The sequence below is a fragment of the Chiloscyllium plagiosum genome, unplaced genomic scaffold (assembly GCF_037043375.1).
Source record: "Chiloscyllium plagiosum isolate Xiang-an unplaced genomic scaffold, Cpla_swu_hap1 HiC_scaffold_15, whole genome shotgun sequence".
Classification (NCBI taxonomy): Eukaryota; Metazoa; Chordata; class Chondrichthyes; order Orectolobiformes; family Hemiscylliidae; genus Chiloscyllium; species Chiloscyllium plagiosum.
Genome location: NW_028270153.1, coordinates 71,126,935 through 71,271,113, shown reverse-complemented (window position 1 = coordinate 71,271,113; position 144,179 = coordinate 71,126,935). Strand labels below are relative to the sequence as shown.

The window sequence follows — 144,179 nt, the reverse complement described above, 5'->3', positions numbered from 1 at the left end:
TTTCTAAATTATTACAGTGCACTACTTCATAGGATCTCCAGGTCATGAAAATACAATGCAGTGTTCCCATGGATTAAGCCCGTGTATTTCAGGATTATATTTGACCCTTCTGATCTCATTTTCACCCCATCTTTCTGATTGCCCATTTCTACTTCACTGGTATTGGCCATCTTGCCCCCTGTGTTAGCTGCTGCTGAAACCCTCAGCTATGCCATTGTTGTGGCAACTTCAACTCTTCTGCGAGTTCCTGGCTGCTCTACATTTTCTATTCTTCATAAACTTCAGGTCACCAACAACTGTCAGCAAACATCACTCTGTTGTCAACCCCATGCTCACTGACCTTCTTTGATTCCCCCAGTCAAGCAATATCTTGATTTTAATATTCTAATCCTTGTTTTCAATTTTCTCCAGGGCCTCAACCTCTCTGTAATCTCAGTCCAATCCCATGGTTCTCCTTTAATTAAGGTCTCTTGCACATTCCTGATTTCAACCTCTGTACTGTTGGTGGCTACACGATTCATTTCCCATACGCTAGGCTCTACATCTCCCTCACCGGACCTCTCCACCTTTTTTTCTGTCTTTTTCTCATCCTTTAAGGACATCATGTTATAGCTGCACAGGACATTGTTTGGGCCACTTTTGGCATACTGTGCTCAATTCTGGTCTCCCTCCTATAGGAAGGATGTTGTCAAACCTGACAGGGTCCAAAGAAGATTCACAAGGATGTTGCCGGAGTTCGAGAGTTTGAGCCAAAACGAGAGGCTTAAATAGACTGAGGCTGTTTTATCTGGAGGCTTATAGAGATTTATAAAATAATGAGAGGCATGGATAGGGTCTTTTTTTCCAGAGTAGGGAAATTCAAAAGTAAAGGACATTAGTTTAAGGTGAGAAGAGAAAGATTTAAAAGGGACCTCAGGGGCAACATTTTCATGCACATCTGAAATGAGCTGCCAGAGGAAGTGGTGGAGGCTGGTACAATTACAACATTTAAAAGGCATCTAGATGTGTACATGAATAGGAAGGGTTTAGAGGGATAAGGGCCAAGTGCTGACAAATGGGACTAGGTTAATTTAGGATATCTGGTCAGCATGGACCAAAGTGTCTGTTTACATGCTGTATGACTCTATGATTTTAAGACAGTACAAGGAGATTAATACTTACCTCTTTAAGGTTTTTGATCCTAAAATATTTTGCGTCTCAGAGACAGCCTTTGTTTCATAACGCTCCTGTGAAGCATCTTGAGATGTTTCAGTGTGTTAAAGACACTATTAAAGATAATTTATTGCTTTTAGTCCGGGTACTACACAAGCCGGTTTCTAATCCTGTTGAAGCTTCCCAATCCCAAATGTCCTGGATATTGTGACAGACAGTGGTGGAGCTGTGGGGTTGACATGGAATATGACTCCATTGAGGTCAGCTTAGTTCACAGGTCAGCTACTATGAATCATGTTTGTGATGCACTTGATGAATGGTATTGTAAATATACAGCTGCATGTTTACCATACAATAGAGTATTGTATTCCTCTAGGAGAAAGTGAGGACTGCAGATGCTGGGGATCAGAGCTTAAAAATATGTTGCTGGAAAAGCGCAGCAGGTCAGGCAGCATCAAAGGAACAGGAGAATCGATGTTTCGGGCATAAGCCCTTCTTCAGGAATGAGGAGGGTGTGCCAAGCAGGCTAAGATAAAAGGTAGGGAGGAGGGACTTGGGGGAGGGGCGTTGGGAATGCGATAGGTGGAAGGACGTTAAGGTGAGGGTGATAGGCCGGAGAGGGGGGTGGGGTCGGAGAGGTCGGGAAGAAGATTGCAGGTCAAGAAAGCAGTGCTGAGTCGGAGGGTTGGAACTGAGAAAAGGTGGGGGGAGGGGAAATGAGGAAGTTGGAGAAATCTGTATTCATCCCTTGTGGTTGGACGTATACTATAAACCAACTGACTCCCACAGCTACCTAGATTACATCTCTTCCCACCCTGCCCCCTGTAAAAACGCCATTCCATATTCCCAATTCCTTTGCCTTCACTGCATCTGTTCCCAGGAGGACCAATTCCAATACCGAACAACCCAGATGGCCTCCTTCTTCAAAGACCGCAATTTCCCCTCAGACGTGGTCGACGATGCTCTCCACCGCATCTCCTCCACTTCCCGGCCCTCCGCCCTTGAACCCCGCCCCTCCAATCGCCACCAGGACAGAACCCCTGGTCCTCACCTACCACCCCACCAACCTCCAGATACATCGGATCATCCTTCGTCATTTCCGCCACCTCCAAACGGACCCCACCACCAAGGATATATTTCCCTTCCCACCCCTATCAGCGTTCCATAAAGACCACTCCCTCCACGACTCCCTTGTCAGATCCACGTCCCTCACCACCCAACCTCCACTCCCGGCACCTTCCCCTGCAACCACAAAAAATGCAAAACTTGCGCCCACACCTCCCCCCTCACTTCCCTCCAAGGCCCCAAGGGATCCTTCAATATCCATCAGAAATTCACCTGCACCTCCACACACATCATTTACTGCATCCGCTGCACCCGATGTGGCCTCCTCTACATTGGGGAGACAGGCCGCCTATTTGCGGAACGTTTCAGAGAACACCTCTGGGACACCCAGACCAACCAACCCAACCACCCCATGGCTGAACACTTTAATTCCCCCTCCCACTCCGCCAAGGACACGTAGGTCCTCCATCGCCAGACCATGGCTACACGACGCCTGGAGGAAGGGCGACTCATCTTCCACCTAGTAACCCTCCAACCATAGGGGATGAATGCAGATTTTTCCAGCTTTCTCATTTCCCCTCCCCCACCTTTTCTCAGTCACAAACCTCAGACTCAGCACCGCCTTCTTGACCTGCAATCTTCTTCCCGACCTCTCCACCCCACCCCCTCTCCGGCCCATCACCCTCACCTTGACCTCCTTCCACCTATCGCATTCCCAACGCCCCTCCCCCAAGTCCCTCCTCCCTACCTTTTAGCTTAGCCTGCTTGGCACACCCTCCTCATTCCTGAAGAAGGGCTTATGCCCGAAACATCGATTCTCCTTCTCCTTTGATGCTGCCTGATCTGCTGCGCTTTTCCAGCAACACATTTTTAAGCTATTGTATTCCTCCCCAATTAGTTCTCCTCCGCCGACTTTTAAACACAAAGACATATAAGCAAAGTTTATACAACCAGGCCTTATAATTTAACCCTCTCAGTCCTGGAATCCCCCATCTTAAGTTGTAAACACAAAGTTAGTTTACGTTAAACTGCAGGAATCTCAAGAAGAGGATTTGTGAAATGGGTTGAGGGGTTGGAGAGAATCTTCTGCCTGACTCTCCTGAATTGATCATAATTTACTGGACCCAAGGAGTGTATCAGAAAACACTTGCACAGATTGATCTGTCACTTGTGGGCGGCACGGTGGCACAGTGGTTAGCACTGTTGCCTCACAGCGCCAGAGACCCGGGTTCAATTCCCGACTCAGGCGACTGACTGTGTGGAGTTTGCACGTTCTCCCTGTGTCTGCGTGGGTTTCCTCTGGGTGCTCCGGTTTCCTCCCACAGTCCAAAGATGTGCAGGGTCAGGTGAATTGGCCATGCTAAATTGCCCGTAGTGTTAGGTAAGGGGTAAATGTAGGGGTATGGGTGGGTGGCGGGTCGGTGTGGACTTGTTGGGCCGAAGGGCCTGTTTCCACATTGTAATCTAATCTAATCTAATCTTGTCTCAGTTGAGGATCATAATGGCCACATTTTACTTTGTGAATTCTGTCAGGCAACCAAGGGGAAACAAATTTGAGAACTCAGAGTTGGTCTGTCTGACCATATGGGCTGCTTTGTTTAGTCCCTCTGTTCTATAAATGACAACTGAGTCAGAAATTAGCTTACATATGTTAATAAAATTTCATTTGAAGTTTCAGTCTTAGTTCAAAGGACTGCACTATTGCTTCTCAATTCGAAAATTGTAAAATTAAAACCCACTTCTGAAAAAAAAGCACATAATCCAGGATGAAATTCAATGCAATAGTGAAGGACTGTGCTGTACCTCTCTGTGTACTGTCTTATCAATAAGACATTAAATCAACTCCTGATTAATAAATTTCTCTCAATCAACATTATTCAAATATTTTGACATTTATCTCACTGCAATGTTTATAGTAATTAATTGTGGACGAATTGTCTACTGTATTTCTCCTAAAATACAACAATGTTTCCATATCAAAAATATAACTAATTGGCTATGGAACACTCTGAAATAAATTTGTGATATCCATCTGTTTCTCAATCAAACCATGGGAAAAGCTCGATTGTACGACCCAAAACCCTTCCTCTGTGGGATAGCTTTGTGTAAAGCATGTCTCAGTTGTCACTCCTTCACTTCCTGATCTTCAGAATAAAATAAAGTCTAGATTAGAGTGGTGCTGGAAAAGCACATCTGTACAGGCAGCATCCGAGGAGCAGGAAAATCGACGTTTCGGGCAAAAGCCTTTCATCGGGAATAGAGGAAGGGTTTTTGCCTGAAACATCGATTTTCCTGCTCCTCGGATGCTGCCTGGCCTGCTGTGCTTTTCCAGCACCACTCTAATCTAGACTCTGGTGTCCAGCATCTGCAGTCCTTGGTTTTACCTTCAGAATAAAGCAGGCAGAATGAGAACAGTAAACCAAGTCTCATCTCGCCTGTCAATGTCTTATATCATTGCTCTTTGAGCCACTACCAAATTACTTCACTACTTCCTGCAACCTGACCAGTCGATGTCAACTAGGATGGGGTTGGTGAGATTTCCACCTTGAGTGTTGAATATCTGAGTAATTCCCTATTTTAATTGTTTCATGACTCATTTTCCAATATTTAGTGTGACTGTACACAGTACATTAGTGAACAGCAGGGTGTGAGTAAATATGCATGTATGCTGGGGACAGGCATTAGTCTGGGGACAGACTCCTAGTCAACAGTTTCAAATTTCCTTTGCTATGCTTTCAGAAATCTTTTGGTCAAATCTAATTTTGGTGCCTTGGTTAGAGATTGTCTGTATGATATGGGTCTACCTTTTCATGCCATTCAAAAGATAAAATGCTTCCCCTTCAACCTCCCCAAAACCAACACCATATGGAATCATAGAGTCATGGAGTCATACAGCATGGAAACAGACCTGTCCATCCAACCAGTCCATGCCGAACATAATCCCAAACTAAACTAGTCCCACCTGCCAGCTCCTGGCCTATATCCCTCCCAACCTTTCCTATTCATGTATTTATCTAAATGACTTTTAAATATTGTAATTGTAATCACATCCACCAGTTCCTCTGAAAGTTCATTCCATATGCAAACCACCCTCTGTGTAAAAAAATTGCCTTCATGTCTTTTTAAAATCTCTGTCATCTCACCTTAAAAATGTGCCACGTATTCTTGAAACCCCCCATCCTAGGGAAAAGACACCATTAACCCTATCTATACCCCTCATGATGGTCTCTGGTATATACCAAATGTTATGGATCGCTTTACAACCTTGGACTGCCGAGGTTGCCCTCAGACTTGTGTCCTGCTGTGGGCAGACTGAGTCTTAATTTGTGGCATGGTGTTATGTTGGATGGTTCTGGATTGTGCAGTGTCTCCACACCCCTCAGACTGACCATGCCCCCATCTCCAAAGTGCCAACAGAATAGACATCGCAAGTTCTGAGAATCTAGTCTCTGAAGTAATTGCACTCCAACACCTCAAGGTTATGTTGAGCCATCCAACAGATTGTTGAGGGATGCACATCAATGGAGCAAACATTTTGACTGTTGGAGAATTTGAATTCAGCTTAAAGGTTAATGTAAGCAAACACGGGTATAAATAAAAGTGACAATAATGCTGTTAAATTCTTGGAGAAGCCCAGCTGGTTCATTACCATCCCATCAAAATGACATTCTTTATCCTTACCTGAGCTGACCCATACGTGACACTAGACCCACAGGAATGTAGTTGCCTTTTCGTTGCCTGACAAACCACTTAGTTGTACCAAAGCTGCTGCACAGATGAATGAGCAGGCACTGTGTGTGCACCACATGGACTGCAACAGTTCAAGAAGGCAACCCATCATCATTTTCTTAAAATCCCCCGGAGAAAGTTGCTGAAGTCCACCGTCCCAGAGACACTCACAACCAGAGAATTATCTTTTACAGACATGGGCATCACAGTTAAGCATTTGTGACTGTTTTCCAGAATTTTCCATTCGGTAAGCAATGCCTCACATGGCATTTAGCAAAGTGCTCCCTCAAGATTTTCTGATTTTTTTTAATAGGGTGGAGCTAATAAATGAGAAAACCATATTCCCATCATGAAACGTGGGAGTATGCTATTATATTTAATAACATACTGTAAGCTTCACAGTTAATATGATGTCACAGGCACAATGATGTGGAAAGGATATTAAAACATCAGCACAGGTTTTCTAATTCACAGCTAAGGAAGGGAGTGGTAATTATTTCTGTAATCCTTTTCTTGACATTTTGGTCATCCCAAAGACAATGGTTCACATTTTCTATGTAATCCTGGAACTTTGAATCACTGTCACGAGAACTCCCTCCCTAATAGTACAGTAGGTCTACCTATCCCCAAAAGCAGTTCAGTACCACCTTCTCCAGAGGCAATTAAGGATGAGCAATAAATACTGCTCTAGCCAACAGCGATGGCATTCCATAATAAAAAAAACTACAAATAGTCAAAAGTAGGGAAAGCAGCAACATTTTTTGTGGCACAGCAAGATCCCATACACAGCAATGTATTGAACAACCAAATCTTCTGTACGTAGAATCATAGACCCTGTACTGTGGAAGCAGTCCACACCACCCCTCTGAAGACCATCGCACTCAGACCTACCTCCTCTACCCTAGCCCTGTAGCTCCTCTACCCATTTGCATGGCCATGTAGCCTGCACATCCCTGGATACCAGGAAATTTAGCATGGCCAAGTCACCTGACCTGCACAGCTTTGGATTGTAGGAGGAAATCGGAGCACCCGGAGGAAACCCACACAGACACAGGGAGAACATGCAAACTCCACACAAACAGTCATCTGAGGCTGGAATCCAAATCACTCCTGATGCTCTGAGGCTGCAGTGCTAACCACTGAGCCACTGTGATGCTCTCAAAGATATAAGGCTTCTGCCTAATGTCATAAACAATATTAATACCTCACCAAATGTGAAACAGCCTCTCAGGTCATTACCATAATTACTGTTTGCAGGAGTTTACCATGTGTAAATTGGCTGCTGTGTTTCCTGCCGACTATAAGACATAGGAGTGGAAGTAGGCCATTCAGCCATTAAGTCTGCTCTGCTATTCAGTGAGATAGTGGCTGATCTGATCATCCTTGACTCCATTTTCCTAGTTTAAAAAACCATCCATCTCAGCCTTGAATATATTTAATGATGCAACCTCGACAGCCCTTTGTGAGAGTGGATTCAACAGATTCACTACCCTCCAAGAGAAGAATCTGCTTCAAAAAAAATTAACATTAAAGGTCATTGAATGTACTGGTGTTAACAATGACATACCCCCAACAAAGGAGCCGCGCTCCGAAAGCTGGTGCTTCCAAATAAATCTGTTGGGCTGTAACTTGGTGTTGTGTAATTTTTAACTGCTGTTACCAATGTATAGCATTATAGAAATGCTATTGTTTGTCCAGGAAAGGAGAGTGGAATAAAACATTTAGAAATGGCACAGTAGCTCAGTGGTTAACACTGCTGCCTTACCGTCCCAAGTTCGATTCCAACCTCGTGCGACTGTCTGTGTGGAGTTTACACATTCTCCCCGTGTCTGCATGGGTTTTTTTCCGGGTGCTCCGGTTACCTCCCACAGTCCAAAGATGTGCAGGTCGGCTGAATTGGCCATGCTAAATTACTCATAGTGTTAGTGTTAGTGTCAGAGGGAAAATGGGCCTGGATGGGTTACTCTTAGGGTTGGTGTGAACTGGTTGGGCCAAAGGGCCAGTTTCCACACTGTAGGGAATTTAATCTAATCTAAACCTTGGAACTAAACACAATGGGAAGTAACAGTGCAGCCATTCCTGGGAATGTACATCATCTGAATTTGAAGTTGAAGCTTCTTGTGGGCTGTTCACTGATGCTTAATGCTAAGGGGAGGCAATGGTCTAGTGGTATTACCACTGCACTGTTATTCCAGAAACCAAGGTTTGAATATTGCCAGGGTGGTTTGTGGAATTTGAATTCAATTTTGTTTTAAATCTGGAATTAAGACTCTACTGATGACCACAAATCCATTGTTGGGATAAACGTTCACTAATGCCCTTTTGGAAAGGAAACCGCCTTCCTTACCTGGTCTGGTCTACCATGTGACCCCACTTCCGCAGCAATGCAGTTGGCTCTTAACTGTCCAATTAGGGATGGGCAATAAATGCTTACCTGGACAGTGTCATCAACTTCCCATGAATGAATTTAAAAAAACATCCTGAGGTTGCAGATTCAGTGTAACTGAAGCAGAACTACAGAAGGAGTGAGTAAGCCCCAAATAGAGCATTGCCCACATGCAATTTCACCTCTGTGCCGAGTGCTTTGTCAACAAAACAAATGTTTTATTGGCTCAGGTTGTATTTGAAGTACAAATTACATATAATGGTGGGTTATCCCAGCATGGGTAATTACAGTTTCAAGTAGATTTATTAAATTGGATTCCATACTTGCGTTAACAGGTTTATGTCTCTGTTTCCACTTGCAAAACCATTCCATCCACAAACTTTAACCACAGCACAGGCTCAAAACTTTCCCTGTTTAAGTTGGAGAACACCATCTATGCAACTGTGGTACAGAATTGGAATGCTCATGATGGGTCACATTACCATTCAGGGAGACATCCAAGGAACCAAAGTTGGTTTCACAAGTTCTTGGAGACATGAGGATGCCACATTTGATCAGATGTCACTCATGTGGCATTATCAGCAAATGCTAACTCACATAGTGTGAGTTAGTTTGGGGTAAATATAGGGTAGGGGAATGGGTCTGGGTGGGTTACTCTTCGGAGGGTCGGCGTGGACTTGTTGGACCGAATAGCCTGTTTCCACACTGTAGGGAATCTAAATCTTTACGGTGGCTCAGTGGTTAGCATTGCTGCCTCACAACAGCAGGGTCCCAGGTTCGATTCCAGTCTCAGGCGACTGTCTGTGTGGAGTTTGCACATTCTCCTCCTGTCTTGTGGGTTTCCTCCAAGTACTCCAGTTTCCTCCCACAATCCAAAGATGTGCAGGTTAGATGAATTGGCCATGCTAAATTGCCCATTGTGTTAAGTGCATTAGTCAGAGGGAAGTGGATCTGGGTGGATTACTCGTCAGAGGGTCGGTGTGGACTGGTTGGGCCGAAGGGCCAGTTTCAACACTGTAGGGAATCTAATCTAATCATAATGTTCCACTACATGACAGTTTCTCATTGTGTCTCAGCATCAAGAATTCACAAGTAAAGTATTCGAGGGTTTACTTGACAATAAGATGGATAACAAAGCAAATTTCTACATCAATGAAAGGACACAGAGAATAGAAAGATTTTAAATATATTTCAACAGAAACTACCATTTGTTTTGTTTTGACAGCTTCAGCTATGATGAGAAATACCAACTAAATATATTTTTTTCAAGAGAGACATTGATCATGCAAGTAAGTTCTAATGAAAATGTTTATACAGTTCTGTAAGTTGTATAGTACGCACCAGCTTACCGAAACAGTAAATATCCTCAAACCCTATCCTCAGGATTCAAGCCTCAAGGTTTCAATCCTCAGAGACATTCAAACCTTAGGGATTCAATCTTCGAACAGACTCAATCCTCAAGGAATCAATCTTCAGGGATTCAATCCTCAAGGACTCAATCCTGAAGGACCATACCCTGAGGCATTCAGAGAGACTCTATTCTGAGATAGACCAAGTCCTCAGAGGTACTTGAGCTATAAATCTGGATCAGAGTCTTTGAGAGATAATGAAGGTGATTCACGATTAGCCCTCATCTGTAAATTGGAGTATGATTAACACATGCTGCCAGTGCAGAGTGTATTGCTTTCTGTGTATTTAGCAGTGGATGCAGCCATGTATACAGTTCCCATATCTTATACTTTCTTATCCTTCTTAACGACACCTTTCACTCTCTCTCTCTGCCACTACAGCTATTATCGAGTCAAAGATTTATAGAGATATACAGCAGGAATCAGACCCTTCAGTCGAACTTGCCCATGCAACCAGGTATCCTAAATAAATCTAGTCACATTTGCCAGTTTTGGCCCATATTAGTCTAAATCCTTCCCATTCATGTAACCATCCAGATGCCTTTTAAATTGTACCAGTGTCCATCACTTCTGCTAGCAACTCATTCCATACACACACTCTGCATGAAAAAGTTGCCCCTTCGGTCCCTTTTAAATCTTTCTCCTCTCACCTTCAACCTATGTTCTCTATTTTTAGACTCCCCCACTCTGGGGGAAAAAATCCTGTCCATTCACTCTATTCAGGCCCCTCATGATTTTATAAACCTCTATAATGTCTCCCTTCAGCCTCAGACACACCAAGGAAAACAGCCCTAGCCTATTCAAACTCTCCCTATAGCTCAAGTCTTCCAATCCTGGCAACATGCTTGTAAATCTTTTCCAAATCCTTTCAAGTTTCACAACATCCTTCCTGTAGGAGGGAGACCAGAATTACACACACTATTCCAAAAGTAGCCTAACCAATGCTGCAGCATGACCTCCTAATTCCAATATTCAATGTATTGACCAATAAAGTCAAGCATACCAAAAGCCTATCTAACTGCAACTCCACATTCTAGGAACTATGAACCTGCAACCTTCTTTGTTCCGAAATACTACCCAGGACATTACTATTAACTGTATAAGTTCTGCCCTGATTTGTCTTCCCAAAATGCGGCACCTTGTGCAACATTCTCAGAAAGGCTTTGCTTGAAGAATGGACCTTAAATCGGGCCGGTAAATCATGTTTCTGTAACAGACAGGACACCTTGCAATATCCAGGGTCTGAGTAGCTGGTCATGGACAGCTCATCCAGACTGAAAAGGTTATGATTAATCCCCGTCTTCTTTCTAAGATGCCCTCCAAAGTCTTGGTGGCATCGGCTGCACCATCATGGGATTGAAGCTATGAAGGGCAGGTTGAAAAATATCAAACTCAGGACTCACTCCAACTAATAATGAAGCTCTCTGCCTGACCAATCTTATTTCAGAACATCAGTAGTTTGTTCTATGATATCCCTGAATCATGGCTTCATTGTCCAAGTTAGGACACGGTGCAGAGGAGCCAGGTACAGAGCTAGCAGTTCTCATCACCAAACAGTCATCCACATGGAGGCTCCAAAATGGATGATTTGGCTGAGTGACACAGGATGGGATCTTCATGGCTATTCATAGGACATCAGCTATTCACTGTGTGAATGGTCACACACCAACTGTACATTTATTGCATTTGAGCCATGAGGTTGTGGTAAATCTGTTCAGGAGCAAATATAGCAGTCCATGCTGAATTGTGAATCCTCCTCAAAAGCTACATCCTTGTTCCTCCTGCTTCCCTCTTCTCGAATAGAAGTGAATGAAGTCTTGTCCCCTGAAGTACAAGGAGTCTGGAAGTTCCCTGATGGAGTGTTATATAGTGAAATGATAGCAAGATCACCTGTTGCTGACTGGAAGGAGCTGCTAGCATCAAAATGAAGGGTCACAATCAGCTTCAGAGCCATTGGCACACTGGCTATAGGCCCAGTTATAAGAGGTAGCAAGGTGATCTTCCTCGTAAATTGTAACTCGTGCTTCTGACATGACATTGCAGACAATACAAAGATCGGTGGAGTTGTAGATAGTGTAGAAGGTTGTCAAAATATAAAGTGAAAAATAGATCAATTGCAGATATAGGCAGAGAAATGGCAAATGGAGTATAATCTGGGTAAGTGTGAAATGCTGCACTTCGGGAGATCGAATGTAAGGGAAAAATAAACAGTTAATGGCAGGACACTCAACAAAGTGTCCTGTGGGGCGGCACGGTGGCACAGTGGTTAGCACTGCTGCCTCACAGCGCCAGAGACCTGGGTTCAATTCCCGACTCAGGCGACTGACTGTGTGGAGTTTGCACATTCTCCCCGTGTCTGCGTGGGTTTCCTCCGGGTGCTCCGGTTTCCTCCCACAGTCCAAAGATGTGCGGGTCAGGTGAATTGGCCACGCTAAATTGCCCGTAGTGTTAGGTAAGGGGTAAATGTAGGGGTATGGCTGGGCTGCGCTTCGGCGGGTCGGTCTGGACTTGTTGGGCCGAAGGGCCTGTTTCCACACTGTGATCTAATCTAATCTAAAAGTTAAAGATCACACAACACCAAGTTATAGTCCAATAGGTTTATTTGGAAGTACAAGCTTTCGGAGCACTGACCCTTCATCAGGTAGCTGTTGTTGTGTGATTTTTAACTTTGTCCATCCCAGCCCAACACCTCCACATCAGGACCTTGAACAGCATAAATGTACAGAGGGATCTTGGGGTTCAAGTCCATTGCTCCCTGATGAAGAAGGAGCGCTTAGAAAGTTAGTGCCTCTAAATAAACCTGTTGGACTATAACCCTGGTGTTGTGTGATTTTTAACTTTGTCCACTTCAGTCCAACACCGGCTCCTCCAAATCATCCCTGAAATTAGTTACTGAAGTAGATAGGATGGTAAAGAAGGGATTTGGCATGCTTGCCTTTATTGGTTGGGAGTTGAGTACAAGAGTCAGGATGTCATGTTGCAGCTTTGTAAGACTTTGGTTAGGCCATGCTGTGAATATTGCATTAAATTCTGGTCACCACATTACAGGAAGGATGTGGAGGTTTGCAGAAGAGGCTTGCCAACATACTCCCTGGATTAGAGGGTATGGAGAGGGTAGAAAAACTCTGGAGCAGCGGAAGCTGAGGGAAGACTTGATAGAAGTCTGCAAAATTATGAGCTGCATGGATAGGATTGATGGTCAGAATCATTTTCCCAGAGTTGAAATGTCTAATACTAGGAGAAAGCATTTAAGGAAAGAGTGGGGAAAGTTCAAAGGAGATGTAAGGGACAAGGTTTTTACACAGAGAGTGGTAGGAGACTGAAATACACTGCAGGGATGGAGGTGGAAGCAGATACGTGAAGGGCATTTAAAAGGCTTTGAGGTAAGCGCATGAATATGCAAGGAATGGAGAAATGTGGACCAAGGGCAGGCAGAAGGGATTAGTTTAATTTGGCATAATGTTTGGCACAACACTGTGGACCATAGGGCCCACTCCTGTGCTTACTGTTCTATGTACTATGACTTCTGGTTGAGGTAATGGCAGGATGGTTTTCATAATAACCCTTTCTGACCCATTCTTATGAAATGACATTGGCTTCTGCCTCTGTCTAAAATTCTCATTCATGTGCTAAAATCTCTCCATGGCCTCCTCCTCCCACCTCAACAATGTTAACTTCCTCCGTCCCTGCAATTGCCCATGGTGTCCGTGTTCCTTCAACTCCATACTCAGATACACCTCAACAAACATCAATTACGAGCCTTACTCTGGATTTGGAGAGGGAGAAGGACGTAAACTTCTCACAAGAGGTCATTGTCTCAACCCTGATGGGAAGAGTGCACTGGAAATCAAGCTCCATTATTTCATGAATCATCAGAAATGTAAAATATGACCCATTCAATCACTGGGATGTTCAATGTTTGATTGTCATCAGTATCTAAGATAAAAGAAACTCACATGAGGTTCCATCAATAAAAACATATTTATGAAAAGGAAAATATCCTCTAAAAAGGAAAAATGCATTATTAATTACAGATTTGCAAGTTTAAGCTATACCCTTTTAATTCCAAATATGCATGCATTCATTTGCAAGTAAGACAGATAAGAAAGACAGCTTTTGCAAACATATTGTGGGCAGAGAATATAGCAGAAAGGAACAATTTCTGTGGGTCAATAGTCCAAGCCATAAGTGTCTCTCATGAGTATCAGATGCAAAAGTTTCATCTTCTTGCGTAATCAATGGATGAAAGCTACACTTCCACTTTTGTTTCATGATGAGGAGGTGCTGCTGTTGAACTGGGGTGGACAAAGTTAAATCACACAACACCAGGCAACAAGCTTATTTGGAAGCACTAGCTTTCGGAGCACTGCTCCTTTATCCGGTAGCTAGTGGGGCAGGATCATAAAATGAATAATTTATAACACAAGATCATGGTATCATGCAGCCCATTCTAAAAGATGAAAGGCTTAACAGCAATCCAAGTGTGTTTATTTTATCATATCAGTTGCATGACACAATGATCTTGTGCTATAACTTCTGTGTCTTATGATCCTGCCCCACTAGCTACCTGACGGAAGAAACAGCACTCCAAAAGCTAGTACTTCCAAATAAAACTTAGTGCTGTGTGATTTTTAATTTTGTTTCAAGTTGTTAAAAAAAGGGTTCATTCCTTACAACATAGCAGTCCAAACTTCTATTACCCCAGTTTATTTTTCAAATAAAGTAGATACTCCTTACATTATGTACTGCTCACTGTCACACTTCTGCGCTATTAGCACCATTCAGTGTCTAAGCCCTAAGCTCTGGAATTCCCTCTCTTCAACTCTCCACATCTCTTTTTTCTTTAATGATGATTTCAGGGCTGTCCCAATTTTTTTTTCCCTGTGAACCACCTTGGAAATTATTACAGCATTAAAGATGCTACCTAAAGCCAAGTTGTTGTTGAAAAGCAAGACACCCTAGCCCCAGATCAATCATATCTTCATCCTGAATGGATTAATGGAATAATTGGCTATTAATGTACAAAATAAAGTATAATGGAGGTGATAGCCTAGTTAATCACTGCCCAATCAGAGACTGAAGTCATATTCTGGGGCCCATGGTATTAGAGGTGAGGTACTATCACGGATTGGCTACCTGGCAGAAGACAGAGAGTGGGGATAAAAGGGTCCTTCTCTGGATGGAAGCCAGTGACAAGTGGCGTTCCACAAGGGGCAGTGTTAGGACCACTTTATAGATTAATGATCTGGATGAAGGAACTGAGGGCTTTATGGCTAAGTTTGCAGATAACACAAAGTTAGGTGGAGGGGCAGGTAGTATTGAGGAGGCAGGGAGGCTGCAGAAAGATTTAGACAGGTTAGGAAAGTGGGCAAAGAATGGCAGGTGAAATACAATGTCGGAAAGTGTGAGGTCATGCACTTTGTTGGGAAGAATAGAGGTCAGGATTATTTTTGAAATGGGGAGAAAATTCAGAAGTCTGAAGTGCAAAGGGACTTGGGAGTCCTAGTCCAGGTTTCATTTAATGTAAACTTGTAGGTTGTGTCGGTAGTTAAGAAGGCAAATGCATTGTTGTCATTCATCTCAAAAGGACTAGAATATAAAAGTAGGGATGTACTTCTGAAGATTTATAAGGCTCAGGTCAGACCACATTTAGAGTATTGTAAGCAGTTTTGGGCCCCATACCTCAGGAATGATGTACTGGCCCTAGAACGGGTCCATTGGAGATTCACGAGAATGATCCCAGAAATGAAAGGCTTAACGTATGAGGAATGTTTGAGGACTCTAGGACTATACCCGATGGAGTTTAGAAAGATGGGGAGGGGGGGGAGGGCTTTGATTGAAAGTTACAGAATACTGAACAGCCTGGACAGAATGGACATTGGGAATGTGATGATGCTGCTCCTTTGACATGGTTATGTTGCCCTTGGTTTTTCTCAGAAGGGTCGTAAATGGAGAGGTCTGGTTTGGATGGGTTTTAGGGCCAACTCGATTAAAGCTAACAGTTACTGCCTCAGCCATAAGGCTTTCAAGTTTTTATTAAAAAAGACACTCGTGCAATGAAAGGGCCATTTCTCCCAGCTCAGCTTTTCTCTGGTTTGGTTTGGTTTGGTTTGGTTTTTAGCAGTCTAGCTGTTCAGGACTACTGGGCAGTTTTTTGAGGCTGCTGGTCAAAGAAACAATTACATGGAAGCCAGTGTTCCATGCTGAATCTCACTGCCATCTCTTTTTCTCCTGTAAGACCCTTTGTTTGATTTTACTTTTTTTTGCCAAGGAGTGTTAATGGGGATTGTTACAGGAATTTGGAACGGCATCATTAATTTGGGATAGTCTGTTGAGTTTTTAAGAAGTTAAGTTATTCTATATCTGTTCCCTAATGTTTGTGTTTCATTCAATAATCTTGCAAATACATTTTGTTTTGTTTAAAACTGAGTGGTTGGGCCAGCTGCATCTCTCCTGGAATATCCACTTTACACCTGCTTAAAACAACTAGCAACGTTTGGATCCAGGCTACTTTCTTGAAATGTTTTGAGGGGTCTGGCCACAGGAAGGTGATTCCATTGGCAGGAAGACGAGGAACCAAGCTCACAGCCTTAGAGTAAAGGAAAGACCTTTTATACCATTGATAAGGAGAGTTATGAATCTGAGGAATTCATTGACACAGAAAGCTGTGGAGGCCAGGTCATTGAGTATATTTAAAGCAGAGATCAATAAGTTTGTGGTTGCCAAGGGGATCAAAATGTACAGGAAGAAAGCAGGAAAATGTGGTTGAAAAACCTATCAGCCGTGTTTGAATGGCGGTGCAGACTCAATGGGCTGAATGGCCTAATTTCTGCTCCTATGGCTTATGTTCTTATAATCTTATAGATCCGGGTTCAAACCCATCACAGCATATAATGGAATTTGAATTCAATAAAAATCTGGAATTAAGAGTCCAATGATGACCTTGCAAAACCCATCTGGTTCACAAATGTCCTTTAGGGAAGGAACCTGCTATCCTTACCTGGACTTCAGACCCACAGCAATATGGTTGGCTCTTAACTGCCCTCTGTGCAACTCGGGATGAGCAATAAATGATAGCCTATCCAGTGATACCCACATCCCGTGAATGAATAGATATGAATAGTTATGTCCATATATGCTTCCTTGGATTCCAGGATGAATTTTAACATTTGGAGCTGCTCAAAGCAGGGTGGGGCTGACAGTTGATGGGGGTGTGGGAGGGCAAGCAGCAGTGTGTCAGAAACCTGTGAGTGGGATTTTCACCAGCTGTTTAACTGACCCTGAGCATTAACATCCAATATCCAGATTTGCTGGCCATGTGGAGTGGGAGGGAATGGTCATAACCTATCCCTGACTGTTGGAAGCTTCAGGATTTAAAAATATTCTGGCAGGAGTCAAAATGGAACTAAGGTAAAACTGGCAAGGAGAGAGCAACATGAGTGTTGGAGTCTCAATGAAGGAAGGCTGTACTCGGCATCCCCAGGTATCCTACTGAGGGACATAAGGGTCAGCAGAGAGAGCTTGCTCCCACATACCTGCCACCCTAACCGCTTACCCACGCTTCAATAAGGTACCACACATTAGACTACTTAATGAAATAAGAGCCCATGGTGCTGAGGGTACTTCATTAACACAGATAGAGAATTGGCTAATGAATAGAAAATTGTGTTGGGGGGGTGCATTTTCAGGGTGGCAACCTATAACTACTGGAAAGCCACAGGGATCAGTGCTGGGACACCACTATTCACAATATATATTAATGTCTTGGATGAGGACACATATCATCACATATCACCAGATCCAAAATGGCCTGATCCCTTGTTGGATCTACAACATATTGTTATAGGAAACTGTCCTGAATACACTGTGAATTCTTTCTCATGGTTACTTCTGCCAATCCGACACTTCCAATCTATATGAGGATTAAATTCACACATTATTAAAGTCTTAAAGTTTTATTCTTGACTATTTTGTGTACTCTTCTCTGTCCTACACAACAGCTACTCTTATAGGGCCTATTTACTGTTCCCACCAATGTCTTTTTCCCAAATTTTATTCTTATGTCCACCCATATGGGTTCTACATCTTCTGATCCAAGATCATTCTTTGCTATCATACTTATTGCATCCTGTATTAACCAAGATACCCCACCCTCTTACCTTCCTATCTCTCCTATCAGAAAGTCACATACTCCTGAATAGTTAGTTTCCAGCTTTGATTTCCTTGTAATCATGTCTCTATAGTGGCTATAAGCTCATGCCCATTAACCTTTGATTTATGCTTAATTCATTGATTTTGTTCCAAATATTATGTATATTCAAGTAAAGAGCCATTAATTGTGCCTCACTATCCATTTACTTAACTGGAGTAGAACCCTCAAATTCTCCAATTCAAAAGGAAACTTGTGGAAAGTTCCAGGCAGAGGAGAAATATCCAGCAGACTCTTCAATTTCCCCAGCAGTTCCTTAAGAGTTCAGTCAATTGAGAACTTCACAGTGTGCTTTTGCAATCAATGAACTCAGTCATGTTAGACTCACAGAGCCATAGAGTTATAGAAATGCACAGAACTGAAACAGAACCTTCGGTCCAACTCCTCCAAGCCGACCAGTTATCTTAAATTCATCTAGTCCCATTTTCCAGCATATGGCCTACATCCCTCTGAACTCTTCCTGTTCGTATACCCATCCAGATGCCTTTTAAATGTTGTAATTGTACCAACCTCCACCACTTCCTGTGGCAACTCATTCCATACACTCACTACCCTCTACATGAAAAAGTTACCCCTTTGGTCCCTTTTAAACCTTTCCCCTCTCACCTTAGACCTATGCTGTCTAGTTTTAGACTCACCTGCCTTGGGGAAAAGACCATGACAATTCACCCTATCATGTCCTTCATGATTTTATAAACTTCTATAAAGTTACCCCTCAGCCTCCAACACTCCAGGGAAAACAACCCCAGCCCGTTCAGACTTTTCCCTATATCTCAAATCTTCCAACCCTTTTCAACATCCTTTTTGAATCTTTTCTGAACCCTTTCAAGTTTAACAACATCTTTCCCCTTGCAGGGAAACCAGAATTGCAGAAGTATTCCAAAAGTGGCCTAACCAATGTCCTGTACAGCCACGACACGATCTTTCAACTCATATACTCAATGCACTGTCCAATAAAGGCCAGCATACCAAATGTTGTCTTCATTATTCTGTTTACCTACAACTCCACTTTCAAGGAACTATGAATATCCATTCCAAGGTCTCTTCGTTCTTTTGTTTTACACATTATTGCAATACCATTCACCATGTATTTGTATCCAGGCACATTTTATATAATTCTGCTGTCGTGGGAATGGATCATAACCCTGAATTACTTACAGATACATTGAACTTTGAAATACAACATGTGTTATTTTTTGAAGTGCCATACAAGCCAAAAGCTGGCTGAGAATAGAAATGCAATAACTGCCTGTGCCCTAAGAGGAATTGTGAAATGTAGTAATGAAGAGTGCCAAGTGAACTTTGGTCAGCAATACTTCAAAGGGAAAAATACTGTTTGAAACACAAATTTGTAATCTACTGTTGGTTGGGTCCCAGAATGCAGACATCCTGAGCTGAAAGATATTCCAGTAGTTAGTCACTGAAAACAATATTTTCCAAATGGAGAAGAAATGGCTCCTGTGAATCTAAGATTCATCTCTTTAAGGAGTGTTTTAGACATCTCACATATGGACCCTCTTGGTGTCATCCTTCTTTATTATCCATGTAATTGAACCACAAACACCTGAGTCGTAATCCACATGGCAAATGATGCCATTACATTCCACATCATTCAGCTCATGCTTCAGCTTTTCTTGTCAACGGACCCTGCACTTGCTTTGGGGATGTTGCAGATGCATCTTATCTGAAATGCAATGCAGCACCATCTTTGAGATTTCCAATATTACCAATCCTGTCCAGTAACAATTGTCTGTGCTGCACTGATTCAATCTAAGTATTCTCAGGCTCTCCTGCCAGCACAGCTACGTCGGTAATCCCCTAGATAATCATAATACTGAGAGCTGTATAAGTTGGTGAAAGTCCTGCTACTGCTGGTCCGCTCCTATCTTCCAAAATGTTACATTTTTGGTTTCCATGCTGAATTGTTACAGTTGCGTTGTATTGGTAGTGTAGCAATACAAGGAATTGGTGATCCGCTATAGATATTTTCGATCAGCCTGTTCAAACATGCGATGACACGCCTCAGGAACAGACGGAACTTGAACACAGGCCTTCTGGCCCAGAATTAGGGACACTACCATTGTGTCAAAAAAGCCCCAATAGCAATTTTTATCTGCTTTTAGCTTCACTGTTATTGTTATACCATTTGAATTCCAGTCATTCTAGAATTTGTCCTTTAGAAATCAAATTGGTAGCACTAGTCCCAGTGTCAATCTTTGTCAAGTGTGTGTTTGCCAATTTTCTTTGAACAAATGACATTTAGTGTGCATAAAGCTTTGAATTAATTGGCTTTGTCCACAAATTCTGGTACACTCTCAAAGTGGAAAGCCTGTTCAAGCTCTGACAGGAAATTGTTCCATTCCAAGTTTTGCATTAGATCTATCTTACCTTCATGTATTAGTTTACATCTGCGCAGGGGTCTGGCCCATTCCTTGCTACTGTGACCATGCTGCTCCATCTGTTTTCTGTGGGTTGAGCTCTCTTGCTGTTTCGGCTAAATTGTTGTAGTCAGATTTCTTGCATGCATGTGGTTTTCAGACTGTATACCTGTTGGAATGCAGGGCAGTTTTATACTGGTTGCACTTGCCACACAGCTTGCTTGCTTCTTGTGTCCTGTTGTACTGTTTACTGCAACGTGTGCCTTCATTGACTGCAATCTGGCACTGTATTTTCTACCACCTGTGAATCAATGTTGCGAGCTTTTTATTTTCCAATAAATCTTTTTGGAATACTTCGATAGGTGTTGATGCATTTACGCACGCACGCACACACGCACACGTACACACACATGTACACACACACACACACAACATGTACACACACTAACACACACAACATGTACACACTTACAGACACAGATACACCCACATATGCATTGACTCACAGATACTATCTTTGTGAAAAAGTAACCAAATTATTTCTTGGTTCCCTCCCACATTTTCTCGACCATTAAAAGCTTTGATTTAAAAGGCTATATCAAAGTCAAGATTAGAGTGGTGCTGGAAAAGCGTAGCAGGTCAGGCAGCATCCAAAGAGTAGGAAAATCAACGTTTCAGGCAGAAGCCCTTCATCAGGAGCTCCTACCTGAAACGTCGATTTTCCTGCTCTTCGGATGCTGCCTGACCTGCTGTGCTTTCCAGCACCACTCTAATCTCAACTCTAATCTCCAGCATTTGCAGTCCTCACTTTCGCCTGAGCTAATTCAAAACCTATATTCCGCACACTCTGGGGTTGATTGTGGCTGTGTGCAACAGTGTAAAATGAGTAACAAATGCAATTTAAAGGGGGAGGTGGAATTTACAACTCTCCACAATTTTATTTAGTTTAACTTCAGATATTCTTGGAACATGCTGCTGATTTGCTTTCATTCATTTTACACCATCCGTCCCTGACAGGTTTAATTTGCCTCTCTCTCTATCTTCCAGGTGAATTCCTCTCTCAGTGAGCTCCTCCTGATTTAGCATGCATGCACACCATTCTTGTCAATAGACAGCTGCTGAGAGTTTTTTTTAGATTACTTAGTGTGGAAACAGGCCCTTTGTCCAATAAGTCCACACTGACCCGCCAAAGCGCAACCCACCCATACCCCTACATTTACACTACGGGCAATTTAGCATGGACAATTCACCTGGCCTGCACATCTTTAGACTGTGGGAGGAAACCGGAGCACCCGGAGGAAACCCACTCAGACATGGGGAGAATGTACAAACTCCACACAGTCAGTCGCCTGAGGTGGGAATTGCACCCGGGTCTCTGGCGCTGTGAGGCAGCAGTGCCACCGTGCCGCCCACACTATCCTGGAGATATCGTTTATGCTGTGTCTGTGACAAGGGGAGCTGCTTCTTCCACACTGCCAACAGAGCAGGGCTGCTATTCAAGCACTTTGAAACAACCAGAAACATTAATATGTGAAACGTCATGCATTCTGCATTGCTGGAGAATCCGAGTTTTATCATGACCATCAAGATAAACTAATGGACCAGATCAAACCCCCTTCAAATAGAACAAGGAGTTAGCCAAGACCCTAACTTTTATCTTATTTAAAGGAAAGTCCGTTTCAGAAGTAATTCAATGGGTTACACTACTTTAAGTGAAACATACTTTATTTTTACTCTACATTTAAAATACAAGCAAAAGAATGAAGAATCAGTTTAAATGATCTCGATTGGAAACCCTAACAGAGGAATAGATTATTTAACTACAAAACAGTAACTGTTCCAATATAGTAACATCTCACAAACACACCCTCAGCAAAGGCAAATTCAGTAAAATAAATCTCACATAAGATTCTCGCAGCAGGAAGATTACTCCAACTTTAAGCTGTGACAGGGAGAGGAAAAACAGTTTCCACAGCCAGCTTCAAAACCCCAGCAACTGCTGAAGGTTAAATTAAAACCCTGACTCCCTGCCTCTCTTGTTCCAACTTTAAACATAAAACCCAAGACCTCACAAACTGTTTACTTTATTGGTTTCACACAGACCACTTGGCGCCTTTAGTTCAACCTCTCTTCATAAAAAAAGAACAAAATACATCTCTTAAAGCTATAGTGTCATCATTGTGGCAAAGAGCGAGTCTTGGAAATATACTGGGCAAGAGGTCTGCTCAGATAATTTTATCAGAGACTACCTTTTTAATTGACAGTCAGCTGCCAGGTGAAGCACAGCCATTGGGTCCTGGTGCCCAGTCAGAGGGTTGGCACCTCTCAGATCTCAGTAACTGGCTTCAGTGACCAATGTGGCTGTTTCTGAGGTAGGTGGGCAACCTCATGGGCCTGGTGAAGTACACTTGCAGAAAGATAAAACAATCTTGGGTCTGAGGGACTGCTGGGGCTTGCTTTTCCCTTCCCTGATCGCAGACCTTAATCCCCCCCTACAACGTCCTTAGACCACAAAGCATGCCCCTCCAGACACCAGGGCTGCCATACGGTGGTCACTTTCACCCACTGGGTGGAGGAGGTTAGGGTCACCACACCCTTGGCAAACTGAGATGGTTCCAGAACATGGATTTGAGTCTTTAATCATGACAACTGGCTGCCTCTTCATTGATGTTGGTAACCACACTGCATTGAATTGTGCTCAGGCACCAGGGAAACAGATTTCCTCACATCCCGTGCCCGTGAGGTTGTCAACATGAAATGTTGATGGTCAGCATCCCGAGTTGTTGGGCTTCCCTTACAAAGAGGAACTTGGTTAGGAATATAATAATGTGGCAGCAGAAGTAGGCCATTAGCCCTTGAACCTGACCTACCACTCCAAACTATCGCTGATCAACTCCCTGGAGGCTGTTGTCCCCTACAATGCTTTTCCTTTAATGAAATAAAGAACCTAAAGTGGCTTTGCAACAAGATAATTGACACCACTGTCAAAAAAGGAGGACTTTAGAGGGGTAATTGGTTTGGGTTTTAAAGAAGAGGGCCAGAAAGAGGTGGAAAAATTTAGGACAGAAATTCCAGAGTTGAAGATAGGATCACCCATTGTAGTCCAGTTAAAGAAGGGAATGCGCACGGGGCTACAATTGGAGCCCTGCAGAGATCTCAATCAGTTGTGATTCTGGTGGGTAGTACCGAGATAGGGAGAGTGAGACATTCCAACATGAAGATGAGAATTTTAAAAGTGAAGTATTTAAAACCTCCCTATACTCTGCTCCAACAGGGTTCATCAGCCTAGCTTCACACAAACCCTTAATGCAAAAGAGGGAGATTTCTTTGTTTATTATACCAGACATGCTATAGCCTGTCTGAGTGAGACTGAGTGCTGAATTGGGAATTTTTGTTTAACTAGTAACAGCCAATTTATTTGATAACTTCAAATTTGTGATGTCTTTAATAAGTCTTGGAAATTTGTAATTGCTTTTAAGAATTATCAGAAAGGAATTTTAAGAGGTTGCATCACTTGTAAAAGTATCAATTGTAATTTTCGTGAATAGAAATAAATACTTGTCTATATGATGTAGCAACCCTTGGCCTGGAAGCAGTAACAGTTCAGTTCTCGAAGAAAAGTTTGATTTTCTATTTGGCAGTCAGAAGTACTGTTGGGGAAGTAATGTAATCCTGAGCAAATGGAATGAAATCCTAAAAAGTATTTTGAATATCGCAGGCATGCACAAGAGTTGAGAGTTTGTACCAGAGGACCAGGTGGCAAAATGGATGTTGTTTCAATGATCAGACAAAAACAAATTCTGAGAAGGTTTGCCAATTTGACGTGACCCAGGTAAGAGAGACTTGTACCTTTTCAGTGGTAATTGTAGGGGAAAGTGAGGACTGCAGATGCTGGAGATCAGAGCTGAAAATGTGTTGCTGGAAAAGCGCAGCAGGTCAGGCAGTATCCAAGGAGCAGGTGAATCGACGTTTCAGGCATAAGCCCGGAACGTCGATTCTCCTGTTCCTTGGATGCTGCCTGACCTGCGCTTTTCCAGCAACACATTTTCAGCAGTGGTAATTGTAACTGAGGACCATGGAAGGAATTCACCTCCTGGTAAATGAACCGCAAGGACTGAATCAAATGAGTTTGAGATTGTACGTGATGGGAAGTGCTATGGGTTCTTGTGGTTGAGTAAGTGGTTGTGGTTGATTTATACTGACCAAAGTGAAATTTCCCCTTTCATTTGAAGTATCATTTGCTGATTAATTTAAATTTTGTTTATATTAATTGTGATTCAAGTTAATATAAAAAGTGGAATCTTATTAGTAATTTCTTCATTTGGGGCTATTTGGTGATTTGGTTATTTTGTTTTATGCCTGATCCCATTAGGATCATAACTGACTGCTCCCTACTCCATGAGTATGTGGGTCACACCTCCCCCTGAGAATATTCTTCCAATTCTTCAGATATTGAGCAATAATATCAATTTTGAAGAAATAGCACTTCAGTATTGGACACTGGAGAGCAAAGAAGTGTTAATCAGCTCAGCGATGCATATCCGACAAGATCAAAATCTAGTGTTAACAAATTGGGTGGTAAAAGTTACATCAGTAAAATTTACGTCAAAATTACATAGAACAAACAGCGGAGCAACAGGCTGCTGAATCAGTTGCATTATAACCACAAAAAAACTTTCAGTAGATCCTTTTATTCCTTTCCCTGCTACGTTTTTATTTAGTTTTTCCTAAATGTGTCCATTTCCTTCACATTTTCACATTCACCCCTTAACTTCCTCCTGAATTCCTTATTGCATTTATTTGTCGCCTTTACTTTTAAGGTCCCCAATTCTATCCAACTTTTAAAATAGTGACATCTGTCAGATTATATCCTAGCCCCTTCTGTGTGAGAGAAAGTAGCCTGGTCTGTATAATCCTTCATTGACTGATGTGGGAGGTCATTCCCAAACCACTAGCCCAGACTTCCTGTCGACTTGATTGTGGGTTCAATTCCCACAGAGTTTTGCAAATTAATTACATCTGAAGAGTTAAGCAGTTCCTATGCCATCTGGTCACCGTATGGGAGGGAAGAGAAGGAGAACTGGGTTGTGGGGTGAGGACAGAGTACTCTGGTAAACAGGGCTATACGGTTCACAGAGGCTCAAAATTCTAAAGCCCATTTTTACAATATGGAATTTTAAACCTTTGGGATTCAGAAAGTCCTGCTTCCATCTTTGCTCAGCAAGCAGTAGAAGACTGGCATCTACATCCTGGAAGCTGGTGTAGTTGCAGCATTTGGGAGCAGCTGGATGGGTGTGTGAGTGGGGGGGGGGGGGGGGGGGGGGGAGGGATGTGGCTGGGTGCTGGTGGGTGGGACTGGGTTAGGTTGGGATGTCTGGTGGAGGGGACAGGTTGTACATCTCTATGATACAGCATTCTTGTGATTTCTCGCCAGTTATTCCTGTTGGAAAACACATGTGAATGTTAAATTTGGATCAGTTCGACCTTCCACAGCAGGTTGACATTCAAACTGCGTGGTGCCCATATTGGATACAGTAACATAGTTTTGGTTGCAAAATGGTGGGCACACATAATTCAGGTGGTAATCCTCAGTCATCTTGGGTAAAGTATGGACCGAAGGATCACACAGCAAAAGAAGGCTGAGCAAATAAGTACCAATGTCGTTGGCATCTAACACTAACTTGATGTCAACATTGCCATTTTTGAACAGAACAGCCCAACTAATGTCTGCTCATATCCCACACCAGTGCTAATTAATGGAACGATCAACAATTGATTGAGGTGAATTATAGAGTCATAGAGTTATACAGCAGGAAGTACTCTTCGGTCCAACTCATTCATGCCAACCAGATATCCTAAATTAACCTAGTCCCATTTCCCAGCATTTGGCCCATAATCCCTCTAAACCATTCCTATTCATTTACCCATCCAGATCCCTTTTAAATGTAATTGTACCAAGCTCCATCACTTCCTCTGGCAGCTCGTTCCATACACACACCACCCTCTGTGTGGAAAAAGTTAACCCTCAGATCCCTTTTATAGCTTTCCCCTCTCACCTTAAACCTATGACCTGTAGTTTTGGACTCCCCTGAGAAAAAGACCTTGTCTATTCACATTATCCACGCCCCTCATAATTTTATAAACCTCTACAATGTCACCCCTCAGCTTCCGATGCTCCAGGGAAAACAGTCCCAGCCTATTCAGACTCTACCTATAGCTGAAATACTCCAACCCTGGCAACATCCTTGTAAATCGTATCTACACCCTTTCAAGTTTAACAACATCTTTACTACAGCAGGAAGACCAGAACTGAACACAATATTCCAAAAGTGGCTTAACCAATGTCCTGTACAGCTGCAACATGACATCCCAGCTCATACACTCAATGCACTGACCAATTAAGCTAATTGCTGAAATATTTTTACTGGGACCTTCTGGTTGTGAAAGGATTTGGTGGTTTATAAAGTTACTGAATGAAGGGAGAGGTGTGTCAAATGATAAAACTGCTGACTTCGAAGATTCTGCTCAAGCCACTCAGCACTATGTGGTGCTATATTTTCCTTCCTCATTGGTCTTCAACATGATAGGGAGAATGAGCAGAGGCATTACAAACTGCTGGAAGAGGGAACCAGTAGTGTTCTCTGTAGATGGCCATATCCACCAAGAGATGCCACAAAAGGTTGAAAAAAAGCAAAAACAAAAAGAATTATGAGAGTAAACTAGCCAGAAATGCAAAATACAGATTGTAAGTGCTATCTAAAAAGGGAGGGAGTAGATAAAGTAAGTGCTCATCCCTTAAGAGTAGAGAATAGAGGAATTATTATGATGAATGAGCAGAGACATTGGAAAAATATTTTCATTGTAGAAGACACATGTTATAGACTAGAAATAATGGGGAGCATAGAAGTGAGGAAAAGTAATTAAAAGCAGCACAGAAAAATTACTAGAGAATCTAAAGGAATGAAAATCCCACAACTTCCTGGACCCGATAGCTTAGATATCAAAACAACATAGCTGCATAGTTGGTCGATGCACTAGCCATGTTTTTCCAAATTCCCTTGATTCTAGAATAGTGTAGCAAATTGTAAGTGAATAATGGAACTTCACTAGTCATGTAAGAAAGGAGAGAGAAAACAGCGAAGTATGGGATTGCTAACTTAGCCTCAGCTATTGGAAAAATGCTGGGAACTATTAGTAAAAGAATCCTTGAGTTATTTTAAAAATCGTCTTTTGTCTTTGCATTCCACAATCAAAATTGCATAAAAATAAAAAGATACGGTCTTCATAGAACTGATACTTTTCTCTGCAGCAAAGTCACAGAGACCTGAGGCTGTGTTATCTACCTGGTGCCAAGTTCATGACGTATCTTCTTGACTGAAGTGGAACTTGGAGTGGGAGAGAGTGAATCCACTTCTCATGGTCCATGTAGATGCCAATGGCATAGATAGGATGAGAAAATAGGTCTGCTGAAGAATTCTGAGCAACCTGGGGCTAAATTAAAAAGCAGAACCACAAAGTCAATAATCTCCAGACTATTACCTGAGGCACATGCAAGTTTGTGTAGGTTACAATGGTAAATACATGGCTCAGTGATTGGCATGGGAGAAACAGGGAGAAACAGGAAAGAGCTTTTCCACTGAGACAGGCTTCAGTCAGACCAGTGTCGCAGTAAATTGTATAACTAGGGTCGTAGATAAGGCGTTTAACTCATGGGAGGGAGGGTTTCATTGACGGGAAGTATAACAAATTTGAAGAGAAATGAGAGAACAGGGTAGTGAAGAGGCAAATGATAATCAAAGTGCAACAGGAAGGGATAGAAAATATACATGCAAGTGTGCAGCAAAAATTAAAAGCAGAGAGAGTAATAATGTTCCAACATCAAAACTCTATCTAAATGCACAAAGCATTTGTAACAAGATAGAATTGATGGTATAAATTGAAACAAATGAATATGATTGGATTGCGATCACATAGACTGGGAACTGAGTCTTTGAGGGTACTCTACATTCCAAAAACAAAGTCAAAAGGGAAAAGGAGGCAGGTCACTTTGTCAATTTATGAAGGTACCAGTGCAATAGTGATTAACGGTTTGACCTAGAAACATAGAAAATAGGAGCAGGAGTAGGCTATTCGACCCCTCGAGCCTGCCCGGCCATTCATTATGATCATGGCTGATCATTGAGATCAATACCCTTATCTCCATTGTACCCCCCCAATATCCCTCAATCCCTTTACTCACAAGAGTTACATCTACCTCCTTCTTGAAAACACAATATTTTGCCCTGAAACACTTTCTGTGGTAGTGAATTCCACAGGCTTGCCACACTTTGGCTGAAGAAATCTTTCCTCGTCTCAGTCCTGAAAGGTCTACTGCTTAGCATTAACCTACTTCCCCATTTCTGGACTGTCACCATCAGGAACATCTTTCCTGTATCTAGCCTGTCTACTCCTGTTAGAATTTTATAGTTTCTATGAGATGCTCCCCCTCCTCAATCTTCTAAACACCAGTAAATACAATCCTAACTAACTCAATCTCTCCTCATACATCTGTCCTGCCCTTTTGCCCGAAATATCGATTTTTCCTACCCCTTGAATGCTGCCTGACCTGCTGTGCTTTTCCAGCACCACTCTAATCTTCACTGTCACCCCAGGAATCAATCAAGTAAACCTCCACGATGACCTCTCAATAGCAAGAACACTCTTCCTCAGATAAGGAAACCAAAACTGCATGCAATATTCCACGTGGGCCTTACCAATTTTCTGTCTAGTCGCAGCAAGACATTCTTGTTCTTGTACACAAATCATTACACTATGAAGGCCAATATACCTTATTTTACTGCCTGCTGCACCTGCAGACTTACTTTCAGTGACTGGTTAAAAAGGTCCCAGGTCTCGGTGATCATTCCCCTCTCTCATTATAACTATTCAAATAATAATCGGCCTTCCTTTCCTTTTGCTACAAAAGTTGATACCCTCACATTTATCAACATTAAACTGTATCTGCCTTGCATTTGCCCATTCACTTAGCCTGTCCAAACCACACTGCAGCATCTCTGCATTCTCCTCACAGCTCACCAATCCCACCCAGCTGCAAGTTTTGAGAGATTGTACTTAGTTCCCTCATCTAAATCATTAACATACATTGTGACTAGCTGGAGTCTTGGTACCAACCCCTGAGGTATTCTACTAGTCACTGCCTGCTATTCAGAAAAAGGTCCATTCACTCATACTATGGTGTTGTGTGAATTTTAACTTTGTCCACTCAAGTCTAACACAGGCCTGTGCAAATCTGTTTTCAGTCCATCGCAATGCATTACGATGTCACTAGTCCCATGGGCTTTAATTTTACAGAGTCATTTCTTATAGGGGACCTAGTCAAAAGCCTTCTGAAAGTCCATATAAACCACATCCACTGGTTCCCCCAATCAATTCTATTAGTTACATCCTTGAAGAATTCCATAGATCTGTAGAGCATGATTTCCCTTTTGTAAATCCTGTCTGATCCTACCACTGTTTTCTAAGTGTTCTGCTATAAAATCCTTGATAATGGACCTTAGCATCTTTCCCACTCCTGACATCAGACTCACTGATATATAGTTATTTCAATGTCTATCTTTTGTAAATGGTGGGGTTACATCAGCTATCCTCCAATATGTAGGAACTGTTCCAGACTTTAAAGAATTTTAGGAAATTACCAACAACGCATCCACTATTTCTAGGGGATTTGGATGGAACACATCCTAATGTGGAATCAGTTTGGGTGGAAACAAGAAACAACAGTGTAGTCACATGCATGTCCTGTCTCTGAACTGATGAAGGAGCAGCGGTCCGAAAACTAGATTAGATTACTTACAGTGTGGAAACAGGCCCTTCGGCCCAACAAGTCCACACCGCCCCACCGAAGCACAACCCACCCAGACCCCTACATCTATCCCTCACCTAACACTATGGGCAATTTAGCATGGCCAATTCACCTGACCCTGCACATCTTTGAACTGTGGGAGGAAATCGGAGCACCCGGATGAAACCCACGCAGACACGGGGATAATGTGCAAACTCCACACAGTCAGTCACCTAAGGCGGGAATTGAACCCGGGTCTCTGGCGCTGTGAGGCAGCAGTGTTAACCACTGTGCCACCGTGCCGCCCCAAGCTAGTGCTTCCAATTAAACCTGTTGGACTATAACCTGATGTTGTGTGATTTTTAACTCTGTCTCTGAATGACTTTCTTAATTATAAGCTATCTGCAACTCTGCTGGTGGCTGTAATGGGAGAGCAAGTCACCGTTTACTACCTATTCTCCATGGCCTTCCTGTTGCTCCATCCACACTGACTGGTCAGGTGAAAGAGAAAGGGACAAGCCTGGGACCACAGTGTAGTGCAGGGTGGGAAAAGGAGAGTTACACATTTATCTGTCACTTGTAAATCAGGACTGAGTGGAAGATGAGAAGTGGGATATAAGAAAAATTAGGTATGAGGATCTCACCATCATCGATGGTTTCATCAATGACAGCCTGGGAGCATGCTGCCATATCGATCTGCTGTCAATGCAGGGGGTTACTGCATTAGTCAGAGGGAAATGGGTCTGGGTGGATTACTCTTCAGAGGGTCGGTGTGGTCATGTTGGGCTGAAGGGCCTGTCTCCACACTGTAGGGAATCTAATAAATAAACCCTTTCTATTCATATACCCATTCAGATGCCTTTTGCATGTTGTAATTGTACCAGCCTCCACCACTTCTTCTGGCAGTTCATTCCAGACATGCACCATCCTCTGCATGAAAACGTTGCCCCTTATGTGCCTTTTAAATCTTGCCCCTCACCCTAAACCTATGACCTCTAGTTCTGGACTCCCCCATCCCAGGGAAATGACCTTGTTTATTTACTCTATCCATGCCTCTCATGATTTTATAAACTTCTATGAGGTAACCCCTCAGCGTCTGATGCTCCAGGGAAAACAGCCCCAGCCTATTCAGCCTCTCCTTACAGCTCAAACCCTCCAACCCTGCCAACCACTTTTGGAATACTGTGTGCAATTCTGGTCTCCCTCTTTTAGGAAGGATGTTGTGAAACTTGAAAAAGGTTCAGAAAAGATGTTACTCTTTTGAATTACACATTCAAATCTACCACCATAAGCCTTTCATTTCCCTTCTGTCAAAAATCTATCTACATCAGCCTTAAAAACGTGCAATGACCTACCTCTGCCGTGTTCTGAGGCAGAGTTTCAACTTCAGCTGAGCCTCTGAGAAACAATTGCTCTCCCTCCATCTCCTGTACTGAAGGGAACACAAACCCAGTCTTCCTATGGCCAAGAACATAGAACACAGAAAAGTACAGCACAGAACAGGCCCTTTGGCTCATGTTGTTATGCTGAGGATTATTCCTAATCTAAAATAAAATAACCTAGCCCACACACCCCTCAATTCACTGCTGTCCATGTGCATGTCCAGCAGTCGCTTAAATGTCCCCCATGACCCTGCTTCCACCACCACCACTGGCAACACATTCCATGCGTAAAGAATCTTCCTCTGATGTCTCCTCTATACCTTCCTCCGAATATCTTAAAACTATGACCCCCTCATGCCAGTCAACCCTGCCCTCGGGAAAAGTCTCTGGCTATTGACTCTATCCATGCCTCTCATTACCTTGTATACCTTGAGCAAGTCTCCTCTCTTCCTCCTGAGCTTAGTCAATCTCTCTTCATAAGACAAGACCTTCAGTTCAGGCAGCATCATAGTAAACCTTCTTTACACCCTCTCCAAAGCCTCTGTATTTTTCCGATTATAGGGCGACCAGAACTGGACACAATATTCCAAGTGTGGTCTCACCAGGGACTTGTAGAGCTGCAGCAAAACCTTGTGGCTCTTAAACTCGATCCCCCTGTTAATGAAAGCCAAAACACCATATGCTTTCTTAACAACCTGTCTCAGAGGGACAGATTTGTGCATCACTCACAACAACTGTTGCTTAAACAGTCTCCACATGTCTGTTGTGTCCTTTCTGTGGAACAATTGTTCCCAATCTGTACTCCACAACTCCTGTCTGAATAGCATCATAATTTCCTTTTCCCCAGTTAAATGTCTTCCCTTTGACAGCTGCTCCTTTCCTTCTCCATGGCTATGGTAAATGTGAGGCAGTTGTGGTCACTGTCACCAAAGCATTCTCCAACCTCATTGCTGGGCACCAAATGCAAAATGGCCTCTCCCCTCGTCAGTCTGTCTACATACTGAACACACCTGACAAAAATGGCTCCATCCAAACCATCTGCACTAAGGAGGTTCCAGTCAATATTGGGCAAGTTGAAGTCACCCATAACAACAACCCTGCTACATCTGCATTTTTTCAAAATCTGCCGGTCTGAGTTCTTCAATCTCTCTACTGCTATTAGGGGGTCTGTAGAAACCACCAATGAGGTGGCTGCTCCCTTGCTGTTCCTGACGTCCACCCATACTGACTCAGTAGACAAACCTTCCTCAACAACCTTTGTTTCTGTAGCTGTGATGCATTCTCTGATTAGTGATGCTACACTCCCTCCTCTTTTTCCATCATAGAACATAGAACATAGAACATAGAACATAGACAGAACAGGCCCTTCAGCCCACAATGTTGTGCCAACCATTGATCCTCATGTATGCACCCTCAAATTTCTGTGACCATATGCAAGTCCAGCAGTCTCTTAAATGTCCCCAATGACCTTGCTTCCACAACTGCTGCTGGCAACGCATTCCATGCTCTCACAACTCTCTGTGTAAAGAACCCGCCTCTGACATCCCCTCTATACTTTCCTCCAACCAGCTTAAAACTATGACCCCTCGTGTTAGCCATTTCTGCCCTGGGAAATAGTCTCTGGCTATCGACTCTATCTATGCCTCTCATTACCTTGTATACCTCAATTAGGTCCCCCCTCCTCCTCCCTTTCTCCAATGAAAAATGTCCGAGCTCACTCAACCTCTCTTCATAAGATAAGCCCTCCATTCCAGGCAGCATCCTGGTAAACCTCCTCTGAACCCTCTCCAAAGCATCCATATCTTTCCTATAATAAAGCAACCAGAACTGGACGCAGTATTCCAAGTGCGGTCTAACCAAAGTTTTATAGAGCTGCAACAAGATCTCACGACTCTTAAACCCAATCCCCCTGTTAGTGAAAGCCAAAACACCATATGCTTTCTTAACAACTCTGTCCACTTGGGTGGCCATTTTAAGGGATCTATGTACATGCACACCAAGATCCCTCTGTTCCTCCACACTGCCAAGAATCCTATCCTTAATGTACTCAGCTTTCAGATTCGACCTTTCAAACTGCATCACCTCACATTTATCCAGGTTGAACTCCATTTGCCACGTCTCAGCCCATCTCTGCATCCTGTCAATGTCCCGCTGCAGCCTACAACAGCCCTCTATACTGTCAACGACACCTCCAACTTTTGCGTCGTCTGCAAACTTGCTGACCCATCCTTCAATCCCCTCATCCAAGTCATTAATAAAAATTACAAACAGTAGAGGCCCAAGGACAGAGCCCTGTGGAACACCACTCACCACAGACTTCCAAGCAGAATTTTTCCTTCTACTACCACTCGCTGTCTTCTGTTGGCCAGACAATTCTGTATGCAGACAGCTAGGTTCCCCTGTATCCCATTCCTCCTGACCTTCTGAATGAGCCTACCATGGGGAACCTTATCAAATGCCTTGCTGAAGTCCATATACACCATATCCACAACTCGACCCTTATCTACTTTTCTAGTCACATCCTCAAAGAACATTCTCCCTGTTCTTTTTAAATGTTCTAAACCCTGGAACATCTAGCAAATTCCTGCCCCTGTGAAACCCATGTCTCCAATATGGCCACAACATCATAGTCCCACATGCTGATCCATGCTCTTAAGTTCGTCACTCTTATTTCTGACACTCCTTGCATTAAAGCAGACACACTTTAACCGATCTCTTTGTTTCACCACTTAAAAAACCTTCCCGATAAACTTACCACATCTTGTCACTGCCGCATCTACAACTCTCAGATATGTAGCTGTGGTTCCCGCCCCCTTGCCAAACTAGTTTAAACGCTCCTGAACCCTACCCAGGACACTTGTGCCCCTTCAGTTCAGGTGCAACCTGTCCTTCATGTACAGGTCCCACCTTCCCTAGAAGGCATCCTAATGGTCTGAGTATTTGAAGCCCTCCCTCCTGCACCAGCCTCACAGCCACGTGTTAAGCTGCACTCGCTGACTATTCCTCTCCTCACTGTCTCATGGCACCGGTAGCAAACCTGAGATCACTATTCTACTCGTCCTGCTCTTCAGCTTCCAACCTAACTCTCTGTAGTCACTTTTCAGATCCTCAATCCCTTTCCTGGCTGTATCATTGATGCCAATATGTACCACAATTTCTGACCTCTGACCCGTCCTCATATAGTTCACATTTCCGGTATCCACAGTACTTTTCTTTTTGCTTGAGTGTTATCTTTTAAATCTTCTATCAGAGAGTACAAATGAACAAGGAATTATCACAAAATTCTTTACAAAAGACTGAGAAAGACTTCAAATGGACTTGCAGATTGAGCGTTGTTCCTGTGAAAGCATCCTAGGAACAATTGACTGTTTTGGATTCCCTGTATGGCTCTTGCTGACTGGATCAACAGTATCCCTGGATCACCAACTATCACTGGGGATTAAAACATTCTGTCTTTAACTCTTTGAAAGGGTGGGGTCTCACTAACCAGACCAGCATTCTTCTGAGTACCCTGTAGAAAGTGGTGCTGAGCTGCCTTCTTGAATTGCTGTCCATGTGCTGTAGATAGACCTACAATGCCGTTAAGGAGGGAATTCCTGGTAGGAAATTGGTAGGGAAGGGATGGAGATATATTTCTTGGTCAGGATGGTGAGTGGCTTGGAGGGGAACTTGCAGGGGCTTGTGTTCCCATGTATCTGTTGCCCTTGTCCTTCGAGATGGAAGTGAGTTTGGAAAGTGATATCCAAGGTGCCTTGGTGAGCTGGTGTAGTGCCTTTCAGAGATGACACCACACTTCTGTCACTTTGTGCCAATGATGGAGGGAGTAAATGTTGAAAGTATCGGATGGGATGCCATTCAAGCTGGCTGCTTGATCCAAGATCGTGTTGAGATCCTTAAGGATTGTTGCAATCGCAGCCACCCAGGCAAATGAGAAGTATTCTATCACATTCTTAATTTGTCACTTGTAGATAGTGGGCAGACTTTGGGAGTCATGAGGTGAGTTACTTGCTGCAGTATTCCTAGCCTCTGATCTGCTCTTGTAGCCACTGTGTTTATGTGATCAGTCCGTTTTAGTTTCTACTCAATAGCAAGTTCCCACAACATTGATAGGGGGAGATTCAGTGATGGCAATGCCAGTGAATGTCAAAGTGTGATGGTTAGACTCTCTTGTGTTGAAGATGACAATTAACTGGCACATGTGTGGCCTGAGTGTCACTTGCCATCTTTTAGACCAAGCCTGGATATTGTCCAAGTCTCACTGCGTTTGGACATGGACTGCTTCAGTATCTGAGGAGTCGCGAATGGTGCTGAACATTGTGCAATCATTAGCAAACATCCCCATTTCTGACCTTATGATGGAGGAAAGATCATTGGCGAAGGAACTGAAGATGGTTATGCCTAGGACAAGACCTGAGGAACTCCTGCAGGGATGTCCTGGAGCTGAGATAACTGACCATCTTCCTATGTATCAGGTATGACTCCAACCTCAGGAGAGTTTGCCCCCAAAACCCATTGATTCCAGTTTTGCTTGGGTTCCTTGATGTCACCCTCAGTCAAATGCAGCCTTGATGTTAAGGGTTATCACTCTCACCTCCCCTCTGGCATTTAATTCTTTTGTCCATGTTTGAATCAAAGCAGTAATGATGTCAGGAGCTGAGGGGCCCTGGCAGAAGCCAAACTGGGTGTCAGTGGGTCTCTGGTCAGGCTGCCTAGTCGTTGAAAGAACATTGGGATTCAATTCTAGGGAGCAGCTGATTTTCCATTGTCACCTCAATAGCAACCTAAACATTCAACACTGGCCACAATCTGTGTGACTGGAGTGCTCAATCCTCAAATCAAACCAATTTGTAACATCACTTTACCACAAAAGAACAAAACAGGATGAACAAACAGTGCCTTCAATTCAAAATTTTTATTTTTTTTCTCAACTGACATTATGTTACAAGACACAACTGAATCATATTCTTTGCAGGAGCTGAACCTAAACATCCATTCACAGACAAAAGAGATTTTTAAAAACTTTCTCTTGCTTCATTTACAGAAAGTACCATACAACTCACACCCAGAAGAATTATTGCTTTTCCCAGAGAGTTGGTTGAGTGTTGAGGAAGAACACAGCTTTCAACTCACTGCCAGGCACTCTGCACCTCCAACTTGAATACCCTGTTTTACACTTCTCATTATTGTAAGTGTGCAGGAATGACTAAGGAATTAAATCCTAGCTTACCCATTAAACTGGAAAATACTTCTCCAAAACAAAAGAAAACAGGAAGACTAAACCCTATTTACAAGAGGTAAACAACTTTTTTTTAAAAAAGGTTTCAAGGTTGCACCTTATTTACATTACCCATTAAATTACACATAAATAAATATGTACATTCAGAACACTGGTTCCCTTATTACCCTATTTACCCTGTGGAGGAAACTCTGCCACTGTTTGGAGAACACGTTGCTGGCTGTCTGGACACACACACACACACACACACACAAACACACCCTACTTGTCAAGCAGGGCTGTAACAATCTCTGGGCTCACTGGTGGGGTCAAGGTCAGATGGGAAAGGTCAAGTTGCTACATGGCAGTCTTTCCCAGTAAGTGTTGCAGGTCAGTCTAGTTTGACAACATCTGACCTATGACCTCTCCACCCTTGTCACAGGTCAAGCTCATGTGAGGGCTCCAGTCCTAAGGTCAGGCTGACCAACCTGCACTCCAATTAACTGACCTTACAAAGGATAATGAACATCTACGTTGTCCCTTGAACCATGGAGAAGGGTACTTCCCTGTGTAGTTGCCCACCATTCCAGCCCAAGGGCGTTAAAATCTTTTCAAAATCACATCAACATAATGGAGAAACCACCTCTTCTACAATAACAGAGGGGAATTTCAGACATGCCTTTTAAAGCATGAATCCAGTCCCATCCCATTTCAAGGCTTCACCCTGTTTGACTTCTCCCACCCTCTGAGAATCTCAGGCCAGAGATGTAAAGGTGCAGCAGAAGGGGAAACAGGCCAGAGGAAAATGGACCTCATTGTCAAGCTGAAGTTGAGGAAAACCCGTGAGCTACAGCTCATCTGCCTGTGGGCTGGCAATTCCTTTGAGGAGATTAATAAGTTTAGATTAGATTACTTAGTGTGGAAACAAGCCCTTCAGCCCAACAAGTCCACACTGACCCGCCGAAGCGTAACCCACCCAGACCCATTCTCCTACGGGCAATTTAGCATAGCCAATTCACTTAACCTTGTAATATTTGTAATATTTTTAAACAGCTTAAAAATAACAATGAAAAATCACAGACACTTTTAAAAAAGAAGGCAGGTGAACTCCTGTTGCCAATGGCAGACAGATATACACTTACTAAATACGTTTGTGTAACATTCCTCAGTGGATTACTTTAACCAGATTTTGTTTTTTGAACCTTACAAGCATAGGCTACTGCTGCTCATGCTTTCATAAGTCATTTCAGGGCTTTAATTTTCCTCCGATTTCCCAGCCTGCTCTTACTGGTGGAATAAAAGTTAGAAAGTTCAAACCCACTTTCTGATGCAACCCACAGAGCCCAGTATTGTGAGATACGGTCACTCCAATCTGCCAATACCTCGTCCCGTCCACTCATTGAGCAGTCGGCAGCACAAACAGAGTTTTCAAATGTAACAAGAGCTCCACTCAACTTTTCAAAAAGGTCGATTTTAAATGGGGCTTTCGTCCACCCACTATTGCTATATTACCTTTCAAATAGGATGGGACAGAAGGGAATTATGCTTGTTTGTACAGAATCTCAGTTTGCTAGTAACTCACAAGTCCCCAGAATGTAATCCTGAACTGACTTGTTCAGATTTTGACTTCCCTAAGGTGGCCTACCATGTGGTTAAAGTGTGTATAAAGAAGCTGTTTCAAGTCCCTGAATAATGCACAATAGGTAGGTTCACCTCAGGGATTGTTCAAGTTCAATGGCTTTTACACCACATAGTGAGCAGAAGATCTCAGGAAGCATTGAAGAGTAAAGCTCCCCTTTTGAACCTGCATCAATCAGAGATTTCACTGACACTTTTATCCTGGGTCCTGTTCGAAATACAACCAGCTCAATCTGAAATAAAATCAGAAAATGCTGGAGAAACACAGCAGGTCTGGCTGCATCTGTGGAGAGAGAAAGCAGAGTTAAAATTTCAGGTCCAGTGACCTGAGCCTGCTCATTCTGCATCATCGACTTCAGAATTCAGATAATCATCCAGTTAATCAAGGTTAATCATTGGCAAACACAGAGCATGAAACATATTGTGTCTTTCCCATTTTTGTCTGTCCAAATTTCAGCCAACGCATTTTTCAATAACATCATGCTACGTCAGCAACAAAAGCCTGGTCCGGTCTGACATGGAGATAAAAGGGCAAAGTTTAGACAATGTTGCATCAATGTCCGAGCTCACTAAAGCAAGAAGAGGAGTGAGTCACGGATGATTGGTACCCATTGTACGATCTAGGAACCCTGTGCATTCAACTGCAATCCCCATGACAGACTGGTCTTTCAGCCTTTTCGTCTTGAGATCCCAGCCATGTTGCTCAGCTGTGGGGTATTTGGAAAGTTGAAGAGTTCTCTGCTCCTGTGAGACACAGCACGGGCCTGTTATTGGAGATCAGTGATCCTAGAATGCCGTAGTAAAAGATGAAAGTGCCCCCATCACCTCAAAGGTTCCTGTGGTTTCATTTCCTTCTTTTCCTTTGAGGAGTGTTTTAGCCCATCTCAAGATGGCAAATTGGACACCATAGCCCAAGCACTGTTGGCACAAACCCTGATGCCAACACTATAGGGTCTGAGGGTTTAAGCAGTGGCTGTGTCACCTTGTGTGTGAGCTGTTGGAAGATGATATTGTAGGTGCCATTGATATTGCCACAGAGGTCAGGATGTTCCACTGGCAAATGTGACCACCAGCCCAGGGTCACACAGAAAACCCAGTGACAAAGGGTCTCCACTTTCACGGGGCTTGCAGTTTGGTATTTTAAGTGGAATGGGTCATCACAGAGCAATAACGCATTGGTGGTGCACAGGGAGGTATGAGCGATCACCTGACCGTTGGGTGCCATCTTGTTCAGGGTGCTGATGGAGTTCCAAAGGGGGTCCCAGGCATAAATTTTAAAGGGGAGGGATAAGGTCTGCCAGCTGCTGTCGAACAGCTCACTTCCTGTGTTTCTCATCTTTGTCCGCGGCTTTGTTGCCGCTGTCCTGTGGACTCTGACCCCCGCCGGTGGTCATGTACATTTTGTCCAGGGCCTTCACTGCTTCGTTCAGGTAATTCTGTAGTGAGGTCATGGCGGCACAGATGGCAGGGCTCCCAAAGCCGTGGGTGATGAGGCTGAAGTGGGTCAGACATCCCTGAATGCCAGGCTCCAGGATTGGGCCTGGTCGCGTGTTGCCCAAGGGAGACCGGTCCTGGGTCAGCATGTCAGTAAATTCCTTGAAAATTTGCCTGAAAAAGAGAACAGAAATTTTAAAAAGGGGGTTGACTCACACACAGGTGGCCCACATGAGCAGGTTTCCCGTGATCATTCCATGAGATAAAATGTGCTGCACAATAATTGGCCCTCCCAATAAATCAATGCCAGTCTTTGTGTTCCACACATCACCTTCCACTTTACCTACACATTCTTTCACCTTCTTCCATTTAACCAGCATGTATTATAAATGCATCTGTGCTGTTATCTTCAACAATTCCTCATGATAATTACAGATAAGGAACATTATATTGACATTTTTGGTTGAGTGATTCAGCCTAAAGTAACACTCAGCATTTTCCCCAACCTCCCCCCCACCCCATCCCCCACCCCAAACCATTTCATTCATTTCTTAAATAATTCCATGGTTTTCGCCTCCACTATGAATCCACTCGATCAGTGATCTCCATGCGCCAAGAAAACTCAGTTATCAACCCCACATTTACCATTAGCCAGTTTAAACCACCTTCAGAGCCCAAATCTCCTCATGTGAAGGAGAATTCCAACTTTGCCGTCTAGGTATTTCAATAAGGTCATGAAGGGTGGTAGGGGTGTGGGGGAGGTTGGATGACCCAATTGATTTCAATGTAATTGATTTCAATGTAGACAACCTAGAAACATGATGTCTACTCGTTGACATGATACTAGCGACAGTGAGCAACCAGTGTTGCTGGGTGACTGTGTGCCTCAGTAGAGGACATAAGACCATCAGAGGTTTACACCAGTTCACGCTAACCTGCAATGGTTAAGCCAACCCATACCTCTTAATGCTGAGCTGCCTTTTGGTTAGCACAGATACAGGAATTCATTGCACAAGTGACTCTGACCCGGGGAGATGAGGGAATGCCATGGTATGGCAGAGAGCAGGAACCAAGGTTCTCTGATGCAGAATTTGGGGTTTGGCTTCAGGAAATGGACAGCGTGAGAAGACCCATTAACCAAAGAGAGCCAGGTGATTCTCCAAACAATTCTAAAGCAATGTGAGCTGACAGCAGTAATTTAGTAATGTCACCTGACCAGTGATACTGAATTTCCTAGGTGGACAATTGCATTTGTTAGCACGCTGTTCCTGATGACGGGAAGAGTTAGCATAGTCCTATCAGACCATAAGGCTGCTCTCTCATTAAAGAGAGATAACTGGCAATGATTTAACCTGACGGTCACCACAGCTGAGGGGACAGGCTGAGCCTTTCATGGTAACCTCAGCCTCAGGAACTAAGGACATAGTTGCTATTTTTGCAGATGCTACAAAGATAGGTGGAGTGGCAAGTAGTGTTGAGGAAGTGGGGAGGCTGCAGGAGGACTTGGACAGGCTAGGAGAGTATGCAAAGAAGTGACAGTTGGAATGTGGGAAAAGTGAGTGAGATTACTCTCTTTGAGAGGAAGAATAGAGACGTAAACTATTTTCTAAACAGGGAAAGGCTTTGGAAATCTGACACTAAGAACCTGGAATCAGGTTTGTTACTTTGGTGGACTAACAGTGTGAAGCTATTCGAAGTTGAGTGCAACTTGATAACCAACTCAGGCCCTTTCTGAAAATTATGATTGTGAGAACATCGTCACAGGCAGTATGGGAGGAAAAGACACTTAAAAAGTAAGGAAAACAGAAACCCCAGCCTAATCTTCTCTTCTCCTGCCTCAATATCTCTACGGAGATATATACAATCAGATTTGCTCCCTTGTTCACACAGGGTGCTCTGTAAAATCTGCCAATTTCAGCAGACCCACAGAAATCAGCAGTATAATTGTCACAGAGTCTGTGGAGAGACTGAATGACATAAGGAACCATTGAAAAGCTCTGTTTTTTATTTTTGAACAGATGTTTGAAAATGATGAACAAAGGGCTGATTAGAGACAGAAAGTCCAGAAAAATTCGATGTAGTCATTGCACAACCTATCATTCCCAAACCACAGTGATGTCAGCTGATGTTATGGTGTATCCCATGGGGTGTCCTGACTTGACCAGTAAATCAACAGCAAAATTCCAAGGGAATGAAGATGGGTGGTCACCCTAAGCCAAGCCCTTCTTCACAAGCGTTAACCCAAACACTAACAGCACAGGAAACCTCCACCTTCACTGACTGGGCAGTAAGCTAGAAAAGTCTATCACCTTCCTTCACAGAACCAATCCTATTTCTAAAACACACGTGATGCTCAACAAAAAGCCCCTGTCAGATAGAGAAGATGACAAGATGGCCCATTGTGTTTGAGAGTCAACTTGGCTCCATTGGCAACACGTTCAGTGTTGAAAGGTCAGAGTTCATTGTCAGGTTTGGGCATCAGAGCTCTCAGTGTCAGCACTGCAATGGTGGGGAGGGAGGGTGATCGCTATGTATGAGAAGGCCAGCAAAGTTCTGCCAAAAACAAACCAAAGCAGAAATTTCTGTGCAGCCAGTCTGGTAGCACCTATGGAGAGAAAATAGAGTTACCGCTTTGAGTCCAGTGACCCTTTTGTTCTCATTTGTTTCAGATTTCCAGTATCCAACAGTTCTGTGTTTTATTTCAGATGTTCTGGCTACCTGTTCTGGTACAGGTTCTCGGCTCCACTCCACTTTTGAGGATGTGTCATGGAGCCATACAGCATGGAAACAGACCCTCCAGTCCAACCCATCCACGCTGACCAGATATCCTGAGTTAATCTAATCCCATTTGCCACCATTTGGTCCGAATCCCTCTAAACCTATTCCTGTACCCATCCAGATGCCTTTTAAATGTTTTAATTGTATCAGCCTCCACCACTTGCTCCAGCAACTCATTCCATACATACACCATCCTCTGCATGAAAATAGTTGCCCCTCAGGCTCCTTTTAAATAAGTCCCCTCTCACCTGAAATCTATACCCTTTTGTTTTGGGCTCCCTACCCTGGGGAAAAGACTTTGTCTATTCACCTTGTCCATGCCCCTCAGAATTTTATAAACCTCCAGTTACCCCTCAGCCTCTACACTCCAAGGAAAATAGTCCAGCCTCTCCTGATAACTCAAACCATCCAATCTCAGTAACATTCTTGTAGATCCTTTTTGCACCCTTTCCAGTTCAATAACATCCTTCTGATAGCAGGATGACCAGAATTGTATGAAGAACGCCAAATGTGACCTTACTAATGCCTCGTTCGGCTGTAACACGACGTCCCAATTTCTCTGACCGATAAAGGGAAGCATGTCAAACACCTTCTTCACCACCCTGTCTACCTGTGATGCAACTTTCACAGAACTATGTATTTGTTCATCAACACCCCCCAAGGCCCAACCATTAACTGTGTAAGTCCTGCCCTGATTCATCTTACCAAAATGCAATACCTCACATTTATCAAATCAAACTGCATCCACCACTCCTCAGCCACTGGCTGTTGTTACTGTAACTGTTTGATGTATCAGAAAGTGAGCATCATTTGGCTTGTGTGAACAGGGAGATAGTGAATCATCAGCAGATGTATCTACATCTCTCCTAATTGTCCACTCTAAACAACGGAAACTGAAATAGAAATGGAAACAATTTGGTGCACCATTCACTATCGCAGATGACCACACAAAGTCATGTCCCCCCCCCCTACTTGGACTGAGTCATAGTCTGAATGTAGAGAGTCTTTGATTGATTAGATCCTGTACTTAGCAGTGCAGCTGTCAGCATGCATATACTAGCGTGTACACAGGACACGTACAAATGTAAGGGGCATGCCCACAGGCAAGAATGCCCACATGAGATAATACATGCTCAGACTGCACACTGACAACACAGACACACAAGCGAGTACATGCAGCCACTAGTAACACAGACAGACTCCTGACAACATGAAAGAACACAGCCAAGATCAAGGATGAATCCAGTTGGATCCTGAAACAAAATTCGGAGCCAGGAATCATTTTAACTTGTAAAAGATGTTGCTAGTATAGCTGCTGTAATCAGGCCTATACACGCACATCATCCATCAGCAGAACTTACACAGGCAGCTGAATTGAAGTAAAACAATGATTTCAGGCCACTTGGAATAAATCTCAAATCAAAAACGCTGATTAGGATGGAGCTCAGGGCCACTTTATCGATACATCCTTCCACAAATTGACTCGTCCAGTTTGGAATCTATTTGGTACATCAGTTGAAGGGATGTATCCCAACAAGCAGCTGTCTATCTCGCGTCTGCACATTAACTGGTTCTCTTGACGTTCTCTTTGATCCATTCACAGGGAGCAGGCTCAATGTGAAGGCGAGATCACTCACAGCGCATGTTCAAATGAGTTACGCCATTGGGGGATAACAACCCAATTCAGCCCAATACAGTCAGATAAAGAATCAGAATCCCCAATCTGGGCACATTACAGTTTGTGTGGTCTTTCTCAAAGAACAGACACCATTGTTACATTGGAGACTCCATCGACAAATTTGATAACAAGCTCCCCACAAGCAGCAATAAGATAAATGACCAGATAATCTAACTGAGGTGTTTATTGAGGGGATAGCTACCATTCAGACGTGAGGAGAACTCCCTGTTTTCCATTATGTCACACTCCTCAGCATCTTACCAGCATCTGTACCCTCATCCCTGCCAGGTCTGGGGCACCTGCACAGTCCCAAGGACCTGCTGGGATCTCGAGCACCTTCTACCCAGAAGAGGCCAGAGGCCAGAGGGCCTTAGACTAAGGAGTACTGCCTCAGAGTGTTAGGTCCCTGTAGGGTACCAGCAGGAGCGAGAGCAGGCCTGCTCCTGGCCTTTCCTCTGGGGGATGCAGTCTGGAGACTCTGATGCTCTGTTAAATCCAGCCCTATGTTCTAAAATCTGAGGGGAACTCAACCCATGACCTTCTAACTGAGGCCACAGGCTGGCAGGCAGTGTTTAATAGAGTGCAATAATTGGATCTCTTCAGCTCTCAGAGTTCTGACGTGACAAATTACAATTCCTTGCACACCACCAGCCCCAGGTTTGTGACAATGTTTTTTCACATTTTATCATTTTGGAGAAATTGTGGGGACCCATGCTGAAATTGCAAATGGTAGGGTAATCAGATGCGACTCAGTACAACACTCCAGCTGTGGTTCTGAGCCACTAGTGTGAACTTAAGCACGCATTGGAGAACTGCTTTCCACCAGGAAAGGGAACTGGCTTGTCAAAGGGAATAGCGGACTGTAGTCATATTCCCCTGTGGAGTGTGAACATGTCAGGATGTAGTACATGAGCAATTTGTGCCTGAACACATGATTCCCCAGAAGTTGAGAGATATCCCACCCACCCTGTTATTGATGAACTCATAGATGTTAATAGGGCAGCAACTGCGTTCTGATTGTATCATGTGGCTATCAGGGGGATTCCTGCGTCTCTCCTCATTCAACAGTCCTTATGTTCCATCAGACATGGTTCTAGTCTCCATTTGCATGTCATAGAATCCTACAGCATTGCAAGCCCCTCAGCCCATGGTGTCTATGCTATGAAAAAAACATTCTAATTAGCTCTATTACAACATGATGTTCCAACCTTTCCCTTTTCATGTATGTATCAAATCCGCTCTCAGAGCGGACTGTTGCTTCAGTTTCCATCATCTTTCCAACCAGTGTAACTCCAATTCATAACAACTTACCCTTGTAAATAAAAAGACATTGTCTCTGTTGATTTTTTTTGCTACCTGTGCCTTCTCTTTACCTGCTGTCCTGCTAGTGGTAACGCTTCCCTCTTATTCACCAACTTCAAAATTATTTGTATCTCGAATTTTATGAAGGTTTGGCATAATCTCCTGGCTTTTGCATTCCATATTTGTTTGGGAGGCCTGAAGTTGATAATTTCTGTTCTTTCATTTTTCTCCCTGTCCCCGCAATTCCAAACACGACATCTTCCAGCCACTCCCCACCATCAGTGACCATCTTAGTGGGAGGGGAAACTTACTTGGCTGCAAGTAGCATGTTCTTCCGACTGCTGATCTCACTGCGGTCGATATGCTGCCGGGTCAGGTATTCCGCAGCTGCTTTAGCAGGGAATTCCGTCTCACACACATAACCAAAGTCACGGGCCAGGTGCACAGCTTCACCTAAAGGTAAAAAAGGCATCACACGGAATTAGTAAGTCAAAGCTGGCAGAATCTGGATAATGGAGAGTAGGACAGTGACAAACAGGGGAAGCATCTATATCTGACTCACATTTGCCTTGGGGACTGCAGAGAGCATTTGGCTTGAAAGTAACCCCACTCTCAGAGTCAAACCCCACTCCGGACAGAGTGGGGAGCACAACTTGGACTCAAACTTCTGCTTTGAAATCCTGGAGTCTGAACAAATAAAACTAACTGCAGGCTCTATGAAAGGGGACACATGTGGGACAAGGGTATGTCTAGTTGGGGTAAAGTTCATGACATGCTATATTATGTACAAAAAGAGTTTCTCTCATGCTATATTGTCTTCAAATTAAATCACGTTACATTCAAATTAATGAGCACAGGATTATTTAATTTTGGGGTCATGACTCATAGCATTGGTTAGAATCTTCAAGTTGTTTTTAAACATTTTTGGATCGACCCCATGAGGATCTCATTAGTTGGGAATGTCTGGGGCCAGTAAATGTTACAGACTCAACATCCCTCTGTCTACTCTGAAATATTCAGAAGTCACACACACTAGGTTATAGTCCAAGAGGTTTATTTGAAATCACAAGTTTTCGGAGTGCTTCTCCTTCAACAGGTAATTCTCTAATACCCCAGGATGGCTGGTGAATCTCTGAAAGTATCAATTTCAGACCATTTATTTTTTAATGGGTAGGGGACAGTTTCCCTCATCACACTACATGTAAGGCAGTTACTCGCGCCTCTGTGACAAATGCCCAGGAGTGTTCTTGCTGTTAACCAGTTACGGAAACTTCAATACAAAGCCTGACTAAATGGTCTAAAGTTGGCTTCCACCAATTTGAGGAGATCTGATAGTGTGAAAGCCTAAAGAAATCACAAGTGAATGTCATTACTGCACAGCATAGCGAGATGACACTGGACTCCTGAGTACGATGGGGATAAAATGGAACCTGGACATACCTTCAACGAGGGAAGTCAGCAGTGTCACATTGGCAGCTTTCCTCCTCCCAGCAGGAAGGTTTAACCCGATTTTGTCCAGCCTCTCACGTAACGACCTGCCTCCGTTTTTTGACTTTGCCCTGGCGAAAAAACACAATTGGGAAGTTTACTTTCCAAGCACAAAAATGTGTGGCACATCACAAGAAAAGAAGTTTGGATTCCTCTACGTCAGCATCATTCCAATAATGCAGGACTTCCACTTGCCTAATCACCATTGCAAGGGATTGCAAACAAATGGCTACATTAACCAGCCAGACTGACAAATCAGATGTCAGATTTACGACAGAGAAAGAGACAAGTTCAGCATCACCTGTCCAAGGCATTGACCCTTATTCGATTGATGTTATTTGCATTTCTCTCATTCCCCCGTCGAACACTAAGTTGAGGTACTGAAAGGATTCACAAGTTGATTAGTAATTTGCTTGAGAGTTCCTCCTATATTCAGAACCATGCTCACACCAGCTGATGGGCCAAGTCCAGTGAGATATCTTTATGTTCTCATGGCCCACATGACATCCACACTGAACAGACCGGTTTCCAGCAATTTGTTGTCTTAGAATTCAGGGACAGAGCAGTCAACAAAAGGTGTAGCAAGATGCTTGCTCCCGCAGAAGGTTCAGCATTCTAATTACTTTGACAAAAAAAATTATGTTACGCAAGTTCAGTCATGGATTTCAGATTGGCCAAGAGGCTGACACATATTGCTTCACCTTACTATATAGGCTGAGAAAGATTCCATATGTCTTAGATCAGTTCATCTCCATTGGGAATGTTAAAATGAATACTGGGGTCTCCGCTAGAATTCTATTTCCATGATTTTACAGAACAGAGAGAGGCAGTCAGGCCCAAAAAGGACACTACATCTCCCCGACCATAATCCATCGAGCTACCAAGTCCACTGTTCCTCAGCTGCTTATCCAGCTTCCCCAAGAGACATTTATGCAATTCATCTCAACCATTCCATTGGGTACCAAGTTCCATATTCTCACCACTCGGGTGAGTAAGTGGCTCCTCCTAGATTCCTTTCTGAGTTTATTACTACCCACAGTACATTTGTAAACCTTAAATGTGAAGGTTTTTTGAAAAGAGAAACACTAATAATTCCTGAAGCACAAGTCGTTGATTAGACACCTGTATTTTTGAGGTTTGCCTCCTGAGAAACTATGTAAGGCAGTGGTACATAGCCTTCCACTCACTGGTGCTGGAACGCCCCTGACTGCAGGTTCTTAACGCTCATTCCATTATGTGTTCTTCCAGCTGGAATTTCTGGTCTGCCTTCATCCATGATGCTTCAACATAGCCATTCATGGTTGTGTACTGGTGATGTCACTGGGCTTGTAATCTAGAAGCTCAGCCAATATTCTGGGGACATGAGCTCAAATCCCACATATGGCAGACAGTGAAATTCAAGTTTGACTTTTAAAAACATTCCAAAATAAATAGCAAGCCCATTGATGACCTTTAACCTGTCAATTGTCATTAAAACCTAGATTAGATTAGATTCCCTACAGTGTGGTAACAGGCCCTTCAGCCCAACAAGTCCACACCGACCCTCCAAAGAACAACCCACCCAGACCCATTCACTTACATTCACCAATGCACCTAACACTATGGGCAATTTAGCATAGCCAATTTTCCTGACCTGCACATCTTTGGACTGATGGAGGAAACTGGAGCATCAGAAGGAAACCCACGCAGATACGGGGAGAACGTACAAACTCCACACAGATGGGGTGGGAATCGAACCCGGGTCCCTGGCACTGTGAGGCAACAGTGCTAACCACTGAGCCATTGTGCCCTCCACCTAATGTCCCTTTGGGCATGAGAACAGTCATCCTTACTTGTTCTGACCTACATGTGACCCCAGACCGACAACAGCAGGTTCACTTGCAACTGTCCACCAGGCAATAAATGTTAGTCATAACCTGCAACACTCAGCAAATGAATGTTTTTTTTAAATCATGGGAATGTGAACATTTTTCCATAACACCCACAGTTATTTTTAGGTAGGTTTTCTTTAAAGATCTCACTGGATGAGTGAGCGATTAAGTAGCCTGATGGTGGGGCTGGGTCAGTATAGGTGGGTTTTAAAGTGGCTGGGTGGGCATTTGATATAGGGGACGTTTGGGTCAAGAAAATGATCAAAAGTGCAGGCAGTTCAGTCGGGACTGTTGGACAGTTGGATTGGGGGGTTCGGCAGTCATCGTAGACGATCATAGAATCCCTAGAGTGTGGAAGCAGGAGATTCAGCCCATTGAATCTGCACCGACCCTCCAAAGAGCATCTCAGCCAGACTCACCCTCTATTCACATAGCCTTAATTCTTCAACCCTGCAGTCATTCTAGAAAATCCTTTCTGTAGCCACTCCAAAGCCTTTATATCCTTATTAAGGTGTGTGTACCCATGATGGGGAACCATTCTGTAACAATTATCAAGAATAAAGCAGCCTGCTTGATTGCCACCACAGCTACAAGCTTCCGCTCCCCCCACCATTGACACTCAGCACTAGTGTATACTGTATACAAGATGCACTGCAGAAATTCACTAAAGATTCTTAGACAGCACTTTCCAAATGCAGGACCACGGGCAGCAGATACCTGGGAACATCACTGTAGTGATTGCAACGAGCTTAGTCAGGTGGACCTCATAGAATGCGAGTTCCCTGATTGGGGCTGTAAACCTGGTCAAATCGGGGAGCCCTGGCTGACAGATACAAACAGGATTGTCAAATATTTTGGTCACTGACAGTTAGCTCTGATGGAATTGGATCAGTATCAAGAACTTTCCACATATAAATAACAGGTGACTTGTTAATGGGGTACTAGCCTCTGTGAATTATTTTAACCAGCCCAAGCAAGTTTCCCTCCAAACCACTCACCATCCTGACTTGGGTATTCCTTTACCTTCACTGGCTCAAAATCCTGGCATTCTCTCTTTATGGGCATTGTGGGTCTAATCACAGCACATGGGCTGCAGCGGTTCAAGAAGGCAGCTCACCCCCACCCTCTCAAGGACAACTAGCGATGGAAAATATATATTGGCCACCAGTGATACCCATACCCCATTAGTTAATTTTTTAAAATGGATAAACAAATCTCAGACTACATTCAAGCTTGAGATAACTTACTGAACTTTATACTATATGTTTCTATTTGCAGATATTTCTGAATCAACCTGTTCAGAGATGTTATTGTGCACCTCTGGAGGAGGTGAGATTTGAACTCAGTGCCTCATGCCCCAGGGACTTTATGCATCCATTTGTAAAGCCCAGAATCCTACATTCTCAGTAAACAGCTTAATCAAGTTGTTCTGCTGTGTTCAGAAATGCGCAAATACACAATTCCAAGTCTTGAATTTCTTGCGCCTTGTCTTTAAAATTGTATAATTGATGGCTTGTCTTGATTCTTTTCAGTCTTTCTGCCAAACTGTAGTATTTCCCATGTTTCTATGTTGAGATCCATTTGCCAAGTGTATGCCCTTGCCAACCTGTCTCTTTCTTCCTGAAGTTAATTATTCTCTGCACCCCTGTTGACCTTTCACTTGGAAATATGGAGCCATTCACCATGACTGTCTACTTTCTATCCATTCCCCATTTTTGTATTCATACCATCAATGCCCATTCATTCCCTATAGCTTACACTTTTGTGTATTGACACTTTACTGAATGCCTTTTCAAACCATCTATATATTGCCCTCAGTCACCTCATCAAAACTCACAAGTATATTAAACATGACTTTCCCTTCACAAATCTGTGCTGATACACCTTCATTATTCCAAATGGCAGATTCCTAATGTTCTCCCAGAATACCTTTCCTCAAAACATCATCCTCACCGACATTAAGCAGGATGGCCTACAATTGTCAGGTTATCCTTCATCCTTTTGAACAAGGGTGTAACATGCAATTTTCTAGTCCCCCAGCACTGCTTTCACCATCCCCTACCCATGCCCAAGGCAGATTGAAGATTTGTGACCAGCAGTTACACAATTCCTGACCTTCTCTCAAATGCCTAGGAGGCATCTGGTCCAAGTGACCTATCTACCTGAAGTGCTGCTAATGCTACAGTTATAATACCACCTCTGAATCTGTTTCCATCTCATCAGAATCCTGAAACCTTCCTCATTCTCTATAGCATTGGCAGTTTCCTTCTTTGGGAAGCAGTTGTGTAGTTAACGCTTTCATTTTCTGAAATCACTGAGCAAACCAGATAAGAAGAAGCAAACATAACATCAAAAACCAGCCTAAGCTCAGTCTTGCCTGCCTCTGATTTCTCTATAATGCAGTACGTTAACTGTCCTATTGTCTCAATCCTCTTTCTCAATCAGCCAACTACTGTTTCTGGCTCAGAATTCACAAAGTCCTGAAGCAGTAAACTCCCCCCAGATGTCCAGAGATTAAATGGCAATTAACTTCATATTTTCTGCTTGCTCTATGAATTTTGTAAATTCTACTCAAATGTCAGGAGTATAATTCTCCTTTTAAACAGAATTCTCCCACTGCTAATGAACAAGAACACAGGAATTATAAAAACAGGATAAGGCATGTCCTTTAATATAAATCAGCCCACCTACTCTCCTTGTCATACAATTCAGCCTCACCTACAAGCAGTTAAATGCCATTCAAAACCATTTATGCAGTGTGACTTAACAATCTCTCCAGTAACGTATCTCACAAATGTGAAAATAATTCTCCATTCTGATTTTTTCATTGTGATCTTGTGCCCTCCACTCCCCCTGGGATTTGACTTGGTTCTGGAGAAGACTCGAGACATTAACTGTTCCTCTGTCTACAGGGGCCTGTTGAGTTTCCCCAGAATTCTCTGTGTTTGTTTCAGTTTTCCAGCATCCACCGTATTTTATGCAAATCTGTAATTACAATGAATCATTTGCCCACTTCTGTGTTTATTTTTGATTAATCGTTCATTCGGCACATTCCCTTATACAAGGTCCTGGGCAAGTGATATCAGTTATCCAAGTGAAATTTCCCTCTAAATACTGAATAATTTGACGTGACACAATCATTGTCTGGAAACTTCGGAACTTTTGTCACGGTCAGTCTATTTAAGGAGCTCGACAAAGCACCATCAATAGGATTATAAGCAGAGTATTTTTTTCACATTGAATGTTGAGAATACCAAAGGCAACATCTGCATGTTTAGTTCATATTAGAGCTGTTCCTAAGATGGAGGACAGCCACATCATCAGATTATTTGGATGGAGATTAAGTGCTCAAAACATTAAGTGTGGGAGCAATTGTGTTCAGCGGCAACTCACCCTCCACCCACTACCTGCAATCTAGCTCAATCGGGCTATAATCAGGTGAGTTAGAGCCAACCCCTGAGCAGGTTGGAAAATCATGGGCCTCAGTGCTGAAGTTCTGCCTTGCTGGAGGTTTTGGTTACTCAAAGGCTGGCAGCTTTGGGAAGGTGGAGGCCTATTCCTCAGAGAATCCAAAGGCAAGGCAGGCCAATCTCTTTAGGAACTCTTTGTTTGGGAGTCGGAGCCAAGGGCAGAAAATTGGCTTCCTGCAATCACCTTTTTGCCCCTCATCCCTGTCTTGGATTGGTTCCAGTTGGGGCAGTTGGTGGCAGGTCATCCAGACTTCCTAGTCACTTTTGCCACCCATTGGGAAGACAACGTAATCAGGCTGGTGGTGAGTTTAGCACCTTTAGATGACCATTAACTTATGGGAGGCTGGTGGTGGTATTGCCTTTCAACTTGAAATTGAGAAACCCAGGTAATGTTTGCAGACCAGGTTCAAATTGCACCATGACAAGATAGCAGAATTTAAATTCAACAAACATCTGAAATAAGAGTCTAATGATGACTATGAAACAACTGAATTATCACAAAAACCCATCTGGTTCACTAATGTCCCTTAAAGAAGGAAATCTGCCATTCTCACTTGGGCTGGCCTACATGTTGACTCTAAATTACCCTCTAAAATGGCCTAGCTAGCTATTCTGTTGTATCAACTGCTAAAACCAGATAGATCACCAGGCATCAACTTTAGCACCAGAAACAACAATGCCAAATCCAGGCCCTGTCAATCCTGCAAAGCCCATCTTACTAACATCTGGCGGCTAGTGCCAAAATTGGGAGAGTTGTCCTGATGAAGGGCTTATGCTCGGAACATCAATTCTCCTGCTCCTTGGATGCTGCCTGACCTGCTGTGCTTTTCTAGCACCACACTCTCGCCTCTGATCTCCGGCATCTGCAGTCCTCACTTTCTCCCTGTCTCACAAGCAACAGCCTAACACAGTCATACTCACAGAATCATACCTTACAGACAATGTCCCAAATACCACCATCACCATCCCTGGATATGCCCTTATCCCACTGGCAGGACAGACCCTGCAGAAGTGGCAGGAGAGAGTCTTGGTTCCCATCTTGTAATAGAAAGAATGGAGTGTGGCACGGTGGCAGTATCTCTACCTCTGGACTGGAAAGTAAGGATTCAAAACCCATCTCCTACAGAGGTATGTCATAATCTGTCTGGACAACAGAACTGAGGAAAGAATAAAGAAATGCAGTGTAAACGAAAGACAGAATTTCATCCTCAAATATGCAATGTGATTTTCAGTGTTAATGTGAGAACTTAAAGACACAGAGAGAGACGGGTTCAACTTCACTAACATGAAAGTTGGTGAGGCATTGTGGCACGGTGGGTAACATCCCTGTCCCTGAGCCAGGATTCTGCCCTTCCCAAGACTATGATGATAATCTGGTCGATTAGCAACTTGGAAACACATCAGTGGCAGGCAGTGTGTGTGTGAGATGTCCTGTGGCTGGCCACATAACAGAAAAAATATTGGGAGATTCTACACACACCATCCATCGCTCCAGAATACAACGTGCATTTCACAGCCCATGTTGGCACAGAGACTTGCGTGGGGTGCAACACACCATGGAAATTATACCAGTGTACTCAGTATTTGTATTTCAAATCCAAGGTTAGTTGCTTCTAGCACATTGACGGTGGTTACAAATCTGACGCTGACTGAACATTGTGTAATTTAAAGTGAATAAATCTATCCTACTTTTTGCAATATGTCACCACCTCGCTCCAAGGAAAACAGCCCCAGCCTGTTCAGCCTCTCCCTATGGTTCAAATCCTCCAACCCTGGCAACATCCTTGTAAATCTTGTCTGAACCCTTTCAGGTTTCACAACATCTTTCCGATAGGAAGGAGACCAGAATTACATGCAATATTCCAACAGTGGCCTAACCAATGTACAGCCTGTACAGCCGCAACATGACCTCTCAACTCCTGTACTCAATACTCTGACCAATATAGGAAAGCATAACAAACGCCTTCTTCACTAACCTATCTACCTGCGACTCCACTTTCAAGGAGCTATGAACCTGCACTCGAAGGTCTCTTTGTTCAGCAACACTCCCTAGGATCTTACCATGAAGTATATAAGGAGTGTCAGAGGCTGAGGGGTGACCTTATAGAGATTTACAAAATTATGAGGGGCATGGATATGATAAATAGGCAAAGTCTTTTCCCTGGGGTCAGGGAGTCCAGAACTAGAGGGTATAGGTTTAGGGTAAAAGGGGAAAGATATAAAAGAGACCTACGGGGCAACTTTTCCACACAGAGGGTGGTATGTGTATGGAATGAGCTGCCAGAGGAAGTGGTGGTGGCTGGTACAATTGCAACATTTAAGAGGCATTTGGATGGGTATATGAATAGGAAGTGTTTGGAGGGAACTGGGCCGGGTGCTGGCAGGTGGGACTAGATTGGGTTGGGATATCTGGTCGGCATGGACGGGTTGGATCGAAGGGTCTGTTTCCATGCTGTACACCACTATGACTCTATGACCTCCTACAAGTGACCCACAGCATTCTCTTTTCAAGAGAAAAGTGCCCCAGTATATTCAATCTTTCCTGATAGTTATAAGGTCTTCAATTTGAAATCATCCTTGGAACCTGTTTTCTTGCACTTTGTCTAACGCCTCCATTTTCTTCATGAAAATATTTTAAGAGATCAAGACTATGCATAGTACTTAAACATGATCTAATCAGGGTCTATTAATTTCAACTTAAGTTCAATGAAAGAAGATAGCCTGTAGCTGTAAAGAATCCAAAATGCCAAGAGGCTTTGGTAGACATTCCATATGCTTCAGTCACCCTAGATCAGCACTGTTTATCCTGAAGGGTTTTCTCAAGCTGACAGTGTGAAATAAAGTACAATTGAGCAGATGCATGGAGTTTGCAGCAACTCCAAAGGTTGCAGGGGGCTGCTCTCAGTCCAACTGGCTTGTGACCTTGATTCATGACTTCCCACCCAACATTCAAAGCAGTTACCCTCGTACCAGAAATGGTAACAACTTCTCTTAACTGATAGCAATCCTACATTAGCTCAGCACTGTCATTGACTAAAGTGATACAGAAGGAATTTTTCAAAGCTTTATTCCCTTTGGACAAGATGCAAAATGGATCCAATGGTGGAATGTCATTGAGGTTTTAGTCATGACCTACTATTTGCATTATCAAAATATCACTGCAGAGCCCAGGATCCAGACTGTCACTTTGGAACAGCACCAACTGAATGCTACACTGTCAAAGGTTCTTCTTTCAGATGGATGGGAAAGTTCTGTGTACTATTCAAAGAGGACCACAGGATCTCAGACCAACATTTATTCCCCAACCGGAAGTCACAGAAACAGATTACAAAAGATCGTCCAATTTCTCAGTTGCAAGTGTACTAACAGTGTCAATCTCCACACTACAACAGGGTTGTTAACCACATCGCTCTATTTCATGCCTTTCTGCTTGCTACCCTCATACCCTCCATAGTATTTCCCCCTCACCTTTACCTTCCACCACACAGTCCACAGTCAGCAGATTCACCCCACACTTCACATTATTCCAAAGGAATCATTCCTTGTCCCTGATATCCCGATCCATTCGTCAATCACCCCCAATACTCAATCTTTCACATTGGCAAGACGTCCACTTCCAACCTTTCTTTTAGTTTAATCCTTCCAAGACTCCAAACTTTCCTTGTCTCATTTTAGAATTTGCTGCTGATACTGTTCCCTCTGCTGTGGAGACAACATCTAGACTGACTAACTGAAGATATCCATTCAGTCTGCATGATCAACGTGGTGCTGAGTTTAGTTGTCAAGTCATTTTTATTTTTCACCATCGTCCTAATTTATCCTTGGGTTCCTACATTGTTCAAGTGAAATACAACCTTGAAGAAAGACACCTTATCTTTTGTCTAGCCATCTTCCAGTCTTCCAAACTCAATTTAACAATTTCAGATTAAACCCTTTCCTCAGTATTTCAGACAGCAGCTGTTAGAAATTGTTCTGATTTTCCCGTTTGACATATACTTTATTTTGTTGACTCCACTATCATCCCTTTTTCCCATTCAATCACCCCCACCTTCCACCCAGTCACGGGCATTCCCAATTCTCTACGTGTCTGAAACCTGGCAAGTCTCTTCATCATCCCACATCATCAACCTGAAACATTGACTCAAGTTCCTCTCTTCACTAATGTTGCCTGACCTGCTGAGTACTTCCAGCATTTTCTGTTATTACAAGTTATCTGGTCATTTATCACATTACTGTTTTTGGGAGCTTGCAATGCCGACATTATCAATCATAGTTCCTTCATTGAAATAGTAACTACACATCAAAAATATTTCACTGGCTCTCAACTGGTTTGGAGCCTCCTAAAAGATGCATTACTCTTGCTGTCCTCTTTACATAATAGTTTGTAAATTCCAACTGACATGAAGTTGTTGAACAAATTCCAAAGTAATTTACTTGTGTGGTACTTTATTATAAAGCAGCCCTCTCCCTCCCACCAGCTTCTTTCAGCAGTTTTCTCACTCACCTTCGCAGGACTCCACCAAGAAGGGATGCATTCAGACACTCAGGAGGAGACAAGCGCCTCTGGACTTCAGCCACTGTCACCTTGTATTTGGATGTTGAACTCAGGAGTGAGAGGCGACCAGGAACTGAACAAAAGACTTCATTGGGATTGGTAACGCCCCCCGTCAAACTCTCCTTCTGGTAGGTTAGTGCAGACAATGCTGTGCTTTTGGACATTGATATTGGCCCTTGGAAAGGAAAGACAAATAAATCAGTTGTCACAAATAACCTAAAGGGCACAAGTAACAACTTTGGCTGCTGTGTATCAAACAGAACAGCCCGATTTATGTCCTTGAGCCCCATATTGAATACATGTGGGAGCTGTACATATTCTCACAGTGGATTCTATATATACAGCGTATGGTCAGTTATATTGGCTTGCAGGAAACTGAGAGTGTGCACGCTTTTAAGGGAGATAGGGAAGGAATTCAAATTAAAAAGTTGACAGATACCAATTCAAAAGCACAAGCTGAAAGCACTAATTTTCAAAGAACTTAGAAAAACGTGAAGTATTGGATTCTACCAGTACAGGCTCAACCAAAGAAAGACTTCAACAGGGGCAGGCTAGTCAATGCAGTTGGGCTAAGTCAGAAACTAAAGCTCAGATGTACTAGTTATTTTATTCAAATGAATGCATAAACTTCTTTCTAAAGCTGAAAGCTAACACTGACATCCAAACAAGTTGAACCAATTCCATATGGAGACATGTTAGCATCTACTGCTGAGTCGCTATGGTAACAGCAACTTGTTCCCATCCTCAATATAAAGTGGAAGCTTGAATACAACAAGGAGTTTCATTTATATTTATACCTTTAACATGGTAGAAGGTCCCAAGGTTCTATTTTGGAGCATTAGAGAATGAACGGGGTGGGGGAGTGCTAGATGAACAATACTAGGGAGTTATTGGTAGCAGTAGAGAGTGTGGTGCGAGAAAAGCACAGCTGGTCAGGTAGCATCTGAGGAGCAGGAGAATCAACATTTCGGGCATAAGCCCTTCATCAGGAGGGCTGATGAAGGGCTTTTGCGTGAAACATCGATTCTCCTGCTCCTTGGATGCTGCGTGTCCCACTGCGCTTTTCCAGCACTACACTCTCGACTCTGATGTCCAGCTGTCCTCACTTTCTCCTAGTTATTAGTAGCAAAGTTTTGAATGAGCTGAAAGTTTATGAAAGATGGAAGATGGGAGGCCAGTTGGATATGCACGAGAATAGCCAGATCTAGATGTAACATAGACAGGAAGGAATTTTAGTAATTACTGATGTACAAGTGTTAAGTGTATTCTGGATTAGTGGTGCTGGAAGAGCACAGCAGTTCAGGCAGCATCCGAGGAGCAGTAAAATCGATGTTACGGTCCAGCGCCACTAATCCAGAATCTGGTTTCCAGCATCTGCAGTCATTGTTTTTACCTAAGTGTTAACTGTAACCTAAGCCAGATTGATAATATTCCACATGTTCTTATCTGGCAGGAGAGGTGACAAGAAATGAAGTGGGTCATACTGAGTGAAATAACAGATAGTTTGGGTCTAATGGATGTTCGAGAATGGTTTTTAGCCATTTTCCTACCCTGACAAAGAGGAACTAGTTGGAAAAGTACATGATTGAAGCAGTCCTCTTAGTAACCCACAAACTCTACCATTCCTTACACACCGTCTTTTAGTGTCCACCTGATCAGGCAAATAGGAATAGAGTCTAACATTACACTTAGTGAAGGCCCCTCTGAAAATATAGCACTCCCTCAATAATGAACTGCAGTGCCACTCTGAAGAATTGGACTGATTATATCAGCTCTACCAGGAATTCATCACGGGCACACTTTTGCCATTGCACACTGTCCCATTTACACATGAAAAGGAAGGACCACCAACCACACCGCATGGACACAAGGTACATCAGGATGGCATGCTAGTCCCACGAGCAGAAGTGAAGTAACTGTGTCGCATTGTGACTCACACTATCACATTGCTGAACTACCAGAATACTATCCAGTTCTTCTTGATGAAAACTGCATCTCTGTAGAAAGTATCTAAAGAAAATATCTATAATACCATAAAAAGGGTATAAGTAACTGTTTCTTTGATCTTCTGGACTCTGCTTATAGAGTCATACAGTCATCCAGCACAGAAATTGAAGTTTTGTTCTGCACTCTGCTCACAATACTACAAGCAAGTAATTGAAGGAGACTGTAGAGAGTACAGGAAAGGGTTACAAGAATGTTACATGAATGGAGAGGGCACAACTCTCTGTGTAAGCTGAGCAGATGTGATTTCTTTCTCAGAAAGAGAACATGAAGGGGATTCAATAGACTTTTGTTTTTATGGACTGATTATTTATTATTCCAGAACGTTAGAGCATCAAAAGCTAATGGCACTGTCATAATTATTATGGTATGATTATTAATATTCAGGTATTTAATACTAGGAAGGAGTTGGAAAAGGGAAATGAGGAGAAATTATTCCCTAATCGTGGGGCCACCCAGAACAAGTCAACATGGATACAAGATTGTCACGAACAAGTCAAAAATGGAATTTAGGGAAAAGGTGATAAGAATGTGGAACCTGCCTTTTGGTGCTGGCCAATGGTGTACGTGTGGGGAAGGCTGAATGTACAGAATGGGGGAGAGAACTTGGGAAGGTTGGGGAGTATCAGAGTGGGAGGCGATTGGCCTAAATTGTTAACACCAGTATAGACCACTTGGAACAAAAGGCCATTTCTCCGTAATTCAATGTAGTTTAACATGCAACAAATCGTACTGTCAAGTTAGGTGCAAGGCACAGAAATAATAGCTTTAGTATCTAGTAAAACTGACCATTCAGGCCCTCTTTACCCCCAACATAATCAGGTACTGGATTTCTAATCAGAGGAGCAAGGACTGAATCCCAGCCTGGCATTCAGTTGGACTTGCCCATTGCTATTGGGTAATTTATGTCTATTAACAACTTTTCTTTTGTTCAGCTGAGACTCAAAGGGAAAATCTCAGAATTCAGCTTCAATCTGCTGACCAGGACTGAGCTCACTGTGGTTCAGATGATGTAGATGTACTGTATACATCAATTAGCTTACAGGGCCCTTAACCTCTCACCATCCTCAAAACTCCCGAGGAAGGAGCTGATGCTATTAGCTCCCTTTCCCATAATTTCACAATGCCTTTGCAGCAAGTATCCTAATTTCTTTAGCCAATCCCCTCACTGCCTTCTTGTACACCTCATTCAATAGGAATCAAATGGTGTCTTTGCTGTTTATTGGGCACTGGCATGGGTACATGCAATAAAATCAACCCTTTACAGAGATAACAGATGTAGAGCATCTACACACACTGAAGCATTAAAGTGCAATCTCACCCAGTTAGCTCAAACACTGTGCTCTTCCTTTATCATGCCTTACATCTTAGCATCAAACTAGTCTGCAACCGTGTCTAAATTTAAGTGTAAAAACAGCCGAGGAGCAGAAGTGTGAGATTGATATTTGAGCACCTCACCGGCACATTCACGCCTAGCCAATTTCAACAAGTATTTAATCACCAGGATCAGATTATTAGCCCGAAGTAAAAGCCACCAAACTGATCTGGTTGCCAACAAATACTGGATACAGCAGTGTATTCTTTAAGATGCCTTCAATTATGCATTGAGATTTCCATATACAGTACGCTCCAAGCATTGGGGCTTATGATGCTGTGGTAGTGTCCTGCTTTTGGTCCAGGATGTTCAAGTCCCACCTGCCCTTGAGGGTGTGAAGTAACATGCCTGAACAGATTGATTAAAATAATTCCTTTCAGGGTTCTTGCGGCCCAGTGGTAGTATCTCTGCCTCTGAGATGGGAGTTCAAATCTAAACTGCTCCAGAGGTGTGTATTAAAATCTCTGAACACGTTACTGAGGTAATGCTTGTACAATAATCAGCTCAGGACTCACAAAAACAGTGCTCTGTTACCACGTGCACATGCACGCAGTGAAGCACTGAGCACTTTCAACAGGATAAATCCCAGCTCCCAGTTCCTGATTACCACTCAGTGAGCCCCTTGCTTCCTACTCAGAGAGTATCGAGGTTTAGGGAGGACAGAAACATGCTTGGTTATGAGCAGCTTAATGACCAACCTGCCTCGTGGCATTCACAGACACTGAAACACATGCTGACACACACAATCTCATACACTGTCACACACAATACATAGACATACACAAGAAAGAATAGAATGGACCTGAGCCCAGCTTCAGTCAGGAAATCAGAAACTGTTCTCACTGAGCAACTTGCTGTATTTTAGCCAGATAATAATTTCCCTGAATGCAGGAAAAGCCTGTTATTGGAAGACACGATGACAACCACAATTGGCATTTTACTGATGGATTAAAGAAATCGGGCAGTCACATTCTATAGTGTCCCAAACCCTTCAATGAGGGCAAATATCTCAACATACATCTCTGATGTGCACTGGGGCCCTGAGAAACTGCTGACGTGTGCAGTACTTATACGGGACGTTAAACTTCCCACTCGCCCAGTTTATCTGCCAATCCAAATTGCTGCATGACTTCCAACATCAGATGGCTACATCTAAGGAAACTTAAGCTGTTTGCCGTATGTTAATGCTGGTTTTTTTAACAAATGTACTTAATGGGCATAAAGCATGCTAAGCAATATAACTTAAAATGCTGGCGTGTTGGAACAATGCTACCGCTCATGGCTGGGACAGTGGCTCAGTGGTTAACACTGCTGCCTCACAATGCTAGGGACCCAGGTCCAATTCCATCTTTGGTGGTGACTGTCTGTGTGGGGTCTGCATGAACTCTGTATGGGTTTCCTCCTACTGTTGAAAAATGTGCAGATTATATGGATTGACCATACTAAATTGTCTATTGTGTCCAGGATGTACAAGCTAGGTGGATCAGCCATGGGAAGTGCAGGGTGTCTGGGTGGGATGCTCTTTTGAGGGTTTTGAGGGTCTAGGAATTCAATGATTCTCACCTAAACCAATCCTGGATCACTGTCTCTCACTCACCCCCCCCAAAAATGCAATCCAACCCACAGCAATATTTGCTTCCTCCTCCTTTCCAATCCCACCACCCAAGCAATGTACACAACCTGTCCCATCAACACTCAGTGCCCACTTATCAATGTTAATCTTCTCCTGGCAATTCTCACTCTTGTCCAAGCTCAATGGCCCCATTCTCCAGATAGTGCTCCCCATCACACATTACAGTCCTGAAGAAGGGTTATATCCAAAACTTTGGTGACTTCTCCACATCCTGATGCTGCCTGGCTTGCTGTGTTCTCCCAGCCTCCTGCTTGTCTACACCACCACACTTATAGCTTATACTAAGTGTGTTGCTATTCAGTTCATTTCTCATGTCAGAAATGAGTGATATAACTGTTTGCGTTAAGACGTAGGAAAAGTACATGCCAGAGGCTAAATGACCTGCCTTGTTATTTTCAAGGAAATGGCACCATAATTTTAAGCTTAGGCTGTTCCTTTCAACACTGGTAAAGCTCTGGAAGGGGTTATGAAAACCCAAATCAGGTATAAAATGTATGTATGCATGCAACAGTAAAAAACTGGTAATGATGAGATTTGTTAATCACAGAGGATTAAGATAATCACTTTAAAAAGGTGTGAAAATTTCTGAAATGCTCATTCTGTCTTAGATAGTTGGAACGTTTAATACATTGTCAGTAGTACCTTTATGTTTGACTCCAATAGTGATGAAAAGAGATTGCTTTTCACTGCCTGGTTTAATTCACGACCTGGTGTAATTGTGGGAGATATAAACAGTCGATACTGCCACTGCCAAATGTTACCTTCTGAAAGATTTCAAACTCATTTAGGTTTGAACACATTGCTTCCACCACCAATGCCACAGATTCACATTGAAATATTGCTCCAATAGAGAAGATTTCAATTTTGTACACTTTAGGAGCAACTTGTGTCCTGTGTGGTTACATCAAACCACCTGATCTCATTACTGAACAGAAATAAAACTCTGCATGCACTGGAAATCTGAAATAAATCCACAAAGGGCTGGAGAAATTTTCAAAGAGGACCCATATTAGATCGAAATTGGTAACATCTTTTTCTCTCTCCACAGATGCTGTCAATATTAACCTGACTCCTACTGATCTCCTTAAAGGTTGACCCACCTTCGAAGGATGTGTCCCTGGCTATTAATAGGTCAGGAGTTCCCAACCAGCAATGAAGGGTCTTCCATTCATAATGACAGAACTTACAGAAATTCAGATTTAATGAAGTCAAACATGCTGGTGCATAGAATTCAGCTAAGCAAACTGGTTGAGACTTAAGTTCAAAGGTCTATTTGCCCCCACTCAGATGTCTGTATGACAATGAGGGCAGTTACAACTCAGTGTGCCCTCACTCCCATATTCCTTCTCTACCCTCCTCTCACTGGGTCCCATTGTATGTTCCATCACCCTAACACCTGCCCCAGTACCATGCTGTTCCCTCCCAACCAGGCAACTGGACAGAATGGCTCTACTCTAATATCACAACATTCCAAAAGTGTGGAATGAGGCCTTTTGGCCTATCAAGTCCACACTGACCCTCCGAGATTCTCCCAATCTATCCCCATAAACCCGCACTTCCCATGGCTAACCCACCGAGCCTGCACACTCCTGGACACTATGGGGTAATTCAGCATGATTAATCCACTTAACCTGCACATCTTTGGACTGTGGAAGGAAACCAAAGAATCCGGAGGAAACTCATAGATACAGGTAAAATGTACAAACTCCACACAGATAGTCCTGAAGAAGGGCCTGTGCCCGAAACGTCGAATCTCCTGTTCCCTGGATGCTGCCTGACCTGCTGTGCTGTTCCAGCAATAAAGTTTCAACTTTGATCTCCAGCATCTGCAGACCTCACTTTCTCCACACAGATAGTCACGCAAGATTGGAATCTAACCCACGTCCCGGACACTGTGATGCAGCAGTGCTAACCACTGAGCCACCATATTGCCCTTCCTGAGTCTTCTCAGTGTCAGACCTCACCACCAGTAACCAAAATTCATTCAGTCCAACTATCCATGAATATTGAAACCAGCCAATAGCAGTTCCATGCTCAAATACACATCAGCTCATTTTCTGATTTGAATCTATTGTCCTATTTTTGTCAGGGGATGAGCACTGCAGATGCTGGAGATCAAAGTCAAAAGTGTGGTGCTGGGAAAGTACAGCAGGTCAGGCTCTGAGGAGCAAGAGAATCAACGTTTCGGGCATAAGCCCTTCATCAGGAAAGTCACAATTATCAGTCAAATGAATGCGTAACGGAGCAGGAGTCAACTGCAGGGATGAATGCTGGAGGCAGACAGTGAGTTCCTGTTTTGGTGTTTCTCTCCCCTTTGAGGGATGTGGGCATCTCCTTAACCCATTGTACAAGAGGGCAGTTCAGGGTCAACCACATTGCAGTGGTTCTGGAGTCACATGTAGGCCAGACTGGGTAAGGATGGCAGATTTACATCTTTAAAGGACATTAGTTAACCAGATGGATTTTTACAAAAATTGCAGTGATTACATTATTTCCATGACTTCCAGATTTTTATTGAATTCACATTTCACCATCTGCCATGACCAGAGGCTGGGTTTTGGATTACTAACCAAGTTATACTCCCACAGCACCACTGTGTCCTGCGACTACATCAGCTTTTAGTGATGAAACTTAAACAAAATAGGTTGCAATCCAATTTAAATATTCTGCTCTGTCTAATTTCCCACCTTTTTAAATCTCCAACTGTCTTCTAGGTGTTGAGCTGGACTGTAGTATAATTATAAAGGTGTTGAGCTGATACAAAACTCCCTCTGTCCCCATGGGTGTGTCTATGATCTGAGTGACAGCTGTCTTGTGATACCAAGAAGTCCACCCAATGTCTGCCCTCAGTTAGCTTTTCAAAATCCCAGCATTTTCCCAGAGTTGGTAGGAATGCACCATTTAATCTGGGCACTGCCACAAAAGGTTTACGAATAAAAGTCAAACAGGGTTTCAAATAAATCGCATTCTTTTCACATTCAGTGTCTGTTTGTTAATTTGTAGTAAAACTATTGCAGGTTGGGGGAGATTCAGTTTGACTGCCAGAATGAGGACATATGGATTAATATATGGAGAGCAGGTAGTGAGGTAATCTGAGGGGATGAGGTGAGGAGGTGGGTCAGGTAATTGAGAGTAAGGGAGGGTGGGTTGGATGGATGGCCAGCTGCGATTTTCTGCTAATCTGTAACAGCAGCAGCAATAAGATGGTGGGTAAGGAACATCTTCTGATTAATGGTCCTGTTATACACTTCCCTGACTGGCCTTGCTTAGTGGCTTTGTGGTCAGTAGTGCTTAAGTTGAAACCATCTTTCATCTGCACGACTCAGGAACTCATCGACCCATTGGTGTCTGGACAGAAATGACTGAGGAATGGTGATATTCAGCTCCTGTCTGTCTGTCGAGTATTTTTCTCTCCCTATCGTCCCCTAAACATGGTTGTGTCCTTGTTGGGGAATGACTTACACTATTGCAGATAACCTGAGAAAAACCATGAGGTGAAAGGGTTAACTGAATGAGGCCTAGACTTAAAGGGTTTAATTACGAGAATAGGTTTTGTAAACTTAGCTTGTTTCACTGCCAATACAGAAGGTTGAAAGGTGATTTCATAGAAGAGTTAAAAACCAGAAAAGGTATCTACTAAGTGCAGATCAAAGAAATTACTCCATCTGAGTTGTGGAAATGTGAAACACTGTCTCCAGTGGATGCTATTGAATTGGAGTTTACACTAACATAGTTTTGTGGTGGGTAAGGATATTAAGGAGTATGGAGCAAATATAGGTGAGTGGATGAAATACCAATCACACAAGATTTCACTAAGTTGCAGGGCTTGAGGGGCTGAATGGACTCTTCCTTACCATAGGAAGGTGCTTTGATTGTTCCACATATCCTACGAAGAGGCAGGCATAGCTGGGGCCCATGCGGGTGCCCATGGCTACTCCTTTCGTTTGGAGGAACTGGCCCCACCCCCCACCTTTTCCTCCGTTACATCGATGACTGTATCGGCGCCGCCTCGTGCTCCCACGAGGAGGTTGAACAGTTCATCCACTTCACCAACACCTTCCACCCCGACCTCAAATTCACCTGGACAGTCTCAGATTCCTCCCTCCCCTTCCTCGACCTTTCTATTTCTATCTCAGGCGACCGAATCAACACGGACATCTACTACAAACCGACCGACTCCCACAGCTACCTGGACTACACCTCCTCCCATCCTGCCCCCTGTAAAAACGCCATCCCATTCTCCCAATTCCTTCGACTCCGCCGCATCTGCTCCCAGGAGGACCAGTTCCAAAAACGCACAACCCAGATGGCCTCCTTCTTCGAGGACCGCAATTTCCCCCCCGACGTGGTCGACGATGCCCTCCACCGCATCTCTTCCACTTCCCGCTCCTCCGCCCTTGAACCCCGCCCCTCCAACCGCCACCAGGACAGAACCCCACTGATCCTCACCTACCACCCCACCAATCTCCATGTACAGCACATCATCCGCCGTCATTTCCGCTACCTCCAAACGGACCCCACCACCAAGGATATATTTCCCTCCCCTCCCCTATCAGCATTCCGTAAAGACCACTCCCTCCGTGACTCCCTCATCAGATCCACACCCCCCACCAACCCAACCTCCACTCCCGGCACCTTCCCCTGCAACCGCAGGAGGTGCAAGACTTGCGCCCACACCTCCCCCCTCACCTCCCTCCAAGGCCCCAAAGGAAACTTCCATATCTGCCACAGATTCACCTGCACCTCCACACACATCATCTATTGCATCCTCTGCACCCGATGCGGCCTCCTCTATATTGGGGAGACAGGCCGCCTACTTGCGGAGCGTTTCAGAGAACACCTCTGGGACACCCGGACCAACCAACCCAACCACCCTGTAGCTCAATATTTCAATTCCCCCTCCCACTCCACCAAGGATATGCAGGTCTTTGGACTCCTCCATCGTCAGACCACATCAAAACAACACGGACAACAAAACAACAAAAGTGGGCGGCACGGTGGCACAGTGGTTAGCACTGCTGCCTCGCAGCGCCAGAGACCCGGGTTCAATTCCCGCCTCAGGCGACTGACTGTGTGGAGTTTGCACGTTCTCCCCGTGTCTGTGTGGGTTTCCTTCGGGTGCTCCGGTTTCCTCCCACAATCCAAAGATGTGCAGGTCAGGTGAATTGGCCATGCTAAATTGCCTGTAGTGTTAGATATGGGGCAAATGTAGGGGTATGGGTGGGTTGCGCTTCGACGGGTCGGTGTGGACTTGTTGGGCCGAAGGGCCTGTTTCCACACTGTAATCTAATCTAATCTAATCTAATCTAATCTAAAAACGACGGTTGGAGGAAGAACGCCTCATCTTCCGGCTAGGAACCCTCCAACCACAAGGGATGAACTCGGATTTCACCAGTTTCCTCATTTCCCCTCCCCCCACCTTGTCTCAGTCAAATCCATCAAATTCAGCACCGCCTTCCTAACCTGAGATCTTCTTCCCGACCTCTCCGCCCCCACACCAGTCTGACCTATCACCCTCACCTTGACCTCTTTCCACCTATCACATTTCCGACGCCCCTCCCCCAAGTCCCTCCTCCCTACCTTTTATCTTAGCCTGCTGGACAAACTTTCCTCATTCCTGAAGAAGGGCTTATGCCCGAAACGTCGAGTCTCCTGTTCACTGGATGCTGCCTGACCTGCTGTGCTTTTCCAGCAACACATTTCCAGCTCTTCCTTACCATAGGTTCCCATGTGTGACTTTTAACAGCTGTAATGAGGTCAGCTGAGTGGATCTCATAGAATGTGAGTTCCTGACTGGGGCTGTTAACCTGGTCATGAGGGGATAAATCTGGTCCAATCAGGGAGCCCTGGCTGACAGATAAGAACAGGAGTGTCAGGAGGTTCTGTTCACTCTGAGAGCTACCTCTGCGGGAGCTGGATCAGTGTCAAGGATTTGTCTAGTGTAAATGAAGAGTGACTTGATGACAGGATACCAGCCAGCAATGAATACTGACAAGCTTCAACACAGAGTGAAAGTCTTTCTTCATCTGACAGACACATGCAGCCATTCTGAGGGACATTGGGGCAGCAGTCTGAATTACAGAGCTTGCTCCATTTATTCCTTCCTTTAACTCAATGATGCTGCAGCCAGAAACCCACCTCAAACCACCTGGATCATCATAACCATGGTCCCTTCTTATTGTGAGTGGCTTGGATTATGCACTGGATAAAACTCATGAGCAGTGAGGGAGAACCGCACAATATCATAGATTCACAGAATCCATACAGAATCCATTTGGCCCAACAAGTCTCTGAAGAGCACCTCACCCAGACCCATCCCATCCCTGTAACCCTGCATTTCCCATATCCAATCCACCCAACCTGCACATTACAGGGCAACTTAGCATGGCCAATCCACCTAACCTGCACGTCTTTGGACTGTGGGAGGAAACCGGAGCACCCAGAGGAAACCCAAGCAGACACTAAGAGAATGCACAAGCTCCATACAGCCACCCGAGGGTGGAATCAAACCCACGTCCCTGGCACTGTGAAGCAGCAGTGATAATCACTGTGCCACCTTTATGTAGGAAGTGTTACAGGCGAATGAAAACACTCCTACTATAAAGAATCACTCTACTAAGAATAAACGACAATACCTCAATATAAATTACCACAGCACTGAAATAAATCTATACTGTATCAGCATAAATTCATCTCGGTACGTCAACATGCCCTATTCTTCCTTGGCTTTCATGAACAAAGTACAAAATGATGGAGAGGAAATGGCACAAAGGAGGGTCACCATGGGTAAACCCTTCAAACAATCAGCTCACCCCTTCCTCCCACCCACCACTACCACTAGCAGATACTTAAAGCAGCACAACAGGAAATTCACTCAAAGGATGCCACATGTTTGGAGCTTTAATAAGAGCCTGGAATGTAGAGTTGAGAGGAATTTGAATCAAAAGTGTTAGTGTGACATCAGCTCGATTGAATTTAGATCTGACAGGCAGCTGAGCAATGTCTCCATATGGTAGTTATTGTATTTTTAATGTAACTTGTTGGTCTTTTTTATATTAACCCTTCTTTTACCGGGAGAACATACAATATAAGAAACAGAATTGAGAGTAAGTCATTCAGTCCTTCCAACCTACTCCACTATTCAATGAAACTACCGCCCATCAGTGACAGCATTTCCACCTTCCCATTCTACCCCTTTACGTCCCTTGGGATCTTGAAATATTGGGACTATATATAGTGCCTGGGATCTGCAAACCCTCTGGGTGAACAAAGAGTTCCTCACCTCAGCTCTAAATGGTTGATTGTGCGGAGGCAATGGCCTGGTGGTATTATCAGTGGACTGTTAATCCAGAGATCTTGGATTGGGGACTTGGGTTTTAATCTTACCATGGCTGATGATGGATTGTGAATTCCATAAAAATCTGATGACCATGAGCCAATTGTCGGAAAAACTAATGCCATTTACAGATGGAAACTGCCATCCTTACCTGGTCTGGACTACATGTGACTCCAGACCCAAGCAATGTGGTTGGCTCTTAACTGCTCTCTGAGCAATTAAGGATGGGCAATAAATGCTGGTCTAGCCAGGGATGTTCACAGCCCAATGATGAATAAAAAGCATCCTTTATTATGAGATTGTGATCCCACAAGATCTCCACCCTCAGCAATTGACTCATTAAGCCTGTTACAAATTTTACATGTTTCAATTAGATTGTCTCTTATTCTTCTAAATTTAAGGAAACATTGTCCGTTATCTGCTCAACCTTTGCTCTCATTCCAGGAATTAATCCAGTGCATCTTCCTTTCAAGTCCCCTAAAAGCAAGTTTATTGTTCCTGAGATGAAGAAATAAACACTGTCCACTGTATTTCAAATATGGATTCACAAGATCCTGAAAGTCCATGGCATCACAGGTGGCTCAGCCACACACTGGACAGTACAAGAAAGGCTGGACAAGCAAGTTCAGTAGGGGGTCAGATAGCATTTCTGCAATCTCAAATGTGAATCTGGGAGGGCATGTGTTTCCTCCCTGATGTCAGAGTCAAGGATGACACTGAGTACCCTGGGGAGGGAGATGAATCAGTCAGCAGTCAACAACATGAGCTGAAAGAGAGATGAGCTAGTTCAGTCAGAATTCAGGGAGATAGGCAGAATATTTGTGAGCAGGATCTCTAACATAATCACCTTCATATGACCTCAAGGGTCACACGCAACTGTGTACAGGATTGGAGTATCAGATCAATGAATGTGTGGGTGGAAAGGGCTTCTGACCCTTCAGGCATTGGGACCAGTTCTGGAGGAGATGAGATCCGGGGCATGTTGGACAAGACAGAATTAATCTTACCATGGCTGATGATGGTAAGGTGGGCAGGGAAGTGACAAATGGAATTCAACCCAGAGAATGGTAAGCTGATACATTTGGGAAGGTCAAGCAAGGTAATGGAATACACAAGTCATTGAGGGATATAAAGGAAGTGAAGGTCCTTGGAGTGAATTATCACAGAGGCCTGAAGATAAAAGGACCTGTTAGTAAGGTGATTAAGAAGGAACCGTTACTTTTACTACCGAGATATAAAGCAGAACAGCAAGGAGATTGTGTTGAAACTGTATAAATCAACAGTTAGGTCACAACCTGAGTACAGGGAAACCCCCCACTCCCGTATCCGTGGGTCCTGTTACCGCTGTTTCAGTTACCTGTGGTTTACCACGGCTCGGACATATTATAGGGAACATTCCAAAACCAAGGACCAGGAGTCTGCCAGGAAGGTAGGTTCCCCATTTAAATGAATGAGTTCGCTCCTATCCATGGTTGGTCTTGGAATGCATCCGCATGGGTACAGGTGGAACTACTGTACAGAGCACAGCTCTAGCCATAGCATTATGGAAACAATATTATTGTCCTGGAGTGCGCACACAGATGATGTGCAGGGATGTGTCAGGGCTGGAAAATTACAGCTATGAGTTCTCGGGGTGTTCTCCCTGGAACAGAGGAGACTGAGGGAGATTTGATTGAAATGTACAAATTGTGAGGGGCTTGGACAGTGTCAATGCGAATGGGCCTATTTTCTTTTGCAGAGGGGTCAGGGAAAAGGGGCCATAGATTTATGACGTGAAGAAAGATGTATTCCCCCAGATGTAATCAGGGTCTGGAACATGCAATTTGAAAGAATGGCAGAAGCAGAAGCTCTCAACACTTTAAGATACCTTAATTACCAAACCTGATTGGCTACGGTCCAAATCCCAGAGAGTGAGTCTGGGCTGAGTAGTTCACTTCACGCACACGCACACACACACGCACACACACACGTGTCCGACTATGTACACTAGCCTCTCCATTGGTCTACACTGCATCTGGGACTTTTGCAGGAATATCATTCCTTACCGAAACAGGACAATGGATTGGATTGATTCAGATTGACAATTACTACTGTAGTCTCACTTGTTAAGATAGCAACAAGTGTATAACTATTATAAGATGAGGTGGTAACTTTGATTCTTAATTTTTTGTAGCTCAAAATGATTCAAACTCGTTACAGACCAGCAGAAATTCTCTCTGTCCATTTGTTTAGAGAGAGAGAGAAGAGATCGAGAGAGAGAGCCTTAAAATAAGCAGGTTCCCATCTCCAATTGATGAGATTAGACCTTAAAATGCTGCCTTGTTACACTGAAAAATCAGAATCCCTACAACGTAGTAGCAGGCCATTCAGCCCATCAAATCCACACTGACCCTCCAAAAAGCACCACACCCAGACCCTCCCTCTCACTCTTGTAACCTTGCATTTCCTATGGTTAATCCACCTAGCCTGCAATTCCTAGTTACTATTTAGCATAGCCAATCCACCTAATTTACTTGTCTTTGGACTGTGGGAGGAAACTCACACAGACACAGGAGAATGTGCAAACTCTACACAGACAGTGGATTTGAACCAGGGTTCCTGGTGCTTTGATATAGCAGTGCCTACCATGGAGCCACTGTGCTGCCCAGACAAGTTTCAAGAGCCATTTCCCGGAACTTTGAGAAACTCAACTGGTGCTGGATACAGTCAGACCACAGGATGCATTTCAATGGGCTGGGCACCTCCTTGATGAGATGTCTAAGAGACAGGCATAATTGTCCAAAGTTATTCATAACTTTAAAATCTTGCTCAATGCTGCAACAATTTAGGATGAGAGGGTAGGAGGAGTGTGGCCATGCTTTATGTGTAGTTGTAGGATTGAGAACTGCGGCTGAGAGCGAGCAATTATAACTGAGATGGAGTCTGGGAAACTCAACAAGCTCCCTAAAGTTCCCATTTCCAGGCAATCTGTGCCAACACATCCAATCTTTGTCCAAATTTAAGATACAGAGAGATTTAAAACAACCATCAGAAATTGAATGTTTTGTGAGGAACAAAACAAATATTAATAGAATATGGGGACTTTTTTGAATGTTTGCAGACTGTGATTTATAAAATGTTGCTGAAATCCTTTTGAATTATAACTAGCTGTCCCAGCCTGCTGTATCTTTTATGGTTGCTTGAGTTTATTTTAACATTGAGATCGTTATAAAGATTTCAAAGCATCCTTCCTACAAAGGTTAACTTGCTTTGTAATAGTCATGTTTTCACAGTAATTGTACAAAGATGATAAAGACAAGACTTGAATTTATTTTCTATACATTTCATGATCTCAGGATATCTGAAAACATTTTTCAGCCAGTGAAGTGGTTGGGGTTATAATTACTGAGACAGTGTAGGAAGAATGGAATGTTGAAGAAAGAGTAAAACAAAAGGGAATTGCAATTTATTAAACATTTGTGAGCACATACTGATTTATTTGGATGTGTTTTATTCTGAAATGATGAGCAGAATCTCATGGAGGAAGGAGTTCCTGTCATTGGCTGGAGAGAGCTCCACATTGCCTAATTTTCGGCAAGGTCTGTATGAGTTGCTCAATTTAGGCACTTGGCAAGACAGCAGCAGGCCTTCCCCTCAGGACCCCAGAGACCCTCACACCAGCCAGCCAATCAGAGTCTGACCTTGATGGCCAGCATTGACACAACAGGCCAAAGGGCCTTTTTACCATGCTGTTAAAAACTCTGGCTCACATTCTATTGAACAACAGCACTACCAGGAAGCCAGTGGCTGCTGCCAGTTTAGCACTTACTCAAGGCTGAGGTTCGTCAGTGAATCCAGGCCAGAAGTGACCGATAGTGGGAAGGGTCTCAGGGGGTCTGCAGGGGTTGGTTCTGAGTGGGTCTGCCATCATCCATCCTGAAGGTTGCTAAGTCCCTTGATGACTGTCACCTCGCCTTTGTAATTCAGCTCTTTGGTTCATCTTTAGACCAAGGCTGTGTTGGGATCCTGAAATTATTAGACCTTGAAGAAGTCAACAGTGTGGTGCTGGAGAAGCACAGCAGGTCAAGCAGCATCCAAGAAGCAGGAGAATCGACATTTCAGGCATAAGTCCTTCATCAGCCCTTCATTCCTGATGAAGGGCTTATGCCCGAAACGTCAATTCTCCTGCTCCTCGGATGCTGCCTGACCAGCTGTGCTTTTCTAGCACCACACTCTCGACTCTGATCTCCAACATCTGCAGTCCTCACTTTCTCCAAGACTTAGAAGAACCAAAACTGCGTGTGGGGGAGAGGGCTATTTGAGAGTGGAACTTGGTAGCAGTGTCCCTGACACTTTGCAGATGTCTGAGAGTAAACAGCTAGCGGTTAGTGATGGTCAGCTTGGTATATCCCTGTGTTTTGCAATTGTTGACAAATGTGACTTCTGCAGAATGGATAATGATGATTGCATTGTTCTGTGTTAAGGTAAAGTGAATTGGAAAGGAGGCAAAATTCTAGCAGAGTCTAAGACAATGTGTGTATAGATCAGATCAGAGTGTAAGCATAGTGTTCTTCTGAAAAGTTCCTTTGATTCAAGAAGCTGTACAGGGAAGGGGGTGTGGGCTTGCTAATTACAGTTATACCACAGACAGATGGCAGAACACTGGACAGGACTGCTCCTGGTGGCCAGTGCCTGTTAGTTGTTTGTTGGTTCTGAAGCACAAAGCTTCCTTCTGATTCATTCACAAGATGTGAACCTTACTGATTAAAGTTATTACTGCCCATCCCTAACTGCCCCTAAAGTGGGTAATGAGTGAGCCACTCCTTTGATTGGCTTCCATCTGTGGTCATGTAAGGATATTCACAGTACTGTTCCAGTGCTAGATCAATTTCAAATAGTCCATTAAGTTTGTTGTTATTTATTTAACTTTTCTGTACTGGTTTAATACAACTGAGGGTTTTGCTGGACCAACTGGGAGAATGATTCAGAGTCAATCACATTGCTGTGGTTTGGTGTTACCTGTAACCAGATCAGCCAAAAATGGCAGATTTCCTGGCCAAGGTTTTTTTAATATAGAAATGGGTGATTGCTGGCCACCAGTACTAAAGGTAATATTTATCAATTGAAGTTAAAATTGCACTGGCTGCCTTGATAGAGCTTGAAACTATTTTCTAATCAACCTGCTCAGAGATGTAATGACACACCAGAGGAGCAGGTGGGACTTGAACCCAGGCCTCCTGGTTCAATAGTAGGGACACTACCACAAGAATCACAAAACCCATACCTCCAGAAATTAGCCCTGGAGTACTAGTCCAGTAACATTGTCACTACACTACTGTCTCCCTTTGACCATTCAGCATTTAGGGGTGGCACAGTGGCCCAGTGAATCCCTACAGTGCCAGAGATCTGCGTTTGATTTTACCCTTGGGGGACTGTCTGTGTGGAGTTTGCACATACTCTGCGTCAGCATTGGTTTCCTCCCACAGTCCAAAGCTATGCAGTTTGTGTGGATTGACCATGCTAAATTGTCCATAGTGTCCAGGGATGCACAAGTTAAGGTGGGTTAGCCTTGGGAAATATGGTGTTATAGGGTGGGGGTATGGGTCTGGGTGGGACGCTCTTCAGAGGGATGCTGTGGACTTGATGGGCCAAATGGCCGGCATCTACACAGTGAGGATTTGATCTGATCTGATCTGTAAACATCAGGCATGCATTAGAAACTGTCAAGACTACAGTGACATGCCACATTACTGTCTGTCTTTCTGAGTTTTTTTTTTAAATTCAACATCCTACCCCAGATTCCAAGACAGAGTGATTAGGGGAGTGATTGAAGATAAGGTGTAGAGCCTCGTTTTATCACCAAATCAACTGCTAAAATCTTCCAGTCTCTGCTATGAAGCCAACAGACCTTAAACTTCATTTGTTTAAAAAGAATCAGAACCTTTGATAACGAGCTGTTGCTCAATTACTTGACATTTAATGGAATGGTTTCCATTTGAGAATATTGCCAAGTAATGTTCTTTTTACCAAATTAATTGGCTCTTGCACAAATGCTCTGCAAAGTATGATTTCAAGAGAGGATAGTGTGTTTCCTTTCTATTTCAACCCACTGAAATTGATAGGAAAGATTTTGGTAATGAAATGCAAGAGGAACAAAATTTATTGTCTACAAATGCAATCCATTCAGTTTTCAGAAACCAAAGAATGCTCCTCAGGAATTCATATGCAGTTAGATTATTGAACATGGACAAGACCTAACAGTCCAACCTGAACTCAATTTTGGATCTCCAATGGGCACTCAGGTACAATACCATGAGATAGTGGAAGATAAACTTTGAAAAGATTTAACTGAAGTTAACAAAATTTGCACGGTTGGTTAAGTTTCCACCAGGGCTTATGAATGAGGTGGCAAGCTTGTATTATGGGATGTGTAAATTAAGATAAGGAGCAACTACAGATAAATGGTATAAGCAGTGAAATGGCTGCACCAAACAGGATCTATGTTTGCAGTGTTGGTGGATGAATTTCAGAAAGCAGAGCTGAAGAGAAAGAACTATATAAACACACCTCTGGGGAACGTAAATGACTATCACTGACAGATCTATTTGGAAGAAACTAAAATGGCTAAATGTTAAAATGGGTGCAGGAACCAAAAGGCCTGGAGATTTATGTAACCAAATCTTTAAAGCTGGCAGGACAAGTTGAGACAGCTGTTAAGAAAACAGCACACAGGATCCTGAACATTCGAAATAGAGAGTGCAAAATAAGCAAGCAATGATAAACTTTTATAAACACTGGTTAGGCCCTGGCTTGAATATTGACTACAATCTTGAGCCCCACACTTTAGGAAGGATGTGGAGGTCTTGAAGATGGATGTTCAGGAAGTAATAGGGAAGAGGGAAGCTGTTATGTGAACAAGAGAAAGAAGGTGGAATTGTTCATCTTCCACCAGAGGGGAGAGAGTAATAGAAATGACTGAAATTACAAGTGATTTTTGACGGAATAAATGTGAAATTCACAATGCTTAAGGGTAGCTAACAAAAGGATTGAGGAAATTGGCAAAAGAACAAGGGCAAAATGAGAAATATTTTTCAGCAAGTTGTGATCTGGCATGATTTGCCTTAAGAGTACAACACAAACACCATGGGCAAAACGGTGGCACAGTGGTTAGCACTGCTGCCTCACAGCGCCAGAGACCTGGGTTCAATTCCCGCCTCAGGCGACTGACTATATGGAGTTTGCACATTCTCCCTATGTCTGCGTGAGTTTCCTCTGGGCGCTCTGATTTCCTCCCATAGTCCAAAAATGTGCAGGTTAGGTGAAGTGGCCATGCTGAATTGCCTGTAGTGTGAGGGGAATGGATCTGGGTGGGTTGTGCTTTGGTGGGTCAGAGTGCACTTGTTGTGCCGAAGGGCCTGTTTCCACACTATAAGTAACCTAATCTTTTAGCAGGAAATTGGATAATCACTTGTTGAACAGTAACCAGCAAGACTGTAAGGGAACAAGCATATTTAGTTTGGGAGGAAACTAAGCTGCTTGACCTAAACCAACACCATTGGTTTCTAGGATGAGGGCTATTTCTGAATTACCCAGGTCAGAGTGGGACTTGAACTCATAGCTCATAGGTAAGGGCACCACAAGTTGGTTTATACTCACTGTCATCTAAACAGCTCTAATAATCTACAAATAAATGCAGTTATAAAATGAACTTAAATGAACTTAAACATTTTACACTCAGTTCTGATGGTAAGATCATTTGAGCAAACTGTTAATTATCCGCACCCATCAGTGAGAACTCAGGCTTATGGCTTCTGTTTGTACAAAGTGAACGGCTCAAAGCCATTCAGCTCAAGGGAGGCCTTGTGTGAGGACTGAATAAGATAATTGACAAATACATTGAAAACAGGAGTACACTCTTTGGCCTGCTTTACCATTCAATATGATTATGGCTAAAACAACTCAATACCCTTGATCCCTCTTTCTCCCCTACCCTTAGTTCCCTTTAGCCCTGAAAATACATCGAACTCCTTGAAAACATTCAACATTTTGGCCTCAACCTCATTCTGTGGCAAAGAATTCCACAGGCTCATCACTCTCTGGGTAAAGATATTTCTCCTCAGCTCAGTCCTAAATGTCCTTCTCTGTACCCTTAAACTGTGACCACTGGTTCTGGATGTTTTCAGATGGTGTGACACCTGGTTCTGAAAACACTAAGAGTGAGACAGAGATACTGTTTAAGACTGGGACACCGACTGTGAATTGTTACAGATACCCTCAGGACAAGGGGCTGGAAAAGTAGGATAGGAACTTCAGACCATATCCACAGTTTATCTTGTTATACCAGTTCCTGCACTGTTGCCATAAAATGATCATTGCAAGCATTGACCTGGTCACACTAGGACACCTAGCACCATAATCCACAGTCAGGACATGGACTTTGCATAACGGAAGAACAGACCAGCAGAGAGACTGACTGAAAATGTCTCAATTATCCAGAAGTGTGTTCTGCTGCCAACTAAACAGGATGATCTGGGGTCAGAAAAGATTTTTCTGAGCTGTGATCTAAGCTCAGTGAAGGAAAGTAAATGGAAGTGACCCAAGAATCCACCAGGGGGTGTACCCAACACTGAACTCCTTCAAGAACAGTGCCAGAAACCCGGGTTCAATTCCCAACTCAGGCGACTGACTGTGTGGAGTTTGCACATTCTCCCCGTGTTTGCGTGGGTTTCCTCCGGGTGCTCCGGTTTCCTCCCACAGTCCAAAGATGTGCAGGGCAGGTGAATTGGCCATGCTAAATTGCCTGTAGTGTTAGGTAAATGGGTGGATGTAGGGGTATGGGTGAGTTGCTCTTCGGCGGGTCGGTGTGGACTTGTTGGGCCGAAGGGCCTGTTTCTACACTGTAAGTAATCTAAAACACTCTGTGCCTATTTGAACACACCAATGTTCCTCTGGGAAATACAAAAGGACAACTCCATAGTATGTGCAGATTGATGAAGTCATATGGCAAATGGGAACAAAAAAAAACAAACAACTATACAGTAACTGAGCATTGGATTACAAACAGGATACTTATGACCAGCAATGCATTTAAATTTGTATCAAGGACATTTTTTTCGAGCAATCTCTTTTAGGTTGCTCCTACCATGTCCTGCTCACGTCTTACACAGACACTGTTGTTTGTCCTGGCTGACAATCTGTCTGCAATCAGTCCTGTCAAAGTGCACAATTATCTGGTCATTGAGTGGTTTTTAGGACCTTGCTATGCAAAAATTGGTCACACTTGCCTACAAAAAAAATCAACTCAATGTATTTCGAAAGTGACTCTTTGCTAGCAAATTGTTCAAGGGCATGGTGTGGATATGATAATCCAATAATAACTGTAACCTGTCCTCGAGATTTTAGTAGGATTGGACCTCACCGAAGCTCATTTATCATCAGGCTGTTTCACACAGTTAATGCAATACTCAGGTTAGCAGCTTTTATCAACATTTGTAAAGTTACTGTTCAAAATGGCTATGCAAAGATGGTTACAGCATTACAACATTTGGTCCAACAAAGAAAAGCACAAACATTCAGTCAAAAGAGTGAAGCACCTGCATTGCAGTAGCCCCTTTCACAACTTTGTGCAATCCCAAACAATATTACAGCAAATGATATGCTTTCTGAGTTTAATCACTATTTGAATATAGGAAGATGCAGCAGCAAATTCAGCAATATTCCACAAGCAGAAATAGTGACTGACTGTGACCTATCTTAATGATGAAGTTAAAAATCACACAACACCAGGTTATAGTCGAACAAGAAGTTTATTTGGAAGTACTAGCTTTCGGAGCGAGAAGCAGTGCTCCAAAAGCTAATACTTCCAAATAAACCTGCTGAACTATAACCTGGTGTTGTGTGATTTTTAACTTTGTCCACCCCAGTCCAACACCGGCACCTCTATGTTATATCTTAATGATGATAGCCCTGAGCCTTGTTTCACAGTACAACAACCTTCCATTAGCTGTCAGTAGATGAGGAAAGCCCAAAACAGATCACTCCACCTATTTCAATTTTGCAAACACCACCATGAACATTTTATTCTAGGGAGCTTTGTTATTCTAGGAGAATTGGGGGGAGGGGGAGGGGGCTAGCTCTCCTTCCAATGTTCTTAAATAATTCCTACTTCTTGTTATCGAAAAGGAAGTAGGAGGTATTGAGACCATTGTGTACATTTGGAATCACCTCCATTTGGCTTCCTTCACTGATCCCAGGATCACAGCTCTGGATGGCCATGGTATCCTCTCTGATCCTGGATCAACCTGCTTAGTTTGAGCAAGAGTTTAGACAAAGGGATAGGTTAAGACATTGAAAGCTGCTATCAATAACAGATTGGCCAGGTTCAGACTAAGAATTCCAGAGAGAGAGAGAATGGTGACTGTGGAGAAGAGTGAGAGAGTAAATATGCCAGAAGTTAAACAGCAGACAATTTGAAATGAGAATAAGACATCAACAGACAGACTCAATGGAGCAAAAGGTCTTCTCACAATGACATGAGAGCCTTAATTACTCCTCCATTTCCAAGCGCAGACTCACATTGTGTGAGAAAAGAGTGCAAAGTTCACTCACTAAATGCATACACATACAAATATACACCAAAACAGAGATACATAACACACATAATACACTCAAAACACAAATAGCACACACTCACACATAAAAATGTGATACCCCAACATACTATTATTCCTTTTGAAACTAATGACGCTTTCCTGCTTTGTTGAAAAATGGACGTTGCTGTTCATGAGGCATGATGTTTTGCTCAAATGGTCACACTTCATGTTGAGGCTTGAACACGTGTGGCAGACTATTCCACTGCAGTTGGTAGCACACAGAAATACCACATTAGCTAGCTGTCCACAGATGCTGCTATACCTGCTGAGCTTTCCCAGCAATTTTGGTTTTTGTCACCAAGATGTAATATATTCTGTTCATCTGACAGGACAAACTGGACCTTGATTTCATGTCTCTGCTGAAAGACATCAGCTCTGGCCATGTGTTAATACATAAAACAAGAACACACGTAGGTCTTTCAGCCCACCATGTGCTCTAACTTCCAGTATGATCATGGCTGATCATCTCTCCCATTTTCTCCCCCTACCCTTTGACACTTTAATGTCTCAAAATCTATCTATGTTGCTGTGGCTTCCACAACCTGCTGTGGTCGATAATTCCACACTGTTACCACTCTGTGAGTGAAGAAATCTCTCCTCACTTCATTTGAAATAATGTATTGTGTATCCCAAATCTGCAACTGCTTGTTCTGGAGCCCCAGATAGTGGGGTGTATCATCCTCCCTGCATCCAGTCTGTCCACTCCTGTCACAATGTTATAAGTTTTAATCAGATCCCATTCCCATTCTTCTAAACTCCACAGAATCCAGACCCGGTTGAACCATTCCCTCCTCATCGCAGGAAGCAGTCTGGTGAACCTTTGCTGCACTCCTTTTATGGCAAGGATGTCTTTTCTTTGATAAAGGAAATTGACCCAAATGGGTATTACAACAATCACCATTATTCCCTAGTCATCATTAATGAGTTGAACTTTAAAATTATCGATTTATTTGTAAATAATTGATTTAAGCTTCAGCATCTGTGTTGGGATTTGAACACATACCCGTAGATTATGAGTCCAGTGACTTTATCACTGCAACACCATCTCCTCTTCTATTGCACTGACATTTCAATCTGGATTATGTGGTCAAGTTTCCAGCATCAGGTAAAGATCAACATTTCAATCTGGATTGTGTGGTCAAGTTTCCAGCATCGGGTAAAGATCGTGGGGCCCCTCTGGCATTAGGAACCCACCAAGCATGGGATGTGTGGGTTCATCACAAATATTATCATTTACTGAACTCCTGCTGGAGCTCACCTGTCAGATCAAGGGCTTCCACAGGCAATAGTATGGAACTGAACACAGAAACACACAACCTGTCAAAACTTTTTCCCATTCAACTAGAACAGAGTTGATCTGCAACTCAGCTCATTGGTCCATATCACTTGCCACTTTTATCTAACAAAATCTACCATTGGCAGTCTTGGAAAGATCCACAGACAGTCACCTAAGGCTGGAATCAAACCCAGGTCCATTGTAGTATGAGGCAGCAGTGCTAACCTCTATGCCCCCTTAAATGCACCAACTTGAGATGAGAACAAGCTAATCTGAGTGAAGTGTGATGTATTATGACAGGTTCCAGGACTCCCCAGAAAACACCCTCACTACCCAGAAAGAGGAAGTCTGGTACAGAGCTGCTGTGGGGTTTGCTGAGCAGCAAACCACTCCAAGTTCCAACATTAGTTTTGTGACATTAATCTGATCCAAACACTGCAATGCAATCTCCAACCAGATATAAAAACTGCTTAGAGCTGCTTCCATTGCCTACAGTGAAGGAAAACTTTACACATATTGCAAACCCATCAAATGCCCAATTGAAAAGCTGAGAGAGAAAGTTGCACAACATATATAGATGGAAATGAGAACACCCAGCCTCAGATTGCAGTGGTCAACTTTCAAGTCAACACCACAAGAAGCAAGCAAAAGGGAATTCACCAGGCAGAGCTAGTACAGCCAACAATAGATTATAAATCACAACAGATCACCATGCGTGGGACCAGTTAAAGAGGGAGGACCATTCATTTCAGATTCCCAAATACCCACACAGTGGTAGCATCATTTTGCAGCTAGTGTTACGGTGATGGGTACATTTAGAGTCGATCACATTGAAACATTTGGATTCTTAAAGGGCTTGACAGGTTAAATGCTGAGAGGATGTCTCCCCTCATCAGGGGGTCTAGGACCAGACGGCATAGTCTCAGACTAAAAGAACACTAGTTTAAGACTGAGATAAGGAGGAAGTTCTTCTCTCAGAGGGTTGAGAGACTTTGGAGAGCTGTCGAGGCAGAGTCTATGTAAAATGTATATTTAAGGGTAACAGAGATAGAATTCTGCATCAGTAGGGATATCACGTGGTTCAGTGGTTAGCATTGCTGCCTCAGAGCACCAGGGACTCGGGTTTGATTCCACCTTCGGGTGATTGCAAGCTCTCCCTGTGTCTGTGTGGGTTTCCTCTGGGCCTCTGGTTTCCTCCCACAGTCCAAAGCTGTGCAGTTTAGTGGTAACCCATGTGGGGTTACAGGGGTTATAGGGGATAGGGTAGGGGGTTGGGTCTGGATCAGATGCTCTTTGGAGGATTGGTGTAAACTCAGTGAGCCAAATGGCCTGCTTCCACACTGTAGGGATTCTACAATTCTACTAGGAAGGGGTAGAAAAGTGAATGTGAGGAACGTCAGATCAACCATGAACCTGATGAATGGTAGAGCAGACTTGAGGGGCTGAATAGCCTAATCCTGTTGCTATTTCTTAAAGTCTTATTCAGCTTATAACTATCTTAGTATCAATCAAAATGAGAAAGCATTCAAAGGTTTCCCAGAACATAATATGAATCTTGGAAGAGTGGGAGGAGGATTAGATTAGATTAGATTAGATTACTTACAGTGTGGAAACAGGCCCTTCGGCCCAACAAGTCCACACCGCCCCGCCGAAGCGCAACCCACCCATACCCCTACATTTACCCCTTACCTAACACTACGGGCAATTTAGCATGGCCAATTCACCTGACCTACACATCTTTTGGACTGTGGGAGGAAACCGGAGCACCCAGAGGAAACCCACGCAGACACGGGGAGGACGTGCAAACTCCACACAGTCAGTCGCCTGAGTCGGGAATTGACCCGGGTCTCTGGCGCTGTGAGGCAGCAGTGCTAACCACTGTGCCACCGTGCCGCCCACAAACATGCAACATATTGTTTCTAAATTTGTGAGAAGATTTGTAGCTCGGGTGCTCGTTGTTGTGGTTCTGTGCACCGAGCTGGGAATTTGTGTTGCCGACGTTTCGTCCCCTGTCTAGGTGACATCCTCAGTGCTTGGGAGCCTCCTGTGAAGTCTTCCCTGGGAGGTAATCATCACACCCAAAATCTACCATCTGATGAGAGTGGCTGAAAGGCAATGGATAGTAGGGCACTCACCCCCACCCATGTGACCACTATCACCAATAAAACAATTTTGGAGTCCTGAGTCCCGATCCTGCCTGACTGTGCCTTTTTTATTGAAATATTAACATTTAAGTGCAATCATTTAAGTTTTACATCAGCGACAAAGTACACCAGAAGTGCTGGTTGTCTGATCTATATGCTCTTTGACTCCACTGCAGTAGAGCGCAGTTGGTATTGAAGTGCAATATCGGGTGACCAAGAGTATTCTGCTAAGGAGGCAATGGGAGCTGGAAGGTAATCCACGAGGGGGTGGCTGGATCTCCAGCAGAGGATCTCCAATGGCAGTGGTAATGTTGGGAGATTTTGATTTCTGTTTTTAGACACAGTCATGATGCTGAGGAAGGTCCATGTCAGCAAACCAATCACCAACATTCACTTTCTCCAATGTAGCTGAAGTTCATCCCTTCAGTTAAATGCAATTATATTCGCAGATCCTTGCTGCAAAAATAAACTACAGTATAAATGGACACTGTTTACAATTGTAAACAGTCTCCGGCTGCAGGCAGGGAGAACCACATCGTCAATTCTATCTAACAACCATTCTCTGGCCAGAGCTCAGCAAGTCAGGGAAATTACAGTAAATGCACAGAGAACAAATCATTCAACCCACAAACCATCTTGGTCATGCCAATGAAACAAGGAATTCCATGAGTGAGACCAATCCCTAACCCTCAACTCAAGCAAGTTCAGTTGCTAATTCCGGTTTGATCCCTTTCTGGAGGTTTTGCTACAAACCTACCATTGGTCACTCCTTGTACTGAATAACCAATGAGAAAGTGAATAGCCCCAATTGACTGACACTGAAATATTGTCCAGTTATTGTGCTTTGTGACCAATATTCATATCACCAAAAAAAGCACTTTTTTTTTAGAAACATTCTCATCATGTTTGTCATTAGCTTTGCTCTTGATGTTTCCTGGACAATGAATTACAATTTCTGGAGGTTCCTGGACAATCCAAAAGGATTGGCAACATTTACAGCCCAGGTGTACATGTGCAGGAGGAGGTGACATGGGACTGGGATTCCCACCAGTTTCACATAGAACAAGATACATTTCACCAAGCAAAAACTCCCTGTTGGACTCCAACAAACTCAACGGAGTTAACCATCACCTCCCAAACCCAGAGTCCAACAGAGCAAACATCACCTGCCCAAACCCAGAGTCCAACAGAATTAACCATCACTTCCCCAAACCCAGAGTCCAATAAAGTTAACCATCACCTCCACAAACCCAGAGTCCAACAGAGTTAGCCATCACCTCCACAAACCCAGAGTCCAACAGAGTCAACCATCACCTCTCCAAACCCAGAGTCCAACAGAATTAACCATCATCTCTCCAAACCCAGAGTCCAATAAAGTTAGCCATCACCTCTCCAGACCCAGAGTCCAACAGAGTTAGCCATCACCGCCACAAACCCAGAGTCCAATAAAGTTAACCATCACCTCTCCAAACCCAGAGTCCAACAGAATTAACCATCATCTCTCCAAACCCAGAGTCCAATAGAGTAAACCATCACCAATCCAAACCCAGAGTCCAACAGAGTTAACCATCACCTCCACAAACCCAGAGTTCAACAGAGTTAACCATCACTTATTCAAACTCAGACTCCAACTTAACCCCTCATCCGTCAGTTAGGGAGAAAGAAGAGAGCAGATCATTCTGATGAGGATCCATCCCTCCAGAAACTCTTTTATCTCTGCAAAATTTCTGATAATGGTAGCGATTTCTAGTGATGACAACCAATTGGAGAAGATGGGGCGAGAGTCCTGAGAGTGGATTATTCCCCTCTCTGGGTGGCAACTCTCTCCCCCTCTTTCACAGAACAAGCTTTGAACACTAGGCAGGTAGCTCAGCTCTCACCTTCTCCAAGGCAACTAGAGATGGGTAGTAAATGCTGGCCCAGCCTGGGATGCTCACATGCCAGGAGTGAATAAAAACAAAGGCCCTGATGGAGTGAGGATCACACTAGGTGGGGGAGATTAGACTCCACCAGGCTGACCAGGATCCAGGCCAGAGTAGCTAGGGTGGCAAGTATATCATTTCCAGAGCAGGAATCTCAGAGCACAGATAAATCTTTCCCCCAGTGTCATGGTTCAGTGATGTCCTGGTTCATGGAAAGGCGAACATTCAAAGGAAAATTTGTCCATGCAACTCAGATATACAGCTTTCCCCTCAGTTTGAGTCTAACACCGCTCAGAATAGACATTTGACACTGAAGCTGAGTCGTGAGCATTGCTAGTGTCCCTGTAGCAAAGCTGGACAGACACTCACCTTTCTTAATAACACCATGGTCCTGTAGAAGCAAGCTGGGCTCCTCCTGAGGCTGCAAGGAAGAGAGAAAGCTACGTTGAAGTAACGTTAATAGACATAGAGGCATGGCCCTTAAGGTGACTGACTGAAACAACAGAGTGCACAGCCCTGGGAACTGACAACCTCGGCCATTGTCTGCCACATTAACACCAATACACCCACAACCCAGTGGAAAAACCAACTTCCAAATCTCTTAAATGGAGCAGTGAAAGCTTGTTCGAAATAGAAACAAAATGAAAGGCAGCTAATATATTAAAGTGATTTTTCTACTTCATAAAAAAGTCAGCTATAACTGAGTGACTTACCATGATCTTTTTTACATAAAAATGGAAGACGTGGAAATTAAAGATAGCTTCAAAGAAAAGTAACAATGGGCTACTTTCGGCCCCAGGAGATTAGTGTGGTTCTGGGTTGACTCCCCCCTGTGAAGGAGATGCAAACCTGCCCAGTACTTCACAATTCCAGGAACTGGTGGGCACCCACCTCTCTCACACACACACCATCCCCGTCTGAGGACCTCCCACATTAAAGGCTGCTTTGTTGAGTGGTGGCTCTCTCTCATTGAATGGATAAGAGCTCCAGCTTTGCTTGTTAGCAACTCCCTCTAGTACATCCTGTGTACAATTACCCAGCATCTCTCCCCCACCACCCTTACAACAGGGCTGCTACCAAAAGACCCAACCATGCAGTCCAAAAACAGAGAATTGTGAAATCCGAAGCATATTTCCAGGAAAAGATCTATAATGGGGCACCAAGATTTCTGTTCTGTGTAACGTAATATTTTTAAGTCAGTCACCTATAGCCACTTAAATACACTCTGTTAGTGGCAACCGTCCCAGCGAGAAACTGGCTCTGTACAAATCATCATTGATAAAGTTTCTGACGTGACATTTACAGAAATCGCGCAAGAAGGGATTTTGATTTCAAGTTATATTAGTTAACAGCTTGGTGGGGTGGGGGGATTATTGAGAGGGTTCCGGTACAGTTCTCCCCTTGACACGGGGCCATTGATCTCTGTGCATCCATGGGAAGCTGCATTAGGGAGCAGCGAGGCCCTGTCATTCTGAATCCCTACAATGCGGAAATAGGCCCTTCGGCCCAACAAGTCCACACTGACCCTCCGAAGAGTAACCCACCCAGACCCATTCTACTCTACATTTCTCTGACTAATCCACCTAACCGACACATCCCTGAACTCTATGGGTAATTTAGCGTGGCCAATTCACCTAACCTGCACATCTTTGGACTGTGGAAGGAAACCGGAGCACCCGGAGGAAACCCACACAGACACGGGGAGAACGTGCAAACCCTACACCGACTGTCGCCCGAGGCTGGGATCGACCCCGGGTCCCTGGCCCTGTGGGGCAGCAATGAGCCACCGCACCACCCCAAAGTGCTGTAACCGATTGAGTCGTCTTTGTGAAGGAGCCCACACTGATAAGACATGCAGGATTTATATTTAAGGCAGAGTCGATAAAGTCTTGATCAGTCGGGGAGGAAAATCAAAGCAAGAGCAAGAACGTGGAACTACAGCGATTGGATTTTGTTGTTCATCACCTTCAAGAGAGCGAACAAAGTGTGAAGCTTCCGGGTTAAAATCAAATAAATCAGCTCGGCGTTATTTTAAAAAAAAAACCCAGCCATGATCCTACTGAAGGGAATAGGCCAGAGGGGGACAAGCAGCCGAATCCTATCGGGAAGAACTGCGGACGCTGTAAATCAAAAGCAGGGAATTGCTGGAAAAGCTCAGCAGGTCTGGGTGGCAGCCTGGGTTCTGAGGAAGGGGGTCACTGGACCCGAAACGTTAACTCTGCTTTCTCTCCACAGATGCTGCCCGGCCCGCTGAGCTTTTCCAGCAATCTCTGTTTCTGTTGGGGCTTGTTATCATTTCCTGTGGTGTGTGACGCCGCGGATTTATTTCAATATTGAATATATTTCCGGCTGAGCCTGTCCTGTCTTCACCCCCCCCCCCCCCCCCCCACCACTAGCCAATTAAAGGAAACCCGAAAGAATGTTGTAAATCAGAAACAAAACCCGAGATTGCTGGAAAAGTTCAGCCGGTCTGGCAGCATCTGTGGGGGGTGGAGGTGCTCTAGTGACCCTTCCTTGGAACTCCTGCTGAACTTTTCCCACTATTTCTGTTTTTGTCTCTGATTTACAGCATCCCCTAGTTTTTTCTGTATATGTGTTATCTTGCAATACAGAAACTATTTCAGGCTGAGCCTGAATTGTCTTCAATCCCACTAGCCAATATTAAACAATTAAAGGTTAGTCTGCACTGAATGAGTTGGGCATAATTAGAAATGCATTATTGAGTTGCTTTGGTTGGGAGATTGATAACTATCATTAAGGCCGTACCTGCACCTCCCCCATACTGTGTACCACCTCGTGGATATTGAGGTTCTCCGCCAGGCTTGCGTCCATGTGATGTGAGCCGGGGATAAGGATGTCCGGGCGCCGGATCTCCCTCCTGGGTTCCAGCGCCGAGAGGTGTGCAGCGAGGCCGGCCCTCTGGTGCTGGGAGAGGCCGCTCTCTGAGTGCTGTCGGCCCTGCCAGCCTGAGGCGGGTTGCTGCTGGTGCTGCTGGTGCTGGTGCAGGAGGTTGAGAGAGTAAGGGTCGCTCAGGTGGGAGTAGTGGTCCGAGGATTGACTGTAAGCCACCGCCTGGTAGGGAGGGGGGAAGTAAGGCGGCTGGAACTCGGAACTCGGCGTATGAGACAGAGGGGGTGCCGAGTATAGGTGCTGGGTAACTGCCCCAAGCTGGGGGAGTCTGGGAGTGCCATTGCTAGTCCCATCGTGTCGGTCCTGCAACAGACACACACAGAGACAGTTCAGTCACTGCTCAAATTCAATAATTAAAAAACACACACACACACAAATACAAAACTTTCGGAAAACAAAAGCAGAACTTGTCGGAGAAACACTCAGGAACTCAGAGACAGAACGCAGAATTCGATCCAGTGACCCCTCCTCGAACATGAACTCTGCATTGTCTCTGCAGACCTGCTGAGTTTCTCCAGCTATTTCTGTTTTTGTATCAATTTTTTAAAAACACATTTTAATCCACAAAAGCTTCTCAGTGATTATAACCCCATCTGTGCGAGAAAATATTTGTCATTCTACCCGCCATCCGCTACATTTGTTAAACATTTAAAAAGTTAGCATTCCAGTTTTAACTCATTGAACTCTCTGACCACTCTGATATTATGTGAATGGTACACTTTAGTCATAAGCTGGTCTTATTAAACACAAGACAAGATTTACAAGGATGTTGCCAGGGTAGAAGGGTTTGAGCTATAGAGAGAGGATGAATAGGCTGGGGCAGTTTTCCTTGGAGCGTCGGAGGTTGAGGGGAGTTTTATGAAATCATGAGCTGCAAGGCTGGGGTGAATAGTCAAGATCTTTTTTCCCCAGGATTCGGAGTCCAAAACTAGGGGCATACCTTTAAGGCGTGAGGGGAAAAAAATTAAAAGGAAGTAATTTCTTCAGGCGAGTTGGCTTCCGGTATTGATTATTTCCAAAAACAAAAGACCAAAGGACTGCAGGTGCTGGAAATCAGAAACAAAATATCATGACAGGCATGGATAGGGTGAACAGACATGGTCTTCTCCCTGGGTGGGGGGAGTCCAGAACTAGAGGGCATAGGTGTAGGGGGAGAGGGGGAAGATATAAAAGTGACCTATGGGGCAACTTTTTCACACAGAGGGTGGTATATGTATGGAATGACCTGTCAGAGGAAGTGGTACAATTACAGCATTTAAAAGGCGTCTAGATGGGTATATGAATAGGAAGGGTTTAGAGGACTATGGACCAAGTGCTGGCATTTGGGTCTAGATTAAGTTAGGACGCCTGGTCGGCATGGGCGGGTTGGCCCGAAGGGTCTGTTTCCGTGCTGTACATCTCTATGACTAAGATTTCTTTGACAACGCGCGATTAATTATGCAGCTCATTCTGACAGCAACACAGACATCCCCACTGGACAAATCCCAACCACACTCCTATCCACGCCATTCCCAACATTAGAATCGATCAGAAATGTGCTTTAACTGGGAGAACGAGACTCCCAACACAATACCCTCTGAAAACCTCAGCAGCTCCCATTCAATCGCCGATCCAGTTAAAAGAAAATTCGAAATGATGCCGGGTGGGATCTTGTTGGTCTTTTTACTTTCACTAAAGGGAGGTCTGATCTTACTAAAGCAGTCAGATGTTGGATCCGAAATGAAACGGAACAATAATGATTGACCCGGTGTTTACAACTGAGTTCGAAACTGTTCTCAATCTCCTGGAAGTATTGGTTTAAAACATATAATATGTGTGTGTATACATTGTATATATAGTATATATGCTTTATGTATATTTGCCATATGTGTGTATGTGGTTAAACGTGCTTACATACATAGTGTGTGCTATGTATTTATATGCGTTTTATATTTGTTTATATACAGTATATATGTTTTAAACCAACATTTCAAGGAAATGGAGAACAATTTCGAACAGAATTGTGATCGTGAAAGGTCTATTTCTCTCTCGGAAACGAACAGCGGTGAATTAAAGCGCCCTGTTCCCCGGTCCGCGGGAGGAGAGTGGGCACCGGCAGATTCAGAGGACAAGTCTCCCTATCCCGGGCTATGGGAGACCTGAACACAGGTAACTCAGCTCATGAGAACTTGGCGCTGCCGAATATGAGTCAATGGATGGGATTGCTGAGGGAATGTGGGCAGGACAGGACACGCCGAGAGAGGGGACCGGGTGGGGTGGGGGGAGTTAGAGAAACTCTCCGTCCGGTTATGGTGCTCTGGAAGTGAATGGGGAGAGGCAGGGAGACTGACAAACCAAACCGCTGACCACCCGCTCCCTATCTACAGAAAATAAACCCAGCGGAAGACTCGGGGGAGGGGGGGGGGGGGGAATAATGTGGACATTATTCCCCCCCCCCCCCCCCCCTCCCTCCGCAGAATATTCCACCCTCCGCCCACTCAGAAATACACCTCGGGTAGTCCTGGACAGAGGACAAAAGCTGCACAGAGGGCGGAGGCGAGTAGGTTTGGGGAAGAGATTTGTGAGTGCGGGGGGGGAGTTCTAATCCTGCCCTGAATCTGAAAGGGGCATTTAACTGCTCCCCCCGCCCCCACCCCCCCTTGTTCCGCTCTGTCAGACACTCGCTACTGTACACCGATCCACCACAAACCAGTCAAACTGGATGCTCTAGTCGGGAGTGTCTCCCTGTCCCTTTCACTGGGGCCGGAGTGTGGGGAGGTGGGGGACTTGAAGGGACCGGGGTGGGGGTGGCGGGTAACAAATAGTCTGGAAGCCTACCCCCTCCCCCTCCAACACCCTGTCATGCCCAGCTCCAAGCTTGTTTCCAGAAAAGTTCTCCACCAAGAACAGGGGTCCTCCCCCACACCTGAAACTGCACAGAAATCCCACACACACACAATTGTAATTGACAAAGAGTTGCTAAAGCAAAGGCAGAGCCTGACGACCGGGGGAAGGAGGCGGGAATAAAGTCCCGGGATATTGGGCCTGAAGATAGCAACTTTGAATGTCTCCAATTCACCGACACTGGGGAGCAATGCGAGTGAAGTTTGAAGCAAGTGATTGGAAATTATTAATCACAGTGACACAGTGACAAACACTGCTCGCCAGAAACAACTTCAATACAGTCTGCTGGAGAGTCTCCACCGACACTTCCCTCCCCGCCATTGCCCCGGTGTACAGAGCTCCCTCTCACCTCGCAATCTTCCTCGTATTTGACATTGTCAGCTAATTTCCACAACATGTTCCCCTGGCACGGAGTGAAGTACGCTGCAGCGCAAGGTCTAGTGCTGACTGAAGCCTCCCGCTCTCTCTCTCGGAGATCCCTCTCTGAGCTGCTGCCAATGAGGATGTTCCCTCTCCAGGCGGAACCTGAGCCCAGGGGGTGGGGATTCACTCCTCACGTCATGGACACGCAATCTACTTCGAATCATAGAATCCCAAGTGTGGAATCAGGCTAGTCGGCCCATCGCGTCCACACTGACCCTCCCAGGAGCATTCTCCTCGCACCCACACCCTATCCCTGTAACCCTGTGTTCCCATGGCCAATCCACCTAAGCCTGCACATCCCTAGACACTATGGGCAATTTAGCATGGCCTGTACACTTAACCTGTACACCTCAGGGGCTAGTCACACCCACACCCTCCCAAAGTTCCTGGTGAGGGGTTTGGGGAGCTGCTGCGTCTGCCACAGAGAAGGTAGCACACGGCCACGCTGTCCCCCCAGTGCAGCTCCAGTCTGTAAACTCGGGAGGATCCGGGCTCCCCGGGCTGCTGGCTGGTGTTCAGGCACGTTTCCCTGCGTTTGCAGCCTTAGGATCGGCGTTGAACGAGTTACAGAAGATCCCTCCTGGATATAATCTAGCTCTAAATCTCACTGTTTTTATTCGCATGTGGCTTTTTTGTTTTGGGAATAAAACACTCCCTTTGCTCCCAGAATCTCTCACCCACGACCAGGTCAGGAGCAGGGTGTAGGGTTTGGGGATTTATTGCAAAATCTTTTTTCCATCTCCGTTAGTGAGTAAACTTTGGTCGAAATGTCGGAGCCTCCGCCGAGCCAGCTGTTCCTCGCTGCTTTGATTCACCGTCAGGTCTCTTCGCTCTTCAGGTGCTGCCGAAAGCTCCCAAGCGCTTTACACGCATTACCCCCAGGATCGATTTTGGAACGTATTGGGGCGGGGGGCGGGGGAGAGTTAGATCGTCTCTGCACCCACCCACCCCCGCCCCCCAATTTAACCTGGACACCAGGCTCCAGAATCCGAATAGGAATGGTCCAGTCCAATCCAGCCAATGAGCTCGACCAATCAGCTCCAGCCGGGTAGATTCCGTGTGTGCTGTCCAGGAGGACGGAGAGGGGTCTGAGCTATCCTCAGGTCGCCCCTTCCCCTAGTCTCTGTCACATTCCGGGAGACGCGGGAGGGGGGTGGGGGGCGTCATTGTGACTTCCTCAGTATTCCTGCTCTCTCTCTCTCTCTGCGCCAGTTTCCTATTCTCTGTAACCTCTGACTGGTGAACTTCAGCGGCATTTCTCGGCCGGAACCGCTAATGGCCCGGATTTCGCGTTATCGAGACAGGCTGTCTGAATTTAGTAAAATATCTCAATCATTTATAAACCCGCCCTCTTTATAGAACCCACCGTCGGTGAAACACAAAAGGGTCACCTTATACTGTCAGTTACGTTTCTGTCCAGCAAACAAAAAGTTCTGAATTAAATGGCTGGAAAAATTCAGCATCCGCAGTTGATTTAAATTCAGAATTCATTTTGTTTCATTTTGAATGATCGGATTAAATTGATTCGGGGTAAAGGAGTCCTGTCCCGGAATGGCCATTGCCTGTGTCAGCGTGACACTGCGTTGTCACCGCAGCCTCACACACCTTCTCCCTCTCCAAATGCAACTATCTCGTCCTGAGGAAGGGTCACTCGACTGCAACGTCAATTGTGATTTCTCTTGCTGCCAGACTTGCTGAGCTTTTCCAGCAATTTCTGTTTTTTTTCTGGAAAACTCCCAACCTGTTTCCCATTCTCCTTCCCAACTGTTTCTGTCTTGATTTCCAAATTTTCGTTTATTCGTTCATAGGATGAGGGGCATCACTGGTTAGATCTGCATTTCTTGCCCATCCTCCATATCACCTTACGTTGGTGCAGTTTACATGCATTCTGGTTCACTCTTAATTGCCTTCTGGGCAATGTCCTAAAGGACTTTATTGAACCAAGTAGGAGTTTCCTCACAATCGGTTTCCTAGTCATCATAAGACTCTTATTTCCAGATTATTGTCGAATTCAAATTCCACTACAGCGAGATTTGGACCAGGGTGCCTTGCTTACAGTCCTCTATAATACAGGATACACATGCCAGTACATTTAATACCGTACAATATTTGGATTATTTACATGCTGTGTCCAGCGATAATACCACTAGCCCACCGCCTGCACAGGAATGAGATGCCAAAGGAAGTGGTGGAGGCCGGCACAATTAGAACACTTAAAAGGCATCTGGATGGGTATATGAATAGGAAGGGTTTAGAGAGATATGGGCCAAGTGCTGGCAAATGGGACTAGATTAGGTTAGGATAACTGGTCGGCATGGATGTGTTGGACCGAAGGCTCTGTGTCCGTGCTGTACATCTCTATGCTTGCATGCTTACCCGGAAAGCACTCTCTATGTGAACACGGATTTTTAAAAATATTCTCCAGTCGGCCCTGTGGCCTTTGGTGCCAATTCATCAAGCAGTGGAAAGGTTGCTGTGGAGACTCCGCCCCACCCCCATTCCTAGGGTTTTCGACCCTATGCCCGAATGGATAATTAAGCTCAAATAAAAACTGAAAGAATTGTGGATGCTGTAAATCAGAAATAAAAACAGAAATTGTTGCAAAGTCTGGCAGCATCTGTGAACAGAAATCCGAGTTAATGTATCGGGTGGACTGACCCTTCCTCAGAATTAAGCCCAAGTGACTGATTCACCTGGTATAAACCTGGCAAATCTCTGCATTAGTTTTGAGTTTCATGAATCTGTCAGTAAAGTAGACCTTTGTAAATTATGCAAGGATTGTCCGATATTAAATGGACTGGCATGTGTGTAATGCACATACTGTGCTGCACTTTCGTAAAGAGGGCAAGGTGTTCTCTGGTCGAACCCGGAGGACAGCGTGCAGGTCGAGGACACGGGCGTGTTCGGGAACTGGAGGACATTTCCTGATGTAAAGAGCAGTGAACCTGCAGCTAAATGTTCCCTGGCTCTCCTCTTCCTTTGTACTTACTAATCGCCAGAAACTCGCAGTTTATTAGCATTTTTGGTGGGGCAGACTGCAAAGTGAGGTGTGAACAGGCTGCATTGTTCCTCTGGGGGGAGGGGAGGGGGTCAGCACAGGAACTGACGTTCAGTGAACGCTGGAATCTCTGCGTAACCCCATGGGTTGTGTGTAATGACAGTGTATGAAAGCGCTGTCTCCACTACTTCATCGGCAATGTTACAAATCACACAGCACCCAGTTATAGTCCTCCAGGAAGGACTTTCGCTGCCCCTTCATCAGGTGGTTGTGGAGTCCACAATGAAGGAGCAGCGCTCAAAAACTAGGTTTATATGGCTTCCAAATAAACCTGAAGGACTATAATGTAGTGCTGTGTGATTTTTAACTTTGTACGCCCCAGTCCAACACCAGCACCTCCAATTCATTGGCAATATCACCATAGCATGAGCATCCGCCCAGGATCTCGGGCCTCCCAATAAAGTGGGGAAATGATGCGAGCCGGAGCATTTAGAGGTCCCCTCGAGAGCTTCAACTACATATGACAGTGGCTCCAGCCCCATTCCCCCCCACCAACACACACACATATAGACACATATACAGATATATATATATATATATACACACATACCACACATATATACACGCACATATACACAGACATACGCACACATATACACCCATAGACACATACACACACACACTCTAAGCCTCTGCCTTTGTACCGACTCCAGTGAACTGCAGTCACCGACACCAGTCCTCTGTCAGGAATGTTTGTTTCCAGGACTCAATGGGATAGTTAAACCTGGGCTGTGTTTCCCATTCCAGATGGAATAAGTGGCATTCCCTTCAACAAACTCAAAACAGCTCGATGGTTGGGATTACTGTATGCGGGTTTACTGTGTAGGGTTTACTAAATGGCGCTGGCGAGGGCTTTATTGTGAGCCATTAATCATCCCCATTATGTGGACGGGAGTGGGGGTTGGTGTTCCTTCTTGTTACTGCTCTTCAGTAATGTTTATATCACATGGAGGGGGATATTTTGCATATGGCTGTGTATGTGTGTTCTATATGACCGCCTATACAGTATTATGTGTTCCACATAGCTGTGTGTTCTATATGATCACATGTATATCCACATGGCTGTGTGTTCCATATGACCTTGTTTATGTGACCTATATGATCGAGTGTATATGCGTTATATATGACCTTGTTTAAGTGTTCTTTGTGACCACGTGTATATGGCCTTGTTTGTTCGACAGGACCGAAACCTCTGACAGTTAGCCGAGAGGTTCCGCGAATCAGTCAGAGGAGAAATTCCTTCAGGTGGGATCGGAATACGAGCCGAAGTGGAGCTATCTGGGGACTGTACCCAGGGGAGACTGCTCAGCCTGAGAAAGGACAGCAGGACCACCAGCTGATGGCTGCAGGGACAGGTTGCAGCGATTGCCTCCAGGTTAGAGAATGAGCTGAGGGGCTGGTGAAGCAAGAATAACTGGGAATGACCTTAAACCGAGTACGAGACAGCTCAGTTGTTGAAGATAGGGGCCAATTGTTTCCTTGAAGAAACCTGGAGTACTCACACCTCAAAAAAGGCCAGGGTGGGGATAGTCAATCCATTCAGAATATTGAAAGCGACAGAATCAAAAGGGAGCAGGCAGAGTGCCCTTAGATAAAGCAGCCACAAATGATAGAAGGGACTGGAAGGACTGAACGGCCTGGTCCTATACTCCGACGTTGTTGATGAGCCGGTATATCTGTGACCAGTCCAGAACAACAAACAGCGACTCGGGGGAAAGACCAAATCAATTGGTTAGGCCGTTCTTCACTTTCTCCATAGTCAATGCGTTTGTTTTAACCTCAGTCTCTTTCCAGCATTTCGTAGAATAAACTCCACATCTTAACAACACCCCATATAAAAACACAAAATTTAACAAATTAATCTATAATTTACCCCCAAAAAATCTTATCAGGTGGACCGCGGGTAAGTGTGAAATATATTTACACGAGATTATACACAAACGATAATTATCCTCATGTCGCGCTCTCCTGACAGTCCAGGTAGGAAAGAAATGACGCGTTTTTTGTCATATCTCGTTTTGTTTTAAAACTGCCACAATTCTCGGATTCTTCGTGTGGAGTTGGTACATTTTTTACGAGATTGTATCGTTCCTTGAAGGGGGTTAGATACACTTCACAGAAACCAGCGAGCTGGGAATAGCAGTTGGTCTTATCACACCGTCAGTGTCTGTACATCGGGGACTTGTATTTTGACCACTGTCTCCTATTAAAAAGATGACTGTTGGGCACGGTGGGGGTGGGGGGGAGGTTGTGAGGGGTGTTGGTCTGGAAATATTCTGCTGTTGTCACCTCGTTCATTCCAAACCTATTCAGAAATTGTGATTCTTAGAAATCTCCAACTCGAGGTAAGTGCTTTTAAAACCTATAAACCTCTCTGCTATTGACAACTCAGCCCCATACAAACTTGCTGGCTTCCCCCTCATTACTTTCGAACGAACAAGCAGTTTGAAACAAAAATCGCTTTTCACCCAGTTCAGAAAGATCAGGTACATTTTTTTAAAATCGCTTTTCACTTGGAGCTCAGTTTAAAGGGTTCAGGCACAGTTTTAAAAATCGCCTCTCGCTGGAGTCCAGTTTAGAGGAGTCAGCCACGGTACTGCCTCCCGTTCGGCGTCTGTAATCAAAGCAAAGCCTAGTCTGTCTTCGTCCCGGACAGACCTTGTGAACGAATAATCTCTCCCCGGCAACACGGTCACCTCCTACAGTGTCCAAAAAATAAAAAAAACAGCAGCGTCTCTACCTGCTCACCGGCTCATGGTAGTGAAAACACGGCCGATGGGAAATGTAAAAACAGCAAGCATTGCAAATATTGCGATTTAACCAAGATGCCCGTGTCTCTACATAAATATCAAATAAAAAGAAGCAAAATACGGCGAATGCTGGAGATCTGAAAGAAAAGCAGAAAATGCTGGAGAAACTCGGTAGTTGTAGCTGGAAGCTCTGCACAGCTACTGAGAGTATCTAACACGTCCTGCCTTTCACTGATCAAGTTGGTGTCTGATCAAGATAGGCCCTGGGTTTTCTGTGCCTCCCGTATACCGTGTGACTATGGACGGCAGAAAGTTGATTATCAATTGTTTTGTCTTCCAGCTGCCCACTTTCTGTCAGCGTGAACACACTTGTACTTTACACCAGAACTCGAACTTTAAAATGAAACTGTGAGATCACGAGCCCAACTCAGGTTCCCTCATCAATTAAAAAGCAATTGTAAGTGAGAAGATTTAATGGCGACCTGTTCACATCCTGCTATAAGGCCAAATTCTTTAAAAAAAATAAATCAACAAATCGCTCACTGATTCCTAACCTTGCTGGTGTACGATTCTGAAATCTGTAGCAATTAATCAATGCCCCGGTCCCATAGGATAAGCAGTGGTCCCCTTTCATTATTAATCGGGAGTGTCATCTGTACAATTTCAGAAATCATCGCTTTTTCAGACTCCAGTCAGTGTCAGTTTGGTGTTCTCATCCAGAGCAGTATGCAGCGTGGCTCATTGGAAAGCTGGAGTTTATGTGGTGTAGGATTCTCTGTTGCTTTATAACTTGAACCCGGGGGTTACCGCGTTAATAAATACACCTCGGAAAAAAAGCGGCGGCTCTCATTGTTAGGAACAGGGTGCTCTCTCGCACCCTCTGGATTGCTGCCTTTTTGAGAGTTCCCCCGTTCACGCTGGGCCCTCTTTCTAGGATGGGATTAGAGAGTCTCTACAGTGTCTCAGTCCCTACCTTTATTTCACACTGGAGCTGGGCTGCTAGAGTTTGAGGGTAAGGGAGGGACGGGACGGGACGGGGGGGGGGAGGGGGCTAGCGAGGTGACTTTCCCAACCGCGGTTGGGCTTGAGCTGTGAAGGGAAGGGGCTGGCAGGAGGCGCTACACAAATGCAGATCCCTCTCGAGTTACAGCACACTATCTTGCCGGCGTCCCGTGGAAGGATTCGCTCTAACAACACTTGTTACTGGGTGTGTGATGTAGAGCGGGCCAGATTAGGGGTTGGGGAGGATGGAGGGATGGGGTTAGAGGGGGGCAGCCCTCTGGGACATGTTGTCCAATCCGCCGCCCCCCCCCCCCCCCCTTCCACCCGAGGAAGGGGACTACAACTCTCCCCTGGGCACCAGCTCAGCTCGGCATAGCACCCGCGCCCCCCTCCCGGTCCCAAAACCACCGGGAGCCACATCCAGAGGGCGAGTGTCCCAGGGCAATGTGGGCCTCCTTGGGAACGTGGAACGGGCCGGGGGGGGGGTGGGGGGATTTGGTGTAAGTCCCATGGGCTCTGGGTGTCCATCCAGTCCCCCCGGGGCCACCCCTCAACCCCAGACCACAGCTGCCAAACCACCTACCTGCCAATCGCCTGCTTTGCCCAGTAACGCCATCCTGGAGCCGGTGCTCGGCCGAGGCTGCAACGTGAAGGAGTGAATGGCAGAGAGAGAAACAGAGAGAGAGAGAGAGAGAGACAGACAGAGATTCCCCCACCCCCTCTCGCAGCCCATACCTGGGCCAGAGCTGCGCCTGCGCACTCCCTCACAACATTCACCTGAGCCAGAGGCACTCGGGGTGGCACAGACTCGGCTCCGCTCCCCTGCTGAGCGCCCTTTGTTACTCAGCCCGGCCACTCCACTGGGCAATGCGGCTGCCATTGTTAGGCAGAGTCTGCCCCCTTCCCTCGCTCCCCTGCCATTCACACGCCCTCCCACTGTTCAATAGTCTCTGACTGTAAACAGTAACATTTCATATTCTCAACCAGCCTGCAACTAATGACAGAAAGAAAACTAGGGGAATGTCAAGAATATGAGATCAAGCATTTCCTCAAGGTAGGGAACTGATCTGTGTTGGGAGTCTTCAGCCACCCGCTGCATACTAAAGCGTCTTTCATGAATGGTCACCAGCTCGGTTCCCCTCCCATGCTGTCTTGCACTCACCATCCTCTGTTCTTGTGTCCCCCTCCTGTTTTCTATCCCTGGCGATCACTGCTGGCAGTTTGAGGGGTTCAAATTCATGAGTGGCCTGGGCAGAGGACATGGGGGAAGACACTGTTCCTCTGGGTGGAAGGGTAGAGAGTTGCTGGGCAAGGTTTAAATAGTCTATGAAGCAAGCGTGTTTACAGTCGCAGAGAGTCACACAGGGTAGAAACAGGCCCTTTGGCCCCCATGGCTATGCTGACCAACACCAGACTACACTAACCCCATTCACCCGCAGTTGGTCCATATTCTATCAGGTTCCGGTATTTTAAACACTCTTCCAGACACTTCCTACGCGTTGGAAGAGTTGACCGACCTCCACCACTCTCAGGCAGCGCATTCCATAACTCTACTAACCTGTGGTTGGATTTCCTCTAAACTACTTACTGCTCACCTACATTTTATGTCCTCTGGTTTTAGACACGTCTACCATGGGGGAAAGATTCTCACACTCTGCTCTGACTATGCCACTCATAATCCTGTACACTTCAATCAGATCCCCCCTCAACTCCAAGGAAAACAAACGCCTATCCAGTTCCTCCTCATAACTGAGACTTTCCATCCCAGACAATCTCCTCGGCACCCCCCTCCGGCGCAATCACACCCGTCTGATAATGGCCACATCTGTATGTAGTATTCCATGTAGTATGTGTGGCTTGCTCCGATTTTCTACGCCCAAGCTAATCATAGAATTAGGTCCAACAAGTCCACACTGACCCTCCATAGAGTAACCCACACAGATCCGATACTCCTAGTCTATTGCTCTACATTTCCCCTGACCAATTCGTTTAACCTGCGGAGGAAAACACACACGGCAGACCCGAGAATGTGTAAAATCTACAGTCGCCGGAGGCTGGAACGTGGGTCTCTGGCGCTGTGAGACAGCAGTGCTAACCACTGAGCCAACATGCCGCCCTAATGAAGGCAAGCATAATGTTAGCCTTTGACATTACCGAATCGACCTGTGCTGATACCCCCAAGGATCTATAAATCTGTACATCAAGGTCCCTTTATTCCTCAGTACGCCCTAGGGACCTTCCTCATCGCCAATGTCCTTCCCATACTAGACTTCGCAAAATGCATCACCTCACACTTATCCGGATTAAATTCCATCTGCCATCTCTCTGCCCAATTTACCAGCTGATCAATATCAGACTGTAGCCTGAGACCAGCCTCCTCACTATCAACACTACCCCAAATTTTCGTGTCACCTGCAAACTTATTAATTATACCGTCTACAATCAAACCAAGTTGTTAACGTTCAGAAGTGATTTGAGAGAAAGAACTCCTCATCAGCAGCAAGTTCTCAGGATCTAGAATGTCGTGTCTGGGGAGTGTGAGGGAGGCAGGTTCACTCCAGCGGTTCGAGTCTGGATTGTACCGTCTCGGAGTGTGACCGGGCTTGATCCCGGGATAAGTTTTAACGGGACAACTGAACAATACCTCCTTCCCCCAGCAAAGCAGTTGGAAACCAGGCATTGGACAAGCCTGTGTGATTCACATCCTGGTGAAGTCCAGGGAAACGTGGTGCCATACATCTCTTAAAGTGTCAGTCAGCCGTCTGCTCTCTCACACACACACACACACACACACACACCTCAGTGTACAGGGCAGCCCTGAGTGAACCTGCTCTTGGTCAGTGTGGAGGCCTAGGCCCCTGGGAGAGTATGGTCACCTGAGTAATGTTTGTCACCACCACCTCTCCCGTCCCAGGCTCAGTAAAATAAGCAGATCCCGAGCATTGTTCACACTCACGTCGTGCATTAGCTTGTAGTCTAAGTCACACCTGGCTTCATAACCACACATCAAACCAGACCTTCAACAATATCCATTTATGTAGCGCCTTAAGCATAAGGAAATTTCACTGGAGCGTGAGAGTGACAGGCACTCTCGTCTGAAACAAACAGAGAGGCTCAGCGGGTCTGGCAGCATCTGTGGGAACAGAAACAGTTAACACTTTCATCTGATCTGGTTCTTTACAACAGTCTGCCAAGTCTCATACTGGATATGAAATTTACCTCTGTTTCCTCTCTCTCTCTTTACAGATGCTACCAGATTCGCTGAGTTTTTTCACTGAGTGCTTAATTCTCAAGAGGAATTAGGGCCTACAATCTGACCCAGGTCAAAGCGGTAGATTTTAAAAGATATCTTACTAAGAGACAGCTAAAGACACCAAATTGTGAGAGGATTGCAATTGAGAATGTCCAAGACCGCCGGATTAGAGGAAAGCAGAGATTTCTGAGGTTGTGTGGCTGGAGGAGAGATAGGGACGGACGAATGTTTAGCGGAAAGACCCCAGACCGGGCAGTAGCGCAGAGAGAGTTGAACGTGTTAGCAGCACACCTTCCCCCCCCCCCCCCCCCACCCCCACCACCCCCAGCAGCCCCTAGTGCCCAGACTCCAGCCATGGTCCTGTCTGAAAGCCATCGAGAGCTACGAATAAGCAGCAGCCAGGACCTCACCCTTTCTAACCCGTGAGGAAGGTTATTGTCCCGGCGGCAGGGTGGAGACATGGTTCTCAGCGTTCTGAGTCCTCACCTTTAGTAATGCCGGACCTGACGGAGTGGTCAGCTATGACCCAGGGCGCTGTGTCAAGTACCAGCCAGTGTGTCTTAATCGTGAAACGCTGCTGATAGCTGGTGGCTGCGAGCATTCTAAACAAAAGGCCAGCCCCAATTTAACGAAAAGGCTTGTCGTCAAGAAGCCGAGACTCAATGAAAGCAAGAGCGAGAGAACAGGACTCTAGGCTGGGGGGTTGAATGTTGTAATGTGTAATGTATGTGTCCATTCCTATACTCCTGTATGGCCCAGACACACACAACCTGAACACAACCCGATATTTTCAACGAATGAACAGAGCCAAATAAACACCTTAGGAGTACTAATAAAATCACCATACTGTGGATGCTGGAAATCCGACATCAAAACAGAAAGTGTTGGAGAAACTCAGCAGGTCTGGCAGCATCTGTGAAGAGAGATATAGAACGTGACTCTTCGTTAAACAGAAGGACAGTCGAATTGGATTTGAAACATGAAAACATGTCTCTCCACGGAGAACTGCTCAGCTTCTCTAGTGCTTTCTAGCTTTATGCTAAATAGTCAATGTATCGGTTTTGCAGACCGTTCTATACAAATCCAGATTAAAACCGGATTGAAAACAAAATGCACTTTACCCGTTCCCTGTAACATCGCGCAGTTTAGAAATTAGCGTCGGTAACGGTAACGATATCCAACAACATGATAACTGTTTAATGTGGTCTAACATCTGGTTCATATCACATGGATGATTTGAAAATAGTTGATCCCAGATCAATTTCAGTCAGCTCCCCGGTCTGTCTCACACGTAAACTGTGCAACTGCCACTTTACACTGCTGCCTGGCGCTGCAGTTAGAGACACTAAGCTGCTCTGAGTTCTCCAACATCCAATGGCATCATTTGGAAGAAGGGCAAAGCAGTTCTTCCTGGTTTCACAGCCAACATCTATCCTTCAAACAATGTCACAAATTGTTGCTCATCTTCACAATGCGGTTTTTTTTAGTGGGAGCTTGCTGTGCATGAATTAGCAGTCACTTTGGAACAGCGATTCGATTTCATAAAATACTCATTTAGCCAGAAGCACTGTGGACCTCCAGAGTTAAAAGCTCTTTCATTAAGGCAGGGTTTTGGTTTCGTAAATTTACATTCCCCATGTCCCCTTCACATTGACAATGTAGGTGGGGATCTTACTATGTTAAATGCCTGTTACCAATCGATTTAAGGTATTAAAATTATACCTAATTTCTGTAATAAAGCACATCCCGTATAAACGTGAACGGCGTATCATGTGTTCTGTTAATTACATCAACATTACAAAATATCTTTATAGCGCTCGAATCATATAGTTACAGACCCTAATTAAATTCATACGTTACATTACATTGAAACGTAGTGTAAATTCAATGGATCTGATAATATGTTTATTCTGACAGCTCACATCTATAACATAACTACATTTATGATGGAATGTATGTAATATCAAATATTTACAAGTGATTTATAATGTATCATGTATTCATAATGAAATGTATGTAACATTTACATTTATGACACAGATATTGAATTCCAGATATTCACATTAATTAAATCAATTTCACATTGTAATCCCACATCTGTAATCATTTAATACAATAAAGTTTATATGAATCTGAATTATTTGTACTTACATTTGTTGGCGGTTTTATTAAAAATTCTCTAATTCTGGTTGATTTCTGGCCGATATAAAGTGGCAAACTGGATTGTTAATTGTTCAGTTGAACCCCTTACAAGCTGCACACGTAGAGAACCCGAAATTCCCTCCCCCGGCTGTAAAGGTTATAAATTCGTTCTCTGCCTTTCAGGTTCTGTCAGTTCACAAGGTTCTCACAGTGCCAGTCAGCTCAGCTCCGAGAGAGCTGGACCCCTGTTCCACAGCCCACATCTAACCTCGCCTGAGACTGGGGAACATCTATTAGTCTTTGGGATAACGTGAATTGGAACGTCAGGCACATATCTATTGTAAAAGATCGAGGATTTTCTGGCGTAAATCTGTTCTGTCAGTATGCAACACCGAACCCGCTCCACACCTAGCTGTGTTCCAATAGCTGTACCCAGGCTCATGTATTGACTGAAAACAACTCAGGACTGTCCCAGGCTCTAGGAGCTGGTGGGGAGCCAGTTAACAGTGAAGAAGTCACCCAAAATCTAGGAGATTCTTCGTGGAATAAAACAACGAATTTCTGAAGGTGTGAACCAAAATCAGAAAAATGCTGGAGAAACTCAGCAGGTCCGGCTGCGGAGAAAGAAACAGTGACCCATTACAGGGGACTCCAAACACTCACTCTGTCTTCTCTCCACACACGCTGCCAGACCTGCTAAGACTTTTAAGAATAAGGGGCCACGCATCGAAGGCAGAGATGCACAGGACTTTCTTCTCTCAGAAGGGAATGAATGTGTGGAACTGTTCACCACAGAGGGCTATCACTGTTAGATGGTTAGGGATACTCACGGCAGAGATTTTTTTTAATCAGTAAGGAAATGAAGGGTAATGAGGGAAAAGGTAGGAAAGTGAAGTTGAGGATTATGAGATCAGGCATGATCTCACTGAGTGGCAAAGCAGACTTGATGGGCTGAATGGCCTATTTGTGCTCCTGTTACTTTGTAGATGTGTTTCACAGCGTCATTCAATGAATTTCACAGCATCACAACCTTCTTCACCAGGCTGTAGGGAAGTCAGAGGTACCTAAAATTTGACAGATTTATTTTACTGCTTATAATAGCTTCTGGCAAGAAACAGTGCTGTGCCAGGAAGCTGTGAGGTTCCCTTGGACACTGAGCTCTCAGGTTGTGTTGGCACCCATTGCACTGGTAGGAGCACATAGTACCCCCCTCCCTGTTCCCCAACCCTGCACAAATGGTGTGCCCCCCACTGTGTTCCCACCACTTGGTTTGGTGACATTGTGAAGGCTAGTCTGGCAATGGACCATATTGTGACCAGGTGTGGCGCTGTGCCCAGCCTGATGGCCTGAGATTCACCACTGCCTGTGCACAGACTCTTGCAGTTGGATATGACATTCAGAGCCAATGTAAATCACAGGAAGAATGGACAATGTTTGTCAGGAGCCAGGCTGAACAAGCTTTGGTTCCCTTCACTATCAGGTCCAACAGGGGTTATGGTTCAGGGAGGCCAGGGCATGAACTAAAGACTAGAAGGAGCATGTAGTAATCCTTGAACCAGTTATACAGAGAACCAAGCAAATCCCACCATGACAGATTTAAATTTACATGACATTTAAATTTATCCCAGGAAGCAGCCAAGTGAACCTTGTCTAAACTACCTCCAATGTAAGTTTATCCCTCCTTAAGTAAGGCAGCCAAAATTGTACATAATATTCCAGGTATGGTTTCACCAACATCCTGTACAGCTGTTGTAAGGCTTCCATATTTTTATCATTGATTCCCCTCACAATAAAGACCAACAATCTATTTGTGATCCTAAATACTTACTGTACCTGCATGCTCACCTTTTAGGATTCATGCACAATTTTCCAAAGATGCTGCTGTTTCCTTAATAATGAAATCTATCATTCTCCCAAAGAAAATGCTAGGCTAATTGAACTATAGTTTTCTGCTTTGCCTCCTTTTTACTGAACACACTGTATTTCAATAATATTCTATTTTCTTTTCTCCCTACCAAATTGGACAAATTCACATTTGCCTACACTAAAATCCTTTTGTCAATATTTTTGTCCACTCATCGAACCTATCCATATTCTTTTGAAATGCTTTGCACTTGCCTCACCACTTGCTTTCCTAACTGCCTTTGTTTCATCAAATAAGTTTAGGTACAGTGCAATGAATCTCTATTGCTGCATCTGCCACGGAGTGTGTTTAACACTCATATTTCGCAAAGAAATTACGAGTCGACTCTTAATAGTAATAAGCAATAATATTTATTTGTTTAACACAATTAATATTATAATAACAAAGTACACTACAAACTAACAATTTGTACTATAAATCTAATCAAACACCTTGTGCTTCAACTTAACTCTGGATGACCATGTACCACCACACTAGGTCTTGGCCTTGATCCACTTGGTGATGATTGTCTGGTCTTCTCCCAATGGTCGCAAGGGTGTCTTCTCTCCACAATGGTTAGTTTCAAGTTACCCCTCTGAGGATGGCACTATAGCAATTCTTATAATTTAAAGTCTTCGAGCCCTTTTGGCCCTTTGATGTCCAGGTTATAGTCCAACAGGTTTATTTGGAAGTCCAAGCTTTCGGAGAGCTGCTCCTTTGTCAGGTAGCTCATGGGGCAGAAGGAGCAGCACTCCGAAAGCTTATACTTCCAAATAAACTCAGAGCTCCAAATAAACCGGTCGGACTGAAACATAGTGTTGTGCGATTTTTAATTTTGTCCACCCCAGTCCAACACCGGCACCTCTACATCATCAATGCATCGATCAGAATTGGCATTGACTTATCAATGGGGCTGGAGGCTTTGTCAGTGGGGGCGGAAGTGACGTCATGGCTCGCGGCGGCGGTTGCTGCCATATCAATGGCAGGGTGGTCCTGCTTAAGCATCCATTCCTGGAGATGTTAGGTGTACATAGGTCAGGTATCCTTTCCAAACAAGGACTTGAGGTGCCACTTCGTCTGGTAAACAACTCAATGTTTCTGATTGTCTTGTGGCATTCAGGTCAATTCCATTCAATTCAAATTCAAGTGCATATTGCATTGTCTGCAGCTACTGGGTCAGTTGCATGTTGTCTGCCTGTAGCTGCAACCTGTTTGGATTCTGCAGCATGTTTATTCCAGAGTCGTAGAACACAGTCACTTTTGGCCAAGGCTTGTCTCAATTTCCAAGCATGCCTCACTTATTGTCCATTTTTCATACATCCATCATTTTGAGTAGCCCATTTGACAACATTATGTTATTAATACTGAACACCACTAGTAATAGTTTGCCAACCTGAAAATAATTAATTTATCCAAATTCTCTGATTCCTTTTATTTATCCATACTAATACAGAACTTAAAATACAATGAATCTGTGGTACTATTTTGCGTGGTTTCCTGCTGAGTACCTTTTAAAAACCCAATGCTCTTCATCTACTGGTTCTTCTTTATTCAGTCTGCTAGTTACATGTTCAAAGAATTCTAATACATTCACTAAACACGTTGAACACAAAACTATGTTGACTGCCTAATTTTCTAATGTACTTCTACTGCATCCTTATGGCTTCACAATTACAGATGCAAGGCTTACTAATCTAATTTCCTCTTTGTCTTTTTTCTTTCTGGAAGAGAGGTGTTTCATTTATGGTTTTCCAAAAGGCAGAGACCTTCCCAGAATCTAGGGAAGTTTAGAAGATTACAATTAATGCATCCGATAACTCTACAGGCACTTCCTGTAAGACTGTAAGATGTAAGCTGTCAGCTCAAAGGAATTTGACAGCTGTTGGTCCCATTAGTTTCTCTGTACTTTTACTCCAGTGACCTCATTTCTTTCAAATTTCCCTTTCCCTTGTGCCTCTTGGTTTTCAAGTAATCTCAGGATGGTTTGATGTCTTCTTCTGTGAAGATAGATGTAAAATATTCGGTCAAAACTTCTGTTGTTTTCTTGCTTCCCAATGCTAATTTTCGTCTCACCCTCCAAGGGATAATGCTGTGTTTAGCTGCTCTTTGCCTTTCACATTTTTTGCCTTTGCTTCAAGGAACTTTTACTGATTGTTGTCTCTTTCGGTCATCCTTTGCTGGTTTCTGAATGTTTCCCAATCCCAATAACTTTGCAGCATTGCTCATCTTTTCTTTCAGTTTAATATAATCTTTAACTTCTGAAGCACAGTTAGTTCATCCTTCTCACTGAATCTTTCTTTTTCAATAGAATATTTTTTTTTGTTGAGGATGGAGAAGGATCACCTAAATGTCTGCTACTGCTTCTCTACCCTCTTAAACTTTAAGCAAATTTCCCCATTCCCCTTTAGCCAACACTATTTTCATAGATCGATCAATGTGAAGCTGTAAGAGCACAACACATCAGACAGCATCCGAGAAGCAGAGAAGTCAACATTTCATCAGGACTGGTAGGGGGAGGGAACCGAGCAGTATATAGAGGGTGGGGGGTGGGGCTGGGAGAAGGGTAAGTGGGATGGTTGTAGGTCAGGGGTTATGTAATTGGTCAGTGAGAAGGGTGGAGCAGATAGGAGAGTAGGAAGATGGACAGGTTAGGTCCGGTCAAGGAGGTGAGGAGGTGGGTTGGGTCATGGATAGATGGGATAAGGATGGGAGAGGAGGGACATTGAAGCTGGCGAAGTCGATGTTGAGGCCATTGGGTTGTAAGCTTCCCAGGCAAAAATAAGACGTTGTTCCTCCAGTTTCCATTCAGTCTCACTCTGACAGTGGAGGAGGCCAAGGATGGACCTGTCACTGGCAGAGGGTCGTGGAGAGGATGGTAGTGGGACTGAGTATTATAGTGGATGGCAAACCAGAAGGTGGGTAATGTTTGCAAAGTGCAGATGTTCCATGATCCAGTCCCCAAGTTCTTCATAATCTTGTAACTGCCTTTATTTTAGGTTAAGACTCTATTTCAGAGCCATATCCCTCACCTTTAAAATTAAATGTGAAATCTGTCATCTCTCACCAAGAGGATGCTTCACTATGAGGTCAGGCTGCTACTTTACATATTGCCAAGTCTAGATTAGCCAGTTCCTTGGATCATTCAAGAATATATTGTTCTAAGGAATAGTCATGACTATCCTGTACAAACTCATTCTTTCTACCTCAGCCAAGGAGTCATCCAATCTCAATAAAAACTAAAATCTCCCACTGTTATTGCAGTACGTTTCTTACTAATCCCCATTATAGTTGATTTGTAATCTGTCCTACAATGTTGTACTGTTATGGAACCTATTCACATCAATGGCACCTTTCTACATCCGTACAAGCTGATCTTCCACCTTGATCTTCTGTCATTCTTCATGACTGTACTGCTATCACGCTTTCTTAACAGAGCTGTTCATCTTTGTCTCCTTTCTCCTTGCCTTTCTGAAATGTCAAGTACTCCTGAGGAAACTGAGTTGTGAACACAGACCAGTCCTTCCTGCAAGCCAACCTTCCATCCACTGAATCCTTCTATACTTCTCATTGCCCTGGGAAAGGGAACCATCATAATCAATGACCCCACCCATCCCAATTATAATCTCTGCCAACTTCTGTCAGGCAAAATATACAAAAGCTTAACCAGATGAACCAACTGCCTCAAGATCAACTTCTTCCCCACATTTATTAGATTTCTGAATGGACCACTCACAGTTTAAATTTAATGTTGATCTTACAAATTTTAAATTTAATGTTGATCTCACTCTTTGTGCACCTACTGTGCGGCCATAACATTATTCTATTCCTCGCTCTCTTCTATTGGAGCTCCTCGGTTCCGCCTGACGGTTTTTCTCTCTTTCTCTCCCCTTAGCCCCAGGAACAACAGCAGGTGCAGACAGCAAGTTCCAAAACAGCTCAGATACCGAGCTTGGAGTCACATGCAGACAGTGAGTCCTGGAGTAACATGCAGACAGTGAGTCGTGGAGTAACATGCAGACAGTGAGTCCTGGAGTAACATGCTGACAGTAAATCCTGGAGTAACATGCAGGCAGTGAGTCCTGGAGTAACATGCAGACAGTGAGTCCTGGAGTAACATGCAGGCAGTGAGTCCTGGAGTAATATGCAGACAGTGAGTCCTGTACTAACATGCAGACAGTGAATCCTGGAGTAACATGCAGACAGTGAGTCCTGGAGTCACATGCAGACAGTGAGTCCTGGAGTCACATGCAGACAGTTTGTCCTGGAGTCACATGCAGACAGTGAGTCCTGGAGTAACATGCAGACAGTGAGTCCTGGAGTCACATGCAGACAGTTTGTCCTGGAGTCACATGCAGACAGTGAGTCCTGGAGTAACATGCAGACAGTGAGTCCTGGAGTCACATGCAGACAGTTTGTCCTGGAGTCACATGCAGACAGTGAGTCCTGGAGTAACATGCAGACAGTGTGTCCTGGAGTAATTTGTGGGCAGTGAGTCCTGGATTAATGTGCGGGTAGTGAGTTCCTGAGTAATGTGCAGACAGTGAGTCCTGGGGGGAAAATCAGGGCGGGGGAGGCAGTCCTGGAACTTACCTTGGAGCAGCTAAGTGCTGGTATGGAGCAGACTGGAGGTTTGGAGCAGAGAGGGGACTGCTGTTGGACTGGGATCTGGTGCAGGCAGTCAGACCATAGGCAGAGGCTCTGCGCTGAGCTGCTGTACTGTCATGTTTATTTGAAATTTTTTACCTGACCGTAATGTCAAATCCTTATCAATGCCTTATTTCTAACTTACCTTTTAAATTCTGTAAAGTAATGCAACTAGTTTTCACTCTTCTTTTGTATTCATGATCTGTACCTAGGTACTTGGACCCAACATGGTGCCATAAGAGGTAGACATTGTAAAAGCTTTTCACTGTACATCTACAATTCAGTACATGTGATAATAAAGGATATTCTATTCTAATCTACCTTTATGCACTTTGTATAGTATGATCTGCCTGTATTACTCGCAAAACAAACTGTACCTAGATACATGTGACAAATACTCACTTTTTTTTTGTGCTGTCAGTTAATCCACCTTGTTATGAATGGTGCTTCCTTTCAGGTAAAGAATCTTTAATCCTATCTTTTTATAAATCTTCCCTACTCTGTTCTTATTTGCTAAGGCACTCTTATGTTTATATATTCTATCCCTTTTAGTCACCCTCTGGTCAACGTGACCTGCTTTGATTCTTTGCACAATCACTTGTTCTTTCATTGAAAATTTCTAAATATCACTTCATGTGAACATTACCCTGCCCACTACTATTTAATTTAAATTCTTCTCTACAATCTTAGTTTATGCCAGAATATATTAATCCCAGCATGGTTAGATAAAGAACATCTCATTTGTATAGCTCCCTCTTTATTCAGTATGCATGCTAGACCCCAGTTTGGCTCAGGTAGTAATCCAGAGATTATTACCTTTGTGGTTCTGTTTTTCAATTTTGGAGATAATTTCTCAGATTCCCTCAGTCAGGCCTATTTTAGTCTCATAATGATGGACCACAGCAATTGGATCCTTCACTTCCCACTCCAAATCCACTCCTGCCCTGAGCAGATGTCCTAAAGCCAGGTGTGAGGTGCTCTTGGTGTTTAACACATGCCTGGCCCTTAATGACACCCTGCATGATGACTCAAGCCATCTTCCACTTTATCAGGACCACATTCTGGACTGTGGATGTCAACTTTTAATTTGTTATATTGTCACTTATTTACAAACAACCACACAGTCATACTCTGCTTCACTATCCAGTGTGCGCATATTGTGAATATGAGTGGGCTTCACCATGATGCTGTCTGCAGTCAAACAGTTGACTGAGGCACATGTTTGAGGAATGCTGGGAAAGGTACTGAAAGCCTATGGATCCTTAACCAGCAGTACATGCATCTTCAAAAGAATGAGGAGGTGGAGAACAATCGATGTTTAATGGAACTGTGGTTTTATATGTGCCTATGGCAGGTAGTGGAGGAAATGTACAAATTGCCACTTCATATTTGGGTATTGTTTTTGATTCTGTTCCAGCCCAGATACATATCTAAGGCTTAATTCCATTACCCTGCTTGATTATTCTGATGATGCTTTCAAAATATGAAACGTGCAGGAAGCAATGAAATAAAAGAAATGAATAGGGCTTTCCCTTGATAATTAGATATCATAGGGTAATTGGACTGTTTGTGTATAATTATTTTGGATGTAATCTGCCACTAGTCATATAATTAAATCATGATCACCATTTGTAAAAACATTGGACTATTTTACAGCCACAGTCCAATTTGTTTAAAATTGATGAGCCAAGGTGTGTGTTGAAAAATAATGTCTGCAGGAAGATTGAAAGCAGTTACAGCACTGCATTTTAACAGAATCTGTTAAATCTTTCCAAACTCTATAGAGTCAGGGATACAGAGTAGAGATATGAAATTATAAGCTTTACATCCTTATTCAAACACAAAGGAAAAAACAAACTAAATTTAATGACAGTAGTGAAAATATTCAGAGATTCTCTGAATCAGGGATTCTTTGACTTCAGGAATTAGTTAGCTGCTTGACCAACATGAATCCAATGGGCTGAGAGGCATTTGTCCGTGCTGTAGACCATTATGATACTATGATTCCATTATCAAGGAGGAGTAAGCCAACACTTGGAAGATCAATGAGCCATAATGTTGAGGGTGAAAGTTTCATTTCATTGTAGTGAGCTCTAACGCTAGGCTGACCCTCCAGTGCAGTACCAAGAGAGCTCTACACTGTCAGAAGTGCCATCTTTTGATAAGACATTGAGCTAAGGCCCTGTCTGGGCTCTCTGATGGACATAAATTAGACTGTGGTACCTTGAGACGGGAGTTCACCTGCTGTCGTGGTCAAAATTTAAACTTCAACTGAAGTAAAATAATTTTATTGATCATTTACATCATTGTGCAGTGTGCATATTGACTGTCTGTTCGTGAGAATAAGTGAGTGCAAAATATAGGTTTGTATCATCCGCTGAGTACTGCATGTTAATATTACATTCACACTTCACTTGTCCTTCGAGGTGGTGGAGGTCACAGGTTTTGAATGTGCTGCCAGTGGAGCCTTGCTGAGTTTCTGCAGTGCAGCTTATCGATGTTACAAATTGCTGTTACTCTGTCCCCAATGTGAAGAGAATAAATGTTTGGGGCATGGAAGAGATGCTAAGAGATTTGCTTTGAGTGTCCATCTTCTTGAGTGTTGGAGCTGCAATCATCCAGTCAAGTGGAGAAAATTCCATCAGACCTCTGACCTGTGAATTATGGATGACATGATGTGGAGGTGCCGGTGTTGGAATGGGGTGTACAAAGTTAAAAATCACACAACACCAGGTTATAGTCCAACAGGTTTATTTGGAAGTACTAGCTTTCGGAGCGCTGTTCCTTTAACAGGTAGCTAGTGGAGCAGGATTATAAGCTTGGATGATGGATAGGCTTTTGACTCCAGTGTTTTTTCTCACCATAAAACATAGCTCTCATCTGCTGAAACTGTCAACGTTCACCAAGACATTAGTAGCATCACTAAGTTCTTCTCAAGATGTCGAAATTTCAGCTGAAATTAAAACATATTACATCAGACCATACAAACTAGTACCTGGAGTTGACCATTCAACATCTTGAGCCTGCTCTGCCATTTAATACAATCACAGCTGATCTCAGCTCAGCCACAATTCCTGATAAAGGGCTTTTGCCCGAAACATCATTTTTCCTGCTTCTCAGATGCTGCCTGACCTGCCGTGCTTTTCCAGCAACACACTCTCAACTCAGCCACTTTCATGCTCTCCATAACCCACCGAACCCATTACACAATAGAAATCTGTCTATTTATTAAGTGTCCCAGTATCCATTGCACTCTGGGGTAGCTGAGTTCCACAGATTTGGGGTGTGGGGAGGTAGGTGATGAAATAGCATCAGGAATGTCAATGCCAGACATAAGTCTCCACGAAGCGAGAGAGTCAGTTTACTTCAGGAGAAGACGTTTGGCCCTGTTTGGGCAAGAGGCATGGTTGACATGAGGTCAGATCCAGTGATGTATAACTTTCAGGGAGCTGCAATGCTCCTGAACAAGCACATGGACCATATGAAAGCTGCAAATTTACAAATGGTTCTGGAGCAAAATGTGCTCAGCTCCTTGAATGCCTTTCAGATTGTTCTGGAACCTGTGGGATCTCCTTCTCCATCAAACGTCAAAGATCCCTTGGAATTAATCGGGACACAGCAGATGTCACCGCCTCGACATTTTTGCTGCCTGAAGGAGAGAATGAATTTCTTCCGAGATGCTCGGGGCGCTCGAGTCAAGCCTGTGTGTGTTACACACTGCCCATATCAGAGGCAGAGTTGGAGGAACCTGGCCTGGTGCTAAAATACCCCAGGGGGAGGAGCAACAAAAAGAAAAGAACTGGCCTATGTCTTTGGACTCAGAGGGGCAGTGATGTAGTGATTGTGAACAAGGTCAGTCAAGTGAACCTCATAGAATATGAGTTCTCTGATTGGGGCTGTTAATCTGGTCCACTCAGGGAGTCCTGGCTGACAGATGAGAACAAAAGTGTCAGACATCCTGTTCACTCTGAGAGCTGGGTCTGAGGGAGCTGGATCAGTGACAGGGACTCTCTACATCTAAGTAAAGGTTGACTCGGTGATGGGATACCAGCTTCTGTGAAATTATTTCAAAGACAAACCCCTCACCTCTAGAATCAATCTAGTGAACCTGCTCTGAACTGTCTCCAGTGTAATTACATCCCTCCTTAAGTAAGAGGACCAAAATTGTATGTGATATTCCAGGTGGGATATCATTAATGCTTTGTATTGTTGCAGCAGTACTTCCTTACTTTTATATTCTGTTCCTTTCCCATGAAATATCAAAATTCCCTTTGTCTTCCTTATTACCTCCTGCACCTGCGTTTTCTGTGGTTCATGCTGGAGGGACATCCAGATCGCTCTGCACTGAAACACTCTGAAGCTTCTCTCCATTTAGATATTAAGTCACCTTTCTATTCCTCGATCTAAATGGATAATCTTACACTTATCCACATTAAACTTCATTTGCCAAATCTTGGCCAATTCTGCTGTTGTAGTTCAGAAATTTAACAGTAATTATTGGGTCACTTGATTCAACTGCACATTTTGTTAATGCCAGGATAGCTTTTATTTTCACACATAGTTCTGAAGGTTGCCAACAAACAAGCCATTTTCATGTTCAACACTGATAGAAGCCAATTTATAATTAATATTGTTAAATAATTGCTTATGACTAGAATGTTCAACATTCTCTGACTCATTATAGGTTCGAATCTGCCCCAGCCTGAAGCAGCTATTAATCTGCCCCAGCCTGAAGCAGCTATTAAGTTCCATAAATACAAACCAGAATTACCTTTTAAATAATTATCAGCACTAACTTGCACTGGAATTAACCAAAACCGTGTGGGAGTAAAGGTTAAGGAGGATGTATTTGATGATTGGAGCCAGTGACTCATAACTGAAAGAGAAGGAAGCCTGAGGCCTTCATGAAATGCAGCATAGCCACCCGTTCCATTTTGAGCTGTCAGTCCAGCTTTTTGTAGCTGCCTGGAAATCCTATACAATTTCCACAGCCTGCTCTACTCAATAGTCAATCTTTTCTTATTAACACAATCTAGATCGTTGCAGTGGAAAGCCTGCCAACATCATCAAAGACCTGTCCCACTCTGGTATTGCTCCCCTTACAACCTCTCCCATCAGGTAGACGATGCTGAAGCTTGATCATATGCACCAACAGGTTCAAGAACAGCTTCTTCCCTGCTGTTATTAGATTGCTGTATAGGCCTCTCTAACTTCAAATAATGTTAATCTTGCTTTGTGAACCTCTGTGCAGCCATAGCCTTATATGCCTCACTCTGTCTAAGTATCCTAAGATCTGTATGTCCTTGCTTGCTTTGATCTGCAAATACTGCTCATAAAACAAAGCTTTTCACAGCACTTAGGTACATGTGACTACAATCAATCAAATCAAATCAAACTTCACCATGGTCATCTGAGACCACCACCAAGTTGTCTGGCAGAATTATGATTGCCTAAAAAAAATTCCAATGTTAATGAATCAGTTGCATTTTTCAACATCCCCTGCACCCACACATTCTGCCAAAAATGGATTTCACAAAATGGAGCGATCATTCCATCTATTTGTCTCAGCCACCACCTTCTGTGCTTTTGTTTTTTAACAACCTATATATTTTACAAAATCATGCAGCATAAAAGATGGTTATTTGGCCCATTATATCTGTGCCAGCTCCTTGCAAACCCGAGCACTTAGTACCAAGGCCTTACTCAATTTTCATTGTCCTTTGCAAGTATTCCCCTTTAAACTCACTACTGAATCTACTTTCGCTGTCCTTAGAGGCAGTACCTTCAAATCAGAACAATTAATCATAAAAGACACTCGCCTCACTTCCCCTCGGGTATTGTTTGTGCAAAACTGATTATATTCATCACTCTTTTTGTCTCCCATTTCAAAAATTCCAACATTAAGAGACTGAAAGTAGCAGTTTGCATTGAGATCTTGGAGTCTGAAACCTAAAATGTAATCCTCTCCCACAGTTCTTTGCACTACCACCTCTCAGCTGGAAAAGAGTACATGGTTACAAGTGTAATGCAATGGTGCCCAAGCAACATTTCTTCCTTTATCATTAAATAGTTGCCAATAATTACTGTTCTTCAAAGTGCTTGGGAAATGTCTCATAGTGTTATCTGCGAGAGGGACAAGTGAATGTTAGCTTTTCTCGTGATCAGCATGAGGCTGTGCTCAGATGAACCTAGACTTGTCTTTAGATCTATCGGGTGCTGTGGTATCTTGAAGGCAAAGCCCTTAGACTGACCACGGTAACAAAAAAAATCATCTTGTACCAATCAGCTTCACCTTCAAACACCTCCAAGAGACTTCATGGGAGCTGGCAAGAAGACATTGTGCAGACTTTAAGGTTTTGATAGTTTTGACAAAAAAGCCAAGAAAAAGACAAGAAATAGTTGGGTGTCTTGATATAATCCCTTTTACCATCAGTATAAAGAAAGGACATAATCTCACCATGGGCAAGTAACACGTGGCTTTACTTAAACATTTGCTGATTGTGCAATATCAGCGATGACTATTATCCAATTCTTCATGTGTCAAATGTTCCACTGAACTCAGTATTGAGCAGTACCAGGTAGGATGTAAAACTAACATATGACTTGGTCTGATGTTTCCCCATAGGCAGGTTTGATTAAAATTGAAACAAATTTATTACTTTCTTCTCCCACACCAAAATTCCTCTTCTCCAGTTCCTTCCCAATGCCTTTCAGCACTACACCCTATCCAGCACTCCCTACCCCTGCTCAATGCTGCTTCCCTCCTGTTTAGGAAATTGGTTTCACCCACTGAGGTATGATTAGATAGTCAGGTCTGAGATCATTGCTCGGTGAAAGAGAGTACTGCAGATGCTGGAGATGAGTCAAGAATGTGGTGCTGGAAAGGCACAGCAGGTCAGGCAGCATCCGAGGAGCAGGAAAATTGACGTTTCGGGCAAAGGTGAAGGGCTTATGCCCGAAACGTCGATTCTCCTGCTCCTTGGATGCTGCCTGACCTGCTGCGCTTTTCCAGCGACACATTTTTCAGAAAAGATACCAGTGCTCATTATCAAGGATTTTATGGCAGAGCATTTAGAAAACAGTGATAGAATCAGACACAGTCAGGATGGATTTACAAATGACAAATTGTGTTTGACAAATTGACAGGAGTTCTTCAGGGATGTAACTAATAGAATTGATCAAGGGGAACCAGTGGATGTGGTTTATTTGGACTTTCGGAAGGCTATTGATGAAGTCCCAGATGAATGTATAAAATGGGATTGGGGGTAGTGCACTGAGATGCGTAATGTATTGGTTACAGATAGGAAAATGGGAGAGGAAGAAAGGGGTCTTTTTCTAATGGTAGGCAGTGACTAACAGGGTACTGCAGGGATCAGTGCTAGGACCCTGGCTATTTACAATGTATGTTAATGACTTAGATGAGGGGACTAAATGTAACATCCCCAAATTTGCAGATGACACAAAGCTAAATGGGAGGGTGAGCTGTGAGGAGAATGCAGAAATGGTGCAGTGTGAACTGGACTGGCTGAGAAAGTGGATAAATGCATGGCAGATACAGTACAATGTGGAGAAATGTGAGGGTATCCACTTTGGTAGCAAGAATAGGAAAGCAGATTATTATTTGAATGGCTGTAAAATGTGCAGTAAAGAAAAGTGAACTGAAAACTGGCCTTCATAGTGAGAGGGTTTGAGTACAGGAACAGTGATGTTTTGCTGCAATTACACAGAGCATCGGTGCTGCAATTACACAGAGCATCGGTGCTGCAATTACACAGAGTATTGTATACAGTTTTGGTCTCCTTATGTGAGAAAGGGTGATCTATCTATAGAGGGAATGTAGCAAAGGTTTATCAAATTGAATCCTGGAATGGCAGGACTGACATATTGAGGAGAGATTGAGTCACTTAGGAGAAAAACCAAAGAACTGCACGTGCTGAATATCTGAAACAAGATCAGAAATCAGAATTAACTTCTGAAGAAGGGTCACTGGACCTGAAATGGTAAAGCTGTTTTCTCTAAACAAATGCTGCTAGGCCAGCTGAGGTTTTCCAGCAATTTCTGATTTTGAGTAGATTAGAATTGTATTCACTGGTGCTTAGAAGGATGAGAGGAGATCTCATATAAAATTCTAACAGGGCTAGACAGTTTAGATACATGAATGATATTCCTGTGGTGGTGGGGCTTGCGGTGGGAGGAGGGGTGGGGAGGGGAGTCCAAAACCAAGTGCTTTTGTTTAAGGATAAGATGACTGAGATGAGGTGAAATTTCTTCACACAGAGTGGTGAGCCTGTGGAATTCATCGCCACCGAAAGTAGCTGAGTTTTCAAGAAGGAGGTAAGTGTGGCTCCTGTGGCTAGACGGATCAAGAGAGATGGCGAGGAGGTGGTGGATTATGTATTGAGCTCAATGAGCCTTCAGGTAGAGGAGGAGCAGTATTGGGGCTCTTTCTGGGGTTGGTGGGATCTCTACAAACAGGATGGTCTTCACCTGAACCAGAGGAGTACCAAAATCCTGGGGGGGAAATTTGCTAACGCTATTCGGGAAGGTTCAAACAAATTCAGCAGAGGGATGGGAACTGAAATTGTAGTTCAAGTAGACAGGAGGTTGAGAGTAGTGAAGTCAGAACTAACGTTTCAAGATCGCAAGAAGGCACGGCAAGCAAGAAGTTGGTTTGAAGTTTGTCTACTTCAATGTCAGGAGCATCCGGAATAAGGTGGGTGAACGTGCAGCATGGGTTGGTACCTGGGATTTCGATATTGTGGCTATTTCAGAGACATGGATAGAACAAGGACAGGAATGGATGTTACAGGTTCCGGAGGTTTAGATGTTTCAGAAAGAATAAGGAAGATGGTAAAAGAGGGAGTGGTGTGGCATTGTTAGTCAAGGGCACTATTAGTGTTGCAGAACGGACGTTTGAGGACTTGTCTACTGAGGTAATATGTACTGAGGTTAGAAACAGGAAAGGAGAAAACACCCTGTTGGGAGTTTTCTATAGGCCTCCAAATAATTCCAGACGTGTAGTGGAAAGGATAGCAAAGCTGATTCTCGATAGGAGCGAGAGTGACAGGGTAATTGTTATGGGGGTCTTTAACTTTCCAAATATTGACTGGGAATACTATAGGAGAAAGTGAGGACTGCAGATGCTGGAGATCAGAGCTGAAAATATGTTGCTGGAAAAGCGCAGCAGGTCAGGCAGCATCCAAGGAGCAGGAGAATCGATGTTTCGGGCATGAGCCCTTCTTCTGAGAAGGGCTCATGCCCAAAACGTCGATTCTCCTGTTCCTTGGATGCTGCCTGACCTGCTGCGCTTTTCCAGCAACACATTTTCAGCTGGGAATACTATAGATCAAGTACTTTAGATGGGTCAATGTTTATCCAATGTGTGCAGGAGGGTTTCCTGACATAGTATGTAGATAAGCCAACAAGGGACGATGCCACATTAGATTTGGTAATGGGTAATGAACCTGGCCAAATGTTAGGCTTGGAGGTACGTGAGCACTTTGGTGATAGTGACCACAATTCAATTATGTTTATTTTAGCGATGGAAAGGGATAGGTATATACTGCAGGGCAAGAGTTATAGCTGGGGGTAGAGGCAATTACGATGCGATTAGGCAATATTGAGGATGCATAGGATGGGGAAGGAAACTGCAGGGAATGGGCACAGTTGAAATGTGGAGCTTATTCAAGGAACAGCTACTGTGTGTCCTTGATAAGTATGTACCTGTCAGGCAGGGAGGAAGTGGTTGAGTGAGGGAGCCATGGTTTACTAAAGAAATTGAATCTCTTGTCAAGAGGAAGAAGAAGGCTTATGTTAGGATGAGATGTGAAGGCTCAGTTAGGGCACTTGAGAGTTACAAGTTAGCCAGGAAAGACCAAAAGAGAGAATAAAGAAGAGCCAGGAGGGGACATGAGAAGTCATTGGCGAATAGGATCAAGGAAAACCCTAAGGCTTTCTGTAGGTATATCAGGAACAAAATAGAGTAAAATCAGGGCCAATCAAGGATAGTAATGGGAAGTTGTGCATGGAGTCAGAGGAGATAGGGGAAGTGCTAAATGAATACTTTTTGTCAGTATTCACCCTGGAAAAAGACAATGTGATCGAGGAGAATACTAAGATACAGGCTACTAAACTAGATGGGATTGAGGTGCATAACGAGGAGATATTAGCAATTTTGGAAAGTGTAAAAATAGGTAAGTGCCCTGGGCCGAATGAGATTTATCCGGGATTTTTTATGAAGCTAGGGAGGAGATTGCCGAGCCTTTGGCTTTGATCTTTATGTCATCATTGTGCATAGGAATAGTGTCAGAAGACTGGAGGATAGCAAAGAAGGGGAGTAGAGACAACCCTGGAAATCAAAGGCCTGTGAGCCTTACTCTGGTTTTGGGTAAAGTTTTGGAAATGGTTATAAGAGATAGGATTTATAATCATCTAGAAAGGAATAAGTTAATTAGGGATAGTCAACATAGTTTTGTGAAGGATAGGTCGTACGTCATTAACCTTATTGAGTTGTTTGAGAAGGTGACCAAACGGTGGTGTATATGACTTTCAGTAAGGCATTTGGTAAGGTTCCCCATGGTTGGCTATTGCACAAAATATGGAGGCATGGGATTGAGGTGATTTAACAGTTTGAATTAGAAATTGGCTAGCTGAAAAAAGACAGAGGGTGGTGGCTGTTGGGAAATATTCATCCTGGAGTTCAGTTACTAGTGGTGTACCACAAGGATCTGTTTTGGGTCCATTGCTGTTTTTCATTTTTATAAATTACCTAGATGAGGGTGTAGACAGATAGCTTAGTAAATTTGCAGATGACACTAAGGTCGTTTGAGTTGTGGATAGTGTGGAAGGATGTTGTAGGTTACAGAGGGACACAGATAAGCTGCAGAGCTGGCCTGAGAGGTGGCAAATGGAGCTTAATGTGGAAAAGTGTGAGGTGATTCACTTCAGAAGGAGAAACAGGAATGCAGAGTACTGGGCTAATGGTAGGATCTTTGGTAATGTAGAAGTGCAGAGAGATCTCGGTGTCCAGGTACATAGATGCTTGAAAGTTGCCACCCAGGTTGATAGCTGAAAATGTGTTGCTGGAAAAGCACAGCAGGTCAGGCAGCATCCAGGGAACAGGAGAATCGATGTTTCGGGCATAAGCCCTTCTTCAGGAATGAGGAAAGTGTGCCCAGCAGGCTAAGATAAAAGGTAGGGAGGAGGGACTTGGGGGAGGAGCGTCAGAAATGCGATAGGTGGAAAGAGGTCAAGGTGAGGGTGATAGGTCAGACTGGGGTGGGGGCGGAGAGGTCAGGAAGAAGATTGCAGGTTAGGAAGGCGGTGCTGAGTTCGATGGATTTGACTGAGACAAGGTGGGGGGAGGGGAAATGAGGAAACTGGTGAAATCCGAGTTCATCCCTTGTGGTTGGAGGGTTCCTAGGTGGAAGATGAGGCGCTCTTCCTCCAACCGTCGTGTTGTTGTGGTCTGGCGATGGAGGAGTCCAAAGACCTGCATATCCTTGGTGGAGTGGGAGGGGGAGTTGAAGTGTTGAGCCACAGGGTGGTTGGGTTGGTTGGTCCGGGTGTCCCAGAGGTGTTCCTGAAACGCTCCGCAAGTAGGCGGCCTGTCTCCTCCTCTATATTGGGGAGATGTCCTCATCACATAAATGAATAAAAAAAAACTGGTGATGAATTTGTTGGGGATGATTAAATTGTCATCATGTTTATAGAGTCAGAGAGTCATAGAGGTGTACAGCACGGAAACAGACCCTTCGGTCCAACTCATCCATGCCGACCAGATATCCCAACTCAATCTAGCCCCACCTGCCAACACTTGGCCCATACCCCTCCAAACCCTTCCTATTCATATACCCATCCAAATGCCTTTTAAATGTTGCAATTTTATCAGCCTCCACCACATCCTCTGGCAGCTCATTCCATACACGTACCACCTTCTGTGTGAAAAGGTTGCCCCTTAGGTTTATTCTGTATCTTTCCCCTCACACCCTAAACCTATGCTCTTTAGTTCTGGACTCCCCGACCCCAGGGAAAAGATTTTGTCTATTTGTCCAATCCATGCTCCTCATGATTTATAGACCTCTATAAGGTCACTCCTTAGCTTCCAACTCTCCAGAGAAAACAGCTCCAGCCTAAGAGAAAGTGAGGACTGCAGATGCTGGAGATCAGATTACATTAGATTAGATTAGATTACATTACAGTGTGGAAACAGGCCCTTCGGCCCAACAAGTCCACACCGACCCGCCAAAGCGCAACCTACCCATACCCCTACATTTACCCCTTACCTAACACTACAGGCAATTTAGCATGGCCAATTCACCTGACCTGCACATCTTTGGACTGTGGGAGGAAACCGGAGCACCCGGAGGAAACCCACGCAGACACGGGGAGAATGTGCAAACTCCACACAGTCAGTCGCCTGAGGCGGGAATTGAACCCGGGTCTCCGGCGCTGTGAGGCAGCAGTGCTAACCACTGTGCCACCGTGCCGCCCAGAGTTGACAGTGTGTTGCTGGAAAAGCACAGCAGATCAGGCAATATCTGAGGAGCAGGAAAATCGATGTTTCAGGCCTGAGCCCTTCATCAGGAATGTGGCTGGGAGCCTCGGGGGGTAGAGAGATAAATGGGAGGGGGGTGGGGCTGCGGAGCAGGAAGCTAAGAGTGCAATAGGTGGATGGAGGTGGGGGTAAAGGTGATAGGTCGGAGAGGAGTGTGGAGTGGAGAGGTGAGAAGGAAGATTGACAGGTAGGACAGGTTATGAGGATGGGGCTGAGCTGGAAGATTGGATCTGGGACAAGGTGGGGGGGAGGGGAAATGAGGAAACTGGTGAAGTCCACATTGATGCCATGAGGTTGGAGGGTCCCGAGGCGGAAGTTGAGGCGTTCTTCCTTCAGGTGTTGGGTGGTAAGGGAGTGGCGATGGAGGAGGCCCAGGACCCGCATGTCCTCGGCAGAGTGGATGGAGCAGTTGAAATGTTCAGCCACAGGGCGATGGGGTTGATTAGTGCGGGTGTCCCGGAGATGTTCTCTAAAGCGTTCTGTGAGAAGGCATCCAGTCTCGCCAATGTAGAGGAGACTGCATCGGGAGGAATGGATACAATAAATGACATGTGTGGAAGTGCGGGTGGAACTTTGACAGATGTGGAAGGCTCCTTTCGGGCCCTTGGATGGAGCGCCAGCCTATTCAACCTCTCCCTATAGATCAAATCCTCCAATCCTGGCAGCATCCTTGCAAATCTTTTCTGAACTCTTTTAAGTTTCACAACATCTTTATGATAGGAAGGAGGCCAGAATTGCATGCAATATTCCATCAGTGGCCTAACCAATGTCCTGTACAGCTGCAACATGACCTCCCAACTCCTGTACTCAATACTCTGACCAATAAAGGAAAGCAAACCAAACGCCGCCTTCCCTATCCTATCTACCTGCGATTCCACTTTCAAGGAGCTATGAACCTGCACCCCAAGGTCTCTTTGTTCAGCAACACTCCCTAGGACCTTACCATTTAGTGGATAAGTCCTGCTAAGATTTGCTTTTCCAAAATGCAGCACTTCACATTGATCTAAATTAAACTCTATCTGCCACTTCTCAGCCCATTGGCCCATCTGATCAAGATCCCGTTGTAATCTGAGGTAATTTTATTTGCTTTCCACTACACCTCCAATTTTGGGGCCATCTGTAAACTTACTAACTATACCTCTTATACTCACATCCAAATCATTTATATAAATGACAAAAAGTAGAGGACCCAGCACCGATCCTTGTGGCATTCCACTGGTCACAGGTCTCCAGTCTGAAAACCAACCCTCCGTCACCACCCTCTGTCTTCTACCTTTGAGCCAGTTCAGTATCCAAATGGCGAGTTCTCCCTGTATTCCTTGCTAACCAGTGTCCCATGGGGAACCTTGTCAAACGCCTTACTGAAGTCCATAGAGATCACATCTACTGCTCTGCCCTCATCAATCTTCTTTGTTATTTCTTCAAAAACTCAATCAAGTTTATGAGACATGATTTCCCACGCACAAAGCCATGTTGACTATCTCTAATGAGTCCTTGCCTTTCCAAACACATGTACATCCTGTCCCTCAGGATTCCCTCCAACAATTTGCCCACCACCGAGGTCAGGCTCACGGTCTATAGTTCCCTGGCTTGTCCTTACCACCTTTCTTAAACGGAGGCACCATGTTTGCCAACCTCCAGTCTTCCGACACCTCATCTGTGACTATTGATGATACCAATATCTCAGCAAGAGGCCCAGCAATCACTTCCCTAGCTTCCCACAGTGTTCTCGGGTACACCTGATCAGGTCCTGGGGATTTATTCACTTTTTTGCATTTCAAGACATCCAGCACTTCCGCCTCTGTAAGATGGACATTTTTCAAGATGTCACCATCCATTTCCCTACATTTAATATCTTTCATGTCCTTCTCCACAGTAAATACTGATACAAAACACTCGTTTAGTATATACCCCAGCTCCAAGGTCTCTTTGTTAAGCAACACTCCCTAGGACCTTGTGGCATAAGTCCTCCACACAAAGGCCGCTTTGCTGGTCTTTGAGGGGCCCTATTCTCTCTCTAGTTACCCTTTTGTCCTTAATGTTTTTGTAAAAACCCTTCGGATTCTCCTTAACCCTATTTGCCAACGTTATCTCATGTCCCCTTTTTGTCCTCCTGATTTCCCTTTTACATATACTCCTACTGCCTTTTTGCTCTTCTAATGATTCACTCGATCTATCCTGTTATACCTGACATATGCTTCCTTCTTTTTCTTATTCAAAGCCTCAATTTTTTTTTTGTAAATTTTGTTCCCCTACATTTTCTCCAATAGTTGATGTCCAACAGATTACACATTGCAATGTAATTATACCTTTTCTTGTTCGTTAGCTGAAGCTAAATAGATTCTGTCCTTCACTTCTCTGGGACATCCCACTGTCCTGCACTGTAATGTTCTCATTAATCCATAGTGTGACATCCTTCTTTCCTGAATATCGTCTATCCAGGAGAGGGCAACACTTCTGCGTTGCTCTTTTTTGAACCATGACTCCATTATCTCCATAACATACTATTTCCATGTGGCCATCTGCAACTTTGGCACACCAGTCCTCTCTCTCAATAGTCTGTACATTCTGTCACAGCTCACTGGGGTGCCATATGAGTCATAGAGATAGATAGCACAGAAAAAGACCTTTCAGTCCATCAAGTCCACACCAGCCAAAAGTACCCACCTAACTATTTTAATCCCATTTTCCAGCATTTGGCCTTATCTGCTTTGGCTTTACAAATGCAGGACGCGTCTTCAATGTGATAAAAGTTTCTACCTCTACCACCTTTACAGGCAATGAATAACAGCTTCCCACCATCCTCTGGTTGAAAAGCTTTTTCCTAAATCTCCTCTAAACCTTCTGCCCTTTTCCTAAATCTGTGATGCATGGTCATTGATCCTTCCATCAAGGAGAACAGTTTCTTCCTGTCCACCTTATCTATACCCATCATTTTATACATTTCAATCATGTGCCCTCTAAATCTTATCAGCCCAAAGGAAACCAACCTCAGTCTGTCAAATCTGTCTTCATACTGAAACTCTCCAATCCAGGCAACATCCTGGTAAATCTCCTCTGCACCCACTATAGTGCAATCACATGCCTCGTCTAATGTTGATTCCAGAACTGCGTACAATACTCTAGCTGTAAACTGATTACAAGTGAATCTGTTGAATAGAACCAGTGTACTAACTGGTGCAGCTTCAGTCTCAGTGTTTAATTTTGAGGGAAAGATGTATGAAGAATGTCAACTCCATGAATGTCACACTTGTATATAGTCGGTGACTGACCTTGAACGTGCGAGAACGTGGCATCTTTTTCCACTTCCTCTCAATGTACTTATTGATCTTATAACTTCACATTTATCTACATTGTACTGCACCAGTCATGTGTTCAACCACACACTCAACTCGTCTAAACCACTCTTAACCCTCCTTGCACCTTCTTCACAATCCCACCCAGTTTTGTGTCATCAGCAAACTTGGAAATGTTTCATTTGTTCCCCTGATCTGTGTCATTTCTGTATACCTACTCCTGGTACTTTGTCACATTTGCCACATCTACCAGTCTGTGGCCCTGAGTGAGGTGTGGCTTGCTGCCAGCAATCTTCTCTTGTCTTGGGTCTATCAGTGATAGAGAATATAGCACAGTGGAGTATCTACAGGGACACTGTTCTGTCATAACTTGGAGGTTTATTGCATAATAGCAAGAAGTACCACTATATTTGGTCAGATATCCTTACTAGTACTAGGTGGAGCTGGTCCACATCCATCTACACCCTCCAAAAGCTAGAATAGAACCTTCTGTCCCCACTTTCCAACTGTGTGGCATCAGCACAATGGGTGGGGTTATTGTAACAGGAACATTAACCCTTCCAGAACATTGCATTGTACAACAAAGACCATTTTCCCCTCTTTCTGGAATGTGCCTTTTTAAAGTCAGTCTGGAGGGAGATGCAGTGGTGTTTGAGATCCATCCTGAGCAGCTCCACCACTCTATTTCCACTGGGACTAACATCAATTATGCCTGGAGGAATATTAGCTCAGTGAAAGACACTCTTTGGTCTGCCTGAAGGTTGCTGAAGCCTGGCACAATCCAAAGTCCCACACGACACAACTGAGGGATGCACTAAAACTTCAAAGTGCACAAAGGCTGGTCTGTGTTCACCTGTGGTATTATAGCGAGGGCTAGAAACTGTCTGAAGCCTCTTGGGTTGTATGCTTTACATAAAGTATAAATGATCAAGACAACGTATAACAGTAAGTATAGAGAAACATCTCAGAGAGCTACACATACTTAAAGACATTGAACAAAGAAAATCCCACAATATTAACCAGAATGAGATACGTCCCTTTGGCTACGGGCTCTTAAGTTAGCTAAAAGAGAATAACATGAGTGAAACCAGCCTGTGTACAGAGCTGTCATTTGGACGAGGAAGCAGAACTGACCTATAACGTGTACACTGACAAGAGGAAGGAAAACATTTATTAAGTATGCCCAGACTCCTGCCGGTAGCCAGCAGTGTGAGGTGATGTGCAATTGATAAAGCCAATCTGCTTGACACTCTTGTTTCAGCAATCACAGGAAACAATAAAACATGCAGCCATTCGATGGACAGCTGAAATGAGAGAAGTTACTCAGTGTGCAGGAGTGTAGTGTGTATGAGGCAGCCGCCTTTTCCAGATGGAGTAAGTGACAACCTCTATTAATGAAACAGATTTGAAGTTACAAATGTGATTCCATCTGGCGTCTTTCAAAACAGACCTGGTAATTTTACAGAAACATACATGTAACAGAGCTTCCTAACACAATAGGTACCAGATGGAATCAGCCAGGAATCTCCAGAGCTGGTGCTGTTAACTTATCACTGCCTAGGTCATGTTGTTGTTACTAAATAAATCAGAGGTGAACTGCAGCATGTGTTTGATACTGACCTGAAATTTTCAGATTGAAGTAATGGTCTACTTGGAGTTAGTTCATCCAGGCCAGGGGAGCAGGTAAATGATGGAAAGCACAAAGGTGTTTAGCAGAATCAGTGAACCCTGTCAGAAAGTTAGAATCATAGAATCCCTACAGTGTAGAAAAGAGGCCATTCAACCCATTGAGTCTGAACTGACTCTCCAAATAGCATCACACCCACCTCCACCCTATCCCTGTAACCCTGCATTTGCCATGGCTAATCCATCTAGTCTGCACATCCCTGGACATTATGGGCAATTTAGGATGGCTAATCCAACAAACCTACACATCTTTGGACTGTGGGAGGAAACCAGAGCACCCGAACAAAACCCACACAGACACGGGGAGAATGTGCAAACTCCACACAGACCCAAGGCTGAGTTCCTGGCGCTGTGAGGCAGCTAACCACAGAGCCACTATGCCATCAGAGCTGAAAATGTGTTGCTGGAAAAGCGCAGCAGATCAGGCAGCATCCAGGGAACAGGAGAATCGACATTTCGGGCATAAGCCCTTCTTCAGGAAGGCTTATGCCCGAAACGTCAATTCTCCTGTTCCCTGGATGCTGCCTGACCTGCTGCGCTTTTCCAGCAACACATTTTCAGCTCTGATCTCCAGCATCTGCAGACCTCACTTTCTCCACCATGCCATCAACCAAGTTGGACTTGGTTATGATTGCTCAGACAGTTGAAATATGGTCACATATGTGATGTTTTAGAGGGATATATACAAACATAAAAATTATTGAAAAGGTAGACCACTTGGACTAGTGGATCAGAGTTATAAGGAAAGGTGGGATAGGCTGGGACTTTTTCGCTTGGAATGTAGGAGACTGAGGTGTGACCTTATAGAGGTTTAAAAAATCATCAGCAGCCTACATAAGGAAGCTAGCCAACAGCTTTTCCCAATGGTAGAGGAGTCTAGAACTAGAGGCCATAGTTTAAGGTAGAGAGCAGAGGTACAAAAGGGTCCAGAGGGGCAATGTTTTCACACAGAGGATGGTGAGTGTCTGAAACAGATAGCCAGAGGTAGCAGTGGAGGTGAGTACAATTTCATCATTTAAGTAACATTTAGACAGGTACATGGATGGGATAGGTATGGAAGGATATGGACCAAATGCAGGCAAAGGGAATTAGTTTAAATTGTGAAACTGGGCTCCATGGGCAGGTTGGGCTGAAGTAAACCTCTATGTTTCCAGCAGATACCACCTGCTTGTTCCCCTCCAAGTCACTCACCCTCCTGAGCTGGAAGTATATCGCTGTTCCTTCACTGTTGTGGGCCAAAATCCTGGAATTCCCTCCCTAATGGCATCATGGGTCAACCTACAGCAGGTGGAATGCAGCGGTTGGAAAAGACAGCTCACCACCACCTTCTTAAAGACAACTAGGGACGGGCAATAAATGTTGGAGCAGATAGCAACGCCCAGTGAATAAAAACAAGGCAGCCTAATAGGGAGAAGGAGTAAAATCCATATGGAATTGAATTGTTTCTGTAAGCTGTCTCATTCATCACTGAGATACATTATTCTGTGTAGCTTAACAAACTTTAAATATTACTCATTTACCAGCTCTGATATAACCATGGACAAGTAGCAGATTGCAGGTGAAACCTGGCATAGGGATCTGGTAGTTGTGTCTAACTTACAAAAGCAGAGTGGCACGGTGGCTTACAGTGCCAGAGACCCAGGTTCAATTCCAGCCTCGAGCAACTGTCTGTGTGGAGTTTGCACATTCTCACCGTGTCTGTGTGGGTTTCCTCCCACAGTCCAAAGATGTGCAGTTCAGGTGAATTGACCATGCCAAATTACCCATAGTGTTCAGGGATGTGTAGGTTAGGTGTATTAGTCAGGAGAATGGGTCTGGGTGGGTTACTCTTCAGAGGGCCAGTGCGGACTTGTTGGGCCAAAGGGCCTGTTTCTACACTGTAGGGATTCTATTCTATTTTTTGACAGTACTGGTGAGGAACTGTCTTCCCACATTTCCGCTCCATCACCCAGCCATACACCAGGTCATCGACAGAGAGGCAGGTTATCCAGTAGGCCGGGCTCTCCCAACAGGGGCAGGCTTGAACAGGAGAAGGAGGAAGTGAAAAACACCACCTCTCTCAATGTCTTTCTCTCTCTCTCTCTCTCATTCTCTCCCCAGGGGTCTTAAAAAGCAGCAGGTCCCCTTTGCTGTTGGGGGTTCACTGGGCAGAGGGGAGAGAGCCTGATTGAGAGCAGGTCTCCAAGCTTGGCATTGGCAGGCCTGGTGGAAATAGCGATGAAGTGCCACCCCATCGTTCCCAAACTGCCAGGTTATCGGTATGGAGTCACATATCTTATCCTTTTATCCTGCCCCCTGCCAAACTTAGGACTTTCTCCCTCCTGTAAATGGGGAGTTGGGGGTTGGGGAGTTGGGGAGGCGTGAGGGATATCAATATTAGAGCAGACAATCTTCTCACATAGGATGAGGCTGTTCGGCCCATTGCACCAGTTGTAACTCTTTGTAAAGAGTATCCAGTCAGTCCCACTGTTTTTCCAGAGCCCTGCACAGCTCTCCCTTGCAAAGGGAAAGAGACCCCAAAAAAGGTGGAAATGAAATAAAAACAGGAAACTATAAGAAGCAGGAACAGACAGCAGACCTCTCAACACCTGAGTGACAGGAATGAGGTGACCCTCACAATTCTCACTATACCTTGAGCTGCCTTGACGCTTTCTGTCTCTGATGTGGATTAACTCACTTCGTGACAAAGTGGAGAAAGGGGAAACAGTATCGGTGCCACAACTGATAGGAGATGAAGAACAATGCGGAGTGGCAGATCCAGCACTGACAAACGCCACGTTATTTCATGTTAAATCAGCCTTCTCAAAAACTCTCGATATTCTATCTTTGCACAGAGTTTGCCGACACAGGGAAGTGGAAGTCTGTTCTTTGTTAAACCACAGCGTGGCACCTTCCAGAAAATGAGAATGATGTCCTTTTTTTTCCTGTGCCAAACAGTTCCTAAAGATCCCGTTTTTTTTGCCTCGCCTCTGACTGACTCCATGTGGGTTCCTAGTTTCAACTTCAATTTGAAAACAAAAGCGCTATTTTGTGGTCGTTTTCAAACCTGAGTAACTCATTGCATTTCGCTAACCTTTTAAGTTATTTAAGTTATTAATAATTCTACAACTTTCCAACTCTTCCAAGGTGTGTTTTTTTAAAAAAAAAACTAAATATATCTCAGCGACGCAAGATTTGGTGCAATTTGATTTCGGGGTATATCTTGGTGTGAATAATTTTGACTTAAAGCTGTCGACAAACTGCCTGGTGGGATCTGGAGACTGCCAGTTTATCTAACACTAACCCTAACCCTGTCGCTGTTCACTGTCTCTGGTCACACAGAGCCTTTAATAATGTCCTGAGGAGCCAGGGACCACCTTTTGCCCTTTCTGAGGTCAGCCCTTTCGGAGCTCAGAAATTCAGGAACAAACTCACAGTCAGAGTGCATTGTGTGTGTGTCGCCGGGGGGATCCCTGGCTTTCTGAAATTGACTGGCAGCAATTGCCATCAGTGATAATCGGTGTGCATTATAGAGGGGCGGCAAAGTCATTTCGTGAACGCTGCATTGGAATGGCGCCGAGAGTGATGTGGACCTAACCAGCAAATAATGATATTAGACAGTGTATAATTAGACTGTGGACTTATCCCAGAGCGGTCAGAGATGCGCAGGATTGATGCCAGCTCCGAATGGCTTATTTGCGAAGAAAGCAAGGAATTGCATTTCTGTAGCGCCATTCACCACCCCGGAATACCCTGTGAGCAGTATGTTTGAAACGCAGTCACAGATGTAATGTACGAAACAGTGCGAACAATTGAACAAACTCCTGAAAACATACGCCCCGCGTTAGCGTGGAAGGGCCATGTTAAAGACCAAGTGCACAAGTATAGCATGATCTTCCTTGAAAAGAAAGCATCAGTGCTATGTTTGCTTTTCAATGTCCTTCTTAATCCGAGATTGGTGAAGCTCTTCCGGCTCCTCAACCCCATTCTTGCTTTCCCGAGTACTTCCCCTCTTGGTTGTTTTTACATAAAATGGGAATAATGGCAGTAAAACAGCCCTTGGGATCAGCAAAGTGCACTGGCATCCTGAGCTGGCTTTTCTCAGTGTTAGTTATTAGTGCCAGGTTGCTGAAGGGATCAGTGCAATCCCTCAGGCTGCCTCTGTTCCTTGTATTATACCGTCACCTACTGGTTACAAGGGAACAGCAGCAAATAGCTCACACTCCCCATTCATTCAGTTAAAAATCACGCAACCGGCAGAGTTACATTGTACTTTGCTCGAAAACTGCACGAATCATGTAAGATTCTGTTAATTCATTTTCTAGATTAGAATCAATCTAAACATTATGGCACAGACAGCAGCATACAGGGGCCTAATACCTTCAACACATTATCTGGGCTGACACCGATTGTTAAAGTTAAGCTGAGAATGTAACTTGTAAAAAACTTTTTGTGATTTACATGTGAAAGAAGTGAAACCAACATGGTCATTCTAAAAGATGAGAGACTTAACAAACAATCAAGGCATTTTTCAATGTATAATTTCAGTTACATCACACTGTAAACTTTTGCTATAAATTCTGTGTCTTACGATCTTATTCTCCACAACCATCTGATGAAGGGTCAGCGCTCCAAAAGCTAGTGCTTCCAAATAAACCTGTTGGACTATAACCTGGTGTTGTGTGATTTTAAAATTTGTACACCCCAGTCCAACACCGGCATCTCCAAATCATGACACAACACCAAGTAATAGGTTAGAGCAAAAGTTTACAGTGTGATGTAACTGAAATTATATATTGAAAAATGCCTTGATTGTTTGTTAAGTCTCTCATCTTCTAGAGTGGCCACGTTGGTTTTAGTTCTTTCATGTGTAAATCCCAGAATTTTTTTAAAAGTTACATTCTCATTTAACAATAGGTGCCATGTGGACTCAGATACTGCCTTGAAGGTGTGAGGTGCTCTGCGTGGGGTTGCCTGTGCCCCAATATTCAGACTGATTGTATTTCTAAAAAAAGGCATTTACAGAATCTTACATGGATTCATGCAGTTGTTGTGCAAAATAAAATGTAATTCTGCAAGTACAAATTCACCCCACAAACTTATATGCATGTGTGCATATGGGTGTGTGTATGGAGGGTATGAGTGTCTGTGAGAGAGTCTGTATATGCGTATGTGTGTGAGTGTGAGTGTAACGGGGTATAAGTCTGTGAGTGGGTGTGTGTGGGAGTGTATGTGTGAACATATGAGAGCTTGTCTATGACAGAGGGTCTGCGTGAGTGTATGCGGTCTGTAGGTGTGTGTGTGTGTGCTTGTGTGAGAGTGTGTGTGTAAGAGTGAGTGTGTGTGTGTGTAATGCAGTGGGGTCACCTATTATGTGACATGAACCCAAGGTCCCAGGTGAGGCCATCCCCATGGTTACTGAACTTAGCTATCAGCCTCTGCTCAGCCACTTTGCGTTGTTGCCTGTCCCAAAGTCCGCCTGAAGGTCCGAGGTCGAATGTCCCAGACCACTGAAGTGATCTCCGACTGGGACACATGCACACACACACACGTCATAAGGCCAGCAGCAATGGGCCAGCAATGTCACTGCAGCAGTGGATTCACTGGGAGATGTCACTGCTAATCCTGCATGTGGGCAGCTCAGACCATGGGGGGACTGCTCAAGTGGATCTTCACAGACCCTGAGTGACTGAACTGCCTTTTTGGGGGTATACTGCTTACCTCCTTTACATGAAGAAAGTTCCCTAAATATACACGGTGGCACAGTGGTCAGCACTGCTGCCTCATTCCACCAGAGACCCAGGTTCAATTTCCACCTCAGGTGACTTTCTGTGTGGAGTTTGCACATTCTCCCTGTGTCTATGTGGGTTTCCTCCCACAATCCAAAAATGTGCGGTTAGGTGAATTGGCCATGTTGAATTGCCTGTAGTTTTAGGTGTAGGGGAATGGGTCTGGGTGGGTTGTGCTTCGACGGGTCGGTGTGGACTTGTTGGGCCGAAGGGCCTGTTTCCACACTGTAAGTAATCTAATCTCCCTGGTGATCGGTTTTTCATGGCTGCAGTTATATAAGAGTCATAGGGTCATAGAGATATACAGCACGGAAACAGATCCTTCTGTCCAACCCATCCATGCCAACCAGATATCCCAACCCAATCTAGTCCCACCTGCCAGCACCCCACCCATATCCCTCCAAATCCTTCCTATTCATATACCCATCCAAATGCTTTTTAAATGTTGTAATTGTACCAGCCTTCACCACATCCTCTGGCATCTCATTCCATACACGTACCACCCTCTAGATGAAAAGGTTGCCCCTTAGGTCTCATTTATATCTTTCCCCTCTCACCCTAAACCTATGCCCTCTAGTTCTGGACTTTCCCACCCCAGGGAAATCACTTTGCCGATTTACCCTATCCATGCCCCCCATGATTGTGTAAACCTCTATAAGGTCACCCCTCAGCCTCCGACGCTCCAGGGAAAACAGCCCCAGCCTGTTCAACCTTTCCCTGTAGCTCAAATCCTCCAACCCTGGCAACATCCTAGTAAATCTTTTCTGAACCCTTTCAAGTTTCACAACATTTTGCCGATAGGAAGGAGACCAGAATTGCATGCAATATTCCAACAGTGGCCTAACCAATGTCCTGTACAGCAGCAACATGACCTCCCAACTCCTGTACTCAATACTCTGACCAATAAAGGAAAGCATACCAAACGCCTTCTTCACTATCCTATCTACCTGCGACTCCACTTTCAAGGAGCTATGAACCTGCACTGCAAGCTCTCTTTGTTCAGCAACACTCCCTAGGACCTTATCATTAAGTGCATAAGACCTGCTAAGACATGCTTTCCTAAAATGCAGCACCTCGCATTTATTTGAATTAAACTCCATCTGCCACTTCTGAGCCGATTGGCCCATCTGGTCAAGATCCTGTTGTAATCTGAGGTAACCTTCTTCGCTGTCCACTTCACCTCCAAATCCTCCAACCCTGGCAACATCCTTGTAAATCTTTTCTGAACCCTTTCAAGTTTCACAACATCTTTCCGATAGGAAGGAGACCAGAATGCATGCAAAACTCCAAAAGTGGCCAAACCAAAATCCAGTACAGCCACAACATGACCTCCCAACTCCTATACTCAATACTCTGACCAATAATAGGCAGACATACCAAAAACCTTCTTCCCTATCCTATCTATTTGCACTCCACGTCTCTGTGTTCATTAACACTCCCTAGGACCTTACTATTGAATGTGTGAGCCTTGCTCTGATTTGCATTTCCAAAATGCATTTATCTAAATTAAACTCCATCTGCCATTTCTCAGCCCATTGACCCATCTGGTCAAGATCCCGTTGTACTCTGAGGTAACCTTCCTCGCTGTCCACTACACCTCCAATTTTAGTGTCTTGTTCTATTGAATGGAGAAGTTGAGAAGCACGGAGTATTTGATTCTCATGGGTCCTTCCCTCAAACTCCTGATAAAGAAGATAGTGGCCTATCCCTCTCACGCACTTTCACCTTCCCTTATTAACATCCCTTAATTTCAGAATCTGCAGTCCATGCAGTGTCAATAACTTGTCTGAATCATTTTAACCAATGACCACAGGACAGCTACTCATATTGATAGGATGACCAAGTTGTTTAGTCCACTTCATCTGAGGGTCAGTTCTTTCCAAGACCAAATCTCCCTGATTTCCAAACACTGCATTGACATATGGGGCCAAATCCATCCAATGTCAGTTCAATGGAATATAGGACATAGAACAATACAGCGCAGATCAGGCCTTTTGGCCCTCGATGTTGCGCCGACCTGTGAACTATTCTCAGCTCGTCCCCCTACACTATAACATCAGAACCAGTAGATGTAGTGTTCCTGGACTTTCAGAAAGCTTTTGATAAAGTCCCACATAGGAGGTTAGTGAGCAAAATTAGGGCGCATGGTATTGGGGGCAAGGTACTAACTTGGATTGAAAGTTGGTTGGCTGACAGGAAACAAAGAGTAGTGATAAATGGCTCCATTTCGGAATGGCAGGCAGTGACCAGTGGGGTACCGCAGGTTTCAGTACTGGGACCGCAGCTTTTTACAATATATGTTAATGATATAGAAGATGGTATTAGTAATAACATTAGCAAATTAGCTGGTTGGCAGCGTAAAATGTGATGAGGATATTAGGAGATTACAGGGTGACCTGGACAGGTTAGGTGAGTGGTCAGATGCATGGCAGATGCAGTTTAATGTGGATAAATGTATGGTTATCCACTTTGGTGGCAAGAACAGGAAGGCAGATTACTACCTAAATGGAATCAATTTAGGTAAAGGGGCAGTACAGAGAGATCTGGGTTTTCTTGTACACCAGTCAATGAAGGCAAGCATGCAGGTACAGCAGGTGGTGAAGAAGGCTAATAGCATGCTGACCTTCATAACAAGAGGGATTGAGCATAGAAGCAAAGAGGTTCTTCTGCAGCTGTACAGGGCCCTGGTGAGACCACACCTGGAGTACTGTGTGCAGTTCTGGTCTCCAAATTTGAGGAAAGACATTCTGGCTATTGAGGGAGTGCAGCGTAGGTTCACGAGGTCAATTCCTGGAATGGCGGGACTACCTTATGCTGAAAGACTGGAGCGACTGGGCTTGTATACCCTTGAGTTTAGAAGACTGAGAGGGGATCTGGTTGAGACATATAAGATTATTAAAGGATTGGACACTCTGGCAGCAGGAAACATGTTTCCGCTGATGGGTGAGTCCCGAACCAGAGGAAACAGCTTAAAAATACGGGGTAGACCATTTAGGACAGAGATGAGGAGAAACTTCTTCACGCAGAGAGTGGTGGCTGTGTGGAATGCTCTGCCCCAGAGGGCAGTGGAGGCCCAGTCTCTGGATTAATTTAAGAAAGAGTTGTATAGAGCTCTCAAGGATAGTGGAATCAAGGATTATGGAGATAAGGCAGGAACAGGATAGTGATTAAGGATGATCAGCCATGATCATATTGAATGGTGGTGCAGGCTTGAAGGGCAGAATGGCCTACTCCTGCACCTATTGTCTATTGTCTATTATCATCCACGTGCTCATCCAAGGACTGTTTAAATGCCCCTAATGTGGCTGAGTTAACTACATTGGCAGGTAGGGCATTCCACACCCTTACCACTGTCTGAGTAAAGAACCTGCCTCTGACATTTGTCTTAAATCTATCACCCCTCAATTTGTAGCTATGCCCCCTCATACAAACTGCCGTCATCATCCTAGGAAAAAGACTTTCACTGACTACCCTATCTAATCCTCTGATCATCTTGTATGTCTCTATCAAATCCCCTCTTAGCCTTCTTCTTGCTAATGAGAACAGACCCAAGTCTCTCAGCCTTTCCTCATAAGACTTTCCCTCCAGACCAGGCAACATCCTCGTAAATCTCCTCTACACCTTTTCCAATGCTTCCACATCCTTCCCGAAATATGGGGAACAGAACTGTACACAATATTCCAAGTGTGGCCGCACTAACGTTTTGTATAGTTGCAGCATAATACTGCGGCTCCGGAACTCAATCCCTCTACAAATGAAACCTAACACACTGTATTCCTTCTTAACAGCACAATCAACCTGGGTGGCAACTTTCAGCGATTTATGGGATCTATTCAGGGGTGGCACGGTGACTCAGTGGTTAGCACTGCTGTCTCACAGTGCCAGGGACCTGGGTTCGATTCCCGGCTCAGGCAACTGTCTGTGCGGAGTTTGCACATTCTCCCCGTGTCTGCGTGGGTTTCCTCCGGGTGCTCCGGTTTCCTCCCACAGTCCAAATATGTGCAGGTCAGGTGCATTGGCCATACTAGATTGTCCATAGTGGTAGGTGGATTAGTAATGGGTAAATGTTGGGGAATGGGTGGGTTGCTCTTCGGAGGGTCGGCGTGGACTTGTTAGGCCGAAGGGCCTGTTTCTACACTGTAGGACATCTAATCTAATGTACATGGACTCCAAGATCCCTCTGCATATCCACATTACCAAGAATCCTTCCATTGACCCAGTATTCTGCCTTCCTGTAATTCTTCCCGAAGTGCACCACCTCACATTTAGCTGCATTGAACTCCATTTGCCACCTCTCAGCCCAATTCTGCAGTTTACCTAAGTCCCCCTGCAACCTGTAACATTCTTCCACACTGTCCACTACTCCACCAACTTTACTGTCATCTGCAAATTTACTAATCCAGTAGTGGTCCCAAAACAGATCCTTGTGCCAAACCCTTAGTAACCGGACTCCAGGCTGAATATTTTCCATCAACCACCACTCACTGCTTTCTTTTAGAAAGCCAGTTTCTAATCCAAACTGCTAAATTACACTCAATCCTATGCCTCTGCATTTTCTCCAACAGCCTACCATGTGGAACCTTATCAAAGACTTTACTGAAGTCCATGTATACTACATGCTTGGTCACCTTCTCAAAAAACTCAATGAGGTTTGTGAGACATGACCTGCCCTTGACAAAACCATGTTGACTATCTGAAATCAAATTGTTGCGAGCTAGATGATTATAAATCTTATCTCTTATAATCCTTTCCAAAACCTTTCATACAACAGAACTAAGGCTCACTGGTCTATAATTACCTAGGTCATCTCTACTGCCCTCCTTGTTCAAGGGCGCAACATTTGCAATCCTCCAGTCCTCTGGTACTAAACCTGCAGACAATGATGACTCAAATGTCAAAGCCAAAGGCTCTGCTATCTCCTCCCTAGCTTCCCAGAGAATCCTCAGATAGATCCCATCTGACCCAGGGAATTTGTCTACTTTCACTCCTTCTAGAATAGATAACAGCTGTTCATAACTAACTTCGATCCTTTCTAGTCTAATATTTCGTATCTCATTCTTCTCCTCTACAATACTCTCCTTTTCCTGAGTGAAAACTGATGAGAAATGTTCGTTTAGCACCTCTCCGATCTCCACAGGGTCCACCTTCAACTTACGACTTCTGTCTTTGACTGGCCCCATTCCTACCCTAATCATCCTCTTATTCCTCACATACCTATAGAAAGCTTTAGGGTTCTCCTTTATTCTATTTGCTAAAGACTGCTCGTGTCCTCTCTTTGCTCTTCTTAACTCTCTCTTTAAACCCTTCCTAGCTGATCTGTAACTCTCCATCGCCTCATCAACACATAAGCCTCCTTCTTCTGCTTAACAAGAGATGCAATTTCTGTAGTAAACCCTGGTTCCCTTATCTTACCGCTTCCTCCCTGCCGATCAAGGACATGCAATATCTGTTCCTTAAACCAGCTCCACATTTCCATTGTCTGCATCCATTCTATGCATCCTAACTCTTGCCTAATCGCATTATAATTGCCCTTGCCCCATCGGTAACTCTTGATCTTTGGCAAGTACCTGTCCCTTTCCATCGCTAAACGTAACTGAATTATTCTCTCCAAAGTGCTCACCTACAACTAAATCAAATACCTGGCCTGGTTCATTACCAAGCACCAGATCTAGTGTGGCCTCTTCTCTTGTCAGCCCTTTGACGTACTGTGTCAGAAAACCCTCCTGTACACATCGGACAAAAACTGATCCATCCAACGTACTAGAGCTAAATCTGCTACATGAACTTTGTGATTATATCATGAACTGTATGATTCTTGCAACCTGTCTTATCTCTTTATTGACTAGGAGTTTGGGAAGATAGTTCCTGCAGTAACAGCAGATAATTGAGATTTCAGGCAACGTTGGAAATACTGGGTCGATTGACTAGAAGACAGGAAAAGGAGAGCTCACAGCCGAAGCCAGTCCGTATGAATGTCCTGGCTACAGAACCAACAATAGTGCAATACCTTATCAAAATCAACCAGGGTGAATGTCTAACCATTTGGGATATGGACATAGGGGAAGTGGCTCAGAGGGAGAGTTGCCTCCTGGATTTCCCAAGTTTAGAAGAAATCATGATGCAAATATGCCACTCTGTCTTGCACCAGGGGTTGGCAGAAAGGAGATGGCTAATGAAATGCAACTCCCGTTACCTTTGGGAAATAGTGAAAAGCAGTAAAGTGCTCGCAGGCACCACATCTGAAAACATGATAGTGATACAAGATGTTCTTTGCAAGGTTCCCGTTGTTTCAGGAGAAGAGGGAACCTAATGCTGAAAGCAGGCCAGGACTGGAAAAGTTCAAGACAACGTTGCCACTTTCACTACCTTCCAGCATGAACTGTCGGAGCGCCCTGTTGAACCGTTGGGCAAGATGAAGTTGGAGGAATGCCCTGGGCTGATCAAATCAACTTCACTGCAGCAGCTGATGTCAATGGAAGCCCCTTTCAGACACTCCTAATGGCTACAGCGTCTCTGTTACTGAGACTACCTTCCCTGAGTGCAATGCTGGCAGGTGAGGCTCCTGTCACTGTGCACAGGGCTCCAACACACCAGCACCATCCCCGGTCTCAGATTATCAAAGGATAATAATCATGTGTTCCAATGATGATCCAGCATTTACAGAGTATCACTGCGATAGAGTCGGGAGAGATATTCAAATTTCTTCATAGCTGCAAATTAATAAATCTGTAAAAAAAAAATCTGAAAAAAAGTAAAAGAAGACTAGTCTCAGGACTGTTGTCATGAAATCATAACATAACAGATTTAATAAAAACAAACCCCATCTAGATAACCAAAGTTTTTGAACTGCTCTTGGACGTAACCTGGTACATCTTGCAATTCAGTGGCAATTAGGGATGGACAATAAACGATGCCACAAAAGAATTGACAGGGTGTTGCTCAGAATTCCAGATGAAGGGCTTTTGCCTGAAACGTTAATTTTCCTGCTCCTCGGATGCTGCCTGACCTGCTGTGCTTTTCCAGCACCACTCTCATCCTGGCGTCTCTCAGAATGTGTCAGCACTGAGAGATTGTTGCTGGGTTTGTCATTATTTACAGTATTCATAGATCAATATTTGTAGAGGCTCACCAAGCTCTATAAGTAGTGGTGAGAATGTGTAGTGCGTACAGTTAATCCCTGGGAGTGTACTCTGGAACTATGCCCATGTTTACAGGGAGACAGCTAGCTGCATGCACTTAACTACAGGTGGTCTCCACTTTGGATTCTCCCAACACTGTGAATCATAATGCCATCATAAACAGAGAGTCCTCAATATTCGCACGAGGTTGCCTTGTCAGTATTTACAGAGGGGAAATAGGACTTCCTTGGCCACTGTAACTGGACCATCATCATTTTGCACAGCTCAATTAAATTAGCCTCCAACTTCCTCTGGTCTTTCCTCATCGCTGCAATTTACATTGTTGTAATTCTCTGCCATACTCTCACCTTCCTGTGATGTGCTGACCAGAAACTGTACACCCAATTCCAACTATGGCCAAACCAGCATGGAGTGGTGGCTATGAGGGTCTGTGGGCATAGATAGATGCTATGTGTTAACATGGAAGTTCAACAGATCATGGATGTGGTTTAAGAGGCATAAATGGGCAATAGAACGGCTAAGGTTAAGTTAGAAGGGCATAGGCTGGCATGGAGGCCAAGGACTGAATAAAGGTAATTAAGCTGATATGAGAGTGATAAAGGGCCATGGGTGAAGGGAAGGGTACAGGTTGGTATGGACTGATGAGAGTCTGTGAAATTGGAAGAGGAGTATAAGTTAGCATGGAACCGATGTAGGCCCACTGGGGCTGAGTAGAACAGCTTAATTGGATATGGGTTTGTAATGGGCCAAAATGGGAAGAGGCATAAAGTGGCATGAATAGGAACACATGTGGGTTGGGATAAGGGGATGAGAGGGCTGAAACAGCTTGAATAAAGTGCCACAACACATACAGACAGGGTGGTTGAAAAGGCATTTGGCATGTTTGCCTTTATTGCTCAGACCTTTGAGCGTAAGAGTTGGGAAGTCATGTTGAGATTGTACAGGACATTGGCAAGACCTCTTCTGGAGTGCTGTGCCCAGTTCTAGTCACCCAGTTATAGGAAAGAAGTTAAGCTGGAGAGGGTTAGAAGAGATTTACCAGGATGTTGCTGGGTATAGAAGGTTTGAGTTATAAGGAAAGGCCGGATAGGCTAAGATTTTTCTCACTGGAGATTAGGAGGTTGAGAAGTGAGTTTATGGAAATTTATAAAATAATGCTGAGGTGCAGATAGAGTTAATGGTAGGTGTCTTTTTACAAGGATGGGAGGGCGGCAGTGGGTGTTTCAAGACTGGAGCGCACATTTCTAAGGTAAGAGGAGAGAGATTTAAAAAGACATGAGAGACAATTTTTCTTACGGGGGGGGGGGGGTCTTGTGTGGAAAGAACATCCTGAGGAAGTGCTGGATGTGAGTACAATCACAACTTGTAAAAGACATTTGGATTGGTCCGTGAATAGGAAAGGTTTTGAGGGACATGGGCCAGCAGCAAGCAGGCATGACTAGTTGAATTTGGGATTATGTTCAGCATGGAATGGTTGGAGTGAAGGATGTGTTTCCGTGCTGTATGACAATGAGTCTATGATACGAGTGAGGCAGCTCTTTTAAACAACCTGTTTCCAGAGCCAGCAGAGCCTGCAGCTGCCTCAAAACTGGTCTAGGGCCGACAATAGGCACAAGACCCAATTCATCCAACCCCAGCTTTCCGAAATGAAGATCGGAACTTCTGGGACAATTCCCTGAGAGTCAAGTTTGCAGAGCAGGAGATTGTCACAACGTTGCACTCCTGAACAAAGAATGAAAATTCAGGCAGCAGAGTTTACAGGGGCCCCTGGGCTGGGGGTCAGGATTAGAAGGAGATTCTCAGCAGGTGGGTCAGTATTTACCAAGGTCCCTGGGAAACATAATGATGAGAACTCCTGAGAGCAGTAACAATATTTACGGGGGGGGGGGGGGGGGGGGGGGGGGGGAGATACATGTATAATTGCTTTGGGTTGGAGGTGGGGTTGGAGGAAAGAGGTTCCCTGGGAGTGAATCAGATTGTACAGGAGTTCTCTGAGAGCATCATTATTTACAGCAATTCACTAGGATGATGTCAGTACTGTATATGGAAAGGATTTGTGGGAGTGTGTCAGTATTTAGACAGGATCCTCAAGATTAGGACAATGTGCTGGGAGTGTGTCCATATTCAAAGTAGGGGGTGGGGGTAGGGATGCTTGGAGTTTGTCATTAGTCACAAAGTTGGCCCCAAACATGCGACAGATCAGCAGATCATTGTCTGATAGAATTTGACTCTGATGAATACAGGATGATGCACTTTGGAAGAAGCATCAAGACAAGGGAGTACATAATGAATGGCCCAGAGGAACAGAAGGATTTTGTGGGAGGTGGGACGGGGGCTTGCCCAAAAGTCTCTGGAGGGTAGCTGGACAGGTTAATCGAGTAGTTCAAAAGGCACGCAGAAGTGAGGACTGCAGATGCTGGAGATCAGAGTCGGGATTGTGGTGCTGGAAAAGCACAGCAGGTCAGGCAGCATCTGAGGAGCAGGAAAATCGATGTTTTGGGCAAAAGCCTCTTGTCAGGAATGAGGCTGGAAGCCTTGGGGTGGAGAGATAAATGGGAGGGGGGGGGGTGGGGCTGGTGGGAAGGTAGTTGAGAGTGTAATAGGGGGATGGAGGCGGGGTTAATGGCGATGGGTCAGAGAGGAGGGTGGAGCAGATAGATGGGAAGGAAAATTGGCAGGTAGGACAGGTCATGAGGATGGTGCTGAGCTGGAAGGTTGGAACTGGGGGAAGGTGGGGGAGGGGAAATGAAGAAACTGGCGAAGTCCACATTTATGCCCTGGGCTTGGAGGGTCCCATGGTGGAAGATGAGGCATTCTTCCTCCAGGCGTCGGGTGGTGAGGGAGCGGTGGTGGAGGAGGCCCAGGACCTCCACGTCCTCGGCAGAGTGGGAGGGGGAGTTGAAGTGTTCGGCCACAGGGCGGTGGGTTTGGTTGATGCGACTGTCCCGAGAAGCGCTCTGCGAGGTCGCGTCTTGTCTCCCCAGTGTAGAGGAGACCGCATCAGGAGCAACGGATACAATAAATGACATAGGTGGATGTGCAGGCGAAACTTTGATGGATATGGAAGGCTCCTTTGGGGCCTTGGATGGAGGTGGGGGGAGAGGTGTGGGCGCAGATTTTGCAATTCCTGCGGTGACAGGGAAGGTACAAGGAGGGGAGGGCGAGTTGGTGGGGGGTGTGGACCTGACGAGGTAGTCGCGGAAGGAATGGTCTTTATGGAAAGCGGACAGGGATGGGGAGACAGAGGAATTGGGAATAAAGATAGCATTTTCACAGAAGGGAGGGTGGGAGGTGGTGTAATCCAGGTTGCTGTGGGAAGTCGGTGGGTTTGTAGAAAATGTCATGTTGAGTCGATCACCATTGATGGAGATGGAGAGGTCCAGGAATATGAGGGAGGTGCCTGAGATGGTCCGGGTGAATTGAAGGTTGGGATGGAATATGTTGGTGAAGTTGATGAACTAGGTA

General features: G+C 44.3%; 1 protein-coding gene across 2 annotated transcripts; it reads right to left on the bottom strand.

Moving 5' to 3' along the window:
- Nucleotides 1-36,444: 36,444 nt before the first annotated feature.
- Nucleotides 36,445-98,993, bottom strand: LOC122540767 (transcription factor AP-2-alpha). Of its 2 annotated transcripts, none has more exons than XM_043676975.2 (7): nucleotides 98,911-98,993; nucleotides 88,068-88,514; nucleotides 85,671-85,722; nucleotides 56,930-57,155; nucleotides 47,037-47,155; nucleotides 45,908-46,049; nucleotides 36,445-40,012 (listed from the first exon to the last, which is right to left on the bottom strand). In XM_043676975.2, the coding sequence occupies exons 1-7, from the start codon at nucleotides 98,941-98,943 to the stop codon at nucleotides 39,721-39,723; spliced, it is 1,311 nt and encodes a 436-aa protein (XP_043532910.2). In that variant the 5' UTR covers nucleotides 98,944-98,993; the 3' UTR covers nucleotides 36,445-39,720. The 2 variants fall into 2 exon arrangements, with proteins under 2 accessions (XP_043532910.2, XP_043532909.2); XM_043676974.2 differs by lacking the exon at nucleotides 98,911-98,993 and adding an exon at nucleotides 91,444-91,574.
- Between the last annotated feature and the right edge of the window lie 45,186 nt (nucleotides 98,994-144,179).

Coding starts and splice junctions, on each gene's coding strand:
- LOC122540767 (XM_043676974.2), bottom strand. CDS start 91,491: ATGTTGTGGAAATTAGCTGACAATGTCAAATACGAGGAAGATTGCGAG. Junction 88,515..91,443: donor AATACGAGGAAGATTGCGAG/GTGAGAGGGAGC, acceptor TGTCTGTTGCAG/GACCGACACGATGGGACTAG. Junction 46,050..47,036: donor GCTGACTTCCCTCGTTGAAG/GTATGTCCAGGT, acceptor TTTTACCTTTAG/GTGAAGCTGTGCACCTGGCC.